Below are 144179 nucleotides of genomic sequence, written 5' to 3'. Positions count from 1 at the left end.
TTTTTAGGGAAATAACCTTAGTATTTGAATGGATATATTCTAGTTTCTAGAAAATACGAGAAAGTGAGGTACAGGGTCATTTTAGTCCGAAAATCCAAAATTAATTTTTCTGCTCCGTGATGCAAATCATACATATTTTGCAGTTTTTCTAATGTGAAAAAATCTCAGAAATCGAACGGAATCTTTTTGACCTTGATGTTTCTTAATTTTACTGGTAACGAATCTATGTATTTTTATAGTGTTTCTGACGATTTTCCACTTTCAACAAGGTACAATTTTTTAAAATTGAGTGAAGATTTTTTTTCACATTAGAAAACTGCAAAATAATGATTTGCATCATGAAGCAGAAAATTTTTTAAAAAGAGGGGATTTTGGGGCCAAAATGAACAGAAACATCTCCTTTCAAATACTAAGGTTATTTCCTTTAAAAAAAAGGTATAAACTGTAATTTTCTGATTGCTAATTCAAAAATTATAGCATTTAATATATCTTTCCTCCATATTTTCCCATAGCATCTATTTCAAAAATTTCAAGCGAGGTGGGCGGGAGTCTAGAATTGTCCAAATGATGTGAAATTTGGCATCTGAGCTTACTTTGACATTTGTCACAATATGAGAGGGAGGGGCCTTTGGGAATGCAAAAAAAAAATTGCAATGCGCTAGTGTCCACCACCTTCTCTACGCAATCGAAGGAAATTATGGACTATTTCCCAGCATCCGTAATAAGTTATTAATATATTTCTTACATTTCCAGTGTCCCACACAAATCAGTTGACTGTCATTCACGATCCTATGCGACCTGTGCCGGAATGACCATTCTGGAGTTGTCTTCAAGTGGTTAAGGAGTCATTCATAAACTACGTGGATCTAATTGCAACATTTTTAGACCCAACACCTCTCCTCCTTGTTCATTTAACCGTTATGTGTCCGACGGGGTACCAGGATACCTTTTTAGGTTTCAATTAACGAAATTCCAATATTTTATCCATAGGTGGAAATTGAAACATTGTGACATTTTAGAACTTCACTAAGTCAAGCTTTTGAGTTAATAATATTGTTGATACACTCAGAGTGGGGAGGGGCTCCTGATTTTTTTACTGCGTAACTAGCCGATAAGGGTACCCGGGACACAAAACTGAAATGCCAATAACTCAGGTAATTTCCAAACGATTTTGACACTTATGGTTGTTTTGGGTTCTAGAACTAATCTACTTTTAGAATCGTGTTAACTCATTCGGTTCCCGGGAATGCGGATTTCCGAAAGTATGTTCCAGTGCTAGAATACTATTTGTGAATTTCGATGGAATACTAGCAATATGGGTTTCAAAATTCTTGGAATTGCGTCAGCAGGCAATATCTTGTGGTTTTGGAACCATTTGGCGATTTGACCCCAGAACGGACATTCCGGAGCAGGTTCCCGTGGGACCGTGAGTGGCCATTCCGTGGTTAAATTGTCATATGGTCTCGTTACAACAAACAACAGACTTCTGAAACAATTTGAAGTTTCGATACTCACATTGCTAGTATATTATTAAATTTTTCAAATAATACCTGGAACATTAGTATATTTAATTTTACTCCGAAAAATCCGGATTACCAAGAACCAGATCATTCATCTTGTACAGATTCACAAAATCAAAAAGTGGACAACTTCATGAATCCAAAACATCTAAAATTGTCCAAATCGGTTAAAGAAAGCCAATGTTATGAGCATTTCAATTTGTTCCCGGGTACCCTTGTCGGCCTGTTAAAGGATTTTTTTTGTTGGACACACAACGGCTAAACAGACATACGTAGACTTTTTGCATAACACTCCTCGCCTTTTGTAGACAAAACGACATTTAGACCACCGAGTCTCATCCATGAGTGTACGTGCTTTACAACTAATTTTCTAATTTTATCCCAGAACTGGAGCTTGAAATTTAGATTTTCGGGAGACATTAACTGAATCGATTCATTCAAGCTGGCTTCTAACAATGAAAAAGATCCTGATTCAATTCGGTTGACAATTGACTATCTATGAGCGTTTCAATTCAACGAGTTCCCCAGGTTCTCTGTCTGCCAGTTAAACGTGATTCCTATCGTACGCATAGTTGAACACATGCGCACTTAGCGAGATCTGCAAAATTAAACCGAGGAATTTCCGTGCAACGCCACTAATAACAGCATCATAAAGTATTTATCGTATACATCATAATCAACCATCTGAAAATTGGCCAAGAAAACAAATAGAGTTGTCTAATGAAAATATACAATGTTTGACTCAATGATTCGCTTACGATCGAAACAATTGCAATATGGAGACAGCTTTCCAAAAAGATTCTGCAACCAGAAATCGTTTAGAAGTTCACCCATCAAAAATTCAACTAGAATGCAGATCAACCTAGCATGTCTGTCGATAGCACTTTTCAATCGGCATTCAAATCCATCCAAATAACAGGAAGTTGCTTCTATCATTTCTCCTGAAGCTGCTTTGGCATTCCAGACAATTGAAAGTAATTGTCACATACAACCTGTTATTCGTGTACTTCAGGCAACCGATAATAGCAGTGATTTAAAAAATAATTTGAAGATCGATTGTGGCTCTCCCTAAAAATCGTACGAGTTTTTGCTGAAATTACGCTGCTGTTTCAATTTTCCGCTGATTTCGGCTTTTTTACCAATTTCAACTTTTCGATGTTTGTTATTGCTTTGTTTTTCCGAAAATGTTCAAGTCAACGCTTGCCGCGATCAAATGAATTTTCAACATGACATTAATAAATGAATGCGTTCAATGCCGTTATCCGTGTTGCCAGTCGTTACTTTTGACAGTTTGACTTGATTTCGTTCATGATATCCCGTATATCACGCAAAGAGGATGATATGAGATGACATTTAAAACGTATGGGATATCAAGTGATATGGTACGTAATATCGTCGGATATCAAGGTAATCCGCATATCACTTGATATCAGTGTTAATGTGAACATAGTATAACACAGAGGTGAAGAAAACCAACCAATTCATACATTCACCGGTACGGTTTTCAAAATCTCAACACGTGTAAACGAGTGATCCATATCGTGTTCGGGTTTGATTTCGTTCACACGGTAAACGAAATCAAAACCTCCACCGAGTCTCAGTTTCGAAAACCAAACCGAGTCCCTCAGCACCGTTTACATGTGTGTACGAATTTCAACTTGTGTTGATGTATTCTCAGCAGCGGTTTCGGTTTGGCTTCAGAAAACCGACGCTGGTTTTTTCTTTACATGGTTCATCGGTTGAAAGAAGAGGCAGTAAATTCGTCTGCTGTGGTGCCGAATAGACAACTGAATTGAGTGCAATTAGTTGTTGACAGTCGATGAGGCAATATCGAAATGGCTGGTTCTGAGCAGTTGTTAACAGTTCCACAATTGATGTTTGATTCAATACTGAAAATCAAAATGGCGTACACCAAACTAAAACCGCTACCATGTCTTGGCGAATAATTGCATGAAATGACTTGACTGCATAGAAATTGTTGTTAATGTCCAAATGTTCAAGTTGAAATTAAAGAAAACAATGAAATCAGCGAAGTCAATGAAATAACAAAAACAATAAAATCAATTAAATTAATGAAATCAATTTAGTCAATGAAATCAACAAAATTAATGAAATCCATTAAAATTTACTTGAATCACTTGAAATTTCACATTAACGCTCAATTCATTCGAAGAGACACGTTATATTTATATCGCCAATAGTTGTATCAATGAGATCTAATCCACGCCTGGTTGTGCCGGTGAGGCGATTCTCGAATAATCTCGAGCGCACACTCGCATATCCTTATTATTATTGTAAGAATCCAGCTAAGTACCAATTGCTCCATTCTTTTAAATTTCGTTGCATTAATTTTCCGTTCCCTGCTATAGAACCTTCCTTTCGCGGGTACTGAAGCCCGCATGATAGTGATGACTAATGGGAAGGTAGTGGAGGTCGTTTTGAATATTTCTCCGTTGGCAAAAATAATGCCGATAAGTCTCATTTTCGATGCTAATTATATTTAATACAACCAGCCCCTGGATGGTCTACTTCCGGCCAAAGACAAGCCATTTAACATCCTCGATATATCGCGTGATCTAATTAAACAACACTTGACCGTGCACGAAAAAATATTTTGTCTACGTGCCCGCCCGGGAAGTAAAGATTGATGGTGTAATCTCCGAGAAGGGTCTTAATTGCGAAATAGGGAGTGCTCCTTCCAGATCCCTGTGCTTCAGTCAGTGAAAATTCTGGTATGCAAGCAACTGCGTTCAGTAAAAACCGAGGAATAAAAGAAAACTTATTTACCATCAGCCTCATTTCGAGCCTTTCGCCGGATTTGTTCTTCCAAAATTTGTTCTTTTTAATGGGGCTTGTCTATTTGTTCGCCTTTTTGTACTGCGGGGCATGGACTGCAACCAACGGGCCCATTGTAGAAATAAAGCACGGTGTGGAAAATACGGTGTGGAAAATGTCGCTTATTAAATCAGAATCATAGACAAAGATTTATCGATATTGTTTCCATATACATCCCACCTCAGCTGGTTCTAGAAGACTTCAACTCCCACGGTATGTCTTGGGGTTGTCTTCATTCTGATAACCGATCTATCTTACTGCGTGATATTCGCGACAATTTCAATATCACCATCTTGAATGCAGTGGAAATGAAACGAATGTTTACCAGCGCGGCCAAGCACGTTAGATTTATCGTTTTACTCTACCTCATTAGTGTGCTCATTGATCGAAAGAGCATCGCGTCCACTATATTCGAAACAATCTAATCAAAAAAAGAAATTCCTCTGGTGTAATTGTCCAACGTTTTGGCTGGCTGGTTTCTCTATACAGCGATTGAACGAATATCCACCGCTAACAACCGTGGACGGTTTCCCAATCCGTTATTGTCAGAGAGTGTTCAGAATTGTATGCGAAAAGGTACTATGAGGACTATTTGAACGTCGGATCACCCAAATTTTTTCGAATACTCGTGACGTTAGAAACGCAAATAAAAAACTTGATGAAACTGAAAAACGTAGTTATTGGCACCGGTTCGTCAAAGGATTAACGAGAGAAACAATATTTCATCTGGCAGCAGGGCCCTGCGCTGTGTACTCGATTCGGCCTTTGATCGGAATACATGGAACTAAGAATCCTTTATCGGCGACAACAGCATTCCACGTAGATTCACATTCAAATGATAGACGTTTCGCGATCAAAATATAATAATGTAAATAAACGTAATATTTGTTCTTCAAATACACAAATTTATTTGACAGCAAAGATACTCGCGCTAATCATTCTCCCCACAAAACTTATGGTTTTATACGGTCATGTCCACATCGTTACAGTTCCAAGTAGGCGCTTCGATCGATGGAGCATGAAAACATGGGCGTTCCTAGTTCCTATTAGTTTAAGTTCTTTCGCATTGTTCTATTCCGGGTAATGAGAAAAGTGGCACTTGGATTAGAATGGTAAAGAAAAGGCGGACACTAGAAGGTAATATTTGTGGAAGATCACACAGGTTTAACGAATTTTTTAGTATTTCTTGTAAGAGGACGCTCGAAAATTGGCAAATTTTAAATGGGATAATGGAAGTTTAGGAATCCCAAAGGCATCAATCAACCATGGTTAAAAAGGAAGGAGGAAGGTCGTGACTTCCATTATACGTTGAATGCGCATCTACGGAGTATTGGGGTGGTGGATAGTGTTATCTGCGCTTGCGATGACAGCCATCGCGACATTAAACATCTAAATCTAAATTTTACCATAGAGGTAATTCCGTACTTCCCACAATGTAACAAACCACAGTTGACGAAATATAACCGTGTTCTGTTTAATTTTACATGAAAGATGCGCAGTGCCATAAAATTACACACTCCTCCACATTTTGAACAAGCGTCATATATGGAGTAAAATTACGGAACTCGAAAAATTCAACGACATGTAAAATTAAATCAAACGTAAAGTTATGTAATTTTTGATGCTCGTATATGTCATGGTCAGGCGACGATTTTACACGATTTTTTCTATGTGTGTAGCGTCAGACGGTAAACGAATCCCTTCGACCTGGTTCTAGTCCGAGATGTGCTGGCTATCCTCCAAATTTATTTATATCTTCTTTGGTTGACTTGCTAAACAGCTACTTGCAAATGTAATCCCAAGAGTTCCCAGCGGATCCAAGGAGGCCAGTCGGTGATCCGGTTCATAATGTCCTGATAGTGGTCTTTCGTTTGCTACAAAGCTGCAAGTTTAATTTCTTTTTATCTTTTGCTTTCCTTATAAAAAGTTTACTGATTGTCTAGTTATTGTTTCTCCTTGTTCCAATTTTTAATCAAATGATTGTTCATGTTAAAACATTACTAATTGTATATATTGTCCTTAAAAATATTTCTAACTGCATCCCATAGTCTGATTTAAATTGCATTAATATTATTTGTCTATCGATCTGAACTCCTTGTTTTAAGATGTAGATGTGTCAAAATGTATTCCCATGAGCATAAATATAAAAAAAATAATTCCAAATTTCAAACAAATCCTAATTATTATCCCATGTTCTCAAAAAAAAATGAGAAGCAATGAAATTTGTATCTGAATAAAAATATGCAATTGTTTTACATCGAAGATTTGCAACGTAAGAATTTTGTGCGCAAGACACATACGTGGTTAATCTTAGGTTTTGGTTTGTTCCAAACTTTCAAGTGGGTAATTCCCCCCTCGGTAATTTTCGAGTGGGTTGTACTACCCATACTACCCACGCTTTCCGCCGGCCCTGTAACTTATTTTAATAAAACCTTTCAGAAATTAGTAAAAATTGCAGCACTCGTATTAACAGCTTAAAATGTAATGCTACTTCCTTTCGGTAATGTCGTTGACATTACCTACCCATCTTGCTACTCTAAACAGAAAAATTGTTTTGAAAACCCAATAATTGCATATCCTAAGGCGATTTAAAGCTACACTTTTGCGAAATCCCGACAAAAAACTAAATTACGTCTTTGTTCAACGAGCTTTCTGTCCCGTTGTTGTTGTGAATTATGCCCCCTTGATGTGGTGAAGTTTACCCCCGCAAAAGTGCGTTTTGCCTTGCCCCTTTTTTCAAAGTGAAATTTATAATGATTTTAAAACATTGTAAATTTTACAACATTTTGCAAAGCGTTATTGTGGCGATTACAGGGGGAAATGTTGGTTGAATGATATTTATTAGATTCTCCCAATTAATGTTCCATAGCTAAACTATGATCATATTTCCTTAGAGGGCGCGTTTTACCCCATGTTTTCATAAATATTAATATACTCAAACCTTAACCAAGCAGGTATCTTAGAGTGGAATTTTTACAATAACCCTGTAAGTGTCACGTATGATAATCGACAACGAATTCAGTACCAGAACAGAACTTTTAATGGACCTTTTCACTTGTGTAGTCGCGATATTCGCAAACAAAATAAGTAAAATGCACATTGAGTCATTTAGCTGCACATAAAATAAGCCGGACTTAATGTGTATAAAATTAATCAGGTTTTATGGATCGTTATTTAACTGTGTTTATAGCATGATGATACGTAAAACTTTTTTTTTCGTTTGCTCCGAGGACCGAGTATTTTAAGTTTTCCCCGGTAGTGTAAAAATGCTCTATAAACTTGTAAATAAACTTTCCGAAGTAACTTGTATCAAATCAACAACAGAAAATCATAATATCAGCATCCAATAAGCCAATATCATCTCCTTTACACAACGAAACAATCAGTGCTTATCTAATCGTTAATCGCAATCGCACTACCGCTTGCCAGAGGAAAACATACCAAAGAGCACGCGCTAGTTACAACTTCATTCTATACACCACAGCGCACTCCGAAACGCGCCCAGTGGTGAATTTATCTGCACACACACCTAACGCCACATATAATTTACAGAGCTAGAGAGCGGGGCTCTCTCACCAACCCACCTCATCGCCAATACATTTATTCAGCTCCAAAAGAAATAGCTGTATACATGAAATTGGCACGCCCGGGCATCATTAGAATGGAACGCTACCAGCAGCGCCTAGCGGCAGTCATGAGATGCATCACCTACCACTGAAGAATGCGAGCTGACATGAAACGCAGCAGCTGCTACGCTTACAACATCAGAACACAATCTATCGAATTTTTCTTTAGTTCCCTTTTTATACGTGTCGCAGCTCATTCAATGAAAAAGAGGCAGCCCTAGCAACGGTTGTTTCTTGAGCGAATTGTACCGACCAATCATGGATCAGATAATTACTACTTTCACAAAATCCATTATTACCATTATCTTTAGTAATTGTACATCCTACAGAATTGGATACACAATTGTTGTACATATTTCCAATCAGACATCGCAATAATCTTATTTTTCCATTCAGTGCAATGACAGATATTTAGGTTAAAAACATCAGGTAAAATTTCGGCAGAAAATTTTGAAACGTAGTATTCTACTTCAAAAAAATGATATAGTTAAGACAAAAGAACAAAAAGAATAGTACTAAGTTGAGAACAAATGTTTCAGAATGTTATGCGATGTTTGTGAAAATCTCTTTATTTGGAAAATGGCTAGTGTTAGCGACAGCAACAGGGACTATGTCCGGTTTGTACGGCTCACCTGGAGGGTACGAAGGACCAATGCTAGCGACAGCAACAGGGACTATGTCCGGTTTGTACGGCTCACCTGGAGGGTACGAAAGGCCAATGTTGGCGACAGCAACAGAGACAGCTCTGCTTAGTACGGGAAAATGAGGAAAAAAAACTGGTTCGGCGTATAAACTATATTTGCTTCTACTTCGACCACGTGTACAATTTTTAATGAAAATTTTTCGGAAACGCCTCCTGCGATCAAGTCTGCTATAACGCAAATCTTTGCTATAATCATAATTTTTTTTTTGAATTCTCATGGCATACTAATTTCTAACAGCTAGATAATATACAATGCACTTTATAGTTTTTCTTCCATTCTTTTTTGTTTTCACCTTTCCGTTTTCGTTTTTCTTTACTTGATGCCGTTGTTCAAGATTATCTGGTGTTTCTTTTTTTATTGATTGGCTTTAATTAGGAAAACTGGAATATTATATTTGCTTTGGAAGTAAATACAGTATTTTAACGTGCACTTGGAAATAGCAAACTAAGATAAGGTCACATGTGCTTTCAAGCCATTAAACAGAAAGCGACAGAGAGAATACAATTCATGTATAGTAATACCTGTAAATGATATTCATTTGCATTGAAGTAAATTGAAAGGATTGTGAAGTCAATAACAGTGCAGTCCCTTTCCAGTCATCCTTACAGTTTAAAAAATGCTATCATTCGGAATTAACGTTCCGGAGATATGGATTAATGAGTCCACTATAAACCAGTAGCCTGAAAAGGAAAAGATTCAAACTATCAGAATAAGTATTAATAGTATAAATTCTTGGTAAAGCAAGTGGCCATTGAAAGTGTCCTAGGACATAAAAACTGCTTTTGATACATAAGTATTCTTGAAATTCTTAGTCTTTATTTTTTGCAAATAAATTATCTAGTCAGATTGATCATGAAAAAGATATTTTGTGGTTTTCAGTTGGAACCACTGCCATTTGTTGCTACACAGTACATGGTGTTCCTAAAACCGTTATTAACAAAAAATGACCATAAATTTGTCATAAGGAATTCGTAAGATACAGTATCCAAGCATCTTCTCAGTGAATTTCAAAATGACCCATCGAGAGATTCGAGAGAAATTGCAGTTTGAAGTTTTATGAGACGTTTCATAAGGCTACCAGCAGACACACACGGGTTTGGTCCTATCTCTATAAACAAAAAATATTTGTCTACTTATTTACATGGCATTCGAAACATATAGTAATCAAGTATATCCCCTGCAAGTTTGAAAATATTTCATTGGCGGAATCGAAATTTATAACGGTTTGGATGTGGTATGCGGTCATAGATGGGTTTCCTACCAGACTTCAAGCGAGAATCCATGTTTGTTCATTGACTATTTAGAATCGTTTAAAGAAACCATTTGATTACATAAATATAATGTACCATTTGATTACATAAATATAATGTACAGAAGGTGTTATTTATATGGTGCACTGAAAAAATATGAAAATAGGGTTGCCTACCAAAACGTTAAATATAATGTGTAAATTAAAAAAATGGATAAAAGTCGGAATATTTACTTCAAAAGGCCATATCTCAATGGTTTGTTGACCGATTCTAATTATTTTATCATTATTGAACAGGTAGACTTTTCATCGTTAATTTTCATTAAGAAGAATATGAAATAGAGTCATCTACATCAATAAATGGTCAATAGAATTGATCTCAACTATATGTATTATCATTATTTAGTCATACACACAACTTTTCGTGCTTTTTTCAGCGATATTTATTGTAATTTTACACGTTGATTGGAAATTACAGTTTCATTAAACGGCAAACCAATGCTCTTGAATGTATTTTTAATCCCATATTGCTGTAAAATAAATGACATGTAATATTACACGAACGAAAGTGTAAAATCACATGCTTTGTGATGCTCCCATTGAGTGCATCGAATTCAACTTAATTTTCAATCACATTTTTGATTCAAGCTTTGTATGTTTACATTCGTATTGATTTACATGCCTTTTAATTTTGATTATTTTTTGGTGTGTTGCCCAAAGTATTAACCAAACGCTAATTTTCCCCTAAAAAAATAACGAAAAATCAAGAAAAAGTTCAATAGATTCGTAAATAACGCCAGATCCAGTAGTCGCACTAAAACAAAATGTTCTAACGATCAAAAGTTCATTCAATTACCTTTATTTCAATATTATAATATTTCATATCGATGCACTACTACCGAAGGTATTTGGATTTTACTGAACACACTTTTAATTTTAAAGGTGAAATTCATTTTTTTACTTTAACTCGAAAACTGTTTTACTGTAAATTTTTGGACATCATTTTCGGATTCACCACGAAATTTTACATCAGAAATGGTGTTCGAATATTAAAGATTTTTTTTTGAAAACTAGTGTTATCTGTCGAATGCCTAAACTCTGATTGTGAACCACGCTAATTCTCGTGTACAATATGGAGCACTAAAAAGAAACGTGTATTCAATTATCCAACGCCTCTCTACTAATGTTGGCATTGAAATCTAAATTGAAACATTCTCAGCATAAGGCAAATATAGGCAACGGAAACCAACGCTATTAGTTAGAAGAATTATTATATTCGCATTTCCCATCGAGAGTTCAGGTGGTCTTTGGGCAACTTTTTTTCCCGGATCTAATTTATGGATACTTTTAAGCTTTGATCCGCCATTTTTCATAAAAGTTCATTCCAATATAATCAATATGTTTCTTCAATAATATCATCCTAAAACAGGTATTCTTAGTTTTAAAATAATATATTTCAACATATGTTTTATTCAAAATTTAATAGGCACACGAAAAATTTATTACATCAATATTACCCAGTTCGAGATACCCGAGGATTTCCTTAATAATAGTAGGAAAGACTGAGGAGACTTGATCCCCGGGGAGACTTGATCCCATCATCGTAATTCAAAGACGGATCAGAAAACATTAATCGAATTTACTAGGAAGTTCCGTAGTTTTATCTAAACATAAATTTCTAGGCTTATTACCCTACGTTCTCCTTTAAACATGTTTTAAAGAGGATCAAGCCTTCTCGGTCTCCCCTATATATAATGAACACTCAGTATAGAATTGAATTAAATAAGGAGTTGATGTAGTTTTCGATTTTTGGTCACACGACTCTCCATAGTGCAACGTTTCGAAGGAATAACCCTTCATGTTCAGGGGAAAGCAGGGTTTGAACATAAATTAGTTTTAGTTTTCTTATAAGACAAATATTTTCAAATTTTGTCAGGACTACAAATATTTTCGTTTTCTAGTGGAATGCAAAATTAAGTTTGTTTTCGCGAGTAGTTCTGCTCTAAACTAAAATAGAAAAAAAAACTGTTTATAGGAAAACAACATCTAAAAATTGTTTTGTCTTCCTTATTTCTAATTTCTTATGTAGTTCCTTCACAATTACATCGCAAGCATCAAATTAGCTTGGGTATTAGCAAATATTTCAGATTAATTGAAGATGTTATGACACAACCTAGAAATGGATAGAGAAATAATAGAATGGATGTGAGTCGTGACGTTTACCATGAGCACGAAACGGAGAGAGAGGGAATTGGACGTGTGAGATGATGGTTAGTGCTGTGACATTTCTTTTGTATATTGAGCGATATTTTGATCCCTTACATCCTTATTATAAACAAGAAAACTAATAAATTTTACTACTAGGTGGATTATTTATTATTGAATTATTTCACTTGCTTTATATATTTCAGAAAGTATTTTTTTCGTTTACACAATGTGATTCAATCAGCGCTATCAATAGTCGTCTCAAAATAAAGTACCGCAATCATTCAGTTAGCTAATTCTCATTCAAGAATGACAATCGCTATTTCGTTGAAAATTCGCATTTCTTTATGAAAACTTCCCTTAACTAGTCTGAGTCAAACAGCGAGTTGAGTAAAACGCAATAAAAAAGTAACTATCATTTGTTTAATTTAAAAACTTTGTCCCTATAATAGGTTCCTTGTTCCGGCAATTGCAAGACCCAACTATTTGTTTGCGACCGTCCCAGCTAGCTCTAGCGATTTGTTAAGTCATTCTGTCTCTACTTTGATTCGGTCTGTTTTCTCATTCTGCAAGCCAAGATTAACATCCGGGTAATTATAATGATAATAGCTGCCATTCAACTTCTGTATTAAAATCGTCCGACTCGCCTCTTTTTATAGCCGATGTCCAGCAGACCGGCCCGGTTGTTTTGCTTGTGTTTTATTTTCTACCCTTCTTTTTTTGTGGAAAAATTTAATTAAACGCATCATTTCCTTCCTCAAGTTCCGTGAACGAAGTAGGTATAAGTGGCTTCGAAACAATAAAACAATTCGCAAGCGCTATTTTTTAAACTTTTCAATCTTGTCAGCACGAATCCATCCGTCCGCCCGCTGATAGTTTCGTTGCTCTACAGACCCTTTGGTCTTTGCAGTATTTGCGTCACTATCAGTTGAATGATGCTGAACCAACCGGAGAGGGGGGATGACTTTGAAGATGGGTAAAGCACTGAAGGTTTATTTTAGATAAACTGGATTAAAAATGTTGTCAGCATTATGCATTCGGAGACAGATGGCCTAAAATAAGGCCGTCGATGGCCTCCGTAGAAGATTTTACAATCCTCAAAATCCTGTGCTAAATGCGTACATCTCCAATACGCAAAATAATATTTTGTGTAGATACTAGCGCATCATGGTGTTTTATTTGATCAGTTGTACATCACAAACACATGTATTGGTTACACAGTTGCGTTTCGGCTTCGCCTCATCAGAAACCGACACTAACTTTTTGTCGGAATAGATTAGCGCCGGCTTGACGCAAATCCCTTAAAACTAAACACACTTTGTGTTGCAATCGAACGACTGATCAAACGTGATGTCCCGTCCGAGCAGAAGTTCTGTTTATGCCGATGAGACACAGTGAAGCCGAAACTTGTCTTGGCTTAGCAGGCCTATGCGAAAGCACTATGCTATTTTCCTCCTTAGGGTGAAATATAGCATAGTACATGTATTGGTGTGAGTTTGAACTGAGGACCTCCTGAGCTTTGAAATAGTTATAATCACCGCCTTGATGTCAAAAAGAAAATTAAAGAAAATTTTATGTGCATTTCGAAAAACCTATAGTTGTAGTAGCATACATTGAAAGCAATCGATTCATATATAAATATGTATATGTCATTGCTTTGATTTCAAACTTATAGGCTAAATAAATGTTTACCACGTTTGCCTGCCGCGCTTCCATTCATAAATAATTTAATAATGCGGCAAAATCTATAACTGCCATTTTGGTTCCAGCGTGTTTTTATAAATAACTTCATAAATAACTTTATTCCTACCATTTGAGCCAAAGCATTGAACAAAACATTGAACTGCTTTAACCATTTCCTTCATAATATGAATCAGATGTTTGCAGTTAGATTTTTATCAAATTGAAACAATATTATTCAGCAAACCCAACTCATATTCCAGGATTCCACCACAATTTCCAACGCTTCCTTATGCGGCAAACAAGCATCATGCTGTTTTCGAGTGATTCCCATCTAGAACGATTCTTCGCTTATCACTAGCAGCCAAGGCAGGAACCGGGTTAAAATCAGTGTGAGGATTACGATCAGTTTAGTCACCGCCAATAAACACGTAATGTGCTGAGCAAGCCGAGTAAGATACTGATTAGGATTAACTTGTTCAAAATACCGGGGGCGGGTTGAAAATTCTGTTCTACTGTTGACTATCACATCACCATTTCAAATGCCAAAAGACCCTGACCTTGACAGACAAAGAATTAAGTCGCCGGTAAACTCTAAGCTTGCTCATATGACCCTTTCCACGCTTTTCTAAAACTTTCTTCCTTCACCTCCTTGCTCTCCCTTCAATACTACGACTCTTAATATTGAAAAATATACTAAACCTTCCAGTCTCTTGCTAATTAAATGCCATAACAACAGTCATATTTCGGCTTCATTTAGTTTTGTATCAAAAATCCAGAAGAAGCATGAGTTTTATTTTTCGAAAGGCATTTCTTTTCTTTAGTTACAATTTAACACATTTTTTCCGTTGAAAATGAATACCGTTTGACAATAATATAGTCACAGAGAACAGACATCCATGATCGAACAAAAAATATTTAAAATACGTGTGTAAACATTTGAATTAATATACGATAAACACTAGCGCCGCCACACCAACCTATCGCAACTATCCGTCATTCCGGAACCGGTTCGAAATCCTGAATGGATTCAGTATGGAATCTTGCTCAAAGAAAACAACCGATTCCGACTCTAACGGTTGATGCATTTGAGCTGGAATTCATGGTGGAAGTCCGAACCGGTTCCGGACTAGTTTGACTGGGTAGAGGAATAAACGCTGTCAATTCTGTCGAATTCAGCCACAAAAAAACATGACGACAGTAGCGCACCTGGTTTGGATATCCCAACTACCTTCGAAACCGTTAGAGATATTACACAAGTTGAATGCTGAAGATGGACGTCTGTTCTCTGTGATATAGTTTTCATTTTGAAGCTTAGAACTATTGAATGACTGTGTTCCCGAAATTTGTTTTACCGTGTATAACGATGTTTTTCCATTTTATTGTATTCGGATGCGGAAAACAACTGATAGTGTATTTTTGAATCAGGCTTAGAAATAGCCCATGAATAAAGCTCTTGGGCTGTTGTTATATGATGGCCTTGCAAACTCGCTTTCGCAGCGTTTCGTTTCAATACTCCTCAGTCTACTTTCTACTTCTGCCCAAGTCAGACGTACAATCAAACCAAGTGAACAACAACTAGTAATCTCTCGATCTAGTGTGCATTGTCTCGAGAACAAAGGAAGCATTTCATTTATTCTTGCCATCATGAGTAAAGTTGACGAAAAAACTCTGCTCCGACCCAACACAGCGGTCGTTGACTTTAAATTCTGTTCAATACGATTGAGTTTTCGTGAAACGGAATACCTGCTTAAGGTGAAGATGCAGCTTAGGCTTAAGGAGGTTATGTATCTTCAGTATCATCATCTTCGCAATGTAGTACTCGTGTCATTCAACAAGTTAGCCCAAGCCGAACGTTTCGTTTTACAGAACAACTTGAAGCACGTGGCTGAAAGTGATAAAGTTGGAATTAAGATTCCCGTGTATATAGAAAAAGACTACGTAAATGTAAAGCTACATAACTTATCACCACGTACCCCTCCTGATCTAATTGCAAAATTCATGTCGCAGTACGGAGAAGTAGAATCCGTTACACCTGATACGTGGAGAAATTTCTTCCCGGGTACACCTAACGGTGTTCTTGTGGTGAGGATGCGAATCGAAAGACCCATCCCCTCCCACTTGACTATAAAACTCAAAACCCACGAAGCCACTATTAATCAAACTACGTTATGCACCCATGAGGGACAAACGCCTACGTGCAAGTATTGTAATCAAACAGCGCACCACGGACAACCTTGCGCGGAAGATACAGAGGAGAATGCATCTCTACCGATTACCGACGCATCCACGGCAAACCAGCCCAAAAAAGAGTTTTCAATACCAATGCCTGAGCCACAAACGGTTGCCAAATTTGTGGCAGCTGTTCAGTCTATATTGACATCTGCAAAAGAAGCATCCAGCACTCCAAAAACCAATGTAAGCAACATCGGTGAACAAGATAATAACAATGACGACGGATTTACATTGGTCTCCCGTAAGTCCAAGAAGCAGGAAAGAACATTTGATCGCGAGCACCAAGCCACTTTTAACGATGATAGCCTTGATGTGAAAGAAAGGAGAGAATTAAATGATCCCCATGACGCAGTAGGCGAGCTGCGAAAGAAGGTCTCCGCTCGCAATAAAAAGTTGCGCGCACGAGATCCAACGGATAATTAATAATATTTGTTTTTATTTTTTTATACATATTGTAAACACATGAAAGATCCATGGCTCCGTTAAGCTCCGTCAAATAAACGAAATAATAATAAAAAAACTCAATACTCATCCCAAAGCATCACACGAACCCTTTACATGATAAGTTGCGAAAAAATTCCATTCGGCATCAATGCCAAAAACTCTTCGCATGTTGCACAAATTAAATGCCGTCATTTTAATCTTGTATTGGCTTCCGAATCCATCTGAGAAAAACTAAATCTGTTGTAAGCCTGGCAATTTACCATTTATGAACGCTAAAAAATTGGTCAAAAATAAACAAACTACGACATGATTATGTTTAGTGAAGTCAGCAATTGCAATAAAACTAGTTAACTTCAAATCGTCCGTCTCTTTCTGTCGTTAACGTTTCAGCTTACTTATTCATCAGCCATTCTCAGAAATTTAAGCCCGTTCGCTTCACGCTCGCGGGGCTGTTCAAATAACACAGTGTTATTTGCTCAAATGAAAATTAGACAATATTAAAAAAGTAAATTAAATTAAGAGAGCAAATTACATTGTTTCAAGCTAGCAAACTGTCATACAATAACAAAAATAACTGACTAAACCGAATTAATAAAATGAAGAAACTGAATAAAATATATGAATTGGGAAAAACTAACAATTTAATAAAATGATTAAAATAAATTAAATAAATAATATGAATAAAACCCAAAAAAATGATTAAATTAATAAGATAAATAATATGAATAATAGGATATAATTAACCCTTTCATACCTAATATTTGTCTAGCACATATAGGGTTCCAAAACCGTTTTTCTTAAAAGTGTAAGAGTAAACAAACACGAAAAACCAGTTTTGATCAAGATAGATGCTTCTCTAGCAGTATTGGAAGCTGCTGAATTTTTACATACCAATCCTTAATACAAATCTCCTGCAAAGTTTTCAATGGGGCAGAAAAGGTTGCCGAAACCAGTCCAAATTGATAAGATTTATCAGTTTTCAAAAATATTTGAAGACAACGAAGATATATCAAAATGTTATTTTTCACAGATAACTAAAAATGTTTCTGGCAGCACTGCTTCAGCGGAATCCAATCAGAGCAATTGCAATAACATGTTGCACAAATTAAATGCCGTCATTTTAATCTTGTATTGGCTTCCGAATCCATCTGAGAAAAACTAAATCTGTTGTAAGCCTGGCAATTTACCATTTATGAACGCTAAAAAATTGGTCAAAAATAAACAAACTACGACATGATTATGTTTAGTGAAGTCAGCAATTGCAATAAAACTAGTTAACTTCAAATCGTCCGTCTCTTTCTGTCGTTAACGTTTCAGCTTACTTATTCATCAGCCATTCTCAGAAATTTAAGCCCGTTCGCTTCACGCTCGCGGGGCTGTTCAAATAACACAGTGTTATTTGCTCAAATGAAAATTAGACAATATTAAAAAAGTAAATTAAATTAAGAGAGCAAATTACATTGTTTCAAGCTAGCAAACTGTCATACAATAACAAAAATAACTGACTAAACCGAATTAATAAAATGAAGAAACTGAATAAAATATATGAATTGGGAAAAACTAACAATTTAATAAAATGATTAAAATAAATTAAATAAATAATATGAATAAAACCCAAAAAAATGATTAAATTAATAAGATAAATAATATGAATAATAGGATATAATTAACCCTTTCATACCTAATATTTGTCTAGCACATATAGGGTTCCAAAACCGTTTTTCTTAAAAGTGTAAGAGTAAACAAGCACGAAAAACCAGTTTTGATCAAGATAGATGCTTCTCTAGCAGTATTGGAAGCTGCTGAATTTTTACATACCAATCCTTAATACAAATCTCCTGCAAAGTTTTCAATGGGGCAGAAAAGGTTGCCGAAACCAGTCCAAATTGATAAGATTTATCAGTTTTCAAAAATATTTGAAGACAACGAAGATATATCAAAATGTTATTTTTCACAGATAACTAAAAATGTTTCTGGCAGCACTGCTTCAGCGGAATCCAATCAGAGCAATTGCAATAACTTCTGTTATACGGATATTTCTTGTAACTATTAGCGCTCAAATAAACGGTGATAGTCACAATTATCACTTTTACTTTTTTGTGAGGAAATCTTGTTTAACACCAAAGTTATAGCTGTACGAAAACTTTGTTTTTCATAAATAACAGGGTAAACAGAGAAATAATAAAATAAATATAATGAATAGGTTGAATAAAATAAACACAATGAAGAAAGTGAAAAAATGAATAAAAATGTTTTCTGTCTGTACATTTTATTAATTTTTTATTTTTTTTTTTTGTTATTAGGCAGTAAAATGATTACAATGAAGAAACCAACGATATTAAAAAGTAATAAAATCAATAGAATAAATAAATTTGTGGGCAAATAATGTTCTAGATAAAATTAATAAAATGAATGACTGAACAAAATTAGTCAGATTATTAAAATGAATAAAATGTGTGAACCTGAAAAATAATATAAAATTGCATAGCACAAAAAAGTGAAAAAAATAAATTAAATGAGTGATAGGAATAAGATGCATGAGATAATAAACTGATCGGAATACATACAAAGCATGAAATGAATACAATAGATAAAATGAGGTCAAATAAACAAAATGAATCAAAAGAATGCTAAAGGGACCGTTCATAAACCACGTAGACCGAAATTTGAAAATTTTTAAGCCAGCCCCCTCCCCCCTAGTAGACCTTAGTAGACTTTTACATTTTTTTTAGTAGATTTTTCTTGTCTAATTAATAGCCATATCACCTGAGAGTATTATCGCAAAGTATCAAAGTTTAACGGACCACTTCACAATAAACTGAGAATATTTACTTACTACATATAATGATTTTTTTCCGTCATACATACTGCGCGGCCCGCATTCAAATCGCTTCAATACCTAAAACAAACCATAGAGAATATTTTAGAATGAATGTAATCTTATTGTATTCATTCTTAGTAAAGATATCCTGTCAAGACAGCCAGAGGCCTAGTACAGATTGAAACACCATGGCGTTTTCTGGCGCTGCAGCTTTCTGGATAGTTTATCTAAGCCTCTACCAAAAAGATAGTACCGTAAACCGGGGTAACTTTGATCATCGGGGTGACTTTGATCACTCGAAACTATTTTCGTAGATCGCATATTAAATCAGAATAGTCCACCGAATCATTTTAATTTGAGATGATTTTTACTCTAAACTTATTAAATACTGATTGGTTATACTTTTTGAGTAAAATGTTCGGTTTTTGGCTACAAAAACTACAAAAAACCGAAATTTGACTTTACCTTATTTTCACGAAGCTTCATAAAGTGTCTATTTTTTTATAAAACAAATAAATCTCAGGTTTGAGCAAGAGTAATAAACTACAAGCGAGTTTTTATTTTCGTTTAGAGTGGGATGTGCCAAATTTATTTTTAAGAGTTTGCTTATTTTAAATACAATTTTTTGTGAAACTAGTTGGCAATTATTTCAAATTATTTCAAGCTAAAATTCGCAATATTTTATTGTTCAATAGTCCAACGTGTTAAAATGGATGAAACCCTTTGTACATTGATAAAGCACTGAAATAAAACAATTTTAGCAGTTTTATAGGTTTTCAGAATCTTTTATTCTAGTTGAACACAAATTATACGAATTTTAACAATGAGTTTCTTTCCAGAATTACTTTAAACAAACATTTGATTGAAACACATTGACATCAATAACTTAATGTGGGTGTACATGCAGGTTATCAAAGTCACCCCGGAACACGAAAACGGACTTCAACATGAAATCATTTTTGAAAAAAAGCTGTAAACGGACAATTTTAGGTAAAACCATCCAATCTTGTTCTCCATGCATCAGTACATGGTTTAAAAATATTAAACTTGAAAAAAATGTGTTGCGTCTAAAAATATGTAATGATTACTTCGAAAAGTGATCAATGTCACCCCGGTTTACGGTACTCAACTCACCTTGATCTTTTTGCAATACCCAAAGGAAGCTTTTCATTGCACCAGACTCCAGCCAAACGATCTAGGAATCGAAATTTTCTGCCTGAAAATTTTGTGAAAGTAAACTTTTGTTTACATTCAAATCAGCAACACCAGGGGATTTGAAACAGTTAGTGTACACTGTGTGCATTTTGTTGCATCGTGGTCAGAATTGAATATTGAATCTTTTGAGACACAAATATTGAAGGATTTTTTTGCATATGCATGGACCAACGCATCAATAGTACGTTTTGAAACTAAAAAACAATTTTGATGCTCATTTTATTATATTCAACAAATGAATGAAATATATCGACATAATTGACCATTCATAGTTGTTCGTTTGTTACAGTGTGAAAGCTCGTTGCATAAAATTACATCCCATGGCCATCTACCCATGGTTTCGCTTAGTTGTTGACACTATTGCTATCATTTTGATTGCTGTCAAGAATTTTTGCTAGCGAACCAATTGAAAAGGGATTATATCAATTTTTTTGGAACAGACGCGACAAAAAATTGAAAAATAAATTAGTCGATAGTTACGATTATATTATAACACGATGTTCAATAGTGAATAAGGCTGCTAAAGATAGCATATAGTTAAAACGTATAACAGATGCAGATATGATTTGTCCCAAAAAGAACATTTGTAATGTAGCCATTCGGGCTGCCCAAATTACAGTATTTCGATAAGAACATGCATTTTCTACTTTCAATCTAAGAACTGGTTGAAACCGATGCAACAATGATCGCGTGTCCGATTCCAGACGATGGTGAAGAATGAATGTGAAGAATATTTTGAAGCCGTCGGTAGATACGTAGTGATGAGATACGTTTGCTTTTCGACCCTGCTGTTAGACTGAGGAGATCGGCTTATATAACCCGAACCAGTTTAGTTTTGTCTCGCTTCAGTATACCTTTATCTATTACTTTGCCTTGTATAAATCCGAGAAAATAAATATCAAATCAATGGACCATCATAATGAATAAACTAGATCATAATAACTATCATAATTAGGATGACACGATGTCTTGGTTTCCCAGGACATGTACTGGTTTTCAACTGAATGTTTCTGTGTCCTGAGATGTCGGGAATACGATTGATTTGTCCTGGTTTTTTGAATAAGCCTAAAATATTTGTTTTCTTTGATTTTTATTTACTCTGGTCCACTTTGCTGTTTCGACCATAACTGCAACGCTAACTCACTTTCTAGCGGAGTACGAGGAAGAATTTCTAATATACTCGGATCTTAATCGTCTTACAATCCAGGGCTCAACAGATTTTTTTTTTTATGTTTATATGCTGTTCTATCAATGTCATTCAATAAAATAGGCCCTGAAGAAGACCAAAACCAAGGATCGAAACGTCGGCGAAGATAACAAACAATCGACGCAATTCGTTTATGACTGAATTGCCTGAAACCTACTCTAGATTCCACAACGTCCAGTCGAAACATTCACATCTACATTGTATTATACACTGATAATATAAATTCGTAAATATAATGAAAGTGATCATGAAATACACGAATTTATTCGTCGTTTTCTGCAACGAAGTATTTTCGTGCATTGTAAATAGTAGGTTTCGTTCATTTCATGAACAAGAATGGCCGCTTGGTGAACGAAAGCTTCCGTAAATTTTACATATTTGGTATATACTGCACGAATGTTATTATTGATATCGACATTATTTTTCGTGAATGAAACGAAATGTTTTGTTTATTTTAATAAACGGTTGTATATATTACGAACGATTTCGTTGGATTCACGAATTCATTCCGTTCCCCATAGAAAAGTTTTCGTATTTATTAGAATATCATTTTTTCATTCGATCTTTTGGGATCGATTGGGATTTTTGACAACATTGATTTTTTTAATTTAAAAAGCTCGATCTGGCCAAATCGATTTTACTGTGGTATGAAGAAATAGTCGTTTGATGAACAAAAGTTTTCGTAAATTTTACATATTTAGTGTACATTAGACGAATGTTATTGTTGAAAACGGCAATATTTTTCCGGAATGAAACGAAATGTTTCGTTTATTTTAATAAACGGTTGTGTATATTAGGAATGATTTTGCGGTGTCGCACGAATTCATTTCGTTTATCTTAGAAGAGTTTTCGTATTTAATAGCAAATTATTTTTACATTGCTCCAGCAGAGAAAAGCTCAAACTACTTCATACAAAACCAACGAGCATGGCTCAACTGGATCCGTACTGCGCCGGATTATGGATCAACTGGAAGCGAAAGAGGTTCAGGAAATCTTCCTGAAACCGGAGGACACGGATTACTAAATAGTCAGAGCGAGATCGTCGTGATGAGCAACAATTATTGACCCATATTATACCTCTCTTTTGACGTTGACGAATGATGCTCGTCTATATACGAAGACTTTCGTATATAGCGGTGACCAATTCGTTTGCCTAATGAAGCCGGTTCGTAATAAGCCAACGAAAGTCGTGGTTTTCACGAAAAACTCGTAAGATAAAAGTATAAGAGTTTCAATTGAACTACGAATGATTCATAATATGTACGGAAAATTCGTATATTTTATGAAAATTGTCTGTACTAATGTAATTTGCAGCGATTTACGAATATATTCTATCAGTGTGGCAACCAAAGGTCCAAATGAGGTTGGTTACAGTACCGTCTTTACGCATGGGCACACTGGGCCAGGGCCAGGGGCCCCGCGATTTTGGGGGCCCCGCACGTAGGATTAATATAAAACCATTCAATAGACTAATTTTCAAAAAAAAATGTAACTTTTTAGCATAGAAGCACCTATATTGCCACTCTACGCATAATTGTATCGTGTGTATTGGGAATCCCATAGCACATGGGACAGTTATTTATTTATTTATTGTTTTATTTATTTATTTATTTATTTATTTATTTATTTATTTATTTATTTATTTATTTATTTATTTATTTATTTATTTATTTATTTATTTATTTATTTATTTATTTATTTATTTATTTATTTATTTATTTATTTATTTATTTATTTATTTATCATCGCACATTATAGTTCAAATGACTTGGGTGAGAAACAGTCCATTCGAGTTGGCCTCCTCCTACAAGGTGCCACCCTCTAATGGGTGTAAAAACCACTATCTTTTCGTAAGGTTAAATGTACAAAATTAAGTAAAATTACATGTCAGGTTTCTTATTACAAATACATATAATAATCACAGTAAACACAATCTTCTTATATTGCTTGCAAATATTTTTGAGGAGTCACCAAACTGAAAGGCACAATTAGCACGAGAAAAGGTTTCAATCATTGAAGACAGCAGTTCATGGAATCCAAAAGGTGTCTGATGGAACCTCGACAATAATAATGATGTACATATCTCGTGTTCTCCTCGCTACTTGGAAATCTAAGCGGGACAGCAATTCAGGCGCATCACATTCTCCATTTAAAATTTTCACCAAGGTAGTAGCTTGCTGGATACTACGGCGACATTCTAATCTAAAATGAGCAGCTGGCTAAGGTCACGATACGGTGGTAAATTTTGCGGGTCACGCCAAGACAAGTTTCTAAGAGCTAAGCCTACGTATATTTTCTGTACTCTTTCCAATTTTAAACACCAAGTTAGGTGATGCGGATTCCAAACGGGCGAGACAAACTCAAGGATTGGTCTGACCAATGTGCAGTATAGGGAATTTAGACAGTACGGATCCGTAAAATCCCGTAAAATCTTCGAAATGAATCCCAACTGGCGATTTGCTTTCGCGATTATGTTGGTCATATGAGAATTGAAGGACAGCTTGTAGTCAAGAATTACACCCAGATCATAGACTGCATTGACTCTGGAGCGCAACCTTATCGATAATGTAATCGAAGATCAACGGATCGTTCTTCCTGTGGAACGTCATCACGGAGCATTTGGCAATATTTTCAGTAAGCTAATTCAATCCACACCACTTCACAAAGCGATCCAATAGTGCTTGCAGTTGGTAGCAGTCCTCGGCTGACTGGATGACTAAGTACAGCGTAAGATCGTCGACAAATATGAGCTTGTATCCGGAATCTAACACTACTGCTACATCATTAAAAAACAGTGAGACAAGCAGTGGACCCAGATTGCTGCCCTGCGGTACACCTGATCTATTGGTAAACGGAGCCGATATACAAGAGCCCAATTTCACACAAGGCGTTCTGTGCGTAAGATAGGAGCGTAGCCACAACGTAAGCTTGTCGGACACTCCTAACTTGTACAACTTCTTGAGAAGAATTTAATGGGAAATTCGGTCAAAAACAGATTTCAAATCGGTGTATACAGGTGTATAGAAGTGGACTTGTGTTTTCTTCTCCATGCAATTGATGCAAGTTGACGTAAATTACAGCGGATCGCTCGGGCATGAATCCCTGTTGGTCTGGTGAGATATAACTTACTGTACGGCTGAGGATGAATTGATTGGCAACAATTTCAAATAACTTAGATCCAGCTGAAAGATTCGTTATTTCGCGGTACTGTTTGATATTTCTCTTATCTCCGGCTTTGAACACCGGGAACATGTAGGGTTGTTTCCAAACCTCGGGGAACTGAGACTGGTCATATGATTGGTTGAAGATGCGAGACAAAGGTTGAGCCAAAGCGACGGCACAGCGACAGTAGACAGCAGCTGGAATCCCATCCGGTCCAGGGGAGAAAGAGCTTTTTGGCTTTCTTGCAGCTGCTATTACCATGTCGGGTGAAATAAAAGAAGCTTAAATCGGCGATATCTTGCGGAACAGTTACTAATGCGATATCGATTTCCTGATCAGATGCTAAACAGGGAGCAACGACGGATGCGAAATGATTGGTAAACAATTCAAAAGTTGTTGCAGTGGACGACGCTGCCATTTCATCGAGGTACACATGGGAAGGAACGCTGTAATTTTTCCGTTTTGAATTTACAAAGTTACAAAATCCTTTAGGATTACTGCGTAGGCCTACTTGAACTCGTTGTACTTACGATCTATACAGAACAGCGTTGAGATTCCGGTATGCTTCACTCGCAACGTGAAAGTCGTCTTTCGTGGCCGGCGATTGTTTGCGATGAAGTTTGCGTTGGCATGCATTTCGTTTTCTGCGAAGGGCTCGAAGCGTCGATGTACTTCACGCCGGGGAAACAGGCTAACGTTTTACTGGGAGATTATTCTGTAAGCAGTCTTGAATTATTCGGCAGAAGTTTATAGTCATTGCATCTGCATCGCTGTTACGTAGATGCGTTGACCAGTCCAGATGGAGAAAATAGTCACACAGCTCGGAAAAATCAATCCTATGATAATTCAGCAGTTGGCTAGCTGGAACAACTACCGGCAAAACCGGTCACATTTCGATTCAAGTTTCAATTTATTTTTAACTACAGCAAACAAACATTTGGCACACTACGAATACAAAATTTGGAAGGCACCGGACCATAACCAACCAACTAGAACTTTTTGTTTGGCAAGCGATTTGCGGATGTGGAAAAATATTTATTTCTATGTCATATTTGAGTCTGTAAATGAACAAATTCACATGGAAATGCCCAAAAGTGACTTCTTGAGGTCTTGTGAAGACTCGACACTATTTGGTCGGATTTGGCATGTTTCATTTTGCATGGTCAGTCTTAGACTGACACAATACCAATAATGTTGCTCTGTAATGCATCCGCCTTATCTAGAATAAACAAACCATCGTGTAGACAAACGTCATGAAATCCCAATAATAAGTTTGAAAATGGCCTTTTTAAAGTGTTTACACACATAAACCCTGACTTTCGCCTAGATTTGAATAAATGAGTCACGGCAATGTGCGTGCGTTTGAGGATATTTGAAGAACCTCGGACATTTGGTAGCGTAACCCAACCCCAACATTCCTCTTTCTTGATGGAAGCACTTTTAATCCTCAAACAACGTCTACCCACTATGAAGGCCAGATTACACCGTCTGGGAATACTATAGCGTAGTTCATAAGTCCATGACGATATTTGGACATCGGCAACGACATCAGGTTGTCTGAAATCGTCTTTGTTCTCAGTATAATTTAAATCTCACTTTATGTATAAAGTAATGTCAATACGGTTGACAGATTTGGCTTAAATTTGGAAAAGAGCTTCAGGGTGGTATTGAGTGGAAACTGTACCGAAAATCTGGGATTTTTTTATCCTACTACTACAGCTGCTTATAGCTTTTCAATTGTAGGGGCCCCCTAGCTCAAGAGTGCCCAAGGGCCCCGTGTGGTTATAAGAGGGCCCTGGTTGGTTACCCTATATGTAGACGGCAGTTCTGTTCATTTTACACTAGAATAATAGATTTAACTCAACACATTTCAAGTACCGATATGTAAACTTTAAAGATGAAGCTATAAAGTCTGACTTTCTCTTGATTTAAGGTAAGAATAAAGAAAGAACCACACCTCTTCGAATCATTCCCAACAAGCTCTACTTCATCCACAAGGCAGTAAACATTCTGCCAATCTTCCAAACCCCTAATCGCGTTACCGATCTGTAATCCCAATAGTGCACACGATTCAAAGAAGAGAGAAGCTTCCTATGGCTCTTTATACACCCAGCTCCCAGTCCCCGACGGGTTTTGTTTTCATTGACACCCAAATGATAATGGCGTTTGCTACTACATATGACCGGCTGATACTGCTGCCTGTGGTGTGCCACTAACAATTAATAACAATTTCAAATTAACAATAACAAAACTGATAAGCGAGGTCTGATCTTTACCAGGCTGAACTGTGCGTGTAGCCACATCATCCACCAGACATTCTTCGGCACGTCTGGCGGGGAGAAGACGGCATTATCAGCTGACTGTTCTCTCTCTCTGTCTCTGTAGTACGAGCAATGGAATCTAACTCTTGGACATTCCCGGCCGGCATTATTGAAAGCACACACGCAGTGGTTTATTTTAATTTGATGTACACAAAATACCGAACAATATACACATGTACGAATATAGCAACTGGTATGACTGGCTGACAGCGGCTTTGATCGGCTGTCTACTGTTTAAAGGGCCGGTTTCAAATTGTTATGATGATGATGACTCCTGTTGCTATATACACAATTATAGCAGCTCGGGTGATAACGACGCGTACAGCTCACTGCGCGGCTAATCGAATTGGGAACAAATGCGGACCCCGGGACTCGGCGCCTGACAACGGCAGAGCTCCCACCCAACAACACTCGACGTGGGTTCGTGTTCTGGGCGATTATGGTGTCTGTTGTTTTTTTCCCCCTTTTTGAAATTTAACTGGCTCGGTGCGGTCACATGGCGTCTGGTAGATTGGAATCGTAATAATCGTACAGTTAACCTTTCTGCTCCCATTCGGTTGATACGACAGACCATTATTGGAAGCACGAGATGTAAAAATGAAGCACTTTTTTTGCCACCGCCGCCGCTGCCAGCGGTGAGAATTTACGAGTTTGAAGAAGGACTGCACATGGCGGAGTGGTATGTGTTAGGGTCACTCGAGTTGGAGAACTGAGCTCGTACTTTAAAGTTGGCGATGGTAATGGTCGAAAAAATTTTTTTTCATCTGTGTTTCAGACTATAAAGTTCAGCTTTCGAACGGTCATGATTTTTTTCTAACCATCTTTCATCGACTGAAGTGTAAAATTCTCTTCGTTTATTCTAATCATGTAGAATATTACTACCGTCGTGAGGCTGTTTCCAACCAGCTTGGCCTAGAAAAATCATTGGAATGATGCAATGTTGCTTGTCTTTGGTTATAATGTTGGTCAAGGTTAGACAAAGACGATGGATAAATTGTTTGTTGCATTTTAATTCACCTACTGGAATTTGGTGAAGCTGAAATTACTTCTTCAAAACCAGTATTTGATATCCAAACTAGCCTTGATTTTCTGGTCATCCAGACAAAAATACATTACATTTTTTGCCTTTCTCATATAAAGAAAGGCTATGCAATCACTGTAAAAATCGACTTTTTAACCGAGGCCCGGAGGGCCGAGTATCATACACCATTCGATTCAGTTCGTCGAGATCGGCAAATGTCTGTGTGTGTATGTATGTGTGTGTGTATGTGTGTGTGTGTATGTGTGTGTGTGTGTGTGTCATTTAAACTCACACAATTTTCTCAGAGATGGCTTAAGCGATTTTCGCAAACTTAGTTTCATCTGAAAGGTATAACGCTCCCATAAGCTGCTATTGAATTTTTAGTTGATCCGACTTCCGGTTCCGGAGTTACGGGTTGAAGAGTGCGGTCACACAGCAAATTCCCATATAAACTGGTACCACCATAATGTTCAAATGATGTAAAACATATTAAAATTGATGTAACATTACTCTAGTTTGCGGGTCTCGATCACTAATGATCAATCAAAGCAGCTTTGACCACATTGGCCACCTATGACGGTTCATGACGCCCTCGGGGAACCCGCCAAGTTTCTAAGCTAATATCACACCCATTCCACAACGAATTCTCTACCGATTTTTACGAACTTAATTTCAAATGAAAGATACAGTAATGCCATTGACTGCTGCTGAATTTCATTCGGTTCTGACTCTTGCTTCCGGAGTTACAGGGGTGTTAGTAAGGATACACTGGAATTTCCCATATAAATCGCGGTAGAATCGTAATACCTCAGAGGCTAAAAACTATTGAAATGGTCACCAAATTACTTCTAATCGTAGATCTAGATCACTGATTGCCAATCAAACATTCTTTGAATATATTGTCCACTATCGACGATTCCGGAAGTCCGGAATTCCGGGCATATTCCACAATTAAAGTCACATCGGTTCATCGGTGATGACTGAACCGATTTTCTCAAACCAAGTCTCAAATGGAAGGCAAAATATGCAGTTGAGTATTGCGTAGCCGCCCCTTCCCCCCCCCCCTCCCCACCTTGCCCTTACACCTCCCTCCTTCATTACTCCCCTCTTCTTGGATCACCCTCACGCCCAGATTTCCTTCATCCACCCCGTATACCGAAATAAGATGAAGGATTTCTGACGCATCCTCCACACCCACTCTACTAAACCCCCATTCCCTACAAGTTCAAACGCATTCCACCAACCTTTGCAAATTATAATAACATGAAGATAACATTGAACTCATGCTTATTAAGCTAATTAAATATTATTCTTTTGCCTTTCTTATATAGAAAGGTTATGCAATTGCTCCAAAAACCGACTTTCTAACCGAGGCCCGGAGGGCCGAGTCTCATATAACATTCGACTCAGTTCGCCGAGATCGCAAAATATCTGTGTGTATGTATGTGTGTATGTATGTATGTGTGTATGTGTATGTGTGTATGTATGTGTGTGTATGTGCGGATTTGTTAACAAAATGTCCACATCGGTTACTCGGAGATGGCTGAACCGATTTTTACAAACTAAGATTCAAATGAAAGGTATAATATTCCCATAGGTTGCTATTGAATTTCATTTTCAACCGACATCTTGTTCCGAATTACGAGTTGAAGAGTATGGTTACAAAACAAAATTTGTTGATTTTTCCAAATCGGTTTCTCGGAATTTTCTGAGCCGATTTTGACAAACTTAATTTTAAATGAAAGGTCCATCAGCTGCTGTTGAATTTTGTGTGGATCCGAGTTCTGGTTCCTGAATTACAGGGTGATACGTACGATCACGCAGCAAATCCCGATTCTAACGAATTCTGCGATGAATGTAAAAAGGTGATTTTTTTTTCCAAAATGTAAACACAACTGTTGAATTTGTAGATCTAGGTCCCCAACAGTCATTCAAAGTCTCTTTGGCCACACTGGCCACCATCGACGGATCCGGAAGCATCCAAAGTCAGAATAACGGTTATATTGGTTTCTCGAAAATGGCTAGATTTGCTCAACTTAGTCTCAAATGAAAGGTGTTGCGTCCCCAGAAACTGATATTAAATTCCATCTCCATCCGACTTCCAGCACCGGAGTTACGGGTTGTGGAGGTCAATCACATAGAAAACTCCGATTCAAACCGATACCGCGATGAATGCAAAAAGGTTCTCTTATATATACTTACCAAGTGTAATAAGAATGAAAGACATTTCCATAAAGTTATATTGTACGAACCAGCTATTAAATCATAGTTTGTAGAAATGAGAAAGGCACAATTGCACCTCTAGGTGGATTAAAACAGGTTTTTTCAGTTTAACATTACCGTGGCTGTTTTATCTTTTACAAAGTTTTAGAACTCGAATAATGATTTATTTTCCTGTATATAGTTGTCATGTGATGTATAATAATAAAATGTAATATATGCATTTAAAAGCTTTTAATGAATATAAACAACGCACACATTCTCGTGATTCATGATTGAGAAAGGCACAATTGCACCGCTAGGTGGATTAAAATAGGTTTTTTAAAGTAATAAATAAAGTATTTTAAGTTGTGGAACAAATCATTCGGTTTGTATAGCATGCACGGCAAAAATCCATTCAAAAATTCATGAAAAAAGATTACGATTTCTTGAACTGAACGATTTACGAAAACCGTGACCAAGTTCCTCAAATTATGAATAAAAAACCTCGTATTCATGAAACCATTTGTGCTTCCAGCAAACTAGTTCGCGCCGAATATATACATGGCATTAAATTCGAATGTTTGGTATGATAACTGTGTTTGTTTCCGGGACATGTTTAGTTTTTGTTGTGATTCTTGCTCATAAATTGGGAATACACAGCCGACTGTTGAGCGATGTTCATGATTGCAGAAGCTTTTTTGCGAGTTTTGTGATTTCTCATCAAGTTACCGTGATATTTTATTCGAAAGTCTACTATCGGATTTTTCTGCATAATTTATGTTGCAAAACATAAGTAGCGATTTTTGTAATTTCCATTCACGTTATCGTGATATTTTAGTCATGATTAGATTGATTTATGTTCGTAATTTCAGGATCTTTATCACGAGCAGTGTGATTTATGTTCTTGATTTTATGATCTTGGTCACGATTTTCGTATTTTATTTGAACGTTATCGTGATATTTTATGCTAGAGCTTACTTTCGAATTTTACATGTGGAGTGATGTGACTCGTGTTCAAGACATCAGTAGTTTTGGTAAGAAATTCGTCATTTCTCTTCACCTTATCGCGATCTGTTATTTTTTGATTATCATCGGTTTTTTACTCGGAGTAACGTTACAGTATATACGGGTGAATGACCTATAAGGTTAAAACCCGTCCTTAATAAAATTAATCAGGTTACAGTATAAACAAAAACATGAAAGTGTGACTGATTCACGGTATCTTGTTCTGTGAACTATATCACGAACACGATCTGTGGCTCTATAATTTATTTTTGGGGCTCAACGCAGTTTTCTTTTTCTGTCGAGATATCACACTGAACATTATCGAATAAATAACGATGCTTGTGGTCCTAATAATTTTCTTATATCTACTGCTCGTGTCTCTTGCTGGGCTTTAGTAGCTATCATACATAACATTTCATGGAATAGTGCGTGGAATAAAAATGATTTCACGAATAAGTTTGTGAAATAGTTCAGACCTGTTGCATGAAATTGAAACTGATTAGGGATATCTTTTTTACTTTTTAACGACATTCAATCAGCTAGAGATTACTAAATAGGGAAAGTTATGGAAATTTTGAACCATATTACTCAAGCGAGAGCAAAGATGTGAAATATACAAAATTAGAATTAGAAACAGGCTTAAAATCACACGGGCTAATTTTTTGTCTTTTGTTGGCAGGAGTCGAGTTTAGGCTCGAATCGAATCACTCAAGTCTACCAACATGCCTCCTAGTAAAGACAGACTTGTCTCCCTTTACCGTGAGAACCGACAAAAGAGAAGCCACGTAAGATCACCACTGAAAACCTATCGACGATTAGCATCAATGAAATGCAGTAGTTCATCTCCGTTTGCCTTTCGAATGCCGGGGCCCATTTTTATTAGATCATTGCCATTGAACTTGCTGTGGTACCGGGTTTGCTACTGTGTGTAAGGTGGTGGCTTTGTCAACAACGACTACTCACAGCTGCCGAGGGATTCCTATCAGTTCCTAAGCTTGACTCCTGCCAACCGAAGAAGACGAAAGATTAGTCCGTATGATGTTAAGCCTGGTTCAAATGACCCTGCCACTTCTAGTTTTCCGATCTGTATACACTCAAGTTTTTTTTACGTGGTTTTTTTTTGCGCGGTATTTTTTTACGCGGTTTTTTTTTACGCGGATTTTGAAATTTACGCGGTTTTCATTTACGCGGATTTTGAAATTTACGCGGTTTTCTTTTACGCGGATTTTGAAATTTACGCGGTTTTCATTTACGCGGTTTTTGAAATTTACGCGGTTTTCATTTACGCGGATTTTGGAATTTACGCGGTATACATCAATGAGGTCCCCTTTATCGCGGATTCTTAAATTTAAGTGGTCTTCATTTACGCGGATTTTGAAATTTACGCGGTTTTCATTTACGCGGATTTTGAAATTTACGCGGTTTTCATTTACGCGGATTTTGAAATTTACGCGGTTTTCATTTACGCGGATTTTGAAATTTACGCGGTTTTCATTTACGCGGATTTTGAAATTTACGCGGTTTTCATTTACGCGGTTTTCATTTACGCGGCTCGTATCCCCCGCGTAAAAAAAAACCTGAGTGTATTTCACATCCTTGCTCTCGCTTGAGTACCATGGCTCTAAATTTTCATAACTTTCCCTACTCAATAATCTATAGCTAATTGAATGTCGTTAAAAAGTAAAAAAGAAATTGTGATTAGAGTAGAGTGGGGTCAAGTAGGTCAGTTTTCTTTGGCGAACTCGTGTGATGGTAGTTTTGCACTGATTTTGACAAACAAGCACTCGTTGGAAAGGTTATACATCTGGCAACGTTTTAGAAATAATGATTTTATGTTTGGCTGAATATTTTTCAAGCTACATCTATTAAGGCAAAGGTACATTTTTGACGTTGAAAATCACTTTATTCGACTTTAAACAAAAGCCTAGAAAATCAGCAATTCTACTTTTATTTGAAGATTATGAATACTGCATATTTTTAAAAAATTAATAACACAAACAATAAATGGTATTTATAGACGTAATTCAGGTAAGAAATTGAAGAAGTGGCAAATGATGTGAAAAATCATGAAACCATGTATGGAAATGTCGAAAAAGCGTGGATTTTTTCAGCAGTTCCATCTGGTTTTGTACTTGCTAATGACTTCTTCGATGTTCTCGTCATCCCCAGAGTGTGGAATAGAAGTTGTGCATTCCGGCTCACGTGGTTACTTAGCTGCGGAACGACCATGTTTACGCTTCGTAGCAGTTTTTTTGGATTCTTTTTTCTTCTCTTTTTCGATCAAATTTCGTTCTCTTTCCATCTGCTTCTGCCGTTTTGCTGCCTCTCCTTTTTCATTTTCGCCAGAGTCAATTTCTCCTAACATCATCGGTAGTTTTTTGCCTTTCTCATATAGAAAGGTTATGCAATCACTCTGAAAAACGTCAACCTAATCCCGGCCCGGAGGGCCGAGTGTCATATCCCATTCGACTCAGTTCGTCGAGATCGGAAAAAGTCTGTATGTGTGTGTATGTGTGTATGTGTGTGTATGTGTGTGTATGTGTGTGTATGTATGTGCGTATGTGTCAAATAATGTCACTCATTTTTCTTAGAGATGGCTGGACCGATTTGCCCAAACTTAGTCTCAAATGAAAGGTGCAACCTTCCCATCGGCTGCTATTGAATTTTGGATCGATCGGAATTCTGGTTCCGGAATTACGGGTTTCAGAGTGCGGCCACACAGAAATTTCTCATATAAACTATAGGAAAAATTAAAAATAGAATTTTTATTTTTGATGCTAAGTGTGTTCAAGGTGCATGAAACGTCGAGATTGGATGCAAACTCGAAAAAAATGTGACTTTTTTGGATTTTGGCACATTTTTGCCTTTCTCATATAGAAAGGTTATGCAATCACTCTAAAAAACGTCAACCTAATCCCGGCCAAATTTTTTTTTCGACTCGCATAAGGTTTCTGGATTTTAACAGGGGCGTAGTTGATGGTTTACGGAGAGGGATTACATCCCCCCTCTACTGTTCACTCCTCTCCTTTAAAAATCTCCTTAAATCACCCCTCAGACCACCACCCCATCCAGCCCTCATACCCCTCCCTTTCAACCCCATCATCTTTAAACCACCAATATATCACAAAGCATACCAATTTAAGCTGGGGAGTCGTTCGTTCATGGGACTTTCGCCCTCCTCACATACCAACCCTCGCATGACAAAATGAGTTAGCAAGCAGATAACATTGATCTAATGCTGATTAGGCTAATGAAATATGATATTTTTTTGTTTCAAGTGTTTCACCGTCGACACGTAGCTCATCAAGTTCGTGGCTGGCATGCCATTGTGTATAAGTGCAAAGTGTACTAAGAATGTAATGGACATTTCCACAATTATGTTGAACATAAAAAGCCTCCGTGTCATAGTTTATAGAAATGAGAAAGGCACAATTGCACCGCTAGGTGGATTAAAACAGGTTTTTTTTAGCTGTAATTGCTTGCTCAGCTCGTAAAGACTGCAGCATCACTGAATCAGTGAAAAGTGCAGCTTTACGTCGCTTTCGTCCTCGATTCGATGGTCTGCGCAGTCTGGCTGAAAGTCTTCATTGAAATATATTGTCCCCAAACGGCTGACCTATCGTGCCCCAAGCGCAAATCTTCTTGTTGATGCCTGGTTTTTTTCAAAACCAAAAGCATCCCAAAACAACACAATACCCGTGTTCAGCATTAATTTTTACGTGAGAAAAAACTTACTTGGCATTTTTTTACATTTATTAAATGTATTGTACTAAGGGCGAAAAAAATGGGTTTTCGCAAAACGCGAAAAATTAAACGACGCCGTGCCGTAACTACTACAGTCGGTAACAACCGAAAGGATAGTCGATGACGATGTTCTCTACCGTGTATCTAATTCACACAACATGAGCGACCTCTGCAATAACATAGCAAAGATGATGCCATATACCTATTGTATCCCCATACCTCTTTGACCCCATTCTACTCTACAAATTAGTCGAAACAAAAAAGACATAGGGATATCTTCTAAATATCACAAGCACGTAAGATACATCGAAAGTCATGTACTAGGAATCATGAACGAATCCATGTATTTCATGGCAACTACTGGTCAGTCGTCACTATTGTACTAGGAATCATGAACCACTTCACGAATACACGAATAATATTCGATGATTTCGTGAAGTATTTCTCGAGTATGGAAGTTGAATCGTGAGTAATATATTAGGAATCATGAACTAGTTTGTATTTGTATTTGTATTTAAAATTTGTGTTCATCTGACACTAAGTCTTGATGAACTAAACTAAAAATAATTAACTTAATGTAACAGCAAACGGTGACGAAATTGTGATGAATTATAATTGAGGTCAAAGTGCTCGACAAGCTCGTTGAAGCGACGAATAATCGCTAAAATCGGACTAGTAGCAGCGTAGTTGGTGTTTCGCATTTCGATGTGTAGTAATGTCCGAGGGCGAAGAACACGGGTTGGGGCGTAGAGGTTGATTTGTCCAAGGAGATCGGGAATATCATACTCAGCCAACAGAAGCTTTGACATGAAAATGGCCTGCGAAGTATGTCTACGTTCTTGCAAAGTATGTAGTCCTAATAGTCTGCAACGGTTCTCATATGGTGGCAGGTTCAACGAATCATTCCAAGGCAATTGACGTAAAGCATATCGTATAAATTTACGCTGCACAGCTTCAATCCTTTCACTCCACGTTACATGATAAGGACACCAGACGATGTTTGCAAATTCCAACTGCGAGCGCACCAGTGAGCAATATGAAGCCTTGAAACACAGAGGATCCCGGAATTCGCTAGAAATTTTGAACATAAAACCTAGAAGTCGATTTGCTTTGTCGATGGTCGCTGACAGGTGATTGGTATAAGTTAGCCTTTCATCGAGAATAACACCTAGATCTTTTACGTGGTCAACGCGTTGCAGCTGAGTTCCGGCAATGTTGTAGTTAAAATTAAGCATGTCTCTTGTACGATGAAAACTGATGACAAAACATTTCGTAACACAAAGGATCAACATGTTTCTTTGACACCAATTGTAAAATGTATCAATGAGACACTGTAACTCACGGCAATCGGCTTCATTCCTTATCACAAGAAATATCTTCAAGTCATCGGCGAAAAACAGTTTCCCTCCACGCATTAGAACAAAGACCGCATCATTCACGAACAATGAAAATAGTAATGGACCTAATGTACTACCTTGAGGAACTCCGGAATTACTACAAAAGGATCCAGACACGTTGTCACCAATTTGCACGACGCACTCGCGGTGAACAAGGTAGGATCGAAGCCAGTGGCAGAATTTCGAGGTACATCCTTTATCATTATCAAGTTTATCAAGCTTTGCAAGCAGTATCTCATGGTTAACTGTGTCGAAAGCGGCCTTAAGATCTGTGTAGTCCGTGTCCACCTGGAGTTTCCTGGACATGTTTTCAATGCAAAACGATGTGAAGCTAACTAAATTCGTCTCAACCGATCGACCAGGGAAGAATCCGTGCTGACAAGGGCTTATGTAATGTTTACTAGCAAAAACAGCACCTCATTGATAAGCGCTTCGAAGATTTTTGACTCAACTCTCAGCGAAGTGATTCCCCGGTAGTTCACGATGTTGCTTTTGTCATTTTTCTTGTGCACCGGAAACATAACTGAAAACTTCCAATCATCGGGAAATTTTTGCTGCTGAAGCGACACATTGAAAAGGTGCGTCAGTGAGACCGCTAAGATATCGGAACATTTTTTCAGAACAGCAGACGGCATAGCACTTTGTCCTGGAGCATAAGACCATTTTGTTTTCCGTATTGCAGAGAGAACCGATTGTACTGAAATAGTGAATACATCCATATCCACTGCACCAATGGGAAGATCACGGGTCGCGTTTTTGAGCTCGATGGCAGATGGCACATCAGTCGTGAAGACACTTGAGAAGTAGCTGGCAAATAGGGAGCATTTTTCCGCCGTTGTAGTCGCTACTTCGCCATTGTAGACCATCCTAGACGGAAGACCCGTTTCCTTTCTCTTCGTTTTAACAAAAGCCCAGAATCCCTTAGGATTTCGTCGTAAGTTTTGTTGGATGCGCTTCACATATCCTTTGTACAGCAATTTATTGTAACAGCGGTACTCATTACTGGCGAGTGCGAAAAAGCGCTTGAGAATAGGGCATCGACGATTTGTGTACGCACGTAGGGCTTTGGCACGGATGCGTTTCAGATTCCGAAGCATGGCGTTAGACCATGGAGGCTTCTTGGGAGGTTGATATTCTGGCACGGATTTTGCAACAATCGGATATAAAGATCGACTGCAGCATTTACATCAACTTGATCAAGTAGTACACTCCAGTCAATGAGCGATAGGGTGCGACGTAGTGCTGCTAAATCAGTTTTGCGAAAATTACGACGATTCCCAGCTAAAGCTTCTTCATATTGTGGTGAACTAATGATGGAAATGGATATTTCTAGTGCGGAATGATAGTTATCCAAAGGAACGATCACACTGGAAGCTTCACTCACAGAACACTCAGGTAAAGCATTATCACTGACGAACACAAGGTCAAGAAAACGGGATTGATGGTTGGAAACGTGCTAGCAGGATTTGTTTGTAATTTAATGTAATTTGTAATTTATTTAGCATTAACGATACCCTGGTGGTTGTACCATTTGTCAGGTCAAGGAAGCTACGATTGAGATACATACATTTTGAAAACTAGTGGTTACAAATGATAATTAGTTTAGTTTAACGCCTTCTAAGGGCAGTTTTGAACGCGACAGCGTTCGGTTGTTGCTTCAGGGCTAGAGGTAGTTCATTCCAGGCGATAGCACCAGCAACGAGCACGCTTTTTCTTCCCGAAGTGGTGTGTTGTGGAACGATGAAGCTTCTCGTACGGTTTAGTTGGCCTCTTTGCAGATGTTGTTGGATATATTCTGGTAGATTGCCGGAGTATCCTTGCAGCATAAAACAGAGGATTCGGTGTTGATAGTTTGTGTCGAGTTCATGTCCAAGTATTGAACTACGCACCGTGTCGGTAGATTCTCTTCGACGCAAGTTGTAAACAAATCGAACGGATGCTTTGAAGCAACGGTTAAGCTGTTCTTTTTGTGCTACTGATAGACCCGGATAGTACACGACATCACAGTAGGTCAGGAAAGGAACTATGACGGCTTGAACAAGTTTCTTCCTGGTGGCGGTTGGCAGAACGGGAGCAAATTTACGGAAAGTGTGCAAAGTCCCGAAAATTTTTGCAGTGACGCTGTTGACTTGAGACGACCAGCGAAGATTGTTATCTATATGCAGACCCAGATTTACAACTTTTCCTGCTATCTGGATGGTTTCTGAGCAAAAAACAATTTCAGTGTTCGGGGTTACTGTGCCTGTTTTACAGAAGATTATGGCCTGGGTTTTTTTCGGGTTCGGGAACAAAGCATTTTGTCTCGCCCAGCTCTCGATAATGTTCAGGTCGGCATTTACTGCTGCGATAAGCATATCTACATCTTCTCTTGGTCCAGAAATGTATATTTGCAGGTCATCAGCGTAAAGTTGATACTGACACTTCAGATCTCGTGGCAGGCTGTTTATATATAAACTGAACAGGAGGGCGCTCAAACATGATCCCTGAGGTGTACCGTCAGTAACGGGGTGAATATCGGAAATTGCATCGGTGGTTTTCACGACTTGCTTTCGGTCTGTCAGGAACGAGTTAATCAGACTGCAGGCGTTGGGTGTGAAGTGAAACTCTTCCCGAAGTTTGTTTTGAAGTTTGCAGTGGTTGACGCAGTTGAATGCAAGCGAGAAATCAACCAAAACCATCACAGTGCATTGGCCTCCATCGAACTTGTTGTAGATATCATGAGTGACTTTAACGAGGGCTGTAGTTGTGCTGTGTCGTTTGCGGTATCCGGATTGATTCCTTGCCAGGAGCGGGGGATTCGCATTTTCCGTATATTTAATGATCTGAGCTAACAAAATCTTTTCAAATATTTTGGAGATGGCAGGTAGTACAGAGATCGGCCTGAAGTCCTTAGGTTGCGTTGGGTTCGATATTTTGGGGATGGGGGTGACAATTCCTTTCTTCCATATAGCAGGAAAAATATTGGTGTCAATTATTGCATTATACAGATTCACTAGCGTCGGCAGAATGAACGGACAGAGTAGTTTTATAAAAGATATTGGGATGCCATCCGCCCCGGTGGCACTTGATTGTATCTCTGCAATCTTTATGGAGACCTCTTGGCTATTGGTGTGTTGGAAACTGAATCGATTTTCGCCATGTACATTGGTTCTATCTACTACGTCGGTGTTGTGAGGTTGCGCTGAGTGTTTTAACCGACGATGGCCGTCACAGAAAAAGCGGTTTAGCTGGTTCGGCTCAATTTGTTCCGTTGGTGCGTTTTGCTTACTGTTGTTGTGAATGCCTTCGCGACGCAGATTATTCCACAGTTTATGAGCTGACAGGTTAGGCGAAAAATGCCGTTCTCCGTACTGCCTCTTCGAAGTTGAAATGAGAGTGGCGGCTAAGTCCCGCTTCCGTACGTAGTCACACCACTGATTGTCTCCTTTTACACGGTTGGGGTTGCGTGAGTAGAGGGTGCGAGCCAAATCCCTGATGTAGATGGCCCGTTCGATTTCTGCAGTGATCCATGGTGATTTCCTATTCTTGACTCTAATAACCCTTTCAGGGGCATGCCGATCCATTAGGTTTTGTATCTTGGAAGTAACACGCTCAGCTTTTAGATTGATGTTTACGATGTCTGCAATATTTTCGAAATTGTTGCTCTGGAAGTCTGCCTGGAGTCTGGTGATATTTACGGCACGGAAATCTCTAACTGTGATTCGTTGAGCTGGGGGCCTTCTGATTTTTACGTCGGAGATGAGGAAAACTGTTTCGTGGTCAGAAATACAGTTGGTTATTGCTTTGGAGGTCACGATAGACTGCGGGTTGTCTGTCACCAGGAGATCTATGGTAGTGGCGGAGACATCGGTGATCCTTGTAGGGGAAGTTGGTAGAACCGACAAGTTGAAGGCATCGTGTATTCGATTTAATGCGGCATGATTTCCCACCGGATGCAGAAGAGACACATTTATGTTGTAGTCACCCAGTAGAAACAGCCTGTCAAAGCCGAGTTCTTGTATATCCAGCAGTAGTTTTTCATACTCTTGGGCAAAACTTTGGTTGCTAGCGTTAGGGTTGTAGACAATGGCGATACCAACGTTGAGGTCATTAATTCGAGTTTGTACAACGAGGAATTCAAATCTTTGATTAATTGGTGTATCGGGGTTGAAAGTAGATTTCAGGATTGGTGTCGCTTTTATTCCTTTCAGAAAATACAGGCCGATTCCGCCGCAGGACTTGCTGTGTCGACCTCTAGTTGATGGTAGGCTGTGTTTGATAAAGTTGTAGGATGGTAAACGTACTGGTCCGATTGGGCTGGATGACTTCATCTTAGTTTCAGTTACACCGAAGAAATGGTATTGATTTTTATGTAGAGCAAGTTTAATGCCGTCGATATGGCATTCCAGGCCACGCACATTAAGGTGGCCGATTCGTAAGTGGGAGTAGTTTTTTGGCATGTAATTGTTTTTATACGGGATCGTTAGCGCTTAGGTTTAGTTTGACTGCAGGGAACATTCAGCAGATTCTGCGTCAAAGAATATAGAAGACTCGTTGATGCTGGGGTCGTGTTGGAGCAATGCGAGGAGTGTGGTGTCTTCGATTGGAGTGTATTTCTTCTGCTTAGGAAGGCGTACTGCGACTCTGTCATTTCGGACGAACACCGATTCCACCAACTTTTTCTGTTTCATTCTCAATGCCAGATTACGGATCCGGAAGCTATTGACAGATAACATTTCATTGACCGTGAAGCGGTATTCTAGTGGAAGCCCTGTTTTCAAGTTGCATAGTTTAGCTTCTTTGTGCTTCTCGAAGTATTTACGTAGGATGTCCGATTTAGTGCTGACGCTATCGAATGCAACTAGGATGGTTGGCGTAATAGACCGGTCGGTCCATTTGGAAGGTCTAACTGGAAGGCGGAAGCACGAGGTTACGAATGGCATTGAGTCTGGGATGCCTAGGAAACATAGGAAACTTTTAACAATGGACCGAACGTTTTCACCAGCTTGGTAGGGAACCTTGTTGATGGAGATTCGATAGCTATTGACACTTTGGGAGCAAACTCTGGCAAGCTTCACTCCCGTTTTAATCGCCTCCAGTTTGGCCTCAACGTTGTCGAGCGATTTCGCATCACAAAAGTTATTTTCTGTCAGCTGTGTAGCAGTATGGAGCTTATTTTGTAACCTGTCGAACTGTTTCTTTATGTTGTTTTGTAGTGTGGAAAGCTCGGTCTGGGTCTTCTTGATTTGTGCTGCCAATTCTTCAATCTGTTTCTCTACCTCTTTAAGGTCAGTGACGCTGGAAGTCTTGACTTTAGGAATCAAACTGCCGATTACCGTGCACCGTTCACACAGGTACTGGTATGCGCTGATGTCTGCAAGCAGTGATTTACTAACTCGTACACAGATGCTGTGAAACCACTTTAGACACGAGTCACAGCAGATCCATCCAATTTCTGCTTCAACCTTTTTCGCTCGTTTGGTTGTCTTCTTTGTCTTGTTGGGTGGTTCCTCGAGACCACAGGCTCCACAAACGTCTGCAGTCATAACGGTGCCAACACGCTAACGATTCTAATTGGAATTACTGCTGCATTGTAGCAGCCGGTTGTGATGGAATAAGAAAAACTTTTGCCTAGCTGGCGGCTCTGCCTGCCACCGGAAAAAAAGTCACTGGGGCACAAACAATCGTAAAACCGCGCGGTGGCCGCCGCTAGGGGGTGAACCCCACCGGAGACGAATCCGCGACACTTCAAATATTACAAAATAACCACTTTACGGATTAACTGAGGGCGACAACTCTTGAAAATTATTTAATTAGTCCGCTTAATAAAATTAACCGACGCGTCGATTTGCAGTGTTGCGTATTTCTGTTTTGTTGTCGAGGATAACGGGTTAGGGTAAGCGTATCCACGTCCAGAAGAAACCCACATCAGTCCTGGTTGGTTGAAATCACCAAGAACTATTATCACATCGTTTGCATCTGCCTGAGAAGAAGCGTGTTCTATAGAGTCTAAATGGAGCTGCGTAGTAGTGCAGTCAAGTCGCTTTTCTGGAGGAATGTAAACAGCTCCAATAAAGTAGCTCTTTGTCTGCATAGTAATCTTCGTCCAAACAACTTCAATGCTTGATGAACTATCCACACCAAATTCACAGGAGGCTAGTGCGGAAGAAACATCGATCAAAACTCCCCCGCCGCGACCATGAACACTGTTATGTGCGCTTCGATCCGCACGATAAACCGCATAAGATTCCCCGAAGAGCTGCATCGATGTAATACGATCATCAAGCCAAGTTTCCGTCAGAACATAAATATCGTAGTCGCCGTCAAGAGCAGCCAAGTACAAGTCCTCGATTTTCGTCCTTAGCCCTCTGACGTTTTGGTAGTATAGCCGTAAATCGTCAGCGCCACGTGGCAATCGTGCCGACATGCTGAAGGGACGTGATGTACCCGATGGCATGCTAGAAACCAAAAGGTTTTCAGGGAGCGGATCGTCTTTTATAGCAAAATACTCGCCTGAGAAGGGAGTTTGGAAGACCCCCTCACGACCTCCGAACGCAGGGCCGGGACGACTGAGCTGGTCGCTGGCTGGTAGCACGACTGCGTCGGAGCGCTCGGGGGCTTCCGTAGTACGGTATAACAGGCGTCCCGGTGATGGCAGCGCAGCGTGAATTTGTTTGTGCAGTCTCGGCGATGGCGGCGAAATTATTCTTCGTCCAAACAACAGCGTTGAAACGAGTTGTACCCAGTGACATGCGTCCCGATGGTGGTTGAATTATTCCGTCATAGCTGATTGAACTGATGATGGTGAAGCAGGCTGATGAGTATCGGCCTGAACTGGCGACTGATCTGGCTGCGGATAGAGGGGTTTCCAAAAATTTCCAGCTGATGCGGTGCGATTGCTCTTGAATTCGCGGAAAAGAATTCCTTCGGGCCATGTTGAAGCAGATAGGGCTCGCGCCTTGAGCTCAGGTTTGATTTCAACGTTAAACGAGATGACATTCATTGTGCTTACATCACGATCCTTTGCAACAAGTCTAACGACTTCCACGTCATCGGTGATAAGACGCTGTTTTGCCAGAATGGAAATTTGGTCAACAGATACATCGCGTGCAATACGTGAGAGGTAAAGCCAAAACTTTGGTGTACGATCAGCTACTGTTATCGTGCCAAGAGATGGTGAAACAGGTATACCAGTACCACGTAATACAGATGAGACATCAGATTTAGCCCCATCTTTATTCGGGAAAAGACGGCGAGCTTTGAAGCAGTTTTCGGCAATCCCGCTGCATTTGGGATGAAAAGTAGCATTGCAAAATCCACGACAGGAGATGTGCGTTTCCGCAATATCATTTGCACACGAGTGGCACAGCAGCGTATTCTTTTTCATTCAATCACACCACACACCACACAAAGCCGAACTGTTGTGATTGCAAGATTCTACGAACAATGCCGCTCCACAAGCTACTGCTGTCTCGTAAATGAGCGGGTTGATAGGGCAGCAATAAAATTGATTTTCACGGTAAATTAAATTGCTTCTTAACGGATAACACTATCTTCGATTGGCCTTCGTCACCTGACGGGATCGTAACACAAATAACAAACGTAAACTAAACACGTAACACGTTAAAAATCGAAAATAATATGGGAGCGTTGTTTACTCAACTCAACACAACAATGACTGAATATGTGAGTTGAGAAAGATTCAATGGATTCATGAATAAAATTCCTAGTTTCGTGAAACAGTTCACGAGGATGTATACAAACTGTTTTGATTTTGTGAAAGAATGTTCCTGAATCTATGAATAACATCACAAGTCAACCTATAGTTTTACGAATAATGTTCATAAAGTGGTATACCAGTTCACATGCAGAAAATCGATTTGGTGATGACCTGGCGGAAACCGTGACTAAAAAGCGTTACGCGGGCGTAAGCGAAAATGAAAATTATTTGGTTCAGTGTATTTCACCGATTAGTTTTTTTTCCATTATAGAGGTTTTTACCTTAAGGTCATTCGCTTCTTCGGGTTAAAGAAATCTCTTATGAAATTTTTTTAACCCTATGTGCGGGGTCAGGACTCGAACCCAGGTGCGCTGCGTATAAGGCAATCGATTTACCAACTACGCTACGCCCACCCCCTCTCTCCAATTATTTTTTTGATATTTGATGCAATTTGTGCCGTTTAATTGTCGTTCATTGCATCAATCGGCTCAGAATTTTATTCTTGCCCTTGTTTTTGTGTCGTGAGAAATATCCAGTGAAACATCCAGATTGTTTATGTCACCGCACTTGTGTGTAATTCCTCACAAAAATTGTACGCGCTCATTTCGCCATCTGCACGCGAATAGCGGAAAGTTTCACCCACATTCCAATTCGACGCAGAGCGAGACTATATCGAAAAAGGCAGGTTGAAAGCAATTATATGTACGAGTTGCAAGTTATGCGATTCTCCCGTTAATGGAATTGAGAGAATTGCATGACGAGGCCACCGATGCACAGTGTCGCCTAGCCGGACAAAACCTCAAAATTTGATTTTTGATTTTTCATGATTTAATATTTTTCTCTGTTTCTTAACAGGTTGAATAGAGTCCTTTCGAAATATTAAGGCCCAAGGACGATAGTTTGATTTTTTACATGACTTCAAAGGTGAAATAGATAATGAATTCTGAAGAAAACTATTTTCAAACATAAGTTATTCAAATGAATATATCTTTTTAGTTAAGATTCCGATTGGGATCAAACTGATTTCATGTGAAAGGTTATTCGCTGGACTTATAGCTGCCATTCGCTTTAGTCGATACAAGACTTTCTTCTCGCGCAGACATGAAAAACAAATAATAAATCGGGCAATAGATTAAAATTACAATGTTCAAAGTGGCTGTACTTTTTTTTGAAACGGTTCGGAAAGATCGGTTGTTGTTCACGATACTTGAAAATTAGTGCACTTTCCGAAAATGATTATCTTGTTTTGCCCCTTTCTGCCCCGAGGTATGACAAAAGGTAATTTTTCATAATACGTCTGAAGGAGACGCATGGTAGCCTTTGACTACCCAGGGTTCGCAATATAATTTATAGATGTGTCTTATCATTATCAACAATTGAAAAAATGTGTATTCTGCTAAAAATTCACCGCGCCTAATTTTTTGAAAATGAATTTTTGGAAATAGTGCACTTTATATTCGTAAATGTTGAATTTTCGAACCACCCTAAGTGCCAAAATTTTGAGGTAATAAAAACAAAAAAATAAACATCAAATATGAATTCAGCGTCACAAAATTACCCTAATGTGAAGTTTTCATCAAATTCGGGCCACTTTTGAGGTTTTGTCCGATTTTTGTATGGAAGGTGATCACTGTGCGATGGGTTTCCCACCGCACTAGACTTGTTGTCTAGCTTCAATAAGAACCAACACTGCCTGTGTGACGATTGTGTTTACTGTTTCAACATAGGAATGTAGCAATCCGATTCCGCTGCTCCTATCATATAAATAACACCTTTTGTACATTATATTTATGTAATTAAATGGTAAGGTTTTCCTTTAAAAACCGCGACACGTTAAAACGATCTAAATAGTCAATGGACTAACATGGATTCACGCTTGAAGTCTGGTAGAAAACCCATCTATGACCGCATACCACATCCAAACTGTTCTAAATTTCTATTCCGTCAATGAAATATTTTCTAGAGATAGAACCAAACCCGCGGGTGTTTGCTGGTAGCCTTATGAAACGTGTGTGTGTGTTAACCATCCTAACTCCCACTAGCTGGTAGTGATTTACAGTAAAAAAGTTGTTTGCATGTATTTTAACATATGCATGCAAATAACTTGGTTCAAGGATTTAGGTAGGTGTTAGCTCAATTGACTTTCCGATGACCCATTTCGTGTACAGAGCCAGACATGTTCCGAGGTCATCGTTCCATCAACCGTCGGGACCCGACGCTTTTCCTTCAGTACTTTTGAAAAGATACTTCGACGTTTTAGTGGCTCCGCTTGTTCACATCTTTAGAGCATCTGTTACCAGTGACATTTTTCCATCTTGCTGAAAATCCACGAGCATGTTTCCAGTCCATAAAAATAGAAATAAGCGAGACGTCAACAACTACGGCGGAATCACTTCATTAGGTGCTGTCTTGAAGTTGTTCGAGTTGGTGATTATGGAACCTCTTCGGGCTCATTGCAAACAGTACCTAAGTGACGATCAATATGGCTTCACGTCTGGGCATTCGATTGCGGCTAACCTGTTATGCCTAACATCCTACATAACACAGAGTATAGAACGTCCGATGTTATTTACACAGACCTGTCTGCCGCTTTTGACAAAGTGAACCATGATATAACAATCGCTAAAATGGAACGATATGGTATCAACTGTGGTTTGCTGCAGCTGTTTCGATCCTATCTTACAGATCGAGAAATTGTGATTGCCATTGGAGATTGTCAGGCACCCATATTTATTTCATCGTCAGAAGTACCTCAGGGAAGTCACTTTGGACCGTTGATGTTTCTGCTTTACTTCAACGACATCTAGTTCTGAAAACTCCACGTCAGACGATCGAAGATGTTTCTACTCATCCGCTCTACTGAAGATTGCAGATTACTCCAACAAGAGTTTGAAACTTCACGAGGAGAGATTCTGTTCATCTACCCAGTTGCTTATTAAGAACCCTTGTTTGTTCGAAGGAATACGTCAAGGGCTTTGTTCGTTGCTTTGCGATGTCATCTGGATTGCGCAACCATTTTGGAACAGCTTAGCCTAAATGTCGCACCTCGAAAAACGCGCAGCAACCTTATGCTCCGATTGCCATTTCGGCGCACTAATTATAGTATACATGGAGCCATTACTGGCCTACAAAGGATCTTCAGTCTTCGACTATAATATGTCTCGCCAAACTCTGCGTCTTAGATTTTCCAGAATCTTCGTTGGGCCCGCTAACTTCGACTGATTCCTTCATTATGTGTTGTATCATTGTTTTTTTTGGAGTTCATTTTTATCATTATTAAACACTTTTTGTAACTTTTTGACTGTTAGTAATAAATTAAGAGTTAAGATACCATTGGGGCTTTAAAATTCCTGTTCGTGTAAACAAGACAATTACAAATTCAAACACATGATATATCACAATGCTAAAGTTCTTCTTAGTGGAGATCAATTTAAGCAAATACTATTTTCCTCCATAAAGGAGAAAATTGTTTAAAACTATCTTTGCGCGTGAAGAGTACAAAACCCGTAATTAAATTAGTTATAATGTTTGCGTTTCGATTTCGTCTTATCAGAATCCAACACTAACAGGACTAAGCTAGCGCCGGATTGACGCTAGCTCAAAAAAACGGATTTTGTCCGTGTAATGAGGTTGTAAAAACGATTTACGTTAAACTAATTTTCACAACAATTCGAGCGTCTTTTCAGAGATGAGATCGGCATTCCTCGCTGCCGAAAACCCGACTACGACATCTACTACGAGCGTGCGTGTGTCCACTAAAGTTGCACCTTCATTTAAAGGAAGCATCACTTCGGCTGCAACATTGTACGATGACGACGCGATAATCGTAAACAAAAACTTCGCGGTGTAGCTTTGCTAAAAATTTCTTTTGTTATTTATAGAACACTTGCCTCCCATCAGCATAAATTTCAATTCGACAGCACATCCGTCAGGGCACCGGTGCCGAAACCCACCAGGTGGGTCTAATAATAGCTCAACAAACTCCGGGATGAGTTCGCTTTTGTTAATTATTATGAATCCGAAAGATCATCAACCAAAGGCGATGAGAATCAACGGACACGGCCACAAGAAAATAAAAAAACATCAACTAAATGACGGTAAAATTTGCAACCTTCGGAATGTACGTTGGTTATTTGGATAGTTAACTCACCAATTGGTCGGTGTTAAGTCAGACCGGATTAAATGACAGAATATTGCTTTCGAGAAAAACGAGTTTAAAGTTTGAATCGCAGCATCCTTTACTTTATTGCCATAATTCTTGCTTATTGTTACATATTTTAAATACGGCAAAAGTCAAATGTATCTGACGGAATTCTTTATCCAGTGCTATCATTATCTCATTTTTTTATGTTTTGCGACTTAGTCCGGTCTGACTTAACACCGACCAATTGTAGAAAATATTACACAATTTTTTTGTAATAAGAAAAGATTAATCACTTCAATGGTGAATAGGTCCCTCTTTTTTCGTGCCCATTCGCACGCTAATAGTTATGACTTATGGAGCAACGTCTGGAGCAGTACTACCTGGGCAAAGCTATTACCGAACACCCTTTTGCGGACCGTTGTTTTATGGGTCGTTCACTTCAGCTCTCGGGATGATTCGCGACTATTTCACTAAATTCTTCACCTTTGATCTTTCTTCACCTCCCGATCTTTCGCTTATGATGCTGTTGGCTTAGTCCTGCGGACTTGTGTTTTACGACCGATTTCGCAAGTCCGATGGAGGTTCACCGATGGATGTAGCAATGGAAAAAGATTGCTTTGCCCCGCGTAAATGTACGCGGACATTCGGGGTAAAACAGTATAAGCGAATAATTGTCAGGAGAAAAAAAATCAATCGTCCCAGACAGAGAGCCATCAGTTAATAATTACGTCGATGCGTTTGCATTAGATGGTGCTATTCTGAATCTAACACACATCAACGTTCATTGTTAAAAAACAAACCGGTTTCAATGACGTCAGCAAAATGTGAAAAAGTGTTGACATGCCAATTGCGGGGAATTGACGCAGCTAGTGTTGACTGCGTTCAAATTTCTCATCTGTGCGGAACCGTCTTGAATTTTAAATAAAATTGTGTATACCGTTTGTTTGCTTTTTTGTTCCAATCCATATTTGTATGACCTCACAACGAGAATAAAATTTTCAAGTGACGAATTCTTAATTATGACCAATCTTTTGAATCTGCTCATTCCAAATAAGTCACTGACTAAATATATTTTCAAACAGTGAATTTCGTGAATTTCGTTCATTTTCACACTATTGAAAAACATCTAGATATTATTCGAAATCAGTCTGATCCAATGCAATATTACTATAAACTATAAAAGGTAAATATGTCAAACTTCTTTTGATCGTCGCACAAGATTCCAAAATAGACAAACCACGTGAGCGAACACTGATAATATAAATTCTTAAATATAATGAAATCGATCATAAAATGCACGACTTCATTCGTCGTTTTCTGCAACAAAGTATTTTCGTGCATTCTAAATAGTAGGTTTCGTTCATTTCATGATGAAGAATGGCCGCTTGGCGAACGAAATTTTTCGTAAATTTTACACGTTTAATGTATACTGCACGAATGTTATCGTTGACATTATTATTTTTCGTGAATGAAATGAAATGTTTTGTTTATTTTAATAAACGTGTGTGTATATTACGAACAATTTCGTTGGTCGCACGAATTCATTTCGTTTATCTTAGAAAAGTGTTCGTATTTATTATCCTCTTATTGTTTTCTTTCGATCTTTTGGGATCGATGTTTGACAACATAGATTTTTTTTTATTTAAAAAAATCGATGTGACCAAATCGATTTTATTGTGGTACGAAGACATGGCCGCTTGATGAACGAAAGTTTTCGTAAATTTTACTTATTTAGTTTACATTGTACGAATGTAATCGTTGATAACGACATTATTTTTCGTGAATGAAACGAAATGTTTTGTTTATTTCAATAAACGTGTGTGTATATTACGAACAATCTCGTTGGTCGCACGAATTCATTTCGTTCATCTAAGAGAAGTTTTCGTATTTAATAGCATATTCTTTTACATTGCTCCGGCAGAGAAAAACTCAAAATTATTCATGCAAAACCATCGAGCGAAGGCTCAGCTGAATCCGTACTGCTCCGGATTCTGGATCAACTAGAAGTGGAAGAGGTTTAGAAAATCTTCCTGAAACCGGCGGACACGGATACGGCTACTAAATAGTCAGACCGAGTCCGTCGTGAACATCAACAATTATCTGGCGTATAGCAACAATGGCTCCATATTGAAGCTCTGTTGACGTTGACGGTTCGACGAATGGTGCTGGTAAATATTATAAAGATATTCGTATATAGCAGCGAACAATTCGTTTGCTGAACGAAGCTGTTTCGTAATAAGCCAACGAAAGTCGTTTCGTGGTTTTCACGAAAAACTCGTAATAAAAAATAAATGTGTTTCAATAGAACTACGAACGATTCATAATATTCATAAAATTCGTATATTTTATGAAAATTATCTGTACGAAACTAATGCATAGCGATTTACGAATATATTCTATCAGTGAACTTGTGTTGATCATGAAAGGTTTATTTTTAAGTTATAGTGTGTTCACAAATTTAAAAACCTCTTACAAGAAAAAAGTTTTTTTGCATTTACCTCATGAAAAAAATTTATTAAAAGAAGTGAATTAAAAAACCTTGAATTTGAACTAATGTTGTGAATACTTTTATCTTTATGTTCATCGCAGAGACTTGGTGTCTTTAAAAAAATGGTCCGGAATAATTTTCTGAATTTATGGGATATAGCGCAAAAACAAACAATTAAATTCACCTAGCAGTGAGATTGAACCACTCTGATATAATTTATTAGGCGCAAGTTTTTTTTTGTATTTACTCAATCATTTAGCAGGTTATACAAGACATGTGAAGAAGCTGTCATTTGATCTAATCTCGATACGAAAAGGATTTTAAGCATTAGTAGAAGCATTTAAAGTCTGCATAAAACTTATTTGCCTGTTAATTGTTTCAGGTTCCCTCTTAAAATTTTGTTGAAAGCCCATTTTTCGGACAAATTTTCACTTCTCGAATAATTTAAAACGAACCTTGGGTTACCGCGAGGTTACTACAATACATTGCTTCTGCTGATGCTGAGAATAATTTCTGCACAGAAATTTTTGGGTTATGTGGATTTTATGTGGAATTTAACAAAGAAGCAAAGTCTCGAAGACCACAAAACGATCTGAAGCTTGAGAAAAAAGTTATTAAACAGAAACCGATTGATACTCTTACGATTGATAAAATATTCAGCACCCTCTCAGATTTTAATGAAACTTTCTGTACATGAGAACTTTGTCACAAAAAATCACTTTGCATACTTTGTTTTTCAAAAAATGATCTAGATTATCTTTTGAAAAGGGTCAAACTTTTTTAACCAATTTAATTCAAACGGCTGCAGTCTAAAAATGACAAATCCTATAAAAAAGTGTTGTAGGAGTGATTTGCACAAAATTAGTTAAATTTTTGAATAAAAATATTGAAAAAATTCTTCATCGACTCCTACACTGCTAAAAATCGTTTTTAAAAATTTTACAAAAAAACCCATCTTTGATTTGGATGAAATTTTGTTCCAAGATAGGTAATTATGTTCCCTATCTGCCGTCAAAAATTCATGTTGGGCATTTTTAAGTAAAAAAAAGTTATATGAATAAAAAAATTCCTTGTCCAAACTGAATTTATTTTTTCAGCGCATTTTTATCGAAAACTAAACCAATGAAAGTCATAATCATCTCAGAATCCAATTTCTGAACTTCTAGTTGCCTGATACAAGCAAAAAGTATCAGTAACGAATTTGGTATATATTCATAACAAACTTGAATGAGGGCAAAGATAATCCATTTAACATCATCGATATATGTGAGATTTAACTACATACCACCTGGCCGTGTACGAAGAAGTATCTTGTCTATGTACCCGCCTGGGAAGTAGAGATTGATAGTGTAGGGGCCTTAATTGCGAAGTATGGGGTTCGCTCCTTCAAGAACCCTTTGCTTCGGTCAGTGAAAAATCTGCTTCGCCATCCTATAAATTTCCGAAAGAGGAAAATCAGTTTTCTCTGCTAAGCTTCCTCGTAAAGGCCTGAGAGTGTTCTTTGAAGGGTGCTGTTATAAAACCGAATTAAGTGGTTCCTGGTCTCGGTAATCTTAGAAACTCGTAGGAATTTCTACATGGTACATCAAAAACCCCAAGTGTCCCTATGTTTCAATCCCTACATTTTTCCCCAGGTTTTACACAATGCATTTGCTCTACGATTAAAGATCAAACGAAACGAGTACCCGACGCGAACAAACGTGAACAGTCTCCTACTTTGTGGTGGGCAGAAATTGCTTAGAATTATACGCGAAAGGGACTTTTGAACGTCGGATCGCCCGAATTTTCCCCAATATACGCGACGCTACAAATGCAAATGAAAAATTTGATGAAAGCTGAAAAACTCGATTATTGGCACCGGTCCGTTAACGGATTAACGGACAGATCATCAGAGAAACAATGTTTCGTCTGGCGGCTATGGCCTACGTTGTGTATTCGATTCATCCTGTGATTGGAATGCACAGAACGTTCGTCATATGATGACAGCTATGCATCGCTTTTATGCTAATTATTATGACAGCAGTGTTGAGTGCAATCATAAAAGAGGCTGTGCTGCCAACATTCTGCCCACAAAATTGGTGGTTTTATATTTACCTATCAACGACCATGCCCACATCGTTACAGTTACAGGAGGCTCTCCATTTGAAGGAGCATGAAAATCACTCTGCATTTCTTGGGGAAAACATGGAAGTTTTCGAGTACTTTATCTGAAAAATCATAGCAGATTACCTTAGTTTGAATTCTTTCGCAGTGCTTCGTTCCGGGTAATGAAAAGGCGGACACTTGGATTAGAGTGATAATGAGAACGTGGACATTTAGGCATTAGAAGGTGATATTTATGAAGGATCGCGTAGCTTCACCGAGTTTTTGAACATTTCTTCTCAGAGGACACTCGAAATTTGGCAAATTTCGTGGAGCGACGGAAGTTTAGGAATCCCAAAGGTATCATAAAACCTTGGTCCAATAGAATGGATGAGGGTCATGACTTCATTCGGGTGATATCTCGGGTCATGTACAATCGTTATACGTAGAAGGACCATCTCCGGCATGGAGAGCGGTCTCTGCACTTGTGGTGGCGGTTATCGCGATAATTAACATGTTGTCTGGTGATGCGCCAGGTATTCTAGTACCAGATCTCCGTTAAACGAATCCCTTCGGCCTCGTTCCAGTCCAGTCTATACCAAATTCGTTACTGATACTTTTTGCATGTATCATGTAACTATCAATTGGGAAATTGGATTCTGAGATGATTATGACTTTCATTAGTTCAGTTTTCTATAAAAATACACTGAAAAAAATTAAGTTTGGATAAGGAAAAGTTTTTTTCAAATAACTTTTTTTCCTTAAAAGTGCCCAACTTGAATTTTTGACGGTAGGTAGGGAACATAATTACCAATCTTGGAACAAAATTTCATCCAAACCAAAGATGGGGTTTTTTGTAAATCGACTTTAAAATTTAAAAAACGATTGAATGAAACTTTCGAAGAATTTTTTGAATATTTTTATTCAAAAATTTGACTAATTTTGTGAAAATTACTCCTACAACACTTTTTTGTAGGATTTGTCATTTTTAGACTATAGCCATTTGAAAAAAAAAATGGTAAAAAAGTGTGACCATTTTTAAAAGACAGTGTAGATCATTTTTAGAAAAACAAAGTATGCAAAGTGGCTTTTTGTGACAAAGTTCTCATGTACAGAAAGTTTTGATAAAATCTGAGAGGGTGCTGCCAACATTTGTTCGAGTTTGCGCGAAATTCGTCACGAGAAACATCCTCTTATATAGAACTAGCTAATACCCATCGCGCGTTGCTGCGACTTTCAACGAAATAGGAGGAAAACACAATTTGTTCCGAAGCGCCATCTGGCGAGCAGATAATCCCCCTTCAATAGCACACAAACACGCTCCACAACAAATGGCTACTATGTATGAATTTTCATGGCAATCGGTTAAGCCGTTTGGGAGTCCATAAATCATATACATACAAACATTGACTTTTATATATATAGATATTTTAGAGAATAGTACCTCCACCTAAAACAGGTAATTTAATTTCAGTACACCAACGCGCAGAAATTTTTTTATGTTAAAATATCTTTTACGATTTATAAATAAAATATAATTTCAGCCCTTTATTGTTAAGTTTCGTGATGCAAAAATCGCCATGAAAACATAAACCGGAAACTTTTAAAAAACGCAGTAAACTACGACGGCCAGAGAAGACGTACAGGGCAACGCAGCAGCCTCTCCAACAGGCCCCGTCGTGCCACTGCACTGTTGAAGGAAAACAAAACAGAGAGCATATCGAGCCAAAGACGAGCGAGCGTGAGAACGAAATGTGCCGAAGCTCTCTCAATTCTCTCTAAAAAAAACTTCGATCTTCAGCCGCTCGCAGAACTATCATATGTTTCGGTACGATCATAAGTATGTACATACAATAATACAACTTGATCGATCACCGTGTCGCCTCCGCCCATGCACTCCCGGTGGAACAGAGACTCTCTATTCCGCCGCTGCTGCATAGCAGTGACGATGCGTGGGAATACACGTCCTCCGCGTGTATAACCGGGTGAAGAAGAGAGAACGAAACGACGAATAAAAACAAATAAAGAAAACCGTCAAGTAGCACGAGCACACTGATGTTGAGAGCTATAAATAACTATCAGGTCGTTTTACGGTAGGACTAAGCCCAATCTCCGTGAACAGAGGAGTGATCATGGCGTGGCTGTGAGCAAACCTTAAGACGATCGGTGGTTACTTAATTCGCGTGTGTACTAATTAAAAGTGAGTTGATCAATTGATAGCTTTTTTCAATCAAGTCGTACTGATTAGGGTAGAACGAAAATGTTAGTTCTCAACGGATCTAGCTATGTACGCGCTTATTAAGATAAGGATCCCGGAACCTGATGTGTGGCTTATTCGTTGTCTATTTTGATTTTGAACAAGTTTACCGGATCTTCCTCACACTTTCTTCGCAACTACCACCATCAATGCTGCAGCCAGTGTCAGCATAGGCAAGAAAGAGAACGCCGGCTGGCCAGGGATCGGATCGAGCAAGAGAGCAGACGATGGAACCATACATGAAGAAGGAGCCCACCAGACCCCGAGCATGGGTATAAAATGACTTATTTTAAAGCGCTACGCTTTCCAGCGGCACGATCAGTTGCACTTGTGATGTTGAAGAAGTAGCACCTACAGTTGTTTATATATTTAGAAAGGGCAAAACGCTGCAAACCGATCAGAGGCTGACGCAAAGTGGTCAACTGGGACTGTTCCAGGGGAGAGCCCCGCAAAAAGGAAAATCTACTGGACTGTGTTGTTTTTTGTTTTTCGCTGGAGGAAGAAGAAATTCCAAGGTAGTCCAGACAACGGTCGGATTTGTGCTGTGCCTGCCCGACTGCTCGCCTGCCTGCTCGCTGCTTCGTACTGTCCCTGTCCGCTTCCGCCAAGGACAGAGCCGCCGACGAGTGCGGAGATTCGAGAGTTCGTGTGAACTGGAAACAAAAAATAAAACAAGTCAGTGTCCTTTGAGCGTCGGTGCTTACCGCAGGGAAGGATGAAAACCATTTCGAATGAATGAACTTCGGTTTGGATCTGGCTCGAATCAGGAAGCGTGCAGTGTTTCGCAAGATTTCTAGTGGTTATCAAATTCAAACAAAGAAACCAGTGTACGCTTAATAGTTGGGAGAGTTACATGTTGCAAACGTTTGAATTCAGCCCGAAAGTGATTGTAGTTTTTATCAGCACCGAAACTGTGATTATATTTAGTTGGTTCTAATTTTAACTCAACGAAGTAGCTGTTGCTGACAGAGGTTCCGAAAACGCTGTAACTGCAGCCGCTTATCAACTTGAGCCGACAAAGTGAGGGCTACCAAGTTCACGCGCGAGTGACACTTTTTTGTTTTGGTACGTGTGTGCGTGTCTGTGTGTAATCGTCAGGCGGACTCTTCTTGTTGTTGTTGCTGTTGACCGTTTCCACGTGCTGGTCGCGTTTTGAATGTGTACTGTGGAACTCTACTGGATTGATTTCGTATTCATTTTCAACAAGAACTGCTCAAAGTTAATCGTGCCGGTGTACTACTGGATCATTCTGCTCTGCTGTCGACTGATCACCGAAAGCCAGCATAAAGGTAAGCATGCTTTTAAATGAATGTAAAGTTATCCTATCATTTTCTAGCTGACTGCAATATGGGAGTAACGAGTTTGGTTCCTAGTTTCATTGTTAAAAAATTTTAAAAATTATTTTTGAAGGGTTTAGTCTATCTAATTGATTACAATTTGCTCATAATGAAGTAGAACTACCATGTAGACACCGTGATGGGTGCCACAATCTGACACCATTTCGAATACCCCGATCAGAATGGAACAACAAGATGATAACAGAAAGGAATTTCCGCTAAATATTATGTTATAAATTATTTCTCATTAGTAGTTAAAATAACAGGAAATTGTAACGACTAACCACGTGAGATATAGTTTCAAAATCATTTTGTTATGTGTTTCTTATCGGGATGTTGGCTTCAATCCGTTGGCCAAGTCTGAGATTTTTCTGTGACTGTATGGATGACGGAAATTTCCACAGATCCATAGACACCAGCTAGACATCTAGGGATTGTCAAGCAATTTAGTAGTAATATACGAAACTCGCCTTATTGCAATGTGTAACTAGGGTTTACAGTTAATATTTTTTCTTGGAATTCTTCATTTTGTATAACATAATAGTTGTCTTAATCTGATAAATTTCAAAACAAAACCTTGGAACTACAACCTCATTGTGGATTTTTTATTTGGATTTTATTTAATTCACCAGTTTGCGTGCAAAGCACGGATAAGTTCAAATAAACTTAATTGATTGTTTAATATTTTGAAATAAAAGAAAACTTTGACGGCAAGTTTTTGATAATATTCATTCTTCATCATATTTTAAGATCGTCACCACCGAGACCCCTTTTCCATCTCAATATTCTTTATACTAACATAATGCTTCCGCGTAGCGACATGTTGCATTTGAACACAAATCAATGATTAAATTAGTTAACCGTACAGTATAGATGGTATGGTTTCATTTTTTTCTAACCCGTCCCCGATCTAAATCCGAAAATTTTATTTTTGAAAATCTCGACCCGAACCCAAAACCATGCAATTGAACATTTTGATAATAAACCCCTATTATCGCGAACCCTACAATGCGACATGTAGTAAATAAGATCATAGTTTTTCATTTTTAAATTTAAATTTTTATTTGAATTAAAAACCGGAAATTGAGTTATATTCTTTCTTTATTAGTCTTATACACCAACAAACATACCAAAGCCCCAATGGTGTTGGTCTTAATAATAAACTTATCACTAACATTAAAGTCATATACACAAATAGTGGTCATACAATAATTCACAAAAACGGTTAGCCAGTGGTCATGCAATAATTCACAAAAACGAGTTAGCCGCCTTATTACGTAGATGTGACGGTTAATCAACCACTTTTTAACGGCGCGAGCGTTATTTTTCAGTTTATTATCTTGCATAAACTGACACTTCAAAGACATTTTGCATTCAGCATATGGAAGTAGGTAATCTTTAAAAAACTCTACATAAATATTTTTGTCAATAATACCTTTGATCCGGAAAATTGAACCAACTCCATACCAAAAGAAACTACACGGATAAAAATCGTTCATAAATTCACGAACAAAAAATCACGAATTCGTGAACTGATTTACGATTTACGAAAATCGAGACTAAGTTGATTTACGATTTACGAAAATCGCGGCTAAGTTTTCCATAAACCTCAGTTCCGTTGCGTTGGGGGGGGGGGGGGTTCATGACGCCATTTTTCCCAATTTTCGAGCAACTAAAAGCGGTTAAAGTACAGTGTAAAAGTTACACTATAAGCTACTTCTCGACAAACATATGATTACGGCTTAAAAGCCAACTGTCAAAATACTCTTTGAAAGGAAATTCCGGACAAACCACTACTGGTCGAACACAGCTCACAACAGTTAATGAAAGAGAAAACTATTCTCTTTTGGTTACTACCTACATCTGTGATTGGTGAATAGCGGTTTGTCCGGAATTTCCATTCAAAGTGAATTTTGACAGTTGGCTTTTAAGCCGTAATCATATGTTTGTCGAGACTTCTACTCAAATCTTCAAGTGAAAATACTCAATGGGTTATTTTCTACAACGTTTTTTCCGTGATTTTTTTTATTCATTTCGTTTATTTGATAGGCACAAATGCGTTAGCTTGGCGGTGTCAAATTCTTTTGTTTTTACATTTTGGATATTTTATAACTAGGAGGTTACAATGTTGAAATATTTTTTGAACGAGAAAAATTTTACAGCTATCTTAAGACTAGAAATAAGATTCTATATACAAGAGAGGGGGCAAAAGATTTTTTTTATGAAAAATTTTAAAACAAGGAATTCAATAGTAATAGTAACTAACAATATAGTTTGGAACACAAAAAGGGGGAACACATATTTATGAAAAATTTCACAAGTGTTTTAAAACTAGGGATACAATTCTATTTACAAGATGTGGGACAATATTTTTTTTTCCGTGATGCTATTTGATGTGGGACACCCTTTATTTTCATGATTTCAGGACAATAGTCCCGATTTTCGTTATTTCTATTCACGTTATGGTGACATTTAATTCACGAGTTCCGTATCAGATATTTCTGGCAGGGTAGTGCAGTTGATGTTCATGATTTCAAGATCTTAGTCACGATTTCCACAATTTATATTCACATTATCGTGATATTTTATTAAGAAGTACTGGTTTGGGTTGATGATTTCGGGATCTTAGTCACGATTTGAGATATTTTAGTCATGATTTCAGGCTCGTTACAAAGATCCTAGTCACGATTTTCGTAATTTATTTGCACGTTATTGTGACACGCCATTTAATCACTACCGGCTGTTTTTACTCGGAGAAACTTGACAATATGAACTGGATCATAAAAGTGTGACTGACCCGCGGATTCTTGTTTTATAAACTATATCACGAACACGCTTTTTGTTTCTATAATGCATTTTTGGGGCTCAACGTAGTTTTTATTTTCTGTCCGAACATCGCATTGTACCTTATCAAATGAATAATGATGTTCGAAGTCCTGCTAGTTTACTTATATCTGCAGCTCGCACCTATTACTAGCCGCTAGCAGCTGGACATAATTTTATGATATTCCATTAAAAAAACCCAAATTGTGTGAAATAGTTTACGTGAAAATTTCATGACCATGTGCAGAAAGATCATGAATCATGAATTATATTCACAATAATATTTTACGATTTTGTCAACTATTTCAAGAACACGACTGGTCAGTCGTAAATATTAAACGAGGAACCAGTTCTCGAATACATGAACAATATTTTGTGAGATTGTGAACTATTTTACGGACACATATGGTCAAGCCTAACTATTATTCTAAGAATCATGAACCAGTTCACGTTTCAATGAATAAGATGATCCATGATTTTGTGAACTATTTCACGAGTACGAATAGTGAGTTGTGACCAATATATTAGGAATCATGAATGTTTTATGATTTTTTGAACTATTTCACGAACGCAAATGATCATTCGTTACTATTATACTAGGTATCATGAACTATTTCACGAGTACATAAAAATTGTTTCATGATTTTTGAACTATTTTATGTGCACGAATGGTGAGTTGTGACTAACATATTTGGAATCATGACCCAGTTCACAATCACATGAATAATATTCTATGATTTTGTGCATTATTTCACGGACACTGATATTGAAGCTTTACTAATATATTGGGAATCGTGAACTAGTTCCGAGCCTCGTGAAATAATTCACTAGTAAAAATTGTTTTGATTTTGTGAACTAATACACAACTACGAAAACCACATCTTGTACAAGATGTTATAAACCATGAATTAGTTCGCGTCGTATGATCAGATTCTGAATACTGTTCATAAAGTTGTTCACGTACAGAAAATCGATTTGGTAATGACATGACGGAACCGATGACCAATGTTCACAAAAGTAAGTAAGATTGGAATCCATAATTTCCCTTAAAATCCAACCATCTTACACCTTTTGCTGATCATCTAATCATAGTATGTCTGCACTTTTCTTTTTTAATTTTCAAAACCAACCAACTTTAATTGTTCCTTGACGGAACTACTGTCGAGCCTCCAGTTGTTTACTGGTCTAGTAGGACTTTTCTGGGGTTCCACAAGCCTTATCTGGAGAGTTTTGAGTGATACTGATGATTTGAATGTACCTATTGTGGAAAGCCGTTCGGTAGGAGTATCATAGCATAGCATATACGATTGCGCAAATCGTGGGTGGCTGTACAATGATCAGCTAATATTTACCAAGATGTCCACCATATCGTGTCGCAAGAAAAAAACATTTGGGATTAACGCTTTTTCTTCATAGTGAAACAAGCATCACAGTGTACACCTGGCCACGTTCTTACAATCGTCGAGGAAGGGAAGAAAATGTTAGTTCAACATCTACTTGCGAAAGTGCAGGGAACCCATACTGCTTTCATAGATGTTTCAGCAATAGGAGTTTGTGTTAGTAGAGTAGGTTATTTATGAGGAGCTTATTCAACAACATTTCAGTGCAAAATGGTTGTAACTTACCTTGTTTAGCCCGTATTTACAATAAGAAAATTATTTGGATAAAATATATAAACATTAAAAAGAATATATATGTATATGTTATGTACTGCAGTTATAAGCATATTTGTCCCATGTTATATGGGACTCCCTATATACATGGGACAATTATGTGCAGAACGGCAGTGTAGTGATCATAAACGAAAGTCGTTCGGTAGGAGTATCATGAACGGCAGAAATTTTCCCGGACGTCCAGTCGCTACACGCGGTTTCGACGAATATTGGATACAAGTTTTCTGTCTTTCGCTGCGATTTTTCCTATTTGATCAGCTCACTAAAATAGTCTTTTAATGCAATTTTAGATGTTTTTCCTATGTTGAATATACTTACAATAGAATTTCAACTGCTAAAATGGAAGAAAATTACGTAATTCTGATCAGATTACAAAAGCAGAATACGCGATATAATAATGTCCACGCGATCAACCACATGAACATAGAAACGCTTATGCCCCTCCCGTTAATACAAATCTGGTCACACAAGGGGAACATCTAGTCAATATGTTAGTACCCACGAATTTAAAAGCGGTCGATCCCATGCGACCTTGAATCGGTCTCGTTCGGAAGTCACTACCGTCGGTCCTGGCGACCTAAGTTCATGCTGTCAGTTGAACCATTCTCAACTTACGCACACTCGTTCGTGTGTACAAAATTCAACCTCGTACAGCGGAGTTAAGAGTGCCCGATACTCTGCACACACACCGTGTACTGGCATCCGAAAAATGTATACTCGCTTTAAATGTACACGAGTTTATACCAACACTGCCGAAACTATTTTTCTGTACTATTCGCCTGTCCCTATCCATATGCTGCTCGCTGAAACCTCAAGCAACGAATGGTAGAAAACAGACACGCGGGACCTATAAAACCGCCTCTATAACCGTCTTCGACGGAGTCTCTTGGACGGCCTATTTTGACGGCTCTACCTGAAATAGGGAGGGGAATTTCGTTTTTTCCACGCCGCACAGCTTCGCCAAGCCGGAAAAATACCTCAAAATTTTATTTTGGATTTTTCATGTTTTAATATTTTCTCTGTGTCAGCGTCAATCCGGAGGTAGCTTAATCCTGTCACTAAGTTAGTGTCGAATTCTGAGCTTGAGCTTGTGCGACCACCCCTGGCTGCTACTCCGTTATCGATCTGGACTAGCTGAAGTTGCACAGAGAATAAGTAGATAATTATGCTTGGAAGTAGCGAAACATCTTTCAATGTGCAACTCCTGGTAATCCTAAAGTGTTTTTATTGATCAATACCGGCGCCGGCCAGGCCCGAACGTAGATCGCGGAAGGAAAGGGAAGGAATGGTTAGTCCGATACTTGCTTTTGCTTGAGGCCATATATACTACTGCGCACTCCACAAGTATCACAGGAGGAGGATATTTTTGTTAGTAAGAGTATAGAAGTTGGATCACTTCTTTTTTACCGACGCCAGAGAGGTGACTTCACTATCTGGACTAGATATCGATCCACCAAACTCATAGACCGGGGACCAACGGCTTTACTTCCCTTCCGAAGGACGACGTGACCACAGATTTTTTCACCTCAGAAAAATCTCAACGACCTCGGCTGGAATTGAACCCAGGCAAATTGGAATGAGTGGCGGACACGCTTACCACTCAACCACCGGCGCCGTCACTAAGTTAGTGTCGGATTCTGATGAGACGAACTCGGAACACAAATTCCATAACTAGTTCGTTCTTCTTCTATTTTCCTTTTAATATGCAGTATTCCACAAAACATTCCACAAAAAGAAAAGTATATCATCAAACTTGTAGCTCTATAATCCCCCTTGAATACGCAGGGGATCCTTCAAACGGGAACAGATCTTCACTGCCAATTAAAACATAAGAGTCTCAGATTGAAAAACAGCAAGCCGAGAAACACGGTGTTCAAGATTTACATTTTGATTGATCCTTACGGATGGCCAATAATTGGGAGGGGGTCTTCCATAGAACACAACGGTAGTAGTGGTCCCAAAAGTATGCTGAATTGCAGCTAGTTTTGCATTAAAAACTGTAGCAGGAGCAATGAGCTTGTAAGAAGTGGTGAAATATTGGTTGTAAACCGAAGTCATGGAATCCTTAAAATTCAACCCGTCAGTATACACCACTTTTTCGCAATCGATTTCGCGAACTTTATTATAAAAACGTGTTTAATCCACCTAACAGTGTGATGAGACATTTCTTATAACTCTTATCACTCTCTTCGGATATTATATCGTTTGAGAACATTTAGAACTTGATGCTTCGCGATGGTTTGATAACACATACTACATGGGATAGTGGCAGAGAATCGCTCAAATCAGCATAGGACAACATCAGTGCTAGAAATCTCAAACCAAATCAATGGGAAAGCGAAAAAATGGCCCATAAAGTAGACATACCAACGAATTATTGTTAATGCTCTGTTAATAAAATATCTATATTGTGGTGGGAAAACTGAATTTTCCTAAAGGGGTTATATATTGTACTGAGCCAAAAAAATCGAAATTTTTTTTGAATCGATTTGAAATTTATACTTTACTCAAATTTCCAACGCGACTGAGAACTAAGAAATCAACATTTTTTCTTGAAAAGGGCGACACCATTCAAAGAAAATCAACAGTGAATATTTCCAGAACTATTGTTTTTTTACATCCTAGATTGCATAATTTAGTGATCGAAACCCAAAACTTCATAAAGTATTTGAAATTATTAAATTAAAATTTGTTTTTGCTATTGAAATTGACAAAATGATAGTATCGCCCCTTTGGCGATTGTTTACTTTTTCGGTCCCACCTATCAGCATTGAAGTATCGCCCTTACGTTTTTTACAATAACTACCGTTTTACACCACCGATTTCGTCCGGGTTTTTTCAATAGCGATCATTGTTACTATTTATAGCTGGTATCAGCTTGATAATCCTAAAAAATACGAAAAACAGTTTCGCCTCTAAACTGCTAGCAAAAAAAGTATCGCTCTGTTTGTTTGCATTGAACGTGGAGGGAGAAACTTTAAGTAAACAAACAAAAATTCAGTTTCGCCCGTTGTATTTTTTGCTGTAGTTTAAGAAAGCAATATCGTAGAATCCAAATTTTTAGGTTAATTTGTTGCGTTTCAAAGCCCTCATTCGCATGTATGAAAAAAGCCTTATGTTTACATTTGTAAGTATCGCCCTTTTCACAAAAAAGCGTTGAAATGAAATCGCACTTCCTGATATCACGCTATCTCTGAAGTTCCAAATTTTACTTCGACATCGACTTTTTCTAAAGGAAACTTCCTAGTAGTATCCTTGATTTGAATTATTATCGCTAATCCTAATGTCACAGAACAAATAAAATCCTCTCGAAAACGAACCGTTTGGGAAAATCATCATCATTACTTTTTCATTTTCACGAAACTTTTCGATAACCTTCCGTCACTTGCGTTAATGCACTGGGTGCACAGTGCTCTGAAAATCTAGCGAAATCGTCTTAGGGCACCAGCGGGTCTAATTCAGAGCTATCTGCGCGGCGAGCTAAATCTGTAAAGAATACTAAAAATTAATTTCTATTCCATAATTTTCAGTTCAGCAATTCGAGAAATCGTGCTCACCGCAAGCCATGAAAAATAGACTACGTTGTGAAGCGATGGTCACTATTTATTAAAGAATCACGGTTAAATAAAAAATAAAACTATTAAAAAATTTCAAATAGTTTATAATTTTCACAAACTTATTAGGAAAGATTGTTTAATAAGCTTTCCTAATATTGTGTAGGAAAAAGCTGAAAATTTCAGTATTTTTTCTATCTGCAACATATAAACCCTTGAGTATACCAATTAATTGGTATACGAATTGGAATAGGTTCGCCAAATTTTGGAAGAAGTCTATAAAATAACCCCTTGAAAACTCCCTAAAAATTGTTGTAGTTCGATGCGATAAAAAAATCTCCAAAAAAGAAATGTACCTATTAATGTGAAACACAGCGAATAATACATACAATAAAGACCCATTTTATCAGTCTCATGGTGTATTTTAGGCTGACAAAATGGGGACATTGACTAAATCGGGCAATTTTTTTTCTTTATAATAAACTGAAGCTGTTAAAATATTCTTCTCGTCCCTTTGTTGTAGTCTGATAACTATTTCTGATTATGATGATCTTTTTATTTTCCATTATTTCGCATATCTTCGTGATAAGGAAAACATGCTCCAGAAAGGATTTACTCGTATTCAGTCTTGTTCGTCTGCTAGAGCCCATCAAACATATATTCATATTTGGCTGATAAAATCGGGGTTTCAATGTGTTATAATAGATATTCAGCATTCGAAGAAGTTTCTTGTGAACGAGTGTAGAACGACTTTGTTTCTACTTATTTGAAATCAGCGGCGTAGCCAGAAATTCGGTTTGGTGAAAGTCGATCATACTGTCCAAACGGCATAATTCCGAAACCGTGATTTTTTAAGTTTTAAAATTATGGAGAATTAATTTTTCAGAAAATAGTAACAGAGTTCATGAATAAAATTCACCATACATACTTCTTGGACGATATACCGCCAAAATTATTATATAAAATGATGCGCTGTTTAACGTTTGTAAAACTCATCGAAGATACTAAACCTCTGAAATTGGCGGTTTCAAAATGATGTTATCTTGACCTTAAATTACTGTTTTTGAACATTTGACCTATACATATAATTGGTCATACAACAAAAATCAAATGCTCATCAAAATCGATCAGAACCTGCTAGAGTCGAATGGAAATCGTCATTTTTCATAAATTTCTCTACATTCGGAAAGTGTTATCTTGTTATTAATCATATTACGTTTTCGTCTCAACTCGACGCATTCCAAAAATATAAACCTGTTTTAATCCACCTAGTGGTGCAATTGTGCTTGTCTCATTTGTCCAGACTATGATTCCATGGCTGGTTATGTTCAATACAAAGGTGGAAATGAATATTACATGTTCAGTACGATATGCACATACATACAATGGATCGACAGCCACGATCTTGAGATACTATGTGATACTGAAACATCGCTTGAAACCAGCGGCGGATCATGGAAAAAGATCCGGGAGGTCCGGGTTCGGCCGGACTTGTTAAAATTTTTTGAACTAGTTTTAATTTTAAAGTAGCAACCCCTCACTGCATACTCCCTCCGGGCCGGTATGATTGACGATTTTTAGAGTGATTGCATAACCTTTCTATATGAGAAAGGCAAAAATGTACCAAAGTCCAAACAAGTCAATTTTTGTCAAACATCTCAATGTTTCATGCATTTTAAATTCATTTGGCATCAAAAATACAAATTTGATCTTGAAAATTTTTCCTTTCAGTTTATATGGGAATTTGCTGTGTAATTGCACTCTTCAACTCGTAACTCCGGAACCGGAAGTCCAGTCAATAAAAAATTCAATTGCAGCCGATGGGAAGGTTGTACCTTTCATTTGAGACCAACTTTGTGCAAATCGATCCAGCCTTCTCTGATTAACAGAGGTCATATTTTTTCCACATACACACATACATACACACACAGACATTTTCCGATCTAGACGAACTGAGTCGATTGGCATATGACACTTGGCCCTCCGGGTCGGGATTAGATTGACGAATTTTAGAGTGTTTGAAAAAGGCAAAAACATTTTTAGCAAATGTTGAAAGTTATACATTTTTTGGTGAGCAGTTCTATGTTTCATAGACATTAAATCAATTTTAACTTCACTTACTATTAAATAAAGACCCTTATTACAGTACATCGCTACAAAAACGAGCTCAATTTGAAAATAAATCTGAGGATTATGATTGATTACAGAACTCTGGAATTTTCTATTGGAATGTTTTCAGGCAGGAATTCGATATTGATGTTATCAGACAACTGTGAAATCAAGACCAATAGATCAGTTACATATCAGGACCCCATTCCAACAATTTATCAAAAGTCCTCATGATGTTTACAACAACAGGTAATCAATCTACGGATCAGATAATTGTTATTGTAATATTGAATTAAATCAGTCTGCATCAATAAATTTTCAACTTCAATCCAATTCTTTTTTGTGTGGTGGCGGGGGGGAGTTGTATGGTGTTAAACCCCAAAACCTTCTCTTGGCTACGCCGTTGCTTGGAGTTATTGACTTCGCTTTTCATTTTCCGATATGTTTCAGATCGATCCGATGGTCATAAGTTAGAAAAATTGCAGTCAGAAGGTTCGCACAAATGAACATTTTTGTACTGATAAGTTATCAAGTTCCTTCCAGACAACTTGGAAGTGTTCGGTGATTATTTCTAGCGGTTGTAGATAGTAAAATGAAATACAAAATTCGTTTTATCGAAATAATGTTTGGCTTATTTCAATGGATTATTACTATATTGAACAATAAATAGGCGACAAAGAGTAATCAACAAACAACAAGCCATAACTTTTAAAGTATTCAAAATAGATATTTAAAGTCTTTAGCAAAGTTATTCGCAAAAGTAAGAGCTACAAATTTGCTGAAGGCATCATTTCGATATAATCACTTCCAAGAAAATTTGTGAAAATATCTCACTCATAGGGGGATTAATCAGCAAAAGCACAATACCAAAAGAAAGGGCATATTGCCTCCATTATATTCTCCGAAGATACTATTGACCTAAAATAAGCCGTTTTGGCGTTAATAATAGATTACATGTTTTTGGTCATATTTCTGGCAATGGGAAATGATAAAAATCTTTCGTCCGCATTTAATGTTAAATATCTCTTTTGATAATAGTCCGATTTTAACAATCTATAGCTTGTTCGAAAGGTATTCGTTGAAGCTGTCGAAAAACATATAAATTGTTAATCTATATTGTCAATTTCGACAGATAATTAAAAAAAAACTGCAAAAAATGCCATTTTTACGCATTCAAACATTCATATCTTGGAAACTAAACATCAGAATCAAAAACAAATTAATAGCGTTCATACTGTTTTTTAGTTCTTTCATTTAAAATTGGTTTGGATAAGATCGGTTCAGCCATTGCTGAGAAACACGAATGAGAATTTGTCCGTTACATACACACACACACAGACACACACACACACACACACACAGACATTGTCCCAAATCGTCGAGCTGAGTCGATTGGTATATAAGACTCGGCCCTCCGGGCCTTGGAAAAAATCTTGAAAGTTTGAGCGAATTCTATACATTTCTTTTATAAGAAATGTAAAAAGTATTTGCCGTTCTGAGCCACGATACAAAGCTGAACAGCCCAAGCAGACAAATTGTCCAAGCTAGTTTGCAATGATTCGTGCAAATTGTCGGATTTATGTCTTATGACAGAGATCATTTCGCCATATATGCGCTTTTCAAACAACAAAAGTTGTTTAAAATAGGTAAAAAACATGCTGGTGCAGTTTCTCCGAAAGAACATTGATAGAAAGCGAATAAAAAAACTATCCCTTTAATCGAAAATAAAAACTGGAGCCATTGGCACTTTGTGAGCATAAGTCGCTTGAATTTCAATTATATTACACGTGAGGCAATCATTCGCCATTTTGATATCGCGAAAGCGAAATTGTGTATCTGACACCAAGTCATTTGCTTCGACCCAATTGTCCAAGCGAAATAGAATTTACTCGAACAACTTCCAGATTGAGAAGAGCACTGCAATCGGTCGATACAAATTGTGATCGGAGGCTAATTTCGCTGATTTCAGGATTTCGATGGGTTCCAATGGCCTTCAATCATGAGGGACAATTTTATCCTCAAAAAAAAATTGAATTCAACGAGAGCCTTTTTGCAGAGCCAGGCACTCCTTCTGTCCTTCCTAGGCGCATGCTTTCTCCAGTTATATGTCTAAACACCGCCATGTCTGAGTACTTGCTTTGATTTTGAATTGCACATATGATAACTTTATTGTCTGATATCGAGGAGAAGTCAATGAAAGAACAATAGGGGAATGTTCCCGGTTGTGGGCCCGTCGTTTTTTGCTAGCGCTGTGAAAGTTTGCATGGCATCACAACTTAGTGCAATTCCGTCCGAAGATGAATATCCGCATTTTAGATCCTAAACATACTGTTGAAAAATCAGCCGAAAAGTGATTTTCAAAAGTGGAATAAAATTAGCTGTAGTTGGTAAAGTGTCATCATTCCCGGGTGTTGGTCATTTTTAATCACTTTTAGTAACCAGCTGTGAGCCGTCTTAGAAAATCATTACATGTATCACTGAATATGGCCATATTTGTTACCTTCAAGCGTACTTAAATTCATTCTAGCTATTTTCGTGGTTTTCCACTTAGTGTTCTTTCAAATAGCGCCATTGCAAACTAGGATACCGAAAAATTCATTGAAACGTGGTTGAAAACCTACTGAAAGCAGTATTTTGGCTTCTCCCGAGAATATGGAAATCACTTAACAAAACGACGAAAAACAGCCAACAACGCAACCAGCAAAACGAGCAGACAAAATGTCATCACTGAGAAGTTCATCTTCTGATGAAGATGATTTTTGCATTATCTACATGGATAAAATAGGAAATAATTTTGAGCGGCCCAAAATAAACAATATTCAACCTATAGTATTATTATGCTCATGTTTTCCGTGCTGATATGACTGTCTCATCAGAATCGGAAAAACGAATTTTACTAGAATTCTGTTCAGAACCGGAACTTTGAAGTTTAATCTTGAAGGGCATACAAACAACACTTATGAATTTTTTACAGACTTAATGCTTGGTATACACTGCCTATGATCGCAAATCAGTCCCATAAAGATAGAAAATCACATAGAAAAAGGGACAAATGTGCGATTATGAGTAGTGCAGGACTATTTAAGAAGCATTACAACCAATCTACTGAGACTAAAAACCCTCACTTGTTGCTTGCAACCATTTACCGAGTATCTTCTAAGACCGAACCGTCTTACCTAGGAACCACCAGCCAGAAATTAAATTTTTGCTTCGCTCTGGTATCATGACCATTCTGGCACAAGCACTGCAGCACCCACCCATGACAATTACGCTCATCATTCAGTTCCAACTGTCATGAATATAAATATCAACAATTTGCGTTCGCAGAAACAGAACACGATGATAAGCTCAATTTAACCGCCCTCAGAGCGCTACACATTCTGCCCCTATGATGGCTCGGCAGCGCAAACGGGGACCAACACAAAAAAAAATCGTCACGGATTAGGCTACCCGACCAGACCAGCAATAGAACACGACGTCGCACCTCAACCGCTGCAACCGGAGCGACTCCTTTCGCCTCAATTTAACCGAGGTCATTTATTTTCATTTGCGTCCCATCTAGCATTTTAGAGGAACCAGCATTAGAATGTGCAATCCTACCATCATCGCGTCAGCCGGGCGGTAAAGTAATAGATCCTCACTGCTCGCAGCAATGCTAACCCGGAACACTCAAATTGTATGACTCTCCACATTTGTGCGGGACTCAATCATCATCACTGGTAACGCATGATCAATTGACCGTCATTTCACATCGCTTCTCATAAACTTTGAACCCACGCCCAGTTCAGGTCGTCCCTTTGTCAGTCAGTTTGGGGTGCATTCGCTTTTGCACCGAAGAATTGGCAGCACAATGTTGCAATTATGCTGCGCTTTTTTTGGCCACGGTGTTGATGAACCGAAAAAGATCATTGCCACTTTGAGAGAAACCGCGAGAAGAGATCTTGCACCGCCTTTCGGGTTTTCCCCCTGACATACTACAACTTGTATCGTTTTATCGCCGGATTCAACCTGACGCGTTAATTTATTTATTGAAGTCAATTGGGACCGCGCATGGCGAAAAGTGTATATCGAGAGGTGCCACCCATAGACCGCCGCCGCCGCCGTTGGTTGGCGATCGGTTGGGCGAGATCTGAGAATATCAGACAGCAGAACTACTGTACTTCGCCGAGCGGGTGTGCAAATTGATTGACCTCGACGGTGTTCGGCGCTGTTACCGCACAGAACCGGTGCCACCATTCGATATATGGGTATATATTGTACAGTTAGAACTGAGCCATGTAGCCACTAGTGCCCCGACTAGACGAACATATTACTCTTAATTCACGTCAATTTGGCACTTAAATTAGCGAACGGTTCTCGCTTTATTGGCTATAGTAACTATACTGCACGAGCGACCTTTCGGGTGCAGCAGTGAGGTCACCGCAGGATCGTTGCACACGTTTAATGGTTGGCTTTTGCGTTTCAAAAGGTAATTAGATCGAAAAGGGGTATTATTGGGGAGTCACATGGAAAAGCGGGATATACTGGATGTGGGTGGTATTTTTAACCATAAACAGAAATGCTTTATAGGAATTGTTGTTTGATATCCCTACAAAAATCTTACTTTAACATTTTTCGAAAAAATCTTCTATGAAAAGTTGACTGTTAACATTTCTCTGAGGCTTCAGAAATTTGTCGGAAAATTCTACCAGACGTTATCGGTTAATGGACCCAACTTCTTCGTATTCTGACATGAAAGTGTTAGCAGATTTGGCTCAATAAAATTGATTGCCTTTGTAAAACTCTTGAACAATATTAGTAAGACATTATTCCACATATGATGGAACTGGATAGCAATGACTTTTGTTCGCCTAAGCCCCATTTTCTCATTAAACAAAAGTTCTACCTTTCGCTACTCCAGAGTTTAAAGTCTACAACTACGATGAAGTGATATATGTTTTCATATTTTTGCGCTTTTAGTGCCAGTAAAAGTTAAGTCTAAAATGCCCCTCGGCATGATACTGGAGCTTGATGTGGTCCTGGTGCTTTTCCACCAAAGCAGTATTACAGTGATTATATCACAGAAACTTGGGATACGATTATTTTCTTTTTAGTTAAGCTACATTGTGATCAATTTTAGTACTTAACTTGGCGACCTTTATTGTCCACTGCCATGGTCAAATAATATACAATGTGGGTTTATTCTCTCTCTCCAATTATCTCTGCCGGCATCCTTCTTTTGTTGCTATATTTTCAATTAGATCCATGCTAACACTCACTAACACAAATTGCTTATTATCTCATATACACTAACAATCGCTCATTCCAAACGTACAAACGTGGCCTACGCGATAACACAAACCTGGTCACAAATACGAACGCCCGCGATCTCGCCAATATTCAAACACCCCGATTGATTCGGTGAACGTTGGAACCTAAGAACCTAAGCTCGCGCAATCATGAATCGGTTACGTCCGGAAGTCTCCGCACTTGATCCTAGCAGCCCAAATTCATGCCTTTAGTTGGACCAATAGAAATAAAAACTAGACAAGACGTTCACGCGCGATCATTGAAGAATTCGCGAACATACGAATGGTCCACGCGAAGTCACATACATACTAGCACACGCGACAAGAACGTCCACATACAAACGCTCGTGTCCTTTGCGATCATCCACGCACGACCACACCCACTATCTCGTAAAAAGTATAACACCCCGGTGACTAAGTGAATGGTTTAGCACTTATAAATTAACAATCCCGGTCTCTAGAGTGAACCTCCAAATGCCCGTGTTCGCGCGATCATGAATCGGTTTCGTCCGAAATCTCTATTCTCGGCCCTAGTAAGTCCAATGCCTTCAGTTGGACCAATCAAAAATATAATGCTCATATCCACTAAACTACATAAAAATCGAATGTATACATGCAAAGTCACATACACGCGACAAACAAATATAAAAATGCTTGAGCCCTTCGCGACCATCCACGCAACCTATACCCGCACTCTTCCAGACATTATAACATCCCGGTGATAATATGAACGTCTCAGCACTTGTAATAACTCAAACACAGTCTCAAGCGTGAACCTACGGTCCCCCGCACTCGTGCGACCATGAATCGTTCACGTCCGGAAGTCTCTATCCTCGATTCCAGCAAGCCAATAAATAAGAATGTTGTCTGTTTTTTCTTTGTCATAAGATAGCACAACTCGAGATATTGGCGCTTGTCCTAATCGTGTTTCGCTATATCCCAGTAACCCAGCAGAATTTCCAAATTCTGAAAACGAGACATTATAGAGATTTTAAAATTTAGTAACATGGCATATCTAACTCAGTTCACCCCACAATGGCGTTTGTCATAAGATAGCACAACAGCGACGATTTGTAACTTAACGTTTAACAGCAAGTGAACTAGATATGGTTTAACATAGTTGATTACCTGTGCGAAACTCCCCTTTTCCCTCTCATCACACCTTCCTTATATGATGGAACTGAATATGGCTGACTTCCGTTAGCCTAAGCCACACATTGTACTTCAACAAAAGTTTCAGCTGCCGAATGGAACGGCCAATACTACAGCCCTGCATCACGGTGCTATCAAAGTTGTACAACTGCGACATTCAAACGCGTTGAAGAGATGCCAAACGCGTTGAAGAGATGCTCGCTAGCCGAAAAAATCTTCGTGCGCTAGTGTGATCTTCATAACTGTGCACTAATGTTCTTGAAACGTTTTGGAACCATAGTAATTTATGAATTGAACCCAATCGAAGACATTCCAGAGATACTATAGCTCTGAAATATCTGCGATGGGGTTCACTTCATAAATTATGAGCCATAAAATTCATTTTTCTCTGACTTGCACATTTCTTTTACGATCAAAAATTGATCAGCTACATCTTGCCGCAATTTTTGATGTAGAATACTTCTAACGTTTCAATATAGGGGCCCGTTCAAAAAATTTTGGCCGGAATTTTACCCGATTTTTTAACGTCAATATCGCCCATTATACTGATTGAAAACATGAGGCTTTTGCGCTATCTTATTGAAATATTTACAACAATTTTGTAACTAAGGCTGTAGAATGAACAATTGCTGAAAATAACGAAAATAATGGAATTTGTGAAAGCAATTATAATCTGCGCCATGATTGGTCCGTACAACTCGATTACATACGAATGTGGCAGAGGCGACGCGTGGTTCCATCGTCAACCTGTTCAATATACCACCAAGACCCTTAAAACGTCACAATCGTTTCTATGAGACGTTTCTGTTCAGCTGATTCTTTCGTCGTCGATTTCATCCAACATCCAACGAATAGGACCAATGAAAAAATGTTCGTTGACAGAAATGTTCGCTGGAGCTGACCAAAACAAATTTATTGTCAAATCCCACCAGTGAATTGTGAATTGTGTAGAATGCTTAATTTACCGTAGAAAAAGGACAAAAAATATATAACATATCCGAGAAGGTTGCCACTTAATTAGAATTGAAAAAGATTTCTTAACATAAACATAAGCAATACAACCATGTATAACCTTCCGACAGTCGCGCTAGTGCACTGAGTGCACGCTGCTCTGAAAATCTAGCGAAATCGTCTTAGAGCAGCTGGGGCTGCTCGTTCAGTGAGACGTTTGCGCGACAGGCATTTAACATCCACGCGTTCATGATTAAAACATCGCCCGATTTGACTTTTTCTGTTTTACACATTCAGTAAATATATATTTTAGCATGTGATTTCTTTGACGCAAATAGGGATGTTTCGATATTAAAATACATCGATACTTAGAATCGATACTGGTATCGAATGCAAGTACTGATACTTTCGATATAATCGTAGTCGTAGTATCGATACTTGAAAGTATCGCCATTCGATTCCGCACTTTTACCACAGACTAACAGACATAACACTATGAGGGAATTCCCACAAAAACATCGATCCGGCAATTTTCCCAGAACACTAGCTCCACTCATTTGCCAAACACTCATTTGCTGATGGGTTACCCCTCAGGTTTGGGAACAATTTTTCACTAGTGGTCTATCTGCTTGTTCATAGGTCAGTGGCGCCATAGCTTCAAATGTGGGCACAGTCCCAACTACAAATATATTTAAAATGACCGTTAAAGCGGACGAAGCATTGTTTTCGAGTGTTATGTCTGTTAGTCTGTGCTTTTACAGTAGCTTAATTCCCTGAATTAGGTAATCTGCAAACCGTTGTTTGGAAATTCAGTAGTGGAGTTTGTCAGTTAACGTTTTGCTCTGCTCCTGCGAACAGAAAAACCCGTTCGACAAATATATTTTATTGGTCTGATTCGTTTGATGTTGGATCCAGTCGACGATTATGTCAGGCGTCGAATGTCAGAAAAGATAAACAATAAATAATTTGGCTGATCAGAAAGTCTCATGGACTGTCAAATAATGGGCAATGTTCGGAATCGATTTTTTCATCAAATGCGATTGGTGCTCCAATTATTGTAGCAACTGAAATGTAACAACCGATTCCGCAATGGTTTAGCCTGAATAGGTAATCACATTTCACTCGGAAATAATTCCAAACTCGTTCATAATTCCGAATCGAATACTTCCAACTACTGGTTCTTTCGATTCTTTTCGATATCGTGAAGATTGTATCGATATCAGTAAAGTATCGTGATTGAAGTATCGATACCAAAAAATCGAGCATCGGAAACAGAAGTATCGGTTCCGTACTACTATCGAAAATATCGCAACGTCCCTAGACGCAAAAGTGGGCGGTTCATTAATATAGTTGAACCAACCAAATACATACGCGCTTGTAAGTAGTATGTCCCAGGAACAGAAACATCTTGTTAGGATACCCAAGAAAAAAAAGCGTTCGACCAACAGCTATGAACATACGGCGCAAGGTGTTATAAAGCGTTTTGCACACAGCTCCAACACCCATATGTACATCGCAGCAATGCACGCTGATTCAATATTTGATTTGAACCGGTGCAAAAGAAAATAGAAAGAGCCTCACCCATGACGCTCACGCTGCTATTCCAGCCGTCGCTCATGCAACTGCTCCCTCTAGAGCATGCGGTGAGCGTACGAGATGCGTGCATGTTTCTGGTTGAACCGGTCATAGGAAAGCACTGCTGGAGACGCTAGGTTGATTTATCGTTCAGATCAAATTATCGAACTTCAAGGTTCGGAGATTATTACTTTCATTAAAATAGTTTACGTGCTACTGCTTTAATATTAACGCAAAATTGGTTTTGGGTCGTCTGATTGTTCCTACCTGTTCAGTGAACAGGTTGAACGTACCGACGCTTCGCCTCTGGAATGTGGCCAAATGAACTGTCACCAACGTAATAAAAGTGTTCGGAAAACGTTTACCGACAGCTAAGAAGCTGTCGAAGATTGCAAAGAAATATCTCGTGTGGCAGACCATCTGTTCCTGTGGCTTGAGAAGCAACATTTAATTCACAACCGGAACCATCACTTAGGAAATTTATGTGCATATACAATTATAATTTTTGGGTTAATCTATGGAACTTTGTGAGCTCCAAATTCTACCAAACATTTTTTGCAGAGCAAATAAGTTCGTACAAATGAAGAAAATCATAACCACCATGCTCCGAGTGCAACTAAAATCATCGAATAATTTTAATATGTGACCCGAATGATTTTAGATCGATTCGTAACTTTGGACAAAGCTGAAGGCGATAAAATTGTTCGCCAGTAATGTTCAAATGTTCAAAGTACTTAATATCTAGAGTCAAAAATGTAAAAAGTATGCCTATATTTTGACGAAATTTGATTTGTTTTGGATATTAAGAACTATTACTGAAGCTTGAAAAATACTATTAATTCGGCCAGTCAATGGCCAGTCAACAAAAGTATAAGGAGTATGGCGAAAAGCAAAACAAAGTACAGTTATTCCAGTCGTAGCAGGCGTGACCAACACGAATCAACAGCAAAGAACTATTTTTTTCTTATGTGTTAAATAAGGTTAACGTGTGAAGAGTGGATACTCAAAGTCGTACAACCGCCATTTTTTCGAAATTCGTTTTATTTCGAAACCCTGAGCTGATGCCGTCATTTTGGCGAGAACAGCAAGTTAAAGTTTGCAACAGTTTTATTGTGATAATTTTTCAAAAATTGCATGATCGCATAATAACCAACGATAAGGATTCCGTGAATTCCGTGTTCTCACAGATACTTGCGGACTTTTTGAATTGCATGATCCTGAAAATATATGTGTGTGTCAGAACTCTTTGAAGGCCTCCCACGCATTGAACTATGGTGTAATGCATAACCTAAACCTTTTTGACTCAGTGCCAACCACCTGTTTGGCAGCATTTCTGTCAAGGCTAATATTCCATCTCGGTCATAAAAATTGAATTTTGAAAATCGTCAAATCATGCGTTTGATGCTATGTTCCTTTTGTTTTCCATACCTTCAAAAAAGTAGCAAATATCACACTTCAAGAGGGATTAATCACTGCAACTATTTCACCAGAACGAAGGCATTAGAACATCTTATAAAATTTAAGAAGACATGATTGTTGTACTTTTTCGCGTGAATAATTTGTCGCAGAATTTTGGAAAAAAAAACACTGAAACTGTTTGTCAAAAATTAATATTTCATAAGTCATGTATGCAAGTATCTTAGGTCGTATTTTTCGTATATATAACAAATTTATTTCACGAAATAATATTTTATTTTATTATCAGTAGTGAGATTTTTCTGAGCACTACAGATAATCGAATGCGGACTGGACCTTTAAATTTTGTTTGGTCTGCTGAATTTCACGGCTCAAACATTGATTCCAAAGTTAGCAACAAAGTTTTAAAGAAATTTAAAGAGTACACTCATGATATTCTATATCCAACCAACATTAACTGTTCATAATAGGTCATATAACTGATTATTAAATATCTTATAGCTGTACAGTGATAGTGAAGATTTGTTGTTTGTTGTTTAGTGATATTCATTGAAACAATTCAACGTATTCAAAATATCCAAAAATATAAATAATATTTTGACATTCGAATAATTTGGGTTCGGCCAATTAGCATTCGGTCAAATGGCTTTTTAGAACATACGACTAAAATAACTAAAATGTCATAAAAATGGCATAAAAACGATTTTTCAACATTTTATTATCAATGTTTACCTTTAACATACATTAAAAAGCCTACACTTGTTTATATTTCATTAAACTTTTAAATTGTGTCTTTCTTGTCATCACTTCAGGTAGAACTTTCACTTTTTTCCTCAGTGTGTTTAATGAGAAACTAAATTTTAAAGATGCATTGATTAGACCTTTTCGGCTAACTGTCCATCTCACAGTTGCACGTATTTTGAGGAAAATTGTTAGTTTCCTGAGAAAGAATTTGTATTGAATTGAAATATTGTAATAGGGTAAGCATAAGCATAAGAGATCGCCCGTAGTTGCTACTCCGTTATTGACCAGAACCAAATTAGGTTGCAAAATGTTCATTGGAACAACATGCTTGGGAATAACATGATGAGCCACATTGTACAATCTATTCTGATCCATGCATGCTGATCAATACCGACGCCGGCTACGTCCGAATGCAGATCTTCTGGGAAAGGAAGGAATGTTAGTCCGATACATGTTGCTACTAGAGACCGAGGAATCTCCACATGTATCACGGGAAGGGGAGAGTTGTTAGTAAATGGGCCAATAGCGTTATCATGTAATAATTGCTCTGGGCAGCCGGCTGCCGAGAATTTGAGAAATTTATCATTTGTTGTATTAATACGATTAGCAAAATAAGCAACTTGAACTCCGGATAGCCGACTATAAGGAGCACTGCTTATATTTTTTAATAATATTCAATCACGCGACGAATTTGTTTATGGTTTCTGTAGTGTCAGTGCTGATTTTACCCAGCGATCGTTTGAATAAAATGCGGAATCTTATGCAGAAGGTTCATCAGACTCTTCCATAGGTGTCGCGGAATTGGTGGTTTGGAAGGGAATAGGGTCTAGGATTCGCTGCAAGCAAGCGATGCGACCTGTAAAGCATAGTTTGTTAGGTAGTAGTTTAGTTAGTTTTCGAGAACACGATCGCTCGAAAAAGATCTTCTTTAGTTTTTGGTTCTTTTTAAAATCTGGGTAGCCGGCTACCGAGAGTATTCTATGTTTTCTAAACAAAAGCAATTTCAATTCCACACAGCCTACCGTGGGAATATTACCTAGAAAAGCTAATCTTATCTAGGTAATGGGCCGGATCACAATTTATTGCGACATTTATTTTAATTTCGCTATTCCTTCTCTACGATACTCTCGGCTAGATCCGTTCGCACCCTCTCATTCTGCCACTACCGACAGAAGGCCGACAACACCCAGTCGTCGCCGGTCTACGGACCAAATGTCATCAATAGACATAGACTCGCCTGGGGGCTTGATATATAATTGAAAGCTAACCAATGAACATGCCAGCAAAACACTTATTCTTCGTGCTGACATAACTGAAGGTAATTGCCAACCGGTCCCCGATCCCTCTCGCGAATTGTCGATTCTCAAATCTTATGCATGATTGAAGTTATTCCACTCAAATAAGGCCAGGTGTTTTCCCTAAGCACATTGAATGCTCTGTGGATCAGTTCCCCCGTTGGTAAAACAAACCCTAAACAAGCATAGAAATTAGTTTGCTCAGTCCAAAGAAAAGTTGGTTGACCGGCGGATACGTGTTCCCTTACAGTGCCATCACATCAACGAACACGCAAAATTTACATGCGACAAAATATCTGCAATCCCAAATGTAAAAGAATCAAAACCTCTACTCATTTGCAATAAAATAAGAAAGCAAAAAAACAGTTGAATATCCAAGACGGCTCATTTTCAAAGATAGCACCTCCGATGAAACACCTAATAAAAAATAGGTGAAAAGGGACGCGGACGAAATTAGCTGTTTGCCACATATTTTTCGGGCGAAGAATTTTGGGGCGACACCTGGTAGTCGCTAGTCGCTGGTGAAACGGCAATTATTTGAATATGCCAATTATTCTTATTGTCGTATTTTTTCACTTTTCGGATCGAATTTTTTCTCTGAAAAACCATTTTTCACTATTTTTAGAATGTACACTGTGTTTCTAAATGTTTTCTGTGCACTTTTATTGTCCTTGCATCGAGAATCGACGGCCCGTAATGCGAGGAAATTTTTTTTTTGCCGGAATTCGATTTTCACAAACTGTCACCACTCGCGTCAGTCGAAAATATGTCGAAAAATGCTTTTATAAGCCACTTCACTTTGTGTAATCGTTAAATTGCACCGTTTTTCACACTTTCGATAACCGGGAGGCAGAAAACTGTGCCGAAAATGATGAAAATTAACCGACTCGAAGGGAGCTCTACGTGAGTCAATCGCTCACGACGAAGATACACACTCCCCTTTAATAGGGTAAAAATATAGAAAAAAATAACCAAACAGGTGCCATCATGGAGCAAATGTGAAGGGCAGCATTTTCCGTTATTTTCGCCTGCAAAGTGATACTAATCAGAGTTAAAAATATTCAAATTCATTGAATGAAAATTGATCGTATTCGGCCGCATTTATTTTTAATATTCAGTGACGCAGCTGACGACGTTAAGGTTGCACAGAGAAAGGGTAAAATTCGCAAACGAAAAAAGCAGTTTTTTTCCACACCGTATGTCAGATCTTCATAAAAATCAATCAGCGTATGTAGAATGTTGTTACAGTACTGCTGATTGATTTTTATGAAGATCTGACATACGGTGTGGAAAAAAAACTGCTTTTTTCGTTTGCGAATTTTACGCTTTCTCTGTGCAACCTTAAGGTTCAAGTTACCTTTTTTAAGCATGTGTTAGAATTGAACGCTTGGTAGTGTGGGTAGGAAAATTTGTGTTCAACTTTGCCACCGGATTATCCATTTAAACCTTTTTAAAACTCTAAAAGAAGAATATCAGTCGATTTATTAGATCATCACGATTCAATTCATGCAAAATACCTGCTGGAAAAACCATCGGCTTAGCTAAACGGTGCTTTTGAAAATGTGGCTGTGGTTTTTTCATTGCGCAGTTGTGGTGCGTACCCCAGCTCGGTGTGGTAGTGTGATAAAAAATCACAGCCACTTTTTCAAAAGCACCATCAAGCTAAGCCGATTGTTTTTCCAGCAGGTATTTTGCATGAATTGAATCGTGATGATCTAATAAATCGACTGATATTCTTCTTTTAGAGTTTTGAAAAGGTTTAAATGGATAATCTGGTGGCAAAGCTGAACACAATTTTTCTTACACATACTACCAAGCCTTGAGGTAACTTGAGCCTTAAACGAACAAACCGCCCATTCATCCATGCAGATGTTCATTCGGCTCCGATTATTACACAAAGCGACCGTGTAGCAACGAATCAAACGCATCAAAGTAGGCCCTGGCACAATATAAGCGATGATGATTGTTGTTTCATATGCTTTATCGGCATTTGAAAATATTTTCCTAGATAATTAGTGTATTGAATATATTATACGATATTCAACTGAATGAATAAGATGGATAGTTGAATGAATATTTTTTCTATTTACCGCGAGTCGCAACAGATTCATTTTCAGCCGTCAAAAAAAAGCTTCGATTATGTTTAACTCTGATACTAATACTCCATTCACTTGATCGCTCCGCAAAAACTGCCTTCAACGATGGCAATAATGAGTGTCTAAAACATCTAGTTTGAGCAAGGAGACACCTTTTTACCGGTGCATAAAATACTAGTAACAACAACCATAAGTGTATAACAAAAACATGAACCATAAATAAAAAATCATTTAAATTTAAAGTGGCATAAAAATTAAAAACAAACATTTTGGTAAATTGTTAGCAAAATTCAAATTAAATGCAAAACAACTGCTTTGCTTATCTTATACAAGCGTGTTTTCAAAGACCCTAGGTGACAGGGCGGCCGAGATGCACCAAATTTCGAATTTTTATATACAAACTAATCCAAAGTTAACAATAAAAATCATTTTACTGTTTTATTTCACCTCTCTTTTCCCTGCTACACACTACTCTGTTTTGTCGTATTGCTACTGCTACTGAGTGGAAAGATGGGTTTCTTCTTTCTCCGACGATTCGGGAATACAGCGTAGCGGCCGCGATTATTTCGTCCTTAAAGATTAGTTAGGAAGGTGAGCAAAGTTCATTTGCTAGACCCTCTTTGGCGATTAGTAATCGAGAAGATCAAGGCTCGTTTGGCTGATCCTCCACAGCGAGAGAGAATCGGTGTCGTCTGTGAATCCCTTATAGCTAGTCCGGGCCGCTGGATGTAAACATAAGTATCCGGATGAGCATCCTGATTCTTCGCACGATGAAAAGAACGAAAAGGCCGAGCTTCACCTCGGGGGTATATTGGGTGTTCAGCCACAAGTGATGACTTTTCATCCCTATTGTTTACATGATTCGGTTAATTATTATTAAGATATAATATGCTTTCGCAGTTAAGTGATTTTTGCAGTAGGAAGTTTTAAACCTACTTGTCATGTCAATAAGGATCTAAACAAATCTTACAAACTAACTTAAAAATTATAAAGAGGTGATTGCAACGATTTTTGTCGGAAGTTGCTTATACTACTATTCGTTATAATTTCTAATGTTTGCAAGTCTGTGCAACTCGTTTGTGCTAAACCAGGGAGGACACTTCAAAATCATTTTCAGAATTTTATTCTGAATCCTTTGAAGCGTAGCACAACAACTTGTCCAGCTTGGCACTGCATATAGCATTGCCGGTCTAAATATTTGTTTATAAATTAATAGTTTGTTCTTTAGGCAGAGCCTAAAATTCCTGTTTATAAGAGGATATAAACATTTTATATATTTGTTGCATTTTGTTTGGATTCCTTCAATATGATCCTTAAAAGTGAGCTTTTTATCGTAAATCAAACCCAAGTATTTAACATGATCTGACCACGTTAAATTCAAACCATTAAATTTAATAATATGGTTATGATTTGGTTTAAGAGAAGAAGCTCTTGGCTTATGCGGAAAAACAATCAATTGTGTTTTTGCCGCATTAGTGGAAATTTTCCATTTCTTTCAGGTTGTCATTGAAAATATTCAAGCTTCGTTGCAGTCGACTGCAGATAATACGAAGACTCCTACCAGTGACTGAGATGTATCATCACAGAAAAATGATTTTTTTACAGCGTGCAGGTAGATTTGGAAGATCAGAGGAAAAAAATTGCATAGGATTGGTGCAACGCTTGACCCTTGAGGGACACCTACTTTTACGGGTAGCTTACTAGATTTACAATTCTGATAAGAAACCTGTAGGGTACGGTTAGTAAGATAATTTTTAATTACTTTTTTGTATGTAAATTGGAAAATTGAAATCCCACATTTTGGCAATTAAACATTTGTGCCAAACCCTGTCGAAAGCTTTTTCGATGTCTAGAAGAGCAACTCCAGTGGAATAGCCCTCTGAGATATTTGCCTTAATCATGTTAGTTAGTCTCAGAAGTTGATGAGTAGTTGCATGTCCAATACGAAACCCAAACTGCTCGGGTAGAAAAATAAAATTCTCATTGATATGTGACATCATTCTAGTTAGGATGATTTTTTCAAATAATTTACTAATAGAAGAGAGTAAGCTAATTGGTCGATAGCTAGATGCTTCTGCTGGATTTTTATCTGGCTTCAAAATAGGAATAATCTTGGCATTTTTCCATCTTTCAGGGAAGTATGCTAATTCAAAACATTTGTTGAATATTTTGACCAAGTATCTCATGGTGATTTCGGGAAAGTTTTTAAGAAGAATGTTGAAAATTCCATCATAACCTGGAGCTTTCATATTTTTTAACTTTTTCATGATGGATTTGATCTCATCATAGTTTATTTCAGCAATCTCGTCTATAGACAATACTTGATTTAAATCGTTTTCATATTTTTGTAAGACTTCGTTTTCAATAGGAGATAGAACATTGAGATTAAAATTATGTAAACTCTCAAACTGCTGAGCAAGTTTCCAAGCTTTTTCTTCGTTTGTAAGAAGTATGTGGTCACCTTTCTTTAAAGCTGGCATTGGTTTCTGAGGTTTCTTAAGAACCTTAGAAAGTTTTCAGAAAGGTTTAGAATATGGCTTGATTTGTTCAACCTCTTTCGCGAAATTTTCATTTCTGAAGAGTGTGAATCTATGTTTAATTTCTTTTTGTAGATCCTGATAGTTACATTACATAGCAGGATCACGAGAACGTTGATATTGACGTCTTCGAACATTCTTCAAGCGAATCAGAAGTTGAAGATCGTCGTCAATAATAGGAGTATTAAATTTGATCTGTGGTGTTGGTACTGATAAATTTCTAACATCAACTATAGAATCACTTAAGTTTCGCAATGCCGTATCAATGTCAGCTTCATTTTGTAAAGCATGATCATGATTAAAATTATTCTCAATATAAGTTTTGTACCTTTCCCCATTCGCTTTGTGATAATTAAACACTGAGCTAATGGGATTGGAAACAGCTTCGTGAGAAAGTGAAAAAGTTACTGGAAGGTGATCAAAATCAAAGTCAGCATGTGTAATCAATTCGCTACAAAGGTGACTTTGATCTGTCAAAACCAAATCAATTCTTGATGAATTCCTTACAGACGAATAGCACGTAGGACCATTCGGGATTATTATTAAACTCATTATTAAACTTTAATTTCATTACAAGCAAATTCCCACCCCGCTTGAAAAGCTTCAAACATGGAGGTAGAATTTAACATAGCAATCAGCATAGGTAACATAGAGTCTTGCAAGTATTTTAATTTTTCTTCCGTTACGCTACCTAGATCCCTTGGACTAAAGGAAGCGTTGGGTGCAAACGAGTTTGTAGGCGTGGTAACGGTAGCCGTTATTTTGTCCTTGTTACCTGCCACTGAAGCATAAGATGACACACCATTGTAGGATGGTGTGACGGAGGTAGACGAAGTTGTTAATCTATTTTGAATCGGATTAACACGTTTGGACGTGTTTTCTCGAAGTGTTCCTGAAGAAGTAGGTACATTTTTTATTTGTTGTTTTTGTTGTCTAGAACGAGAATTTATAATTTTATCTCGAATAGGACAAGCCCAGAAATTCGACTTAATTGAATTTTCGGGTGAAAGAAAACCCTTTTCCGTTTAGTTTTAATTTTTGGCACACGGCCTTTATGGGGGGACCCAGACATGTTGGAAGAATTAAATATTTCTTTTAGGATGAATTATCCTTGGAAAATGTTTTGTCTTGGAAAAGACTGATTGAGTAGAAAAAGTAGGTAGTCTTGAGAAAGACTGATTGTCGAAAAAATATAGACAGTCTTGAGTGAATCCGTACATTGTTTTTTACTCTAGCTTGCTTCAGGTTGAAAGAATTTCTGGTGTCGCATTGCCGTAATTTACAGTATGTCCAGTAAGTGCGTGATCGCGATTCAGAGCTGTTTATCAATCTTTCCAGAACTTCCGTCCAACTAACATCATGGGTGTATGTTTTGCACCTTGGTATGAGACGGTTATTTTCTGTGGTGATCGAAAAGGACCGAAAATGTCTTGTTCAGCGGCCGCGAGGAATATGAGAAGATCGAAGGCATTTGTAATGAAGTTTTCAGATAAAAAATGTCGATGACCCACCGGATCTTACTCCGGAAAAAAGTTTTGAAAATGGTTGAAAACAAAATAGCCACCCTGTTTTATAAAAAGAAAATCACGACTTAAAGTAGCACGAAGAAGTGCAAAATTGAAGCAAAATCAACCTAATGTACAAGAAAACTTTTTTACCCACCGCTAAACAATGATTTATTAATACGAACGAAGATTGGACTAAAATAGAATGTGCAGCGCTTGGAAGGATCAGAGTGACTTGGTCTGTTGTTTGGTAATAGGTGCTATTTTTAGAACGGCATGCCGCTAATTTTACTTTGTTTTCCTGTTTTGTAATATGTCGGTATATTTTGTGTTGCTCACAAAATCAAAAATTTGCATTTTATCAAGTCATTCATTGGCTGCAATTCATGCACAGTGCTACTAAATCCCAAGCTAATTTTAGTTCACTTATCGCTTTTCTTTCACGCTTTTAATGTAATTAAATATACGAAACAAAATAGCTCTAACTCGGAAATGCTAATCGCCATAAAAATTTCAAGTTCAACCTACAATGAGGTTATCATCTATTACGAAAACAACACCCAGTTCATTGCTACTGTTGCCCAATCTGCTGAGCAACGTTCCACCTCAGGTTCTTAGCGATTAAGACAATCAAGTTCAAAGCCCTTCACTCGTTTTTTAAAGCACCTCAATAAAATACGGCTCGTACTATCGCATTCGAAACAGAATACAAAAACACAATCCAATCCGTCAAGTCATCGCCACCGACCACCGCTGTGGGAAGCCAAAGTGGCGCAGAGAGCACCGTTCGGCTATCAGTGTTTCCCCCCAACGTATCCTTCGCCGCGCCCGATGATCCTGAGATGTCGACAGACAACACCGCCCTCCGCCAACTCTTGCGAAAGGTCGAATTGTGAAAATGAAAACCTGGCGGCAAAACAAAAACAACACACACCATCACCACCGTCCGCACGTAATTCCGTTCCACGACCCGCGTGACATCAATACCGGAGAAGACACAATAAAATGAAATAAACAAATAAATCCACCATCAGCCATAATAACAAGATTCGTTCGCGAAATCACTGGAATATGCGTTCATTAAAATGCGCCGCGAGCTTCCCGCCAGCTATTCAATAATGATGACCATCCGTGCGTCGTAAGGAGAGTGAGAGACAGAGAGGGGGGAGCGAGCGGGGGAAGGTCTCAATCTCAACGAACGCGACGACAGTGAAGACAGTGATGCACATGATTACCGTATAACCCAACGATGGTCATTATGACAGGCCCAAATGCAGCACACGTCTCGCTGCTTACATGTTTCGTATGGTCATAAAACGCACATGTTGGGCATAAACATCAACAATCCGGAATGGCGAATGGATTGCCGCAATTGGATACCGGTGCGCCGCCCGCCGTCCTCATTCGCCTGCCGACTAATACAAAACAAGTGGCACGTCCTGCCTGTGCCTGTTTTCCTTTTGCGCATTCCTTCGAACATAGAGGGCGGCGAACTAAAACATTCATCCGATCGCGTATCAAGCGAAGGTAGGTAATTGACATCGATTCGTGGGATGAAGCGATGACGACGTATCGAAGGCAGCCTTCGGGATCGATTGTCGCCCTCGGTTGGTTTTTGGGCCCATGATTGGTTTTGGTGTTGACGGACCTGATCTATGACGTTGGCGAAGGTTTTTCTATTGAACGGGAAACAAAGTTTAGTTCTTGGTAATAAAGCGCAAATCTTCATACATGGAAACATTTTGTTTCGGTAGGGCTTAAAAATTGTATGTATAAATGAATAAATTCTGATCACTCAAGATAGCAACTGAAAAATGAGATGTTGAAAGTTAAACAATTCCAAAACAATAACAGTAGAAGCAATGAGTATTCAAAAATTCAATGAATTGACAATCGGTTGACCGCTGAACCGACAATTACTGAAGTCGCTAGAAAATACAAGTACTACATATTTATAAGTTTATAATCATCAAATCGGAATGAATAGAAAAGAAAATACCCATAGTTCCTCATCAAATCTTGTTGCACCACTATTGATAACGAGACGTACAATAAGGCAGACTTCCCCTAACTCCCTGGACAGAAAAATTCCAGCGTCAAGTCCAAGTTTACCATCCCAGAGTTGGTTCGAGAGAAGCGAAAATCAAAGCTTACCCTTAAATTGCTGATTTGGCAGGCGATTTGTGGATGTTGTGAAACAGTTTAACTTTATTTTAGCCCGATGAACAGTACGACATTTGGCGCTAAATCTATTTCACGATAATTAAAATTTAATGTTGAAACTGCATTCATAATTCGTGGGTATTTTCACACAATCGGAACATATACTAATTTAAGTAATCCTTAAAATTGCCATTTCCACATGCAGCTGGTAGAAACAGAAGCGTCGGATTTATTCTTTTACAGATCATTTTTTGTTTGTTGGACAAACAACGAAATGAACTCATAAAGGTTGAAATATTGCATTTCTGGAGCATTTTTGTCATTGGATTCGCTCAAAGCTTGTTCGTTGCAATTCAGATCTAATCATTATGCTTGCTAAGTTCTGAATCGATATTTCGTCTTAGCAGTCTGCGGTGTTTTCTTTTTTTCCCGAGCGAAAAACGTTTTTCTTTGTCCGACGTTTCGATGCGGGGTAGCATCATCTTCATCAGGGGATATGTGATTTGTTTCGTTCCACGTTTGGTGGCTTTTTTAAAGCTAATTGTCGTTTTGCAAAAGGACGGTAGTTGGTACTGGGGTTTATTGTACCGACCCTTTTTGGCGAGAATCGGTTTCGGTACTTCATCTCTCAGCACCGGTAGTACCGATAAAATATCGGTATTGGAAGATTTTTATGAAAAAAGAAATAAAAAACATCAGAGCGACAAAAACATTATATTGTAGCTATCAATACACCAAGTAATCAAATTCTACTGCTTTGTTGCTAATCCACTGCACAAACAGTACAGTATCGTTCCTTCTGCTGAGCAATGAAATCAGAAAAACACAGAAATGAATCGTGTCTCTACAACGAAAATTACCATTGCGACTAACTTTAAATAAATTAGTATTAGACCAAATATGCGCATGGTGGAATAGTCCCAAAAGGTGATAACGTCGATAATCCTTACGGAAGTGGTTACATCGTGGGTACTACCAACGTTCACAGAAGTTAAACCGAGGCTGGAAGCGTCATTGTGAAAAATTTCATGCAACCCAACATCGAATACAACAACGTTTGAACCAGGATTCCCGTGCATATGGATGATGAAGAAATCAAAGTACGTCGAATGCTACCGAAATAAGGAGAATTGAAATCCATTAGTTGAAGATACTTTTTCCCGTGTATTTCCAACAGTTCATGTTGTGTGAATCCAGATGACGTAACATATTCCTTCTTATCTGGTTTTGGATGTAAATCATATATAATTAAACAATGCTGGTCACAAACTCAGGTCAGATCCCTACGTTTCCTATTCGTCTCGAGGTTAGGTACAAAGTCGGTGTTCGTTCTTTTATAGATTAATATTTAACAGCAAAATGTATATAAGCGTGACTTAGGCCCAAAAGTTATTATTTCGGCATACGGCGAATAAAGGAAAACAATCCGAATATCGCTAATGGGGTGTGGGGCCGTACACAAATGACGCAGCTTTTTTCGGCGATTTTTGACCCCTCCCTCCCCCCTCGTAGCATTTGGTCACAAAATTCTAACCTCCCCCTCGTAAAAAACGTAGCATTTACCTATCCCCTCCCCCTCGTCCCATGCAAAGCGCCCGGAAGATGAAAAAAAAATACATATGTTTTTCAATTATTTTAAATACATGTCCTTTCAAAATGTTTGACGACTTTTATCAACATTTTCATTATAAAAGCAAATTGCGTGCAAAATAAGCCCATTTCATGATATATATATATATATATATATATATATATATATATATATATATATATATATATATATATATATATATATATATATATATATATATATATATATATATATATATATATATATATATATATATATATATATATATATATATATATATATATATATATATATATATATATATATATATATATATATATATATATATATATATATATATATATATATATATATATATATATATATATATAATGTTGATAGTTTTGTTTTGAATTTTATTTTTCAAGGGGAGCATGAAGACAAGTTCTCTCAGTTCACAATCGTGCATCTGCCAATGATTCTAAGAACCATTCGTTCATCTAAATTACTAAATTCTGCTTGGTTGAATTCGAAGTGAAAATTTAATTCAGCTTCCAAACTAAGTCTACTAGTTAGCAACATTAGCAAACTAATGTAGCAAGTTAAATCCGCATACAAAATCTATTTCGTATTTTTACGATCTTGTAATTCCGCGAATCGTAAAATTTACCTCATGAAAGGCTTTTCATGAGGTAAATTTTACGATTCGCGGAATTACAAAATCGCAAAAATACGAAAAGATCTACTTGTTTGAAGTTAAATTCATTGCTCTAGGGAATGGAGGATCATTAAATTGTTTTCTCTAAACAATGGGGTTTAAATTTAATGCTACGTCGCACAACTTCTGACCCTACCCTCCCCCTCGTCAAACTTCGTCACAAATTTGGTATACCCTCCCTACCCCCCAAAATGCTACGTCATTTATGCATGGCCCCTATTCAAAAAAAAAAACAATCAATAGTTATTTTATTTTTGCTAGTTCAAAATACATGAATGAATTCGGTACCAAGAACGGGTCGGTATTCCCGAGATTTTCGCTACCACAACCCTAGTCGGTACATCGTGATTTGTTCCATTTTTGGTGATGGCGGTTCTAAACTGGTCATCTCGCATCGAAACGTCGGACAAAGAAAAACGTTTTTCGTTCAAATAACCCCCGCAGACTGACCATCGTTCCAACGTAACTCAAAGTTGTGTGTAGACAAGCCGGCTGCCACACACTGAACAGCGTATATACGTTCTAAACGTTAATCTCAACATATGTACTAATTTAAAGATGCAACCAGTTTCAACATTTTAGTCGCTCCCCGGAATTGCCTATAGATGCCTCTCTGCTGTTTTCCATGTTCATTATTTGGAAGTCATAGAGACCCGGTAAAATGCTGCAGATAGTTACAACACAGACCAACAGACATAACACTCGAAAAAAATTGCTTCGATTGCTTTAACGGTCATTTTAAATATATTTTTAGTTGGGACTGTGGCCACATTTGCAATTATGGCGCCACTGACACATGAACAAGCAGATGAGGGATAGACCACTAGTGAAAAATTGATCCCAAGCCTGATGGGTATCCCACCAGCAAATGAGTATTTGGGACCGTGAATAAAAGATTAAGCTAGTGTTCTGGAAAAATCACCGGATCGATATTTTTTAAGGAATTCCCTCATAGTGTTATGTCTGTTAGTCTATGGTTACAACACTAAGTTACGCGTGTAAACGTACTAAAAGTACAAAAACGATAGATACTTAAGTGATTAATAAACAATACGTGCTTCAGCAGGAATCAGCTTTCGATTGAAAGAAAGGACAAAATCGAGACGGTTTTTTTTCAATTGCTACTGTATATGCTAATTCCTAACAGCAAATATGCACCGGAAGCTTCCAGGAGGGAACGAATAAAAGAAAAATACAGATAGTATGGATCAGTAAACTTTTTGGCTATTCAGATGATAAAACCAAGATTCCTATTGGCTTTTGCAATGATGTGGTAATAGTGATCTATGAACGACAAATTAGTATTCCGCTGTACACCAAGATCCTCGACAGCTGACACTCTTTCTAGTGATATCTCCGAGATTTTATAATACCACAAAATTGTTTATTTTGTGCCCATGAAATAAATTAGGTCTATGCAATCCAATTCAGATCACACAATGAGAAACAGTTTAAGGTCATCTCATCGATAAGTTTGCATCCTGGCAGAAGGATATTACGAACGTCATTGAAGAACCGGGAGAACAGTAAGGGTTCAAGATCGCTACTCTGGGGCACACCTGATAAATTTATGAAGCTATATGATTCGATATTTCCTAGTGTTCTTAAGAAGCATCTAATAAGGTATGATTGAAGCCACTGCGTAAAGCTGTGCGAGGCACCAAACAGCTCCATCTTTGTCACTCCTGCTTCTACCTGCGCTTTCGTAGCCGGGACTGTTTCGAATGCCCCGAAAAGAACTGACAGATATCACTGGTCATGCTAGAGCCTTCGTTTCCTAAAGTCATGGTAGTATGCAGTTCACTCTCCTACATTCAGAAAAGACCAGAAATGTTTTCGGTTCCGCTTAAGATCAGACTGAGTTTATAAAATGTGCCCAGAGCAAAGGAATTGGTTTTAGGCTTTGTAATTGTTGCTCGCGAGAATGAACTACCAGTGGGAGTGGGATTCCGCCTATTAGTATAGTATAGTATTGGACCAGAGCGGTTCGGGTATGAGACATCCCGTCCAGTAGTGAAGTACTAGATCCCGATAAGGTTGAGTCAAAGGAGTCGGTCTAAACATAGCCGGACATAGTGCTTTTTCACACTATACCAGGCTGATTGTAATCTCCAATTAGTAAATGATAAGCTTTGAGATCGAGTAAATTTACAATATCTAGAGCTGTATCGATATGCTTCTGAATAATGTTTGCATCATTTGCAGAATCTGGGAGGAAGGAGGGAGGGGGTAAGATACAAAACCCCCACAAAAATATTAGTTCTGCAGCTAAACTCCAATAGCACTGAGTTGTTCAACACGATTGTATACTATAGCCGATTTGAAACAGCGATCAGAACACCACCACCCCATGTTTTGCTTGAAGAGATGTTACCACGATCGTTGCGATATACCGTATACCCAGGACCGAATAACTGTAGCGAGTTTGTATCGTCATTTAGCCTTGTCTGCACAATAATATCCTGATCTGAGTCAGATGTAGCCAAAAACAACACATCGATTTTCGTGCGCAGTCTTGTCACATTCTTATAGTATATTCCTAGCTGTTAATATAAGACATCATCGGACGGTCGGGCACTAGAAACAATCGTGATGTCATCGTGGTATGAGCTGTTGATCGCAAGACGAGTGACAACTGAAACGGTGGTGTCCATCGGTTGACTGGAAACGAAAATTTCTTCGAGGGGAGTAGTATCGAGTGTTGCTTCGGTGAGACATATACCCTCCGTGGTATTATCTGGACTAACAACACTACTGGTAGACAGTAATTGCTATTTTTCACGGACTATTTGGCGTTTCTTTTCTACAAGCTTCCTGTATACGGCGCGCTCTAAGCTCTAAGCCTCACGTTTGGTGTTCAAATTTTGCTTCCGTGGTCTGTTAGTCTGAGTCATTTTGAGCACACCTTAGAATTTTTACTCTCAGTACTTTTATGCCCGTTAGCACGACACTTTAAACAAGGCAAAATTTCAAAGCACTTAATCACTTTGCATCTTTCCCAACCGCTATTTACACACCCTAACTTTACCATAGCCGCATATGAATCAATGTTACGAAAACAAAAACTGACCTTTCGACTAATGGAAAAAATATGATGTTTGGTGCGTTTACTAAGGGGAGGGTCTCAATCAAAATTTGATTTTTTTTTCTTGCATTTTTTAAAAGGTATCAGTGTCTACTACATTGTGTTAAACGGGGTGTTCGATCCGCGTATCAAAAAAGTTTCGACAGGCCATTGTTCAAAGCGGGGTCCTGGCCGCCATGTGACGCTCTCGGCTCGATACGCACGTCTCGGGTAGAAACCTTTTCATAGGGCACGTTCACAGAATCCTTCGCGTTGCACTGTACATGTGTACAGGTCTCGAGAACGTATTTCACGGCTTGGTCTGTAGAGACATCGCAAACTAATCGTGAGATATCAAACAATCACAGAAAACGGTAAAAAATGAGAAATTCTGGTCAAAACTGTTAAGACACATTTTAGTCCGCCAAATATTGGAATCTCCATTTAAAATTTTTGATATCGATACATATTAACTCAAATTCGTGTTCATAAATCACAAATCCTTTTGTTCCCGATTTTGGCAGATATACCACTTTTTAGTGGAGGTCTGCCATATTAGATAGGCAATTTAAAAGCTCGAAAAAAATTATTTCAGTTTCCTAATCAGCAATACTTGTTATTTAAATATCAAACTACTTGTTATTTAAATATCAAACTTTATTCTGCCAAAATGAAAACACCATATGCTCTCGTCATTTAAACGTTAATGAACACCTAATACCCAAATTTTGTTAAACGTGACGATCACTAGCGAGGAAGTGTTGTTTGTTTGAGTCTTTTTAATATTTTATAAAATTTCGCATATAATTTCTCTTTCTTATCAATTTGATTCACTTAAGTATTTACAAAAGACAAGTCGTCGCTGTAATACAATTATTTATAATTCGTTTATTTGACACAGATTTTTGCGGTAGCTTAACGGAGCCATGGATTATTTATTTATACACAATAACTAAAAATAAGTAAAAACAAATATGCGTAGGATCTCGCCCACGCAACTTTGTATTGTGCGTTAAGACCTTCTTTCGGTAAGGAAACATTTATCTGCTCGACTACTGCTAATTAATAATTAAACAATGATTAAGCTTCGAAATTGTTCAACAAAAGCTCTTTGTGGATGTTTTTACATTTCTTGCAGCAGTTGTGTGAAAATTTGGTTGTTTTGTGACACAAATATAATTTTCCAAATTACGTGACCTGTTGCCAACCAAATATTTCATAAAATTGTTTGTTTTGCTACTTTTACCTTGAACTTTGTTTGTTTGAGCTATCAAGTAAAGAATATGAAAAGAGCGGAGAAGTAGTTTTTATTAGTTTGATTGATGCGTTATATTGAAATATATAAGGTGAAAATATATTAAAATATATGAAGTTCCTAAAAAAATATTTTGCTAATGTTAAGAAAGCTGTAAAAATTATTACCACAAGCCACCCTTCGATTAATCCATACAAATCGACCCTCAATTACTTTGCTGCAAAAAACTCTAACGTTTTTAAAATTGTCATTTTGACAAGGCAAAATATAAATATTTTTCAATGTATTATAAAACTAAAAGGTATATCTTATTTTTAGACCCACTTAAAACCCATTCAGAAAAACTAAACAGAATTAGATTTCAGTTGAGTTGAAGATTTTAAAATTATGACCTATTTCGTCTGACTAATTTCCGAAGCAGGTTTTCCCACTTGTCGCCAAAATAGGAATCCAACGTTGGACCGAAGTCCACCCCACATATGCACAAACATCAGTACGACCAGTGACAAAATTTTGATAAATCTTCCCTCAAGTAAAATTAATATGGCTAAGGGCTGCACTTCTCCACATTGTTATATGTATTTCACAATTAACTCGTTGGGTGTACCTGTACATGGTGATAGGTCATGAATCCTTACCTCTATACTGTTTGAAGGAGACGGATCATCTATTATTAGGAGCTGTTACCTAACTGATGATTTTTTTATTCTGTTGCATATCACTAGATTTTAAGTTATAGTGTTTAGTGCTGTTGTTTCTCAAGAATCCCCAGCAATGTTTTCAATATTGACAGGTGTGATTTAATGTCACTATAACTGAAAAATTAATACAAAGTGTACTTTTAATTTCATTCACGTAAAATTAAGTGGATAGCGGTAATAATAGTAACATTGTAACTCTAAAATTTTCAGCTGAAAATAACTCAAGAAGTTCTATTGACATGACCCTAAATTACGCAAATCTAAATTTAGTCTAAATCTGTCATTTTCACTGTTTTGTAAATTTTTCTGCAATATTTTTCAGTTGTTTTGTTTTGCCTGGTTCATTGCGAAATTTCTACTTATCCGGGAATCTTAATCTTCCTTATTATTATTGGTTCAATAAAACAAAACAAAACCATCAATATGTTTACGACTCCGTTGCATCTTGCTTGCGCAATTTGGCCTGTGCTCGTCTGGAGAGCATTTTTATGCAGCGTTGCATAAAAGCCTCCAGGGTCCCTGGGTCCGGCATGCTCTGGTACTATCTTCTTTGCCGATGCTAGTGTCTGGTGCTTGTCTCTTGCTGATTACGCCCGGTGGCGGACAATTTTTGCTTTTAAGTTATTGTGATGCAATTTGCGGTAGTAAATCCGTTTATTTTGATTGTTTTCTTCTTCGCTGGTAAGAATGGTGATCATAGTAAGTGATGGGGCTTACTATAGAGGCCAGGCTATAAATGGGGAACACACAATTATTGTAAAACATTAAATGACCTACCAAATCGGTTGTATTTATCGAATAAGAACCAAATTTGTATGATATTCGATTGGACAAATTTCAATGCAATTCGGAGCATCCATGCACTTGGGGACAAAAGCATCATACCATTCTAGCACGTTCTTGAAATTCTACATAAATCTGACTAAAATAGAGATTTTTAATGATGCCGGTGCAAAACTTGTTTTGGGAGACATTCCGTTTTATAAATTTTACCGTTAAATGTGTCTTTTATGACGAAAAATTTATTTCACTTCCCACAGGTTCAGATTGCATGCCAAATAAGGTTTTTCGATCGAGAAACACCATTGATAGAACTGAGGATCGACTTAAGGGAACGCCGATTGAGTTATTCAAAATACCATTTTTTTTTAGTTATTCTACTATAGAATGTAGACAGTAAACAAATGAAAGATACCAACCGCGCACGCACATTTCCTGCTCTGAATTGCCCCGCGACACGTGTCAGTGATAAAGTTGTGCAGCAACGCCAGCCGTGACACCAATTCAAAGTGTTTGAACTCAACGTTTTATTGCCTCGAGTTAATATACCAGTCGCGACAATAAAATGCGATACACAATTAAATTAGCACCGATAAACTAGCCATTTTATTTAATGCTCCGATTAGCTTCGCTTTTGCACTGGTTCAGTACGAACGGACAACAGATCGCCAACGTGTGGGTGGTGTTTAGAAATAATTGACCCCTATTTCATCTGGAATGACAATTAAAAAGAACAATCTGGAAAGACAACCGAAAATAACAAAACATTTACAGTGTGTTCTTATTTACCAAAGACTCAATCAGCACTGGCATTCGCAAGAGGAACCTTTCGATATTCGACGATGACAAGGAATGGATGTTAAGCCAAACCGAACTGAGCGCCATGATTTTTTTCTGGTATCTTTCATCTCAAAATTCAATTTTCGATAACTGACTGTGAACATAGAAAGTACAGGAACTCTTATTAGCCTTCGTTTAACGGGTGTTCAATAAAAAATGAGAATTTTTCAGTCATATAGTAAAAAACAATAAAAAATTCAACGATTTCAGTATTTTTTATCAAAAACATGTTTATTCTTCAAAAAACGTCAATACTGAAGAAGAGGCCCTGGTCAGCCGTACGACGCAACTTAGTCGCGATGCTCTCACAAAGGCACTGGACTGCACTGACGTCCATCTTCCGGATACAATTCCGGATTCTGGTGGTCAACTGCTTCGTATCCTCGGCCCGCCAATTATTTTTGTACACTAGGGCACTGAGAGAGCCGAAACAATCCTCAATGGGATGGCACTGGGGCAAGTTGGTCGAGTTCCTTTCTTTCGGCACGTACGGTATCTTTTTCTGCTCAAAATACCCCAGTATCTTCTTGGCGTAATGTGAAGACGCCTTGTCCGGCCAGAATATGTACTTCCCACGCGCATGATGCTCCTTTGCGAGAGGCAGAAGAATTTTATCAAGACACGGCTTGAACCACGGCTTTGAAATCCCTCTGTCCGATATGGTGATGTACTGCATAACGTTTTTTCAAATTTATGCTTAAACTTATATTTTACTTCGGAGGGTGTGGCCGGCTTGTCGCTGGAATAGTAGCTGTCATTTCCTGGAAAGTGGGTCTTCGAGAGCGGAAAGTAACGAACGACGTCCCACGGTAATTTTTCGTCATCCACCGGCACTGCGATTTCACGATCGTTATCTGCTCGTCCGTGTACTCGAGGGGCCGAGTCTTCTTCCGACAGATGATGTCCTCCAAGCTATGGGAGCAGTGATATTCTCAACCGGCGTTACGCAAACTCGTTCCCTCCTTGTTGTCGAACAGTCTTTTCAACGCTTCTTTCTTCTTCTTCGTGATTATCTTCGCCGGACGGCTTTCCGCTCCACGCTCAGGGTTGCCAGGATCCGGTAAAATATACGCACGGGCACGTTTTCGTCTCGAAAGTGGTCTACCATGCGTTTCGTAACACCGTACGCTCGCAGGGTGCTTGCTGTTCCGACGCCATCTTCGATTTATCTGACAGCACCCGAGCAAAAAAAAACATGCCACCCGTTTGTAGGGAGCCCAGAGAGCAATTCTCTTGGAGGGAAAAAAATACGCCTTGCATTAACATCCAAAAAATATAAAAAAAGTCCAGGTGTACGTTTCTAATACCCCCATTCGCTCTCCATGGACAAGCGTGGAGTTTCGCGTGACCCCTACCCTACCATCAAATGTCTACTTGGTATGTAGATGGCTCCTTAGTTTATTCATTTTATTGATTTTAATATTTTTTTCCCAGTTAATTCATTTTATTCAGTCTCTTAATTTTATTAATTTTATTCATTTTATTAATTCTGTTCAGTCATTTCTTTTATTTATTTCAAAAAATTTGCTGGTTTGAAACAAATTTTTATTCTATTCAATTTGAAACTTTTTTTAATATTGTCTAGTTTTGCATTTGATAAGTTGAACTAATTTGATTTATTTATTCTGTTAATTCGATTCATATCAATCATTCTACTAATTTCATGAACTTTTTAAGTTTTTTTTTGATTTTTTGGCTTTAATAATTAATTGTTTAATTTCATTTATTTTATTGATTTTCTATAATTTCTTCAGTTGGAGGATTTATTAATGCAAGACTCGAAATTGTGCTCATCCCCCCTCTCGCAGGTTGATGGGATTGACGGTACTGTAAACATCATCAAGCTACAATAGATTCAATAGAGTTATCTAAATATAAGAACCTTCGCTCTTTTTAGTTTCTATTTGCACCAAGTTCTACTACTACTGGAGGTTAATTAGTTCTCATGTTCATAATTCACCAATCATTATGACTGCTCAGGATTTGATTTACATAAGATGCCCGCTTCAAAATGTTGATTACAATACACCTCGATAGTGGTGTATCGAAGAGGCCGGAAGGGCTGATGTAAGCCTTTTTTCTGTTATATACTTTTCCTCTCGTTACCAGCTGACAACCAACAATCAACCAATATTCAAGTATTAGTAGTGTTTGAAGTACTAATGTATTTTGTCATATGATGAGCATAACTTCAGCTGTATCTTGTACCTTTCTAACCTATAACATCTCTCATCTATTATCTTTCATATCTTCTTTTCGAGTCTCATACTCCGCCTTCAGCTGGGTCAGTCAAAGATGACGCTCATATCCACCGGATAAAACATTCCATGGCGACATGACCGGGAACTACAGTTGATACGAGAGAACTCACTCCCTTCTAGCATCTGAGCCGCACACTGATATTTAGTATCAGATTTACGGCATTCGCGCGATCGTTCAGGACTACACGCAAATATGTGAATGGTACCACGGTCACAGAATCGAGTGTATACACGCGAAATCACATACACGCTAGCACACGCGAAAAACACGTTAACATACAAACGCTAGAGCTCTTCGCGACCACCCAAGCACACCTACGCCCGCGATTTCCCTAATATGATTACACTGCGGCGATAGTGAACGTCTTAACACTCATACATTCTCGCGCGTGATCACAAATCAGTCACGTCCGGAAGTCTATCATCGACCCTAGAAGCCTAGGTCCATGCCTTCAGCTGGACCAATTAAGAAAATACGCTCATACCTATTAGACAACACGTCTCATGGCAACGTGACCGGGAACCCTAGCGATATAAGAGGATCCACTCTCTGCAGGAATCTAAATCGTACACCGAAAACCAAATATCAGATTCGTGGTTCGCGCGGCCATTCAAGAACACACGTAAATATGTTACAAAATCACGTCAGCATACAAACGTTCGAATCCCTCGCGATTATCCAAGCAACCTACGCCGACGATCTCGTAAACATGATAACACCCCGGTGATAAGGTGAACGTCTCAGCACTCATAAACTTACAAACGCGATTTCAAACGTCAACCTACTCAAACTCTCGAGCTCGCGCGATCGTGAGTCGGGCGCGTCCGGAAATCTCTGTCCTCGGTACCAACAGTCTAACCCCATGTCAATTAATAAAAAAAGGAACCAAAAAATAAGAAGAAACAACTCACATAGCCACTAGACAACACATTCCATGATATGGAAGAACCCGCTTTCTTCTAGAATCTGAACCGTACACGAAAAATTAAGCATCAAATCCGGTCCGCGCGCGATCATCCTAGAACCAACGCGAATATGCGAAAGGCACACGGTTTTAATATAGAATTTATACGCGCGAAGTACCATGCACATTAGCACAAGCGACATACAAACGCACCCGCGATCGAACACGTTAACGTACAAATGCTCGAGCCCTTCACGATGATACACGATACAATAAATATCACATTCAGTATCACGGTCCGCTACAATTGGTCTAAAGCAGTGTTTTAGTGGGCGCCATTGCCTGTCTCGTCTGCAATCGTAGTGTTGTGATTATGACGGGGAGCCCTTCCGCGAGCCTAGCTCTACATCTCCAGTAGGATAACTCTCGAAAAAAAGAAAAACGAAATAACATTTTAATATGAGCTTCTCAACTGTTAATTTGATATCATGTTGTGGTTGCCAAATAAGATATTAAAGTTTGTTCTCATTTTGCCCATTTCAACAACTCAATCAATTTGCAATTTAGTTTTAGGGGAAAGAGGGTAACAGTGGAACTATGAAAACGTATTGTTTTCATAGTTCCACTGTTACCCTCTTTCCCCTACTGTCTGCACTAATAGATGTTCTGTTGGATGTCATGGGGCAATTTTTCTGGCCCAAAAAACATATAAATTCTGTATCCTTTTTTATTATAGAGGTTTTAATCTTAGGGTCATTCACCTATTTTCGGGATAGAGAAATATCTTTTGGAAAAATCTCTAATCCTATGTGCGGGGTTGGGAATCGAACCCAGGTGAGCTGCGTACAAGGCAATCGATTTACCAACTACGCTATGCCCGTTCCCATTCTGCATCCTTGAAGAACAGCGTCTACTGTGATGTATCCATATTGCTTTCTTGTGTGACTGCTGATTTGTTACTAAACTGAGAAGAAACGCGAAGATCTAGGTATCATTTTGCCAGACAAATAAAATGCCAGGTAGTCAGTAGACATCTATTCGGTCAAAGTACACCTTTAAACTGCTATTCTTTGTCTTTCACTGACTTATGCACATTTCTTGTCCCACGAAAAGTAAATTTACGTAAAATTATTACAAATTATGCTCATTTCTTAGGGTCGTCCTAGCTTCCATCTTGGAGTCGGTATTTTCAGGAAAACTATGGAAAACGAAATAAGATAACAAACTAGCACAAATCCAAGTTCAAGTGTTAATTCAACCACATTCATTAAAATGTCAGCCTGATGAGAAGCATTGTTTCTCAGTCGTTGGCCAGTTGATTAAAATCCAGTATCTTATTGCAGCTTTTAAAGGGTTGGTACCTCAGACTCAATCTTAGTTGAAATGCCTATAGGTTTTACACAAGTAAGCCACTTGGGACGATTGATCTTTGGTTTACTCGTCAAAGATCTATGCCATCATGGCGAAATAACTGTACGCTGAATTGAGCGGTGAATCCAGCGCCAAGAAGACTACAAATGTCACCGAGAAGGTAAAAAACTTAACAGCAGCCCCAAACAAAACGGCCAGTGCGTAGGTCCGTTAGCTGTACGGCCGAATGCTGATGAAACTCGATGGATATGTGTTTTGATCGTCGATGAAACTAATGCGAAAACCAATTTCAAATAAATTTCGGGGCTCAAATTTTACGAGGTTACTGCGGTTTCTAGCATATTACAGTTTATTTTCGTGCATGAATCATCGAAAAAAAACTTTTTTTGTTCAGGCTGATCATCAGCATCAGCTGTACCATGATGGTTCAGTTACGTTTTGAGCAGATCTAGCCATCTGCCATAACAGCAAGCTGAATTCACAAAATTGTCCACAGCTCCGTCCAGTAGAGACTTATTGGACGATAATGAAGGGGAAACTGAAGATCAAGGGATCAGTGACCATTGACATTGGTAGAATGAAGAATTGGTGGAAACATCTTGCCAAGACTGTGACTGAAGAAGATGCGCGAAAAAGTTTCTCGATAGGCTATTAAAAATACACATATTGTCTGGTTCCAATTTTTAAATGATCTAGCCCTTAATACGTAGTATCTTGGTTCTGCCGATATGCTTGACGTGTGCAAACTTTGAATTTTTCTGAAATATAATTATGAAATAGGGAATTTAAGAAACTGTATGAATTTACGGGTCTCAAGCAAAAGTCTGAGTTTAACAATTAAGCATTTAGTATAATTTTAGAAAGTAATTAAGAAACTACCACATAATTTCATTTTTTTTTACTCAGAATATATGAAAAAATATGCAAATATTCTTGAAATTGCCCCTAGATAAAATGTTTTTCCTATGTTTTATCAGTTTTAAGCGTAATTAATTCCCTATACGGAAAATCAGTGAAATGTATTAGTGTGTAAAATTGTCCAATTCACTGATTGATTGTCTAGTCTTTGCCACAACGTGAATCGATTACAACGTATCATGTATCCTGGAATAACACAATCTTTTAAATCAGTAGCACTGTCTGCTCTAATCGGCCAGATAAGGATACTGTAACCGCGCAAAGCAACCGAATTATGATTGTTAACTTTTTTATATTTTAACGACATTCAATTAGCTAGAGATTACTGGGTAGGGAAAGTTATGAAAATTGGAGCCATAGTACTCAAGATAGAAGCTCTGCACAACAAAACAGCATAAATAAAGTGAAGATTCCATTAGTTTAAAGTCACAAACAATTTTAAATATTGACCAGTTTTGAAATCTGCCATGGATATAGCAGTTCTATGAAATTCTAGCACATTCGGTACAAGGGCACCACCTCGCTAACTGGGTGGACGCCGCAAAGCGACGGACAAACCTAACATAATACTCCGACGTATCAGTACAGCTGACATTCGAGTTCGACGTATGTTAATTGAAAATTATGAAGCAACAATCGCTGCAATTACCCCACAAACATTGACAGTCTAACTATTTATATTCCCTTCAGCTAGCGATTGGCGCTGTGTCAAACATGCAAAAAAACGGGCTGCGAATGAACCGAACCGGTCACAGCTCGCGACCTAAACATATGATCATGGCATAAACAAATCACCCAAGAAGCCCAAGAGGTTTCAGCTTACCATTCAACCCCCCTCCACCCTTCTGACCTCGACGTCGTCGGTCGCTTGAAAGCTATAAATAGCTTGTTTAAGAATCATGACTTCAGCTATTACGAGCTCGCTGGTAACCCAGACAACCAGCGGGGACAGAAATAGAGTCCGCTTGTTAATGTGCGACATCGTGTAATTGTGCCCGTTGAGAACCTAAGACAGCAAATGGTAGAGGGAGAGAGAACGATAAAAAGCTGCATGGAAATGATCGCGGTGGCATAATCCTAGAAAAGCTGCTCTTGCATAGTCGCCGCCGCACTGAAGCATCGATCGCAGCGAGGGAAGCAGGTAATGGGTCGTGGCCGTAGTCACAGTAGTAGGTAGTTTGCGAACACAGCAGGCGACCCTCAAGAATATCCGGACAAAAACAGATAGGGCGAAAAATCTAGGTCATTGTACATTTTTTTTGCTCTTTGCTTCTCATCTTTATTTTGCTCACGGGTTTCTCCTTGGATTTTTATGGTTTGTTGTGTTTGTCGTTGCTGGGATCAATTTAGAATTTTTTTTATAACTATTTGCTACGGGAGGACATAATGCTGAGTATTTACGATGTTTCGCATTTTCCAGATGATTTATCCATTTCTTCTCGTTACGGGGCATGATTTGTGTGACTGTACCTATGTTTCGCCACCGTAAGCTACACAAAGTAGTAGTGCACGTTAAACACAAAAACGTCATTGAGACATCGTTTGCTGATCACGCTGAAAAATCATTATGTGTGTAAAGTACGGTGGAAAACGGAAAAACCAGTGTTGAAACTGTTGCTGTTGATTAACGTTATCGGCACGACAACTCGCAGGTCAGGGTGGCCCTAGCCAAAAAGAGATTCTGTTTTCAATTGGATGATTGGGAACATGAAGACATTTTATTTTTGTTAAAACCAGTTTCTCACGATACTATTGATGCTCTTCAGATATGAAAACATCACTTTTTTTCATTTTCCGTGCATCCCTGAACCACACTAATGCTGATAGTATAGCTCTGACCGACTGGTCTTGAACAAAAAATAAAAACAAAGTCTACTATACGTATATGGACAGGCAGTGCGCTGATTGAGCAACATTGTGCAATCTCGGTTGATGAGATAACTGGCAGTCGTTTATAAGGACTTGCTTGAGCTTTGAAAGATCTTCATGTAATTATTAGTTCAGCGCCTCGCAAATACAATAATTTACTAAGACATAAATAAATGCATCATTGCACATGGCAATGCGAATTCTTTCTCCAAACCAAAGTATCACAACGAATACCTAATCAAACCATCCAAAATATTTGTCGAATTTTCCGTATCAACATCAAAACATGTTTACTCTCACTGCTGGTGGCACGAACTGTCACTTGACCTTCTGATGTATCTGTTGTCCTGGAACAGGAACCGTACAGCTACGCCGTGCGGTAGGTACCTCAATATACAGATTACCCTAAATAAGTTGTTTGTTTTGCCGTTTTCCCCCGCTCCGTTTTACCACGTTTTTCTTCTTTTCTACGCGTTGTTGCCGTCTGCATGCGGAGCCATGCAGCGTAAACAAACAAACGATGTAGTGCACACTGCATTGCACCGACCCGATACGACTGATCACGCATCCATCGAGTGATTTCAATGCTCCGTGGCGGAAAGGTTCGTCGATCGTCAACACCGTGGCATCTTTGAGCCCTATTTTTATTATTGACGGAAATTCCTGAATAAAATTTACTACTGCACTGGGCCTGCATGGCGGCATTGTACTTAACCTGAATGCTACTTAAGGACAACGATCTAGTCTAGTTAGGGTGTCTTTGAATCAACTACCAATCATTATCAAATCAATTTACCGATGTTCACAATTTATCACTAATCCCACATCCGTTTTCTATTGCTCTATTTCAGATGCGATCAGTTTTGGTTAACCCGGCCGGAGCCTTGCTGATGGTTCCAGTGCTAGCAACACTGCTGTCACTTCTCGTGCATCAAATTAATGCTACACCAGTGCCGGCCCCGTCCAACAATGGCGACGGTGATCTACTGCTTCACCACATCACACGGTCCCGGTACTGTGGCCGAAAGCTGACGGAAACGTTGGCGATGCTCTGCCAAGGTCGCTATCCAATGATGAGTCACCATCGATCAGGTAAGATCGCACATTGCCAAACAACCTTTCGTTCGATGCTAACAGCATGTCATTTCATTAACCCCTCAGAATACCTTTCGGATCAGCCCCATCTCCCGGTGGAAGTTGAGGTGGCCACCCTGCCGGACAGTGGTGCGCACGGATTTCCCTATTCACGGTCCAAGGGCCACCGACGGGTGCGCCGAGCAGGGATCTACGATGAATGCTGCAAAAAGAGTTGCTCGTACAACGAGCTGAGGAGTTACTGCGAGTGATAGTCGGCCACGAGATAGATAGATTCACAACAAGAACGTACAAACGGGTCCGGTTCTTGCCTTCCCTCCAGCGCTCGATCGAATGGCAGCATGGGGATTCTGCGGCGACGTTTTAGGACCGCCCTGGTGGCAGGCTGTTTGGGTATCTCAGGCGCAATGATCACCACAATTGGGCAAATATATGTGCAAGTAGGCGGATATGGAAGGAATGGCTTTCTTTCGTGACAAAAAAAAACATACTTCGACCTAAATGATTTGTAGGATTATTTAAAACAAATTTTCAAATGCTTTACTTTTCAAAACACACGCTGTCACGCGAACAAAGCAAATTCGCGAGTATCAAAAATACAAAATGTGACTGAAGTATTGTAAACACAAAACTGGGAGCGGAAATATATTTTTAGTTCTCAAACATGCATTTCTGTGTTAGGGAACAAGGAACGGAAAACGGGCTTAATTCGTTTGTATACAATTGAATAAAATACTACTTTTTAGGAAAGCTTTCCTTGTTCCCTGAAATCTCCCCTATTGTATTTATTAGTTAGAAGAAAAAAACTACAAAATAGCATAGTAAGCGAACAAACAATTCAAATGCAAGTATATGTTATTCAGCTGGTTTATTTATTATTGCTTCATATGTTATCAGTTTTATTTGTCTCGAACTGCTATACAAGCTAGAAATATTGCAACTTAAGACGAAAGGAGACTATCCGGATATTGTTGGAAGTGATTCGGTCTCCTTACGCCTTTTTTACGATGTAAACATTCGAAATTCGTTCGAGTACTAGTTTTTTTTGTATTCAGACCCTATTCTATAGTGAAATAGCACATAAGGCATCATATTTTGTACCGATTGTGATCACAGAGCTTCAACCATACGGGAGAAGCAAAACGAAACATAAAATCAAAATTAGGTAATATTTTTACAATTCTAACCGCGACTCTTTATTTCAATGAAAGAATCATTCCCTCAAAACAACCAATTTCTGTTTTATGGTATACGGATTTCCGTCATTTACCTACTGTGCTCTTTCAAATGACATCGATTTTTACGTGGGTTTCTATCACTTTATCGTAATAGGAAGCGGCCATCTTGATATTCCGAATGGCTACCAATAACTCGTTCAGCAACATGAAAAAACTTTTCGTAAGTCGCCTTCGAGCAAAATTTGGAGGAAAATAAACCGAAGCGAAAACATGTCTTTCATCGTTAACAAGTACTTTTACCCGTACATGGTCAAATTCTTTTGATTTCATAGTTCGTCGCTGTTGTGCTATCTTATGACAAACGCCATTTTGGGGTAAACTGAGTTAGATATGCCACATTACTTGTTTGAAAAATCTCTACAAAGTGGCGTTTTCAGAATTTTGAAATTCTACTTGGTTACTTAGATATAGCTAGAAACATGATAAGAAATTGTGAGTTTTTTGCTTCAAATCACTATATCTAGGGATTGGCTCAAGTTATATTGAAGTTTTAGACGGTTTTATGTGTAAAAATGTCTGAGGAACACAATGGCATAAACATTTTCGAAAGAAAATTATACGAGTTGTGAGAAAAACACAGTTTTAGTTTTGAACTGGAAATAAAATATATTTGGCAACACTGTAATCAAGAATAACCATTTTTTCTAGATTCCCTGACTCATTTCCTTTAAAATGCATTTCACCGAATGTTTATAGACCGTATGAACCCAAAGATATGAATAAAAGTTAAAAAGTGATGATTTTTTTCTATGGAAAATTTTCCATGCACGATTATGACACGTCATACAAATTTTGTCATCAATACACGCCTATGACACGTGTGAGTGCGACTTTTGTTTACATTCATAGTAAAAACTCGCAACATAGTCAACCGATCTTCGTAATATTTGAGAGATTAATGCAGAACAGATAGAAGCATCAATTGTCTTCTTTGGATTGTTTATACCATTTATAAGTTTCAAGATATTCAATCTCAAACTTTAAAAATCGTTTTTCTCGAAATGTGCTAAATGGCGCTTGTCATAAGATAGCACAACAGCGACGAGTTGTGATAACTTCTGCATTTAGTTTTGCCGAAACCGCAATCAAAACGCCACCCCCTAACTTCATTACAGGTACTCGACCATTGCAGTCATCCTTACAGACATTGTAATTGCTTCCGAAAAGTCCTCCACTTCTCACCATTTCATACCAGCTAGTTCAGTGTAACTAAAATTACAGTATAAGGACAACATAATATTTTCCTGTAGCTCTCATTCATCTTAGATGCACGTTCCGTGCAATTGAAATTACTTTTGGAGAAGTGTTAGTTGTATGTGAATGAATTAGATTCCCTACCTCTTCTTCATATTGAGACACAATATTTAGAAAGTCCTGATATGCGTCATGTTTTATAAATGTATTATTTGCTTGTTTTAATGAGTGCGTCAATTGCGGCAAAAATTCTGACAAGTGCCGATTCCGTTGCGGTACACCGGTGTGCCAGCTCCTGTTCGATATGAAGTACTTGGTTGGTCGGTGGGGTACGGTTTTAACACATCTCCTCTCTGGAATACAATGGTAGGTATATATGAAGTAGAAGGTGGCCTCATAATACGTTCCATTACCTCAGCCAATAGCTCTCTATCCAAGTGAAAATTATTGCCGATGTCGCGGCGTTATCTGATAATAATCTGGAATCAGGAATCAGTAGCTTCTGGCTTAAATGGCACGTTCGGCATGTTGATCGGAGATTTGTGCCTTACCATGAATCGTCTTTTCATCATTTCCCTGATGGGAAGGATTGGGGAAGCGGTAAGGTTAGGGGTAAGGAAAATAACGACACACAACAATTAAAATGCTGAACGCGCTGCAGGTGCTACAATAGCAGGTATAAAACCTCCAACCCCCGAAGGGATTTAGAATTTTTGTTTAACAGTTATGTGTCCAACAAAAAAAACACCTTTAACAGGCCAACGAGGGTACCCAGGTACCCACAAATTGAAATGCTCATAACTATGGCTTCCTTTAACCGATTTGGACACTTTTAGATGTTTTGGATTCAGAAACTCGTCTACTTTTTGATTCTGTACAATAGAACCGGAATCATGGATCTGGTTTTTGGTAATCCGGATTTTCCGAAGTAATGTTCCAGTACTAAGATATGTTTTGTAAATTTTAATAATGTCCTAGCAATATGAGTATAAAAACTCTTCAAATTGTCTTAGAAGTCTGTTTTTATTGCTACGGGACCCTATGGCAATTTGAAAAATGGAATTGGAATGGAATGGCCACTCACGGCCCCACGGGAACCTGCTCCGGAATGTCGGTTCCGGGGTCAAATCACCAAATGGTTCCAAAACCACGAGATACAGCCTACTGATTCAATTGCAAGAATTTTGATACCCATATGGCTAGTATTACATTGAAGTTCACAAATAGTATCCCAGCACTGGAACCTGCTTCCGGAAACCCGGATTCCCGGGAACCGAATGAGGTAACCCGATTCATTTTTACCAACTCCAAAAGTGGAGTTCCTGAATCCAAAACGGCCAAAAGTATCGAAATCGGTTGGATATTACCTTAGTTATGGGCATTTTAGTTTTGTGGGTACCCAGGTACCCACGTCGGCCTGTTACGTAGTAAAAAAAATCAGGAGCCCATCCTCACTCCCACCCTTATTATATCAACAATATTATTAAGCCAAAAGCTTGACTTAGTGAAGTTCTAAGATGTCACAAAATTTCAATTTCCAGCTAAGGATAAAACATAGGAATTTAATTAATTGAAACTTAAAAAGGTACCCGGGTACCGCGTCGGACACACAACGGTTAAACTGTGAGCGGGTATATAAACAACCCCCGAGGGGATATTGAAATGACAGAACGACAAAACCCCCGAAGAAGTATTGTCATTCAAATACAGCTTAAACTATAGCTCTTTACCACACTGGGTTAAAAACAATAGCATATCCTTGAGTTTTAGCTTTCTGTACATAGGTTCATATGTATGGAGAACCAAAAATCAGGATACGCAATTACTACAGGGCAATTGCATATCAAATGATATGATGTTCCACAATCGGATTCACAAAGATAACATGAATAATACTCAGCGCGCTGAACATTAACCATGCGATAATTGTGTTTGCAATGTCCAGTCAATGCCCTGAGTAGAATACTGCAGTTATGCTTGGAAAAATGCAACAACTCACATCCGACAGAAAAGTCTTTGTTTCAATTCAAGTTTGCAAGCTACGCCAATGGTTGGCATGTTCGGATGCAGCCCATGAGCAAATCTTGTTCTTTATCCAACTTATCGAAAGTGGTAGAACTGGTTCTGGACTAGCGAAGTCAGTCACAGCGCCCGCTCTAGCCAATTCATCCGCCCATTCATTTCCAGTAATACCGGAATAGCCAGGTACCCATAGAAAGTAGATAGCATTTGAAAGGCTAAGTTCTTCGATTTGAGTTCGACATACGATTACTAATTTCCATCTAGAATCTGCCGAACTAAGTGCTTTCAGGGCAGCCTGACTGTCAGAGCAAAAATAGATTCCCTGCTAAAGTACCGATTGTACGCCATTCGGAATCGCAAAGATTTCGGTACAGTATTTACCAAGCGAATGAGATGGGTTTAATCTCATTTCACGACAATAGACACCAGCACTGGCTCGGCCCTCCAACAAAGAACCGTCAGGATAACAAACTACGTATTCTCCAAGTTTTCGCTACATCCAGCCAGACAGCCATTCCTCGCGGGGAGGAGTTCTCACATTGATGGTTCTGAAAGGAGAACTACATGTGAGTGTAAGGTCACCAAGAGCAAATGTATACTCATCCCAAGTAACCATTTGGGGCCACAGTCTTGTGTGGTTAATTGCACGATATAGTTCCAGAGCCCAGTAACCTTAAGATGGTATGCACAAAAAAGTGCTTCTGGATTCTAAAACACATATAGTGGTTTTATGTTCAACAGATCGTCTAGAGCAGTAGTAGGTGTTGTCGAGAACGCACCAGTCATCGCCATCAAAACCATCCTCTGAAGATGGTTTAGCTTTGATTGGATTGTCATAACTTCTCCCGGCCTAACAATTGTTGTGTAGATCCATTGAATGTACTTGGTACATTCTTATTCCTGAAATCGATGCGAGCTGTCCAATCAAGTTTTGATTCTTAAGTTAAGTACTTAACTTGATCTACGACAGTAATTTCAAAGTCAAAAAACTGCATTGGACGAGCTCCGGATGATATCCTTCGTTGCGTAAAAAGCACCATTGATGTTTTATGTGGATTAACTGATAGTCCAACCATTGCTCAACAACACATAGAACTTGTTGCATCAAATCGAAAAGTGTGTTAATGTAAATACCGGTGATCATTATATGATAATAATCGGCGAAACCCAAGCTCATAAAGTTTCCTCAACAAGACATCAGTGAAAAGGTTCCATAGAAGTGGTGACAGCACACCACCTTGAGGACATCGGCAGACACTCAGTTTCCTTATCTCTGCTTATTTTAACGATGGGCACAATGTCGGTTGCTAAGCATTGCGTGTATCCAGTTCGTGATAAATTAAGGTACTCCACCACCTCGTGCTGCTTCCAAAATGGCTTCGAATGACATGTTGTCAAAAGCACCTTCACTATCAAGGAAAACTCCTAAACTTGATTGCTTTTGTGAAAAAGCTTTTTCAATGTTGTAGACAACATTGTGGTGTTAGTAGATTTCCCCCTCTGTTGCGCATGTTGCATTGCATGCAGTGGGTGCTCGCCCAAGCTAACATCCCGATTAAACGTTCCACCGATTTGAGAAAGAATGAGGTCAGACTGATCGGTCTAAAGCTCTTTGCCTCCTCATAAGTGACGCGGCCACCTCTTTGTAGTAGAACTGAAATGATTCCATCTTTTCCCGGAAACTTATACGGAGCAAAACTTTCAATCGTCCGTTTGATCGATTCGGTTGTCACAATTCTATTAGCAAATGCCCAAGAATCAGAACTACCTGAAAAGAACGCAAGGGCAGTCGTCAGTGATGGCTCCGTACTGCCTGAAAAGTGTGTGTCAAAAAGACAGTTGAGTACTACTTCTTCGTCAGACGAGTATTCACCATTAGCAATTCTAATCGAACTGATATGAAAGTCTTTCGATTTCGAAAGCAACTTATTTAATCTGCTAGTCTCGTCGAGACTTGAGACATTTGTGCAGAGGCTTTTCCAACCACTTCGCTCAGAGGATCGAAGAGCCTTTCTGTATGTTTTGCAATCCTACTCAAAAGCCTCCGATCTGTCCCTCCGTCTGCGATTTCAAGCTCTTCTACATTACTTTTTGAGTCGAACAAGTTCGGTATTCCACCAAGGTGTTCCTATAGAAGCATCCATAACTCGAAGCGGACAAGCCTCTTGGTATGCTGCTACTATGAGTAAGTTTGTTTTATCCATGACCTTATCCAAGTCACTTGGAGATTAAATAATTGGAAGATACCCATAAAACCTAGTCGACAAGCCCTATTCGTTGAGGTTCCAGTTCGTAGATTTGGGATTAAGATATGTGACGATATCTAGCGAAACGTTTAAAGATCAAATACAATGTACTTATGATCAGATAACGACGGTTCGACGAGCTCGTTTGGTACGAGCCACTTTGTCAACTCACGCGTAATACCGTCAGAGGAGAAAGTTACATCTAACACTTCTTCTCTCGTGCCAGGTCGTGCAAATGTAGGGCGGTTTCCAGCACTACAAATGTGCAGATTTGTACTACTTAAGTATTCCATTTATTCAGTGCCTCTCAAATTGATACCTGAGCTGCATCACTGCCAATAATGAGAGGAAACCCATTTCTGCCACAGTATGCTACAACCCTTTTGAAATCAGAAGCTTATGGTTCATTATGCTGCAAATATGCCGAACAATAAACGTATTTCTTGTTTATGTTGTCAACAGTCATATTTACCGTGACGGCACAAACATCGCGAGTTGTGAAATCGAATATAAGACATGCGTCGATATCACTATTCGAAAGTATACATGCACGAGGCATTTTACGTGGATTTGTTGTGCCATTTTTGTTGAAAGCTACGAAGATGGGGTTAAGTAGCTTTCCAACATAGAAGTTTCCTCTATGGAAAAACGGTTCTTGAACCAAAGCTATGGCAGCTATTCTTTCCTGCACAGGGCGGGATACATTCATAGTTGCTGTACGTTTATGCTGAAGATTAATTTGTACTACTCTATCCATACTCGATTACATCATTAGCACTAGAAGACAGCAAACACCTTAATTTGGAATCACCTATAGCGAACCCCGAAATGTCCCGACCATCATTTGAATCCTACGATTTGCGAAGAAACAAATGTCCACTGTGTCAGAGATTCGCATAATACAGCAAGGGTAAGACCCACGACACTCTGTGCGCGACTGGCATATTTTAGTCCTGCCGGCACGGAGAAACACCTTGACTTGAGGACTCCTGTTTTCAGTCGCCAGGTACGACATGGGAGCAGGAACCGAGTGGATCAATTCTTGCTTGAGATACTTTAACCCGCCGGCTGCCACACAGCCTCTAGACTGTTATCAACCTCCTAGTGGACCACAGCCACCAATATTAGCGTCTTTGAGGATGTTTTACCAGAGAGTACAAGGCGATATTGTTCAACGGTTGAGTTGATACCACCAACATGACCAAGGCTGGAAATCGAAGAGCTTTGAGGCAAGGAAGAGCTCACAGTTGCATTGTACTTGACTTTGGTAGATATGCGGAAAACCCCTCATCTCAACAACCACAGGACCAGGACGGCTGCTGGTCGCTGGCAGCCAGGGTTCGACTGTGATGAGGGCCTAACGGTTTCCTCCACACCAAAAAATAATGAAAATTAAACGACATGTAAATCAATACGAATGTAAACAAACAAAGCTTGAATCGAAAATTTGATTGAAAATTAAGTTGAATTCGATGCACTCAATGAGAGCATCAGAAAGCATATGATTTTACACTTTCGTTCGTGTAATATTACGTCATTTATTTTACAGCAATATGGGATTAAAAATACATTCAAGAGCATTGGTTTGCCGTTTAATGAAACTGTAATTTCCATCCAACGTGTAAAATTACATTAAATATCGCTGAAAAAAGCACGACAAGTTGTGTGTATTAGTGCTGGAACTTAATTTTTCATTAATATTTATGCTCCAAATATGTGCATGAAAATAAATTTAAAATCACAAAATATTTTTTTGTGTGTCACCACTGGTGGCACGTGTGCTTCCCAGTGAGCGAAGAGACGATATTTCGTGGAATGCAGCTGGAATATGTGCCTCTCGTGAACAACTGATGATCGCTGCGCTGGAAATACGGCATCTGGTGCTGATATGAAGTAATTCACGAAGATGTGGAATCAGGGAACATTTCCGTGCTTAAATTACTCAAAATGGCTGCATACTTGCCGCCGTTGAAAGTTTAAAAGACCCTTTCTCCAATCCCAAACACAGGACCGGGACGACTGGTGAACGTTGGCTACTGTGGCTGAACTGTGGCGGGGAGATCGATTAGCATCAAAAATGAATTCCCGAACGAGTACTCCAGTCTCCCAACTAGACGCTTTGAGTGCAGATTCCTTTAGTTCGCTCGGAAGCTCAACTCAGAAAGAAACGAATTTGAGTTTCGTGAGATCGGTCTTTCCAGTCCACAATGTCCGTGAGTTTGATAATTCCAGTGCACCGAACTGAATCAAAGAACTACTTGGGGATTTTGGTGTTCCGCGAAGTGCTGGAAATTCCTTCACTGAAATTAATCCTCCGAGACGAGGAGCTGCTTGCTTCGGTTTGGTTACCGCACTTCCAAGAGATGTCACTTTCGGAGTCCCGTCAAGGGACACGTTCTGGGCGTTACAAGGTAGTTTAGGAGAACAAATGTTCCTGCTCTTCCAATAACCTGAATGCACCCTAGTAAAGGTCCCATAGTGTGGGCCATCGGCCTCGCCCTCGTTAAGAGGCAAGAGACACTTTAACATTTCTGCGAAAGAACGCTTTGAACGTCACATTTTACTTTATCCCCGTGTAGTTTGTACGCCGAGATATCATCCACGACATTTTCACCGCGCTTTCCACAGCGTGTCTCATTTCTACAATAGGTCTTATTTGTTTACAATTACAGTAGTTCATGAACAGCGATAGAAACACTCGGACAGATATACGAATCTGGTGCAAGAGGATGTAGCTCGGGGTAAAGCAATTCCGGCGAAGGTCACCTGATAAGAGTTTGATTGGGGGCATCTCCCGCGATTTATACTAAATTCAAACGTTTGCAATCCAGTATTTTCACCGGCTCAAATAAGCGAGTTTCCAAAACAGTCTCAAGCCCGTACTGTAGCAGATCTTCGCATGTCAAACTTTCATCGTTGACGACGCCTTCAATTTCTACCCTTACAGCCGGAATATATACATTATAATTCCGTGTAAGGTACTCACAGCAATCAATATCGTTTACCTGCTTTGAATTGGGTATCAAAATCGTGACCTTGTCCGAGTGGACCTTTGATATTTCGGTCACAGTCAAGAAGCGCTCCGCAAGGTCTATCGAAATATGCACAAATGAACCAGTGAAAAGTTTTGGGTAGTATTTGCGCCGATGGGCTTAGAAGTCGGACCAGATTCGACCACTATTTGACCATTCGGAGAGGAGCGTTAACGCACGGGGTCAGTCCGCGGAGACGGGAGAAAGCAATAAATTAGTTAGGAAAGATAAAACCACTTATCTGTAAACTGGTTTCCAACGACGCACCGATCTAGCTTATGTAGCTGGCTATTATTTAATCCTCCCTACGCGAACAAAAGACTGACGAATGTGGTCTTGAGAAAAAGGCACAAAGCAACAGCGAGACAAAGCGTCTAATCACTCATCGCACAGAGATAAAAACGCTCCCGAACTATCTGAGAGTTACGGTACGAATGGCGGTACACTCCTTATGCAACTTCGGGAAAACACTAACATTCAACACAAAACAGAGTCAGAGTTATTATACTACCAACAGACTAAAATTAATTGCTGGCTCGAGGTACCTACAATCTATTTATACTCATTTAATTATTCTTCAATGATGTTTGTAGGTCAATCTACCTATACATAAACTTGAAAAACTGAAATGCACATATTTATTTAAAATCAGGTGGTGCTTTATCACGCATTAAATTTTTCCCATGGGCGTGGCTTGAAAGCAATTGGCACGATAGAAGCAAACACCATTTACATCAAGCCATTATCAACCGAAGATCCCCGAAACCCCTCACTCGAATCGTAATGAATAGACCTTTTCTGTTAAATATCACAAACTGAGTGATTAGCTCTGCTCTGCAAAAATAACCAAGAGCCAAGGACACAACAACTGGCTGCATACTCCACCACGGCAGATAGTGAATCACGCATTCACTTAACTTCGTATTTTTAAGTCTGCGTGAACGGGAATCAGTTCGGTTCAACAGTTCAACGAGGGAGGCACTGAACACTGCATTCGTGGCTTATCGGAGTGTACTTTTGACTCTGTGGGGCTGGGGTAAGCGAAAGAAGTAACTGTAATCCCATGAAACGTAAAACAGAATCGAACAACAAGAAGGCAAAAAAAGCAAATCGTTTATAGACTTGTTGGTAAACACCTCACCCGTGCTCAGGAAAAACAAAATTGATAAAAATGATCCTTCGACTTGGCACTCCAGTCAGTTCCAATTCGACGGCAGAACCGTGCGATCGATTATTACAACTCGGGCCAACAATGAAAAATCAAATCATTCTTTTAGTGTCTACTATGTTTGCCTGTTGCATAGTGAATTCGTTTCCCAGCGAAAACAGAAGATACTGTGGGAAACTGTTGGCACACGTACTAACAGAAGTATGCAGAGAGGAATGTAAGCTTCAGCAGTTGGAAGAAGTGTAGCCGTTATTTCAACTATCTGTTTCCATCCTAGTTCCTTACGACAAGTCGAAACCACTTCGGCAACCATTCACTGAAGACAACTCAGTTCCGCAGGTAGAAGTCACCACTTCAGAATCAGCGATCAGCAAAGTGATGGTTGTTGATCAAAAGCGAATCCGTTTCAAAACGATCCACGAATGCTGCATCCGGCCGTGCAGCATTGAGCAGTTACGAGAATACTGCTGGCAAAGTTTCTAGGCTGTAACAATAGAAAAATAAGCGTGACTGGTGTAAAGACATATCATAACAAATTGTTTTTAATGTTCGTACATATACTGATCCTGGAGTGGAGTTTTGCTGTGACTGTGAACGTCTCATTTGTTAGCATACGAATTACCGGAAAGGATACTAAGAAGCAAAAAACACTGTTTTTCAAGTGTAAATATTTGTATTTACCTTTGCGGGCACAATAACAATTATATAAAAATCTTCACTTCTAAACATGTTCCTAATAGTTCCGTATATATAAAAAGACCTACTCATCAACGTTCATCACTGCTCACAGCAACTATCACAATCGCGGCTGTGCCTGTATGAGATACAAACTAGCCCTAAGTGAAATGGTTTCCGCTCTTCGTAATCCTTAAATGTCTAAGTTAATTCAGCACGGTTGTTCAGATTCGGTTTCGAAGAAACATCGCAGCATGATTTAGGCAATCGTTTTGCAGTACTTGATCAGTTGTTTCATCCCGCACGGCCGCAAGCAGCACTCATCAACAATACCACGCGGACTCTTCCGGAATCGGGGTGGAATCAGATCATTGCGGCCATTTGCAGAACGGAATCCGTAGCTCTGGGGATAGACCATCGTCATCCAAAGTGGAACATTTTTCTGCTGATCCTGAGTCGCACCGTGATTCGACGGAATGATAAGATCGTTTGGATTCACTGTGTCTTGATCCTGGTTGTACGAGGTCGTCCATCCGTCGATATCGGCGGGGTAGTCGAGCTTGTCGAAATCCACCACTGCAACAAATATTATTGCGATTAGTCATTACGCATACACCATGGTTAGAAAATAACTAACTCGACTTCTTCACGCCGTAATGTAGATCGGGAAACTCGTCACATAACAAGGATAACATGGCAACCAGCTGCTTCCCGCAAAATCTTTGGTCTGCCGCCTGCACCACAGAACTGATCATTAGCACCATAAGACCCCAGTGGATTAGCGATAGTCCTCTGCTAAGCTCGACCGATGCGTTGGTATTAGTGGAACTCATGGCGGTGCGGGTACTGAAAAAGTGCAACATCTTCAGAATATTTCAATTACTAAAAACCCAAGTTGAAATTAAATTATTCTACGGCGAATAAAAACGCAAAGGAAAGGTCATCGTTGCGAAAATCCAAATTAGTTTATTAGTTAGGGCCCAGCTGCGACCATATCTCATACAGGCATTCGAAAAGGTATTCCTGATCCATATGTGGCACGCCAGTTCCCTAGTCAGCGCAGTACTGTTTCAGTGTTTTCAGGGTGCAACTTTTGCGACAACACTCGTCCACAATCTGACGACGAACCCGCCGGTGGGAATCAAGGGGCTCCGCCGGGATTTGGTACGTGCGGGGATAGAAGGGATGGTACACGAGTGGTCTATCGTCGAACATATCCGGTGCCAGCTGTTCCAGTTCGTCCAGATCCTGTTTGATTTCCGCAACCAGCTGGTCTCTGTAGGAACCTTCGAATGAATCTTCGTTGGAAGAGGGGCCTGTGGGGGTAAGAATGGAGAGAATCTCTTAGGTTGAAACTAGAGGAAGACAAATTATGAGATTCAACGAGAAAAGTTTGCTTTTAGTGGGTGTCTCGATTTATTGGCACTCATACAAAATATACAGAACTCCGCTTAAAATAGCTAATGCAACTTCGTGCAGTCACGCACACGCAGAGTTGTCTTTCCAGTCGTTTGATCTTCTGCATGGACACCAAAAGACGAGCCAAAAGACGAAAGAGTAATATAATGCAGGCGGAGTACACAAGATCTCGCTTTTGTTTATTTTATAAATTTGAAATTAAACAACTTTTCTGTTTGCAATACAGTAAGATTCCATTTTTGGCATGTTCCGTTTTTGGCATGCTCCCATTTTGGCACACTCCGATTTTAGCAACAAAGTGGGGTTCCGTTTTTGGCAACATTCTTGTTTTACATCTTTGTAAATCTTTGAAAAATGTGCAGTAGATTTTTTTGTATCAATTGACATAACAATTGGCTTTATTTCCAAACTAGACCTGTGCGCCGACGCGCCACGCCGCCGGTAAATTTTAACAAACGCTAAAAGGTAGACCGGAGGCGCGCCGCCGACGCCTTTTTCTCACGCCGACAATTTGTGAACTCGAAAATTGTTGACTCATAATTTTATCCACAAATCTAGGAACATTGTTTATGGTCCGAATATACGACATTAACTGTTTCATGCTTTATCACATATTGATTTTTATCGGTTGTGCATTAGATCACAAAATTAACAAAGTCTTGATATTTTCTCGAAAATCATTACACGACACTCAGAATATAATTCATGGATCCATTCTTGCTTCGTCAACTGGTTATAGTTACAATTCACCATTCGTGCGCATGGAATGGTCCACAAATTAAAAAAAACACTTCCACTTTCAAGATATAGTTAAAGAAACTTACGATTATGTGCCTGATACTAATCTTTGCACGTAATCAATTTCACTGGAACGTAGTTTATTATTCATCGATTTTTAACCGATTCATGACACTCGAGCTCGTGTACTAGACACGATTCACCAGTCAAGCTCGTAAAACTGTTCATGATATAGTTCATGAAGTAATTATTTTCCACATATTCTTAATATACTTACGGAAACAATTACAAGGAACGCAGGCTATTATTAATGGATTAATCGCTCTGCTCTTTGGTTTTGAAATTTCTATGTGAGCTATTGTGTACAACTGCCAGCAATCAGTCTCATAGGCGCGAGCATTAGATACAAGGAAACTACTAGGACCTGTACTGCCGTTCTAAGCATAATTGTCCCATGTATATAGAGAATCCCATAGAACATGGGACAAATATGCTTATAACGGCAGTGTAACCCTGTTATTCTTTTGTTAAGATTCAGTGTAATGTTCGGAATTAAATGAAACTGCGCTGAGCACCAAAAATACATTACCTAGCCACAATTCATGTCCGTGAAATAATTAAGAAAACTATAAGACACGTGACTCTGTGTAAAAAATCCGACGGTAAGCTCAAGACTAATATATCACGATAACACGACGAGAATTTACGAAAATCGTTGCACATCGTTCAATTCTTGACTTTTTTAGTCAATAAAGTTAATACAAATCAATGTATCATCAAGTTATGAACTAGAATCATAAAAATATTAAACATATTCAGATACAACCACCTACTAAACATTTGAGTATAATGCCATCTTTTTTTGCGTGAACTAGTTTTGTGAAAACACAAAAATTATTTTCAATGCGAGGTTTATTTATCATTGATTGACTAGTGACCTATTTTGAATTTTTTTTCTCGAAGAATAGTTGGCCAGAGTGATCTTGACTTTTCGCGATGCTGGTGTACTGATGTGGCGATGCAGAGGGTAAGATGTAACTCCGCTAGCGAATGACGGATCTCAATAGTGGCATGTCTGTAATAATATACGTACATGGAACTATTGAGAACCAGAGCTACAGGTCCAAAGCCCTGGTAAAGGAGGATGGTTGTGATGATCCGGGCCGAGATCACCACGTAAAGCAAGGTAGGGCATAACCCCAATTCCAAGGTGTGAAGCGACCCGTGCCGAGGGATGAGTGATCGAGGGGGTGAAAAAGATGCTCGATCGTTAACGGAGCCTGTGGGGTACCTGGGCAACCCCCCCAGTAAGCGTCCCTTATCACGCTAATGCGGAGCTCTGGCGTGGCGGACATTTATTTCTCGCGCGACTCGTGGGATTTGATATGGAGAGCAAAAATAAATATACTACACAAACGGAGGTGCCAAACCCCTTCGCTAGAGGTGGTTTGGCGAGGTCTCCCCCCCCCCCCCCGTGGGGAGAGTAGTGGAGCGATGAGTGCTGCATCTGAAAGCTGTGACTCCCCAGCAGCGGTAGGAAATAGCCCTACCAGTGCACCGGAGGGGCCACTATCTGCGATGCGCAAAGTAGCGAAGCAACTCGATTCAATAATCGATTTCGCTAGCGCAAAGCAGAATATAGCCAATGAGTTGAAGTTGAGCCTCATGGAGCTCCGGAAAGCTGTTCGTGTCGCAAGACAGGAACAGCAGGCCTATGTTAAGAGGGTGGAATGTCGGGAGAGGCCCGACAGAGAAACCCAGACAGTGGCCTCCAATAGGGAGGAAAGAGAGAAGGTCGATAGAGGTTCGCAGACAGTGGCCTTTACCTTCTACGGAGCAGCCATGTCGATCGGAGCGGCGACCGAGTTCCCCTCGAAGGGAAAAGGCAAGGGCAATCGCAAGACGGCATCGAACGCGAAGCGCCCTAGGAAGTCGCCAGGCGAGGGTTTCAAAACCGACACCACTCGGCGTGCAACCGTTAAGGTCAAACGCCGTTTGGGCGAGGTAAGCGAGGGCGAGAGTGACCTCGCTGTGGAGAGCGATGGTACCAGCAACCCGGCACGACCGGGGCAGGGGGGCTCAAACCCCTGGACGCTGGTCACCAAGAAAAAGCCGGCACCAAAACCGGAGGTACCGCGGCCTGCGAAGAAGGCCAAGGACAGAGGCGAAGCCTTGTGGTTAAAAACCGACAAGGACAAATACGCCGATGTCCTAAAATCGATGAAGGCGGCCGAAAGCCTCTCAGCCCTTGGGCAGGATGTGCGTAGCGTAAGACGCACTAACACGGGAGAGATGCTTCTGGTGCTGAAGCGAGGCGCACAATCTAGTGCAGTATACAAGGCCTTGGCCCAAGAGGTCCTTGGTGAGGGCGCCCAAATCAGGTCGCTAGGTGCGGAAACGACTCTCCAGTGCCAGCACTTGGACGAGTTCACGACCGCAGAAGACGTCGTCGCAGCCGTTAAGGAGCACTGCGACGTCACAATCGAGCGGGCCTCGGTGCGATTGAGAGATGGACCCTCTGGCACCCAAGTAGCCTACCTCAGGCTACTGAAGGCGGTTGCCAAAAAGGTAACCGAGAAAGGGAAGCTGAAGATCGGCTGGTCGGTATGCCCTATTAGTATACCCCAGCCGCCTTCAGTGGATAGGTGCTATCGGTGCCTTGAGTCCGGCCACAAAGCATACGAATGCAAAGGCATAGATAGGAGCAAACTATGTCGTCGCTGCGGCGAGGAGGGACATAAAGAGCGGGGGTGCACTAAGGCACACAAGTGCCTTATCTGCACCGCTAAGAAGCAAGCCCATAAACATGTTATGGGCGGACCTTCGTGTCCCTTCGGTGAGTTAAATAAGAAGAAGCCGTGAACGTTACACAGCTAAATCTTAACCATTGTGCAGCAGCCCAACAGCTGCTGTGGCAGTCGGTCTCGGAGTCGAGGACAGATGTCGCCCTCTTATCAGACCCGTACAGCATCCCTGCCGGCAACGGCAATTGGGTGTCGGACGGGTCTGGAATGGTGGCAATCTGTACAACGGGACGGTTCCCGGTTCAAGAGGTAATACACCCCTCCGCCGAGGGTGTGGCGATTGCCAAGATCAATGGTGTGTTCTATTGCAGCTGCTACGCCCCACCAAGGTGGCCAATAGAACAGTTCTACCAGATGATCGACAGGCTCTCGTCGGACCTAGTGGGCCGGAAACCGGTAGTAATAGCGGGAGACTTTAACGCTTGGGCAGTGGAGTGGGGCAGCCGCTGTACAAATAGCAGGGGTCAAGCGCTAATGGAAGCGCTTGCGAAACTCGATACTGTGCTAGCTAATGATGGCTCCGCTAGTACATTCCGTAGAAACGGAGTGGAGGCGTGGATTGACCTAACATTTGCCAGCCCGAGTCTGGCTCCAGGCATGGAATGGAGGGTAGACGAAGGCTACACCCATAGCGATCATTTAGCAATCCGCTTTAAGATCAACTATGGTGTGCAGCATCCGAGGGCGGGAGATCCCTGCCAGGTACGCGGGTGGAAGTCCAATCACTTCGACAGCGAAGCTTTCACCGCGGCCCTGGGACTGGAGGCCAACACCGACAGTCTAAGCGGGGATGCGCTGGTAGCTGTTCTATCACGCGCGTGCGACGCCACTATGCCGAGAAAATCACTGTATACTGGTGGAGTGCCGAGATTGCAGCTCTACGGTCAGCTTGTCTCAGAGCTAGACGTAGGATGCAAAGAGCTCGCACCGAGGATGCAAGAGAGAACCGCCGTGAAGTGTTTCGAGCTGCGAAATTGGCCCTTAACAAGGCTATTAAGAGCAGCAAGAGAGCGTGTTTCGACAACCTGTGTGAGAGTGCCAACGCGAATCCGTGGGGTGACGCCTACCGGATTGTGATGGCCAAGACCAAAGGGGGCTCCTCACCCCTAGAACGGTCTCCGGACCGGTTGGCAACGATTATCGAAGTACTCTTCCCGTCTCGAGCCACAAGCCCCTGGCCACCTGCACTACGAGACAGTGCGGGCACGGTCGAAATGGTGGCTCCAGTGACGAATGAAGAACTACTCGCAGTGGCTAAATCCCTAGCAATGAACAAAGCTCCAGGGCCGGATGGAGTTCCAAACAACGCTCTCAAGGCAGCGATCATAGCGAACCCGAACATGTTCAGGCTAGCTATGCAGAGATGCCTTGACGAGTGCCGTTTCCCCGATAGATGGAAAAAGCAGAAATTGGTGCTGTTGCCGAAGCCCGGGAAGCCGCCAGGCGACCCATCGGCGTACAGACCAATCTGTCTGATAGACACGACTGGCAAACTGCTTGAGAGGATCATCCTCAACAGGCTCACCCCGTACGCGGAAGGTACGGACGGTCTGTCAAGCAACCAGTTTGGCTTTCGGAAGGGTAAGTCCACAGTGGACACTCTCAACTCAGTGATAAATACTGCCGAGATAGTGATCCAACGAAAAAGGCGAGGTATTCGATACTGTGCGTTAGTGACACTTGACGTGAAGAACGCATTCAACAGCGCAAGCTGGGATGCCATCGCGCTCTCGTTACACCGGCTTAGCCTACCGGTGGGTTTGTACCGGATCCTGGAAAGTTACTTCCAAAACCGCGTACTGCTATACGAGACCGATGCCGGTCAGAAAAGGGTTCCGATTACCGCCGGAGTCCCGCAGGGCTCGATCCTAGGCCCGGTGCTATGGAACCTCATGTATGACGGGGTTCTGAGACTGAAGTTCCCTCTTGGGGTCAAGATCGTCGGCTTTGTCGACGACGTAACCTTGGAGGTCTACGGGGAGTCAATTCCTGAGGTAGAACTAACCGCAGAACACGCGATTAGCACGGTGGAGGAATGGATGAGCGCGAGAGGCCTGGAGCTCGCTCATCATAAGACGGAGGTAGTTATCGTCAACAACCGCAAGTCGGCACAACATGCAGTTATCCATGTGGGAGAAGTCGCGATCACTTCACAGCGAAGTCTGAAGTCTCTCGGAGTCATTATAGACGACAAGCTGACCTTCGGCAGCCATGTCGACTATACGTGCAAGAGAGCGTCGACTGCTGTTGCGGCACTATCGAGAATGATGTCCAACAGCTCAAAGGTGTGCGCCAGTAGACGTAGGTTACTGGCAGGCGTTGCCGTATCTATCCTCAGGTACGGCGGCCCGTCATGGTCAAGAGCACTGAGGGTAACCAGTTACCTACAGAAACTGGAGAGCACCTACCGCGTGATGTGCCTCAGAGTGATATCTGCCTACCGCACGGTATCACACGATGCATCCTGCGTGATAGCGAGCATGATGCCAGTCGGGCTGGTCATTCGGGAAGATGAGGAGTGCTTTGAGCTACGTGGAAATAGGGGAGCCCGCGAGCGCACCAGGGTGACCTCGGTCGCCAGATGGCAGCGTGAGTGGGACAACTCCTCGAAAGGTAGGTGGACCCACCGGCTGATACCTAGCATATCGAGCTGGGTGGGAAGACCCCATGGGGAAGTTCACTTCCACCTGACACAATTCCTGTCAGGCCATGGCTGTTTCCGTCAGTACCTCCACAGGTTCGGGCACGCGGAGGTCCCAGTCTGCCCGGACTGCCCAGGTGTAGATGAAACTGCCGAACACATACTGTTCGTATGTCATCGGTTCGACGTCGAAAGAAGAGCAATGCTTGACGTCTGTGGCTGGGACACAACCCCGGATACCCTTATTCAGCGGATATGTCAAACGGTGGAGAAGTGGAACGCAGTCTCGGCTGCTACCATCCAGATTGCCAGTAGGCTACAGGTAATCTGGCGAACCGAGCAACAGACGACGGGCACGGCTAACTAGTGATTGGTTAGCTGGAGCAAAAAAGGCCAAGCGTAAAAAAAGAGTGAATGGTCTGTTCATGCCGAGGCAGGTTGGCGCAGCGAATGGCAACCGCGTAAGGGGTAAACCCAGCCACCCCGAAGTAAGACAGAAGAGTGAGTGTATAGGCGTATAAGTGGACTGCCTCATGCCAAGACGGGAGGGTCGTAGCGTAGTATGTTGGAACTAAGCTATCGATGCCTCATGGCGTGGCAGAGGAGTGAAAGGGTGAGCATCCAAGTCAGTCTCACACGACATGTTAAGGGTGAGCATAAAAGTCAGCCTCACAGGTTGCTAGAGGCTAGCATAAAAGTCAGCCTAGCAAGGAATGAAAAAGGTGAGCACACAAGTCAGCCTCGCATGGTATGTCAGAAGTGGGGCCTAAGAAAAATGTCCCACATGGGATGCCAGGGGGAGTGACAAAGGTACAATAGAGTGGCACGATTGAGAGTGAATCAGGTGATAGGGTGAGCACCCAAGTCAGCCTCACATGGTATGGGTAGGGCGAGCACAAAAGTAAGCCTAGCAAGGAATGAGTAAGGTGAGCACACAAGTCAGCCTCGCATGGAACGTAAAAGGTGAGCACAAAAGTCAGCCTCATGTGGGAGTGTTTGAGAGTGAATCAAAGTGCGATTGAGAGAGCACCCAAGTAAGCCTCATACAGGATGTATGAACGCGTGAGTGAGAGTGAATGAGTACATTTAGTACAGCCATCCCCCCAGAAGTAATACTGAGAGGTAGTTCCTGGGACGAATGATGGCGGAGCCCAATGGAGTTTAGTCGGTATTAATGGCTGGTCACCATTCGAGTCCGACACGCCCCCAGTGCACCCCGTGCGGTAGATTGGACCCTACCAATAGCACGTGTACTGGGCTAGGACGTAAAGGTCTTCTCCATTGTAAAAAAAAGAGGGTAAGATTTCTGGTCTCGTAAGATAATTTTGCCACACGAAAATATGCTCACACCGCATCTACCATAGTTTGGTTGTTGCGGTGGCTACCAAAAACAATATTTAACGCCCTCTCTAGGATTGTACATAAGATATTCGGTTTGTTTATTTACTGTCCCCCATGCAGTTTAACGTGAGAGTAATTATTTTGTTGCTTTAAAAATGTGCACGAAATGAAATGCAGATGAAACGGGCAATAAATTATTCATCGTGTGATCTAGCCCCACTCAGGAAAGATTTTCAGTGTCAGTTGCATCAGCCCGGTATCACAGACAAATAAGACGTAACACGAGATGAATTTTCATCACTCGTGGAAAAAACGGTCGATTTAAATTACAAAAAAGCGCTACATAAGCGAGCGTGGCGTTAGTGAAGAGAATTTGACACAGAGCTAAATGCGTTACTTAATTTCCGCACCCACCCGAAAACGTTACCGTCTTTTTAATCTCATTTCTTAAGTTACAACACGATGCCGATCGGTGAGTAAGCACATAATAGGATGTTAGTAATTTAATTTTGGATTCGGTTGGAATTTGTTGGTCCCCGGAACTGCTGGAGAAATCAGAGGGGTGCAGGTGCTACGAAAACTAGAGATACGCTCAGACCAGTTTCAATCAGGCTTATTTAGTTATCAGTTTCAACCCCACAGGAGCTAAAACATCAAGTCGTGGACTTATTATGAATGATAGTAACTGTATATTAAGGTTTCGTCAGGGTGTAGATCTGTCTGTATGATTCCAATACATCGAGCATACTTTGCACTCAAGATGGAAGCAAATCTTACGTTGAAAGGAAAATGTAGTGCCACGGAATCATATGCCTTATCATCGCGGCGATTTTGTGCTTACGAGAAGTAAAAGTAAACGTGTCTACCTTGAAAGGTGCCCTTACCCGATCATTAAAAGTGACATTTCTGCGCAGTAATGCGGGATTCTAAAAGAGCGACGGTGAAGAAGACTAAATAGAAACAAAAAACAATGAAACGACAACAAGAATTAATTTCCTCAAACAAAACAAAACTGTTATGCCGTTTTAAGCATTTTTTCCCAAATATAGAACAATAAATAATTATTATGGGTCATTGAAATACAGTCGTTACTCTGCATTCTTCAAATTTGTCCATTGCAATCATTTTTTCATGCGAAGTCGTAGTATGCGACATCGACAAGTATTCAATTTCGTTCTTAAAATTTTACAACTGTAAAAATAGTTCCACCTTTCATTTATTATCTTGCATTTGGCAAGCAGGGTGTGCACTTTTGGAGCTTCAGTTGAAAAAAAACAGATGTCGGTAGTACATCGTAGGCGATGATTTTTTTAGAATTTTCTTCAAGCTGTAACGTCTGTTTGTATGTGCTGCAAAGTCTTTTACAAGAGAAACCGAAAATTTGGGAAAGGAATTGTACTGCCAAGAATTTTTTTTAGTTACATAGGCGTCAATATTCGTCACGACGACACACGCCGCCACACGCCGGCGCGCCGCCGCCGATGGGGTTCAACGGCGTAACGCCGCCAACGCCACCGCCGCCGGCCAAATATGTGGCTTACGCCGCCGCCGATTAAAAATGCATCGGCGCACACCTCTATGTCCAAACATGGGAATTATTAATCCTCAAAGGCGCAAATCATTTTTTTTTAATTTTGTCAAAATTGTCTCATAGTTTTAATACATTACTGAGATAATTTTGAGATATTTTTCGCAATGTTGTTTTAAAACAGCGTTATGCATTTAAGGGTTAACTATATTTTACAGTATACGTGTCGTATTTAATGATTACAATAAGTATAGAAATGCATTATTTATGTATAATATAACTGCTAATAGTGTAACTAATGTCTGACGGAATCAATTTTTATAGTAAGACCCAGAGTCTGTGCTTTTCAAGGGTCAAGTACAGAGGAATGCGCTACACTGCATAAGACTAGTTCTAGAAATAATTTTCAATAGAACCTTAGTAACAATGAATGCAATTAGGGTGGTCCTTGTGGTTAGAGTGTTCAAAGTATCGGCTGTTTAGATGTGTGAAGTTTACCTGCGCAATGCCCTACAATATAATAACACAAATAAATTTAAGCAAGTTTGCTGAATAAACAAGGCTATCTATAAAGATTAATTTATTATGATTTTTTGTAAAGATTTGGGTAGGGTGGCTCTTGAAATATTGTTCATTAATTTTCAGAAAGAAGAGATAACAGCCCCAGTAGCGAAATCAACACTACCACGCAGTGAATTGTTTGAGTTTTGCCGTCCAGTGGACCGAAGAAAAGCGTTTCGAATTAAATGATATGTTACTCCTCCGTAATGAGGGGCATTTTACTCGAGAAGTGCGCGAAGATTGTGAGAATTCTACTGGACGACGCACAATGTCGCCTTGCCGTACAAAACCTCAAAGTTTTATTTTGGATTTTCCATGATTTAACATTTTTCTCTGTTTGTAAACATGTTGAATAGAGTCTTCTCAAAATATTAAGTTTTGATAACGAAAGATAGATTTTTTACAGACCTTCAAAGGTGAAAAAGATGATCAATTCTCGACAAACATATGATTACGGCCTAAAAGCCAACTGCAAAATCCACCGTGAATGGAAATTCCAGACAAACCGTTATTAGTCGAACACAGTTCACAACAGTTTATGAAAGAGAAAACTTTTCTCTTTCGTTTACTACCAACATCTGTGATTGGCGTGTAACGGTTTGTCCGGAATTTCCATTCAAAGTGGATTTTGACAGTTGGCTTTTAGCCCGTAATCATATGTTTGTCGAGAATTCTGGAAAAAATTATGTCAAACCTATGTTATTCAAATGAATATATCGTTTTAGTTAAGATTCCGATTAGGGTCGTACAGCAAGGTTATTCGGTGGACTTATATTTGTCATTCAATTTAGTCGATACATGGCTTTCTTCTCAGTCACTCTTTCTGAAGAACAAATAATAAATCGGGCATTAAATTAAAATTATTTATTCAAAGTGGCTGTACTTTTTTCGAAACAGTTCGGAAAGATCGCTTGTAGTTCATGACTCTTGAAAATTAGTGTACTTTTCGAAAATAAATGTCTTGTTTTGCCACTTTCTGCCCCGAGGTATGAAAAAGGTGATTTTTCATGATATGTCTGAAGGAGACACATGGTAATGTTTGATTCTTTGGGCTTCGCAATATAATTTATAAATGACTCTTAGTATTATCAACAATTGAAAAAAAAATGTGTATTCTGCTAAAAATTCACTAAACCAATATTTTTAAATGAATTTTTGGATATAGTGCACTTTATATTTGTAAATGTTGAATTTTCAAACTACCCTAGGTGCCAAGATTTTAAGGTAAAAAAAATAACACCAAATATGAATTCAGCGACAAAAAATTACCCCAATCATCATCAAATTTTAAAATTTTCATCAAATTCGTACCCCTTTTAAGGTTTTGTCCGACTTTTGTATGGAAGGTGCGACAACTGAATTTGATAAAAACATGAATAAAATTGAATTTTCTTATTTTTTCATTCATCCCATTCCATTTCACACATGAGTAAAAATCCTTGAAACATTTTTGAAGTCGTAAATTGAAAATCCAAACTTCAAAAATAAGGTTCCATTTTTGGCACGGTTCCGGTTTTGGCAACTGAAAAAAATAAAATTATTGCCAAAAACGGAATCCTACTGTATTATCAGGAATCAGGAATCAGTAGCGTCTGGCTCAAATGGCACGTTCCCCATATTGATCGGAGATTTGTGCCTTGCCAAGAATCGTCTTTTCATCATTTTCCTGATGGGAAGGATTGGGGAAGTGGTAAGGTTAGGGGTAAGGAAAACAACGACACAGAACAATTAAAACAGAGCATTCTGCACCCCCTGCTGAACGATCTGCAGGTGTTACAACAGCAGGAATAAAACTTCCAACCCCCGGAGGGATTTAGAACCTCTACCCAAACAGTGAGCGGATATATCAACACCCCCGAGGGTATTGAGATAACAGAACGACAACACCCCCGAAGAGATATTGTCATTCAAATACGGCTAAAAAAACTATAGCTCTTTACCACACTGGGTTAGGAACAAAAGCATATCCTTAAATTTCAGCTCTCTGTACATAGGTTCATCTATGTATGGAGAACCAAAAAACCGGATGCGCAATTGCATTAATACAGGGCAATTGCATATCAAATGATATGATGTTCCGTAATCGGATTCACAAAAACCACATGAATAATACTCAGCGCGCTGAATAGTAGCCATGTGATAATTGAGTTTGCAATGTCCAGTCAGTGCCCTGACCAAAATACTGCAGTTGTGCTTGGAAAAATGCAACAAATTTCTTGACATTTTCGGACTCACATCCGGCAGAAAAGCCTTTGTTTGAACGCAAGTTTGCAAGCTACGCCAATGTTTGGCATGTTCGAATGCAGCCCAAGAGCAAATCTTGTGCTTTATCTAACTTATTGACGGTGGTAGAACTGGTTCTGGACCAACGAAATCAGTCGCAGCGCTAGCTCTAGCCAATTCGTCCGCCCATTCATTTCCAGTAAAAACCGGAATGACCGGGTACCCATAGAAGGTAGATAGCATTTGAAATGCTAAGTTCTTCGATTTGAGTTCGACATGCGATTACTAATTTCGATCTCGAATCTGCCGAACTAAGTGCTTTCAGGGCAGCCTGACTGTCAGAGCAAAAATAGATTCTTTTACCGCAAATTCCCTGTTGAAGTGCGGATTGTACGCCACACAGAATCGCAAAGATTTCTGCTTGGAATACGGTACAGTATCTACCAAGCGAATAAGATTGGTTTAATCTCATCCCATGACAATAGACACCAGCACCGGCTCGGCTCCCCAACAAAGAACCGTCCGTATAACAAACTACGTATTATTCAAGTTGTCGCTCCATCCAGCCAGACCGCCATTCCTCACGAAGAGGAATTCTCACATTGAAAGTTTTAAAAGGAAAACTACATGTGAGTGTAAGGTCACTGGGAGCAAGTGTATATTCATCCCAAGTAACCATTTGGGGCCACAGTCTTGTGTGGCTAGTTACACCACCTTGAGGACATCCGCAGACACTCAGTTTCCTCATCTCTACTTGTCTTAACGATAAGCACAGATGTCGGTTGCTAAGCGTTGCGTGTATCCAGTTCGTGATATATGAAGGTACTCCATGATCTCGTGCTGTTTCCAAAATGGATTCGAAAGACACGTTGTCAAAAGCACCTTCAATATCGAGAAAAACTCCTAAACTTGATTGCTTTTGTGAAAAAGCTTTATCAACGTTGTAGACAACATTGTGTAACAGGGTGGTAATAGACTTCCCCCGCTGATATGCATGTTGCATTGCATGCAGCGGGTGCTCGCCCAAGCTACCATCCCGAATGTAGTGGTCGATTAAACGTTCCACTGATTTGAGAAGGAAGGAGGTCAGACTGATCGGTCTTAAGCTCTTTGCCTCCTCATAAGTGACGCGGCCACCTTTGCGAATGAATTTGACTGTTATTTCCATAACTGACATACTTCAAACCCACCGGATGCCACGCGGCCTCTAGGCTGGTTTTGTCCGGAGAAAGATAATAGAGTTATCAACCTCCTGGTGGACCACAGCCAGTTACTGGGGAGTTCGCCCGGCTCTTCCCAGGCTCCGTTCGCCATTGAGAATATTTTAAACCCCCTCAACAATTTTACCCATAGCACGGGTCGCATGACACTATGGAATTGGGGTTCCCTGTTTGGTGTTACCACCGGAACAGGTAGTCCGTAGTGTAATTCTTAGCCGGTTGAAACAACCACTACCGACACTACACGGCTTATCTAGGCTGTTCGGAGAAAGAAGCTGACATTTATGGACAGCTCCCATAGATGGCCGAACAGCCACGCATTTCACACATGAGTAAAAATCCTTGAAACATTTTTGAAGTCGTAAATTGAAAATCCAAACTTCAAAAATAAGGTTCCATTTTTGGCACGGTTCCGGTTTTGGCAACTGAAAAAAATAAAATTATTGCCAAAAACGGAATCCTACTGTATTAACTATTCTACAATTTATTTAAAGTTGGTATAGGCGTTTATGATGCATACACACCAAAAAATAATGAAATTTAAGCAACATGTAAATCAATACGAATTTAAACCTACGAAGCTTGGATTAAAAATTTGATTGAATATTAAGTTAAAATCAATGTACTCAATTGGCGCATCTTTTTGATTTTACACTTTCATTCGTGTGGTATTACATGTCATTCATTTTACAGCAATATTGGATTAAAAATACATTAAAGTGCATTGGTTTTCCGTTTAATGACATTGTAATTTTCAATGAACGTGTAAATTACAACAAAATTCGTTAAAGAAAGCATGACATGTCGGGTGTATCTGCGGTGGAACTTAATTTTACATTTATATTAATTTAAATATGAGCATGAAAATAAATTTAAAATTACAAATAACTTCAAGTTATGGACAATTTCCACCATTGTGCAAATGTACCATTGTGTAAAATGTGTAGTAAATTGATACCCTGCTTATATAGCCAGCTCCAGCACGCAATCCAGGGGAGGAAGGGTTGGCTTCCTGACAAAATATATCTCGTCAAACTACTAGCATTCATTCGTTTTCGATTAGAAGATAATAGCTGAACTAAGTTAATGGAGTTTATCATGCAACTATACGCATGGCTTATTGTCATGATCCACTAGTTCATAATATTGCAGTACGTTTTGGTAATCAAATTCAAAAAGCCGAAGTAATCAATTCGCAAAGCGGTAACAGAAGATTGCAATCTTCGCTAGAGTGAACAACAAGGTACAGATTCAAATCAGAAGCGTAAACTAGTATATGCACCCAACGCCACATAGCAATTCTGCGTTTTGAGGAACAGTGCATTCATACAATGACATTCCCGATATTCCCACACTGCTTCCTTGTATGACACAAGATTTATTGGTAAACATGAACTCCAAACAACTACCTCGCTACACAAATGTCAGTCAGGGAGTAGACTTTTCACTAAGATCAACCGATAGTTAATGCAATAATATTTTCTCTGAAAAATCACAAGACCCTAAAAATGTTCTGGAGCTCCATTAAGGTACCACAATCTAACGCGACGAATGAAGAAAATAAAAATAAATAAAATAAATAAATAAGTACCACAATCTAAACCTCATTTAAAATGTTTATAGTATTCACTCAAGGAAGCCACTTAGTACAACTGATCTTTGGTTTATTTGTCAATGCTCTGTGCCGTCAGGTTTGTATAATTTCTTCATTGTGACAGTCTGGAAATAATAAAATGTGCATGTACTATCAGAAATCAGAAATGAATGATCGGAGATTTGTGCCTTGTCTTGATTTGCCTTTCCATCATTTCCTGATGGGAAGGATTGCGGAAATGGTACGGTTAGGGATAAGAAAAATAACGCACAGAGAACATAGACAATACGGAAGTATTCTTCACTCCCAATGGAATAAAAGACACTTCTCGATGAGCGAATACATCTACAACCCCAAAAGGGATATTGAGATAACAGAACGAAAACACTCCCGATGAGATGTGTTCATTGAATTACGGCTTAAACTATAGCTCTTTACCGTATTGGGTTAGAAACAATAGCATATCCTTGAGTTTCAGTTCCCTGTACATGGGTTGATCTATGTATACAAATGAATGGTAGCCATGTGATAATTGAGTTTGTAGTGTCCAGTCAGTGCCCTGACTAGAGTACAGTAATCTGCTTGTAAAAATACAGCAAATTCTTTGACATTTTCGGACTCACATCCGGCAGAAACGGTTTTACTTGAACACCAGTTTGCAAACTACGCCAATAGTTGGCATGTTCGAATGCAGCCCAAGAGCGAATCATGTGCTGAGGAATTCCACGAAGATCCGTCCGAAAATCTTTAAAATCGTGACCGACCATCTTAGATTCCAATGAAACTTTACACGTTTCACCGTCATGCAAGACTAAATATTTTCCACAGGTAATAAGATTATTTTGACTCAAGAGCAACTTTTCAAAAGGGCGTAAACGTTTCTACGTGTATGAATTTCAAATTTTTTTTGTTCGATTACTGTATTTTATACAGCAAAACTATCTGAGAACGAGTTACAGGGAATGAATACTTCTGTCCGAAAAAAATATACGCTGAAAAAAATATTGTGTCATTTTTCAAAAAAACAAAAATTTATGATAAAAATTTAAATTGCGAAAAACCCAATTTTTTTTAATTTTTTATATTTTGTTACCAAAAACCTAAAGAGAAAAGAAACATTTTGAATGTGATTGCATGATGGAGAAAAAATCGGTAAAAAAGTTTTCCTAACAATAACTTTGTACATGTTTTTAAATTTCATACTAATAGACATACAAAATTGTAATTCTATTACAGAATATTATTCTAAGCACCATTTAAAATCAAAATGCATTTAACAAAAATCTTCCAAAATGCGATAGTTTTCGAGATATTTGAAATTTTGCTCCTTCAAAAACAATTAATTCGTGTAATTATGCCCTTTTTAAAAGTTATTCGCGTTACCCCATCAAAAATGTCAAAAATTTAATGATAATGGTTTTAAAGACGTAAAAGCAAGTTTTTTAGTATATTTGGATCCTGGAGAAGCTTTCAATAAAAAAGTTTTCCTAACAACAACTTTTGACATTTTTTAATAATTCTTACTATTTGCAGTCAAAAATACAACTTTCTTTTTGAATATGATTTTAAACGCCATTTTAAATCGAAATGCTCTTAACAAAAAATTTCTAAAATGTAGTAGTTCTCGAGATATTTTATCTTTTGTTTTAACAACACAATTATTTTGTTTTATTACGACCTTTTCATAAGTTAGTCGCGTTTCTCCATCAACAATAATAGGTTTTTCAAAAGGCCCGTAAACTTTCCTGCAACTTTCTCGTTGGCATCAAGGCGATGTTGTGAAACATTTGAAAGTTACATGAAAACAACCAACATATGATTCAGCTATATATTTTAATCAACAGACCCTATGGTTGAAATATATTTTGGTTGCTTTCATGTAACTTTCAAATGGTTTACAATATCGCCTTGATGTCAAAGAGAAAGTTGCACGAAAGTTTACGGGCCTTTTGAAAAACCTATTATTGTTGATGGAGAAATGCGACTAACTTATGAAAAGGTCGTAATAAAACAAAATAATTGTGTTGTTAAAACAAAAGTTAAAATATCTCGAGAACTACTACATTTTCGAAATTTTTTGTTAAGAGCATTTCGATTTAAAATGGCGTTTAGAATCATATTCAAAAAGAAAATTGTATTTTTGAGTGCAAATAGTAAGAATTATAAAAAAAATGTCAAAAGTTGTTGTTAGGAAAACTTTTTTATTGAAAGCTTCTCCATGATCCAAATACACTAAAAAGGTTGCTTTTACGTCTACGTTTACGATAAACATTAAATTTTTGACATTTTTTGATGGGGTAACGCGAATAACTTTTAAAAAGAGCATAATTACACGAATTAATTGTTTTTGAAGGAGCAAAATTTCAAATATCTCGAAAACTATCGCATTTTGGAAGATTTTTGTTAAATGCATTTTGATTTTAAATGGTGTATAGAATTATATTCTGTAATAAAATTACAATTTTGTATGTCAATTAGTATGAAATTTAAAAACATGTACGAAGTTATTGTTAGAAAAACTTTTTTACCGATTTTTTCTCCATCATGCAATCACAATCAAAATGTTTCTTTTTTCTTTAGGTTTTTGGTAACAAAATATAAAAAAAATTAAAAAATGGGTATTTTTGCAATTTAAATTTTTATCATAAATTTTTGTTTTTTTGAAAAATGACACAACATTTTTTTCAGTGTATATTTTTTTCGGACAGAAGTATTCATTCCCTATAACTTGTTCTCAGATAGTTTTGCTGTATAAAATACAGTAATCGAACAAAAAATTTTTGAAATTCATACGCGTAGAAACGTTTACGCCCTTTTGAAAAATTACTCTTGTATCAAAATATTCCAATTGCCAGAGAATATCATGGAGATTCATACAACGAACACACCTGCAAAGTTTCGTTCGAATCGACGATGGTCATATTTTGCGGTCGGCCGGTTTCTCATGGAATCCCTCTGCTTTATCCTACTCATCGACAGTGGTAGAACTGGGCTAACGAAGTCAGTCGCAGTCCCAATTCGTCCTCCCATTCATTTCCAGTAATACCGGAATGACCAGAGAAGATAGATAGGATTTGAAATGCTAAGTTGTTCGATTTGAGTTCGACATGCGATTACGATATCGGATATCGAATCTGTCGAACTAAGTGCTTTCAGGGCAGCCTTACTGTCGAGCAAAAATGAATGCGGTTAAGCTAATTCTCTGCTGAAGTGCCGATTTACGATACACAGATTCGCGAAGATTTCTGCTTGCAATACGTTGCAGTATCTACCAAGCGAATCGGTATAATCTCATTTCACGACAATAAACACCAGCACCGGTTCGGCCATCAAATAAAGAACAGTCAGTATTACAAACCACGTATTCTTCAAGTTATCGCTCCTTCCAGCCAAAAGCATGCATAGCTCGAACCGAACAAGCCTCTCGGTATGCTGCTACTATGGGTGAGTTTTTTTTTGTTCACGACTTCATGTCACTTGAAAATTCAATCGTCGGAATAGCCTTAAAACCTGGTCGAAAGCCCTCTTCGTAGAGGTCCCAGTTCGCAGATTTGAGATTACGATATATATGACGATATCTAACGAGACGTTTAACCTTCCGGAAGTCGCGCAAATGGCCCAGTGAACGAGCAGCCTCTGGTGCGCTAACACAATTTCGCTAGGTTTTCAGAGCAGCGTGCACTCAGTGCACTAGCGCGACTTACGAAAGGCTAAATGATCGAAGACGATGTACTTTTGATCAGGTAACGACGCACAGTGGGACCAATCCAAAAAAGGTGGGACAAAAGCTATTTAAGGCCTTAGATGTCATTTTAGAGCCAGCCTTTCTTCGTAGGATATGTTCACAATATTATTCTGCAACTTTTTAAATCGAATATTTTTTGGATGGACTAAACTAGAGTACCCGAGCAAAAAAAAATTTTAAAAAAATTTTATAGGGGGTTGATGTCTTCGACAAAGTTGTAGAATGTTATGTTTTGAATAATTTCTTCTAAGATAGCACAGACATCAGACCTCATTTTTGGGGCAAAATTGTTGTTTGTTGTAAATATGATCTAAAAATCAGTTTTTTGACTTTTCCTTGCTAAAAACCCTAATTTATTAATATATAATGTTGTACAAACTTGCAGGTATCCCTAAAATACAACTTTTAGTTGAGGGAACTAATAACGTAAAATCAATATTTTGACTTCTAAAACTATTTTTCATATAAATTTGATCAATTTTCACCAAATATTTCTGTTCTTTTGGGCACTTTTGTGCATCCAAACTTTGGCTATTCCGATACTCTATTATTCCAAGAATAAATTTAATATAGCATAGAAACAGGATATAGTTGGACGCATTGCTTGGGTGACCATTCATGTACGACGGTTTATAACATAATATGTGTTTATATTATTTTTAATTTATACGCATTATTAGCTATTATCAAAATCTTATATTTTACACGCACCTACAAGCCTAATTAAGGTTTTTAGCATAGAAAAGTCGAAAAACTGATTTTTAGGTCACAAAAAACAGCAATTTTGCCTCAAAAATGAGGTCTGATGTCTGTGGTATCTATAAAGAAGTTATTCAAAACATAATAATCTACAACTTTATCGAAGACATCGACCATCTAATTGAACAAAAAACTTTTTGGAAAATTTTTGTTTTGCTCGAGTACTCTACTTTAGTCCAACCAAAAAATATTCTATTTAAAAAGTTGCAGAATAATATTGTGAACATATCCTACGAAGAAATGCGGGCTCTAAAATCACATCTAATAGGTTTTGTCACACCTTTTTTGGATTGGTCCCACTGTGCGACGGTTCGAGCTCGTATGGTACGAGCCAGTTTGCCAACTCATGCGCAATACCGTTAGAACAGAGAGTTACATTTACATCTAACACTTCTTCTCTGGCAGCTCATGCAAATGTTGGGCGATTTCCTACATTAAGTATGTACAGATATCTGAGTTGCCCTAAATTAGGGACCATTCATAAATTACGTGACGCTTTAAGGGGAGGGGGGGGGGGGTTTGTACGATAAAGTGTGATATGTTGTGACATATGGAGGAGGAGGTGTAAGCTAGAACGTTACGTAACGTGTTTTTACTGAAGAAAAAAAAATCGTTTTGAGGAATTTGCTACGGGGAGGGGGCTTTAAAGAAATTTGTGACAGTTTGTTACATGAGGAAAGCGGGGAGTCAATTTTGACCAATTTTTGCGTTACGTAATTTATGAATGGACCTTTATGTGGTAGGCATTTGCACGAGAGGAAACCTTTTTCTGTCACAGTATGATACAACCCTCTTGAAATCATCAGAAGGGGATTGTTCATTATGCGGCAAATATGCCGATGAATGGACGAAATTCCTGTATATGCTATCAATCGTCATATTCACTGTGACATCACAAATATCGCGAGAGGTGAAGTTGGATATAAGACATGCTTCATTAGCACTATTCGCAAGTACACACACGAGGCGTTTCATGTGGGTCTGTCATGCCGTTTTTGTTGAAAGCTATAAAGACGGAGTTAAGTAGCATTTCAACATAAAGTTTCCTTTATATAAATTTGGTTCTGGAACTAAAGTTTTGGAAGCTTTCCTTCCTGTCAAAGGCGGCATATATATATATATATATATATATATATATATATATATATATATATATATATATATATATATATATATATATATATATATATATATATATATATATATATATATATATATATATATATATATATATATATATATATATATATATATATATATATATATATATATATATATATATATATATATATATATATATATATATATATATATATATATATATTTATACAGTCGGGTCGCCTACTACGCGATTAACTGGGGGCGTGAAAAAGGAATTCACGTTGTAGGATACCTATAGCTTATGGGATTACGACTAATTGGGGCAGTGACCAATTATTTCGTCCGCGTCAACATTTAGCGCCATACTTTCATTGGCTAAGTTATTGTACTCACTTGGGCCTACAACTTAGAGTCATAGGGTATCCAATTAGTTGAGAACAATGCCGCCAGGTGTGCTATGAAGAAAGAGTAAATAAATCGAACCTCTCGTCGTAAATTCGACTATCATTAAATAGATTCGATGTCAAATATATCAAGACACTAATTATTTTGAAGAGTGGTTTCCGCGGGGAAATTGTAAAAGAAGTCCAGAACTCACAATTGCCCCACCAGGCGGCGCTAGTGCTAATGCAAATATTCAACACATGTTAAAATAATTCTATATCTCAACATCGTGATTAGATAGAGTAGTACTGTCTTCAGCAAAGTTACTCGAGCGGTCGAGAATTACCCAACGGTAACAGATTAGTTTGGAATACTCTCACTATGCGGCGCTAGTGAGCATAGAAGCTTTCAGCATATGGTAGATTATGATATATCTTAAAAGTCTAATAACTTGGAAAGATGGTGTTTTCGGCAAAGTTCTTGAGGAGGAAAAAGGCTACTCGATTATGGATAAATTAAAGTGGAATGGGCCCGCCAGGTATCGCTAGTGGGCATTATTTTTCAAAGCATGTATCTCGAGTTCGTGATCATTTGGAAGGGGGGTGTCTTTGGCAATATTCATAGACAGGTCGAGCTCTGTCCTCAGGCGAACAAATTAGTTCGGAACTTGCCCACTAGGCGTCGCTAATGAGAATGAAACATTATTAACATTTTGGATCTGTCTCTAAAGTCTGACAATTTAGGAAAACGCTGTTTTCGGTAAAGTTCTCCAGGAGGACAAGTGCTGTTTGACAATGTAAAGACTATTTTGGATTTACCCGCTAGGAGACACTAGTGAGCACGTATTTTTCCTTTCAATTCCTGCATCTCAACATTAAGGCAGTTTAGAAGGGTGGTGTCTTCAACAAAGTTGCTCGAGTGGTGGAGGATTACCCAACGGTAACAAATTAGTTTAGAATACTCTCACTATGCTGCGCTAGTGAGCGTAGATGCTTTCAGCATGTGGTAGATTGTGATATATCTCAAATGTCTAATGATTGCGCTTTCGGCTAAGTTCTTGAAGAGATCAAAGCTACAAGGCGTTAACGTTATAATTGAGTAGCCCTTTATCTCCTCAAGAACTTTGCCAAAAACATCATCTTTCTAAGTTACACTCTTGAGATGTATCATAATTTACCGTGTCCTAACAGTTTCTGCGCTCACTAGCGCCGCAAAGTGAGAGTATTCTGAGCTAATCGTTGGGTAGTCCTCGACCTCTCAAGCAACTTTGTTGAAGACACCACCCTATTAAACTGCCTTAATGTTAAGATGCAGAAATTGAAAGGAATCCAAAATATTCATTACATTGTCAATCAACACTTGTCCTTCCGGAGCACTTTACTAAAAACAGTGTTTTCCTAAATTGTCAGACTTTAGAGACAGATCCACAATGTTTATAATGTTTCATTCTCATTAGCAACGCCTAGTGGGCAAGTTCATATTGTGACAAATGTCAAAGTAAGCTCAGATGCCAAATTTCACATCATTTGGGCAATTTTAGACCCCCGCCCACTTCGCTTGAAATTTTTTGAAATTGGTACTATGGGAAAAAATGAAGTAAAAATACATTAAATGCTATAACTTTTGAAGTAGCAATCAGAAAATTACAATTTATACCTCATTTGAAAGGAAATAATCTTAGTATTTGAATGCAGATACTTTAGTTTCTAGGAAATACGGGAAAGTGGGGTACTGGGTCATTTTGGCCCCAAAATCCCATATTTTTAATGATTTTTCTGCTCCGTGATGCAAATCATATTTTGTAGTTTTTCTAATGTGAAAAAATCTCAAAAATCGATCGGAGCCTTTTTGACCTTTTGTCCGAATACGAGAAGTTGGGGTTAAATGGCCATTAGTCATTCATATTAAACTTCATCATTTTCTTGTGCATATATCTCTATTATTCTTAAATCAATTTTCATAAACTATACCTTGTTGAACGTGTAAAATCCTTAGGATTATCACAAAAATAGACTCGTTATCCGTAAAATTCAGAAACATCAAATTATCTGACATATAGTGTCGACTTCACATTTTTATCATAAAATCGCACATATTAACTTCATTTAACAACAAAATTCTTATTCAATTTACTACTTTTAGTGTAAAATATGCTTAGGGATCACATGAGAAAAGTTTCATTCCTGGAAAAATAGGGAAAGTTGAAGTATTAGGACAAATAATGAAAAAAATGAGATTTGTAGAGTAAATATCAAAAAGTGGATGTTTCTGAATTTTACCTCTAACGTTTTTATTTATTTCCCAGAATTTTACACGTTCAACAAGTTACATTTTATGAAAATTGATTCTTCGTAATAGAGATATATGCATGAGAAAATGATAAAATTTAATATGAATGACAAAAAGCCCTATAACCCCAACTTCTCGTATTCGGACAAAGGTCAAAAGGATTCCGTTCGATTTCTGAGATTTTTTCACAATAGAAAAACTACAAAATATGTATGATTTGCATCACGGAGCAGAAAAATCATTAAAAATATGGAATTCTGGGGCCAACATGACCCAGTACCCCACTTTCCCGTATTTTCCTAGAAACAAAAATATCTCCCTTCAAATACTAAGATTATTTCCTTTCAAAAGAGGTATAAATTATAATTTTCTGATTGCTACTTCAAAAGTTATAGCATTTAATGTATTTTTCCTTCATATTTTCCCATAGTACCAATTTCAAAAAAATTCAAGAGAAGTGGGCGGGGGTCTAAAATTGTCCAAATAATGTGAAATTTGGCATCTGAGCTTACTTTGACATTTTTGAGAATTCAAAAAAAAATTTTTTTTGCGATGCCCTAATGAATATTGCCAAAGACACCCCCCTTCCAAATGATCATGATCTCGAGATATATGCTTTGAAAAAAATGCTCACTAGTGTCACCTGGCGGGTCCATTCCAGTTTAATCTATCCGTAATCGAGTAGCCTTTTTCCTCCTCAAAAACTTTGCCGAAAACACCATCTTTCTAAGTTATTAGACTTTTGAGATATATCATAATCTACCATATGCTGAAAGCTGCTATGCTCACTAGCGCCGCATAGTGCGAGTATTCCAAATTAATCTGGGTAGTTCTCGACCTCTCGAGTAACTTTGCTGAAGACAGTACTACTCTATCTAATCACGATCTTGAAATATAGAATTATTTTAACATGTATTGAATATTTGCATTAGCACTAGCGCCGCCTGGTGGGGCAATTGCGAGTTCCAGACTTCTTTTACAAATTCCCCGAAAACACCACCCTTCAAAATAATTAGTGTCTTGATATATTGGACATTGAATCTATTTAATGGTAGTCGAATTTACGACGAGGTTCGATTTATTTACTCTTTCTTCATAGCACCTGGCGGCATTGTTCTAAACTAATTGGATACCCTATGACTCTACGTTGTAGGCCCAAGTGAGTACAATAACTTAGCCAAAGAAAGTATGGCGCTAAATGTTGACGCGAACGAAATAATCGGTCACAGCCCCAATTTGTCGAAATCCCATAAGCTATGGGTATCCTACAACGCGGGTACCGCGCAGTAGGAAACCGCGCAGTAGGAAACCGCGTAGTAAGAATCCGCGTAGTAGGAGACCCGACTGTAGTTTCAAGAAAAATTGTTTGATGACATTCGAAACATAGCGAAAAAACACCCTGCGCCTCCGCCACATGCACATAAATGGAAACACATGATCTCCTACCAAATTAGCTTATTTACTTGGCACTCACCCGACTTCTTTCTCCATGGCGATGGGTAGCTGGTGCAAACAAGGGCCAATGTATCGGTTAGAGCCTTGCCACAATATCGTCTGCGGTCTCGGGTCACCCGGCGGAACGTATCAGTCGAGTTGCGCTCAATCCGGCTGGCCTCGGATAGGGCCACCACGATCACCAGTAGACCGCAGCAAATCAGAAAGATTACGCTGAACGTACAAGGACGATGTGCTGCCATCGCTGCCCCGGCGTTGAAGTCAAATCTGAAAGTAGAAGAAATGACATTTGATGGTACTACCAGCGGCTCATACCGTTGGTTGGTTGGCGTGGGAATCGAGCAGCAAATCCGGTTTTTCTGTAATATTCGTTTTTGATGAGCGAAGCGTTGAGGTCTTTTTTTATTGAAAGCGATGTACTCTACAGTTCAGTAGTGACAACATGCAATTTTTTCAAAATGCACACATTTCTTATATACAATAGGTTCGTAGTTCATCGTAGGTGCACACTTTGTGACAGCATTCCTCCACGATACCGCGAGTTTTCGCTCTTCTAGTTCTCAGCATGACTGCATACGGCGGTCGATCTATGAAGAAGGGCCAACCAATGGATTCCACACGTTCTAACTCATTCGAAGATGCTTCATCATCTGAAACGTTAACAAATCAGTATCCTGTAAATCGCTCAACATGTTAGCACTTCACCAGGGTCTTCGAAAATGCCACCACTTCGCTTGTAACTCTGAGGCCCATAGTATCCGTTGTCGCACACAACAGCCAGTTCCTTCACAAGCCTTGTTCCGCAGGCCTTTCTACTGTTCTGATTACCACTACACAACTGCCCCAGAATTCCTATGGCGCCCAAGAAAATTACCACCAGCAACTTCCCCATCTTTTAGCCTGGAACAATAACTCCAGTTCTGACCGATGATCATCAATAATGTAGAGAGAAATCATTTCACCGAAAAAGCTTTTCTACTTACAGAAATTTTGACTCGCTTCTCATCAATAATTCACTAAATTTCTCACTCTCAAATATTGCTTCCGAACAATACAATTACAGCACTTTTGAAAAATGATTTCAAATCTGTGAACAAAAATGGTTGCCCATTGCAAATTACCTCTAACGATAGCTCTCGGTACAGCTTGGGTTCCTTAAGTACTGAACTAAAAACACTATCAACTGATGGAATCTCAAAACTCAGAAACAACGGCCGAACTAGCAGAAGCACTAACCACAGGCTCAATTTCCGCTGGGAAACTGTACCGCTACTGGGTCAAACCATCCACTTTTATACAAAATTTTACAACCCCTTCATAAAAATATCAACACACGGCATTGGTTCGCGGAAAATTCAATGCCCTTACGCTTGATTGAATCGGCGCTGCGGCGCCCCAAGCAACAGGTACAGCACGTGATACCATCTTCGGCGACGACACCTTTTTCTTTAAAAATCCCTGCCGCGGAGAAGGTGTCTTAAGAATTTTTCCACTCATTAGCATACCGAAGCAGGCGGAGGTTACCAATAAGCGTTGGGCGCTAGGTGTTTGGTGAAAAATAGGTGAATATTCATGAGAAAGTGAATGTCGTAATGCATTAGCGGTAAAGCTGCTGTCTCACGGTTCGACGCCGGGGTGCCGAGGATTCTGGTTCAATCGAGTGAAAAGATGTTGTTTTCAGGTTGACAACAGCCACAATCTGACACGGTGCCTCCACAGCCGGCTGGAAGTGGGTCTTGTGCTAAAACCCGACTGGCGGTTGCCGACATGCTGCGACGGTAATGTTTGATAAGTGACAAATTCGCTCGCCGGCTGTTTCGTTGGTTTATTAAAACGAAAAATATCTCTCTAGGGTAACTTGTTGGGCTTTGAACATCTTGGACTGAGATCGTATTCACGCAGATTTGCTCTTTATTCCATCCATAATACTCTGGTCAAGGTCAGGTGATCATTTCATGTGCTGTTTCTATAGCG

At 38.9% G+C, this 144179-nt stretch overlaps 3 protein-coding genes and 1 long non-coding RNA gene across 6 annotated transcripts; 2 read left to right on the top strand and 2 right to left on the bottom strand.

Annotated features, from left to right (window-relative positions):
- Positions 1–38200: 38200 nt before the first annotated feature.
- Positions 38201–40903, bottom strand: LOC131686963 (uncharacterized). Its single transcript, XM_058970996.1, has one exon. The coding sequence runs from the start codon at positions 40901–40903 to the stop codon at positions 38201–38203; it is 2703 nt and encodes a 900-aa protein (XP_058826979.1).
- A 14679-nt stretch (positions 40904–55582) lies between these two features.
- LOC131689748 (LIRP-like) lies at positions 55583–106214 on the top strand. Its single transcript, XM_058975043.1, has 3 exons — positions 55583–56552; positions 104585–104825; positions 104895–106214. The coding sequence occupies exons 2-3, from the start codon at positions 104585–104587 to the stop codon at positions 105077–105079; spliced, it is 426 nt and encodes a 141-aa protein (XP_058831026.1). The 5' UTR covers positions 55583–56552; the 3' UTR covers positions 105080–106214.
- A 9405-nt stretch (positions 106215–115619) lies between these two features.
- On the top strand, positions 115620–116454 carry LOC131688477 (uncharacterized). The gene is made up of 2 exons (XR_009305239.1): positions 115620–115945; positions 116006–116454. It is a non-coding gene; the product is annotated as an uncharacterized LOC131688477 (long non-coding RNA).
- Positions 116382–143486, bottom strand: LOC131688476 (LIRP-like). 3 transcript variants are annotated; one of them, XM_058972754.1, is made up of 3 exons: positions 143327–143486; positions 117041–117249; positions 116382–116979 (listed from the first exon to the last, which is right to left on the bottom strand). In XM_058972754.1, the coding sequence occupies exons 2-3, from the start codon at positions 117234–117236 to the stop codon at positions 116663–116665; spliced, it is 513 nt and encodes a 170-aa protein (XP_058828737.1). In that variant the 5' UTR covers positions 117237–117249; positions 143327–143486; the 3' UTR covers positions 116382–116662. The 3 variants fall into 3 exon arrangements, with proteins under 3 accessions (XP_058828737.1, XP_058828736.1, XP_058828739.1); XM_058972753.1 differs by having other exon boundaries at positions 117041–117266; positions 143327–143485; XM_058972756.1 differs by lacking the exons at positions 116382–116979; positions 117041–117249 and adding exons at positions 117344–117719; positions 142225–142472.
- Between the last annotated feature and the right edge of the window lie 693 nt (positions 143487–144179).

Source organism: Topomyia yanbarensis, chromosome 3 (assembly GCF_030247195.1).
Source record: "Topomyia yanbarensis strain Yona2022 chromosome 3, ASM3024719v1, whole genome shotgun sequence".
NCBI lineage: Eukaryota > Metazoa > Arthropoda > Insecta > Diptera > Culicidae > Topomyia > Topomyia yanbarensis.
This window is presented reverse-complemented; position numbering and strand designations above follow the sequence as displayed.

What these genes read in the sequence shown, in the direction of transcription:
- LOC131686963 (XM_058970996.1), bottom strand. Translation starts at nt 40,903, where the DNA reads ATGAAGTCATCCAGCCCAATCGGACCAGTACGTTTACCATCCTACAAC.
- LOC131689748 (XM_058975043.1), top strand. Translation starts at nt 104,585, where the DNA reads ATGCGATCAGTTTTGGTTAACCCGGCCGGAGCCTTGCTGATGGTTCCA. An exon ending in GATGAGTCACCATCGATCAG is followed by an intron (nt 104,826 to 104,894) that starts GTAAGATCGCAC and finishes TTAACCCCTCAG; the next exon opens with AATACCTTTCGGATCAGCCC.
- LOC131688476 (XM_058972753.1), bottom strand. Translation starts at nt 117,266, where the DNA reads ATGTTGCACTTTTTCAGTACCCGCACCGCCATGAGTTCCACTAATACC. An exon ending in TTACGGCGTGAAGAAGTCGA is followed by an intron (nt 116,980 to 117,040) that starts GTTAGTTATTTT and finishes TATTTGTTGCAG; the next exon opens with TGGTGGATTTCGACAAGCTC.